Source organism: Macrosteles quadrilineatus, unplaced genomic scaffold (assembly GCF_028750875.1).
Source record: "Macrosteles quadrilineatus isolate MER2022 unplaced genomic scaffold, UCM_ALF_1.0 Scaffold_32__1_contigs__length_1466915, whole genome shotgun sequence".
Classification (NCBI taxonomy): domain Eukaryota; kingdom Metazoa; phylum Arthropoda; class Insecta; order Hemiptera; family Cicadellidae; genus Macrosteles; species Macrosteles quadrilineatus.
The window spans coordinates 100,113-235,072 of NW_026542625.1; the positions used below are offsets into that span (position 1 = coordinate 100,113).

At 35.2% G+C, this 134,960-nt stretch overlaps 2 protein-coding genes and 1 long non-coding RNA gene across 5 annotated transcripts; all 3 read left to right on the top strand.

Annotated features, from left to right (window-relative positions):
* Positions 1-23,878: 23,878 nt before the first annotated feature.
* Positions 23,879-26,825, top strand: LOC129005736 (uncharacterized). Its single transcript, XR_008491862.1, has 4 exons — positions 23,879-24,007; positions 25,000-25,038; positions 26,025-26,081; positions 26,770-26,825. It is a non-coding gene; the product is annotated as an uncharacterized LOC129005736 (long non-coding RNA).
* Positions 26,826-28,504: 1,679 nt separating this feature from the next.
* LOC129005764 (uncharacterized) lies at positions 28,505-112,938 on the top strand. 3 transcript variants are annotated; one of them, XM_054434765.1, is made up of 21 exons: positions 28,505-28,765; positions 30,650-30,688; positions 35,798-35,866; positions 40,918-41,006; positions 41,982-42,225; positions 46,664-46,807; positions 48,305-48,373; positions 51,135-51,223; positions 53,380-53,632; positions 54,161-54,304; positions 57,983-58,051; positions 60,787-60,875; positions 61,616-61,838; positions 66,204-66,347; positions 81,308-81,376; positions 84,177-84,265; positions 92,979-93,246; positions 93,808-93,951; positions 109,264-109,290; positions 111,107-111,142; positions 112,819-112,938. In XM_054434765.1, the coding sequence occupies exons 1-21, from the start codon at positions 28,511-28,513 to the stop codon at positions 112,849-112,851; spliced, it is 2,586 nt and encodes an 861-aa protein (XP_054290740.1). In that variant the 5' UTR covers positions 28,505-28,510; the 3' UTR covers positions 112,852-112,938. The 3 variants fall into 3 exon arrangements, with proteins under 3 accessions (XP_054290740.1, XP_054290741.1, XP_054290742.1); XM_054434766.1 differs by having other exon boundaries at positions 112,825-112,938; XM_054434767.1 differs by lacking the exons at positions 46,664-46,807; positions 48,305-48,373.
* Positions 112,939-120,072: 7,134 nt separating this feature from the next.
* Positions 120,073-120,687, top strand: LOC129005767 (uncharacterized). The gene has a single exon (XM_054434777.1). It carries the CDS (start codon positions 120,073-120,075, stop codon positions 120,685-120,687), a length of 615 nt encoding a protein of 204 aa, XP_054290752.1.
* Positions 120,688-134,960: the final 14,273 nt, after the last annotated feature.

Sequence of the window (134,960 nt, forward strand, 5' to 3'; positions counted from 1 at the left end):
GCCAACAAAGATTCCGCAATTTTTGTATATAAAACATGTTTTTTAACCCCCCCTAACAGGGAAGGGGGTAGAGGGTGACTTATTTTTTTCAAATAGCAACCCCTATTGAGTGACCCCTCATTTTGAAGGGTTTGTCCAAAGAAACACAATGGCGCAAATCCGAGGTGAATATCTCACCCTTAGCCAAATTGGCGGATATACCAAAATGGGTGCTTTTTTACAAAAATTAAATTTTGGAATACCCGCCATTTAGGCTAGGGGTAAAATATCTACATTGGGTTTCCGTAATTGTTTTTCTTTTAACAAACCCTTCAAAATGAGGGGTCACTCAATAGAGGTCGTTATTGAAACAAAATTCACCCCCACCCCCAACCCTGTTAAAGGGGTTGAAAAATGTTATTGATGTAAACAATTGCGGAACATATGTTAACAATCAATTCCACAAACAGAATTTTCCTATCTATTTCGGTTTTAAAAATACAGATTTCTTTCCATTATTTGTGAAATTGGTGCTTTTCCACATACAGTAAATCAAATTTTGGAATGCCAGCCATTTTGGCTAGGGGTGAGATATCCACCTCAGGTTGGCTTCATTGTGTTTCTTTTGACAAGTCATTCAAAATGAGGGGTCACTCAATAGGGGTTGCTATTTGAAAAACATGAGTCACCCCCACCCCCAACCCTGTTAAAGGATTGAAAAAATATTTTTGATGTAAAAAATTGTGGAACATTTGTTAACAAATATTGCTACGAACAGAATATTTCTATCTATTTCGGTTTCAAAATTACAGATTTGTTTCAATACTTAATTTACACACTGTATACGTTTTAGGATTAAAATATGGCAAATTTTAGATCCCAGAGAAGTAGTTGTTTTAATCTCAAAATTTTTTGAAGGTTGGTCACTTTTCTCTCCTCAGACTGAAGTTAATTTTACAGTCCATAACAGTGCTTATCACCTTGATGTTTAAGCATAATATAACTCTGTAATAACTTTATTGTTTTTTTTTATCCACAATAATGTCAAAGGTTGACTAGTCTAATTTGATTTGACTTGTCTAACGCTGTGAATATTTTCAAGAAAATTACTATTAATTTAATAAATTTAACAAATAAAAATGTACTAACACCATTTTATAAATATCTATCTAAGGGGTTATAACATAACATAATATAAAGACATTGCGTATAATGCGAATCCTCTTCTGCTTTATTCAGTCATTCCCAGTAAACGACGTCTATCCCGGCTCCTATATTCATGAAGGGTTTCGCAATAGAAAATAAACAAAGTTTTGCAGCTTATGTCGTTTGATATTATACAAATACCATCGGATATGTTTCTATTAAACTAAAATATGTGTACTAAGAACTCTCATTAAAAGGCTGAGTTTTGACGTACTCTTATTTGGTTCTAGTAAACAAAGGGACAAGTAACTTGCTGTGGCGATGTAACTCTCCGAAGAGAGGGATTAGAATCAATCAAAATCCTCTAGATTTTGTCGTGTATGTTGAATTTTGCGTTACATTTACACCAATGAGATTAAAGAATACCAATAAAAAATAATTCGCTTTACTATTTTGATTTCTTAGGTTGAATATGAAAATCCAAATCTTGCACTTAAAAAAGTTAAAAGTAAAAAGGAATGATAATTTTTACTAAACAGAAAACATATTCCCCAAGGAGAATTTATTGCAATTGATTAGGAAGTTTAATTGTCTGTTTGTCGTAAAATTATTGCAGCTATTATATGATGATGGTACCTGCCCTATTAGTATTTATAAATCTGTTAGAGGTAAGGCAAGAGAAACTGCATTCCCGATGACGTGTAACATACATTTTTCCACTGCCAGCGTTGGGAAAGGCCCCGCCTGGAGGCTCAACAGTTAGTAGGACTGCTGTCGGTGGACACGGTCATACCGATGATGACGGAGGGTGAGGACAATTGGACCTGTGTGTCACATTACATCCAGGGTATTCTCCGCGCCAAGAAGCTCGACCTTGACCGGGATGCGGTGTAGGTCATGAAGTATCCAAATACAATAAACGGTGAGAGCCCTGAGGGCTTAGGTAACATGTTGGCCTGACTTGAAGTAATGTGACAAACAATTCCAGGTCTGTGTCCAACAGAGTAGAGGGGGTTTTTTAGTGAGTAGTCTGCGATAGATTCAGGAGTCTCACACTACAGGCTGGCTACCTGTGTGCGTAAAAGCATTTTCCTTAATACCTTAATACCTCCTTCTTCGTCTTTTACCCACAATGTGGGATTGACAGCGTCACTTTAACACGGTTACTAATACAAAAAACAATATTTACAACTATTTACATACTTCCGGCAGGCTACAGGCTTCTTAAATCATCCCCTAAATACTCTGAAATATCGTAATAGGCCCGGCTCTTGATGAAAGTGGTTAACACTGCCTCAAATTTTCTCAAGTCCAACAACTGGATATGTCGTGGCAGCTTATTGAACAGACTTATGGCTGACACACTATAACTAGCCTGGGTCCTAGATAGTCGCACCCTTGGTACATCAAGCTGATGGCGCTGCCTGGTGTTATACTGGTGGACGTCAACACGAGTGGTGAAGGTTGTTATATTAGCCCTAACGTGCACCAGACAGAGAAGTATGTAGTGGCCAACTACAGTAAGCACACCAAGTCGTGCAAAGAGGGGTTTGCAATGAGCACGATACTCACTCCCAGTAATAATCCTTAATGCACGCTTCTGGAGCCTAAGCACTTCAACAACCCTTGGCGAGTGTCCCCAGAGAAGAAGACCATAGCTGACATGGCAGTGAAAGAGGGCATGGTACACCATCACCAAATATGCCTCCGTTACACAAAATTTCAGCTTGAAGAGGAGGAAACAGATCCGTGAGAGTCTGTTGGTGGTCTGGTCAATGTGATGTATCCAGCTGAACTTCCCATCAAGAACAAATCCAAGCAATTTAACTGGATCTTGAACACCAGGCTGATCTCTGGAGAGGCTGCAGATGATGTGCTGCGTCTTATCCTCGTTTAGTTGGAAGCGGTTTGCCAGAAACCAGGCAGTTGTATCTTCAAGACGCTGTCTGGAGATGGCCAAAGCTTGATCGATGTTCGTACCAGCTGACAGGAGAGAAGTGTCGTCTGCAAACATGAGGGTAGTGCCAAGGTTGTCGAGATCGTTGATCATGATGAGAAAAAGAGTAGGCCCAAGCACTGAACCCTGGGGGACACCAAATTCAACTGGCAAAGTGCTGGAGACAGCTCCACCAACTGTAACGACCTGCGAGCGCCGTTCGAGGTAAGTACTCAGGATGGCAAGAGCGGCATCCCTGATCCCATAGAAGTGGAGTTTCCTTTTCAAGATGGAGTGGGAGACACAATCAAATGCTCTACTGATATCACAGAGAGTCAGAGAGAGAGCTTGGTGGTTTTCAAATGCATTTTCCACGCTTGCAGCAATTTTTGCAACAGCATCAACGGTTGACCTGCCCTTACGGAAGCCAAACTGCATATTCAAGAGGTCAAGTCCCTCAAAAAATGCTTCAAGCTGGGGTTTTATGGTGGCTTCTACCACCTTTCCGAAGACAGGAGTTATGGAGATGGGCCGATAGCTATTAAGCCTCTGGTGGTCACCCTTCTTGTAAATAGGGACAGTTTTCGAGGTCTTCAGAAAGTCCGGGAAGACGCCACAACTAAGGCAGTCGTTGACAGCAGCAGCAAGTGGAATGGCGATGGCATCAATAGTTTTTTGAAGTATGTAGGTAGACATACCAAACACCAGCTTTCTAAGGATATGAGGAGTTGTAGGTTGGAAAACTGTTAGAGTATCAGGTGGAGGATTCACTCTAGATTCCAGAAGCTGGATGGGGTCCACATCTACATCAGGTAAGGCCTCAGTGATAGCTCTTACAGAATCAATGAAATATCCATTGAAGGTATCAGGGCTTGCAAATTCAACAGGCCGTCTAGTGCAAGACCTGTGCGAGTTGATGACATCCCATGCAGCCTTACAGTGATTTGGGGCGTGTTCGATTTGTGACTCAGTAGCCTTCTTCTTCGCCATCTCAATTTGTCCCTTATAATAAGCCTTGGCCTGTCTATACCTTAAAAGGTACCTGTCATTTTCACCGCCAGCAGACCTATCTTTAAGAGCTAGCATCACAGCTTTAATCCTAGCCAACTCATCCGTATACCATTCCTTGTGGCTAACTAAACGTTTAACCTTTTTGGTCTTCTGGGGTCGGTAAGGTCTGATTTTTTCAGGGAAAAACATATCAAAAATCTCCTGAAATTTTTTAAAGAAAACATACAACTTATTGCTAACTCCAGCATCATTTAAGATTTCCTCCCAAGGGGTGCTGGCAAGTGCCTCCCTGAAACGCACAAGATCAGCATCATCAACTAGCCTAGAACTAAAAGTATAATTCACACGCCAGGATAAAGAAGTATTGCTTACCAGGCTGCAGTTAGCCACATTGAGAGAGGTTACCAAGGCTGCGTGATCATCCCCATGCAGCTCCACCACCCTTGTGTCACAGTCGGAGGGTTGGAAGTTAACAGCAACGTTGTCGAGGCAGGATCTTCCTCTAGTTGGCTCAAAGCAGGTAATGTACAGGCCATATGATTTCAAGAGCTCCACAACAGTCCTCGCTCTATGGTCATCTCCAACGAAGTTTACATTGAAATCTCCAGCTATAGCAATTTTAACAGATGATTTTCTGTTCAGAAAGACAAGGCACTGTTCAAAAAGTTCACAAAAACTTTCAAAACTTCCGCTAGGGGAACGATAAACGGATACACAGATGGTGTTTTGAGCAGGTAAAAGAACAGCAACAAGTTCGCAATCAAGTTCTTTACAGAAACTATTTACATTCAAGACATTAAAATCGATGTCGCTACGAATGTAAATTGCAGACCCACCGCACCGAATTTCAGACCTACAGAAAAAACTGGCAGCATTGAGGTCAGATATTTTGCTATAAAAGTCAGTTTCATTTTGAGTTAAAAAATGTTCACACAAACACAAGATGTCTAGCTTCTCATTTTCAGCAAATAGAGTCAAAAGGGCTTGCTTAGGCCTAACACTCTGGACGTTCCAGTGACCCAGAAGTAAGGTGTCATTAGGCCTAGTGTTGAATATGTCTTTAGTTATGTTTGCCAGTTGTTCAGGCTTGCTCTCCCTAAAAAAACTCTAGATTGAACATTATGCCTACTTCGAATGTGAAATTTTCGCACAAGTGCACCAGCAGGCCAAAATTCAGCGCTCAGCAACTTAGATTCAGAAACTGAGGTTACCCCTATCTTGAACGATTTGTAACTATTGGATTTCGTTTTGAGTTCAATACAATCACTGACTGTTACCTGCCTGTCAGAAAGATACTTAGAAACTGAGTCGCAAGATTCATTTACTGAAATTCTAGTCAAAAATATATAATTTCTTTCGGTTGGAGAACTATTTACAGGTTTAGCAGTTTTGAGGCCAACCTCGTTTACAGTGCAGACGATGATGTTTTTGGAGGTTCTAGATTTGGGAGTCTGTGAAGGTCCCGTGGTATCACTTGTAGTTTGTAGATTTTTCGGTAGGGCTTTAAGTTTATCCGCAAAACTAACACTCAGATCTCTATTTACAAATTTAGAGCTGACATCTACAGAAGAAGTGGGGTGAGAAACTTTAGAGCGGCCATGTTGTTGTTGAGTTCCGCCAGAAATTTTACTGAGTTCAGTCAGTAGTTCATCCCCAATCCCAACATCAGGCGTTAAGCACAGACCATTAGGAGGAGTCACAGTCCCATTAGTGACAGAGGTTATACCCAGTCTTTCAGGAAGAGTATCAGAGGCAGTCTGAGTTGAGGAACGGGCGGTATTTGCAGACATGTCAGTGGGGACAGTAGTATGAATGACATTTTCATCTTTTCCATCCGATTTGGATGACTGTGTCACTGTCAATGCAGACGACAAATCACTACTTTCGTCAAGTACATGTGTTTCCTGTTTAGAGAAACTTGTGTCTAACCTCACTTTGTCAATATGAGAAGAATTATAAGATACATTTTGGTAGCCCCAAACATTGTCAATTTTCTTTGTTATTTGAGAGTTGCTCGAAACTAACTCTTTCATCAAACCCAGAATATGCTTGGTCATAATGTCAGCATTGAATCTACTTACGTGAACTTTCAGTGTATCATGGCAGTTATCACAAAACCACTTCACTTTATCACCTAAGGCCAAAATCATGTCGTATTCATTAGATGAGATCATTAAACACTTCGAGTGAAACCACACCTCACAAAAACCCTCACAACAGAGTCCTTTATCGTTTTTATTAACATTTTTGGAGCACACTCCACACTGCGCGCGCTTCCTAGTAGCCATTGTTGCCGGAAGTTCCCTCCTCTCCCATAAAAAAAAGGCAAGAGAAACTGAAGATGTTAACAATGTTTTATCAAGAATGAGGTAATCCCTATAGATAAATAGGCATTCAGATCCCCATAAGTGTGGGCAGGCTTTGTGAGGTAAATTTTTATTTTATGTTATTTGACTGTCTCTGTTGAGCAGAAAATTGTTTTGCATTACTTTATACAAACCATGTTTTTACGGTAAAATAACAAATGCAGTTTCATACAAACGTGTTTCTGTATGGTATATGAAGATTTAATAATGTTATGTCAACAATAGTATGGTCCATTTCAACATTAACTTTTAAACGTACATATTGCATATTTATTTTGTATATTACATTTTTAAATATCTTTAAAAATACCTTGAGCAAAAATAAACTAAATATCGTGTTCATTGATTTTCACATAGATTTTTAATGCCTTATGTTATTTAAGCTGTATCATTGTTGGAACGGAGCACTAGTAAACCAATATGTCTAATCGTTTTTTATAACATAATCCACAGTTTTTAATTTACGGGAGTTTTTATTTTATGTTCGGTATTTTCGCAATGGAAAAATATGATTAGGTACCCTATTATGTAGCCTATTGTTATAAGCCGCTCGACATTTCGATGGTATAATGTACTGTAACACAATCTTAATAGACGAAATGATTGATTCACTTACTAAACAGCTGCTATTTGCATTAGCGGAATTGAAAACAAACTGGAAGTCGTTTTGAGAGGTTATATTAAGAAAATATTTCGTTTTCTAGATTAGCTTTTTAATTAATGGTGCAATAAGAGGAAAAAAATAGTTCACCACACGGACAAAAAGTGTCTTTTTAACCCTCATACATTTTCCAACCCCGACTTTGCCTCGATCGTAAGACTTGACCCCGGGTAAAAAAGAGTCACTTTAGACACTAGTGATGAAATGTATACTTTTTCTTCATCTTTGTTTTCTTCATTAGCAACTTTTGTTTTGAAATATTATTACATCATACATTTACAACTATAAAGTGATGACAGTATCTTTGAATGCATATCTAATCTAGGAATTACTTACAGTTTGAGTGAAAAAGGCAATTTAATAAGTCATTGAGTAAGGGTCTCCAAAATAAATATACAACAATACAATAAAATTTTACGTATATTTTTTCCATTACAAAACTTAAAACCCCGAAACGGTTAACTACCGAGGATAAATCAACACCCAAGTGAAAAATTTACTACTTAATTACCAAACTTCATAAATAAAGGGTAATCTACTAAAATCTGCATACACAATATATTTTATGATTTTAAACGACAACAAATGTTAAATAATCAACGGAAACAAAAAAACTTTGGGTGGTTTTTGAACGGTATTACCAACACACAAGTTAAAAAAAGTATAAATTGTAAAATAATATAAATACAAAATACAGTCCGAGCTTGCATGATTGACGGGAGCAATCTCGGGAGTTATGGTTATTACTGTCATGAGAGCCCTATAAATATGTGCCTTGAAGATTATGTCTCTCGTTTGGTCTTTATATTTTTCGATGTTCTATTTAGCCAACGTATGATGCTTATTTCATATTTACTCCTTTAATTATTTCATTAAAATTCAGTTTTATGCAAACATTTAAACCTATAGATTCACCAACTATTTTACCTTCGTATTGTAAACGGGAAAGTTTTTCTCAATGTTAACAAAACAACAAATTAATATTGTCTTGCACTAGTTGTGTTGGAAAAAAATTGTATGATGTTATATCTTTCCTTATATTTTTTTAATGAACTTATTTTAGGTTATAAAAGCAACAATATTGCTTGATTTGCTTTTTTTGTGTTATAACAGTTGACTTATTTAAACAAATTCAACTTTTACAGCTATGTGCTACAGTTGAATTTATAAAATAAATGGTAAATGGTTTTTAGGAAGAATTAGAAACATAAATAATATATTCTATTCCTCAAGACTATGATCGAGTTTCTTATCAAAATTTAAGCATTCCAACAAAATGTAGGCCTACTATGTTTACCATGTTTCAATTTACAAATTTTATATTCTTAAAACATTATTGTCTTGAAAAAAACTTTAACAAAAGTACAAGACGATGAACATGATCGATAGCGTTTTGAAAAGGTGATACGAGAAAAAAGACTGTTTGTTTAAGAATCTGGAAAAGCAATATCTCAACATCCTCAACATCTGGTGACACTTGGTCACTTTGCTTCACTCGACCAACTTTATGTTTCATAACTTTTAGAAAATTCTTCCTGTTTCTTTCTAGCACAAAAGTTAAAAGTGCATGTGGAAGAATCAATTACAGGCCCATCAATTATGTGTCATGGTTTGTTCCTAGGTAAAAAACAAACATATGAATAATTAAACTGTTAACTAATGTTTTTCCTTCATGTTTATAGGAGGTATTTATGCAACTTTTGGACATAATGTAAAGCCGTCGGATATTATGATCAGTTTCATACTGTTACTACCGATAAATGTCGCCGTTCCGCCTTCTATATAAGTTGCTTGAAGAATAAAAAACTAAAATAAATGTAATAGAGTTCTACAGCTAATATTTTTGACCATTATTGATTTTCACTACGCATTTCAACTTCTGTTATCGTTTATGATATAGGCCTAAGTGTGGTGTTTAAATCACGTGTGTTATAGTTATTTACCTTACAAGTGTAGTAAGAGCGTTTGTGATGTAAACACGCTCTTGCGTAACGTGTAACGTACAAGATTTTACCTGACCCGACAATATACAGGAGGTTACGAACAGTATTTTTCATTATCCGTTTCACTCATCTTCTAACAGTAACGTTCATTTACAAACAAAAGCTAGGTTAGGAAAATTCTCCAAAACATAACATTAAAATTCAAGCGCACAGCTGATTTCTAGCGTTGAACGTCGTTGGCTCCATAGAGGTATATTTTTTTACCTAACCCACCATGTTAAACTTCCCTATTCCAAGCGTGATATATACTAGCATACTTCTTTACTTAACAAGTGATTTAAAGTTGAAAAAACTCACTCGGTGAGGTAATTAACCCCATTTAAATAACATTGCGTGCTTAACTTAAAAAATATACCTCTATGGAGCCAACGACGTTCAACGCTAGAAATCAGCTGTGCGCTTAAATTTTATTGTTATGCTTTGAATCATTTTCCTAACCTAGTTTTTGTTTGTAAATGAACGTCACTGTTAGAGGATTAGTGAAATGGATAATGAAAAATATTGTTCGTAATCTCCTGTATATTGTCGGGTCATGTAAAATCTTGTACGTTACACGTTACGCATGAGCTTGTTTACATCACTTAGAAGATTTATGCAACTCGCTTCCGGTTGTATCTTAAATTTGTGTATTCATCGTTGTTTGTGTCGCTATGACGGATCGTGTTAGCATGATTTAACTTAAATTTGTGCATTTATCGTTGTTTGTGTAGCTACAATTTGGTTCTTTTTTTCTTTTAAATGCCTCCGACGCGACGACAACGAAACATAGACAGGAGGCGTAATCGTGATAACGACCGCAGCTACAGAACAGTGGCGCGTAATAGGCTTAACTCATCACAGTCAGCACCTAACCCTGGACAATCTCATCTATTAGGTTACAAACGCGCCCTAACAATACCCCAAAACGACTTTTCGTTCTCAATTGGCCCTCTATCAATGACCTGTGTTGCCTGTACAGCGAGGCATTTTGAGAAGGAGAAAACCGGCCGTAATGCTTTAGGTTTATCAATAATGAAGATAAACATGGTTTGAGTTACACACCGGTAATCTTTGAGTTGACTCTTTTAAACTCATTGTAAATATTACTGTTATTTTTTTTAAATAACTCCTGTAATACTTTGCAATTGCTCGAATTCGAGCAACATGTACACACTAGTATCTATAAAAATATCTATGAAAAAAATAATTAATGGAAACAATTTTTTTATATCTCCTTAGACTACAGTAACAAATTGTATATTTTATTAAATTAGTAAATAAAGTACAAATGAACACCCTGAATATTATATTTTTACTATAATATTTACAATAGTATTTAACTTGTACTAAATATACAATATTCAGGGTGCTGAGTTGTACTTTATTTACTACTATAATATAATATATCAGCAGCCCTACTACGTGAACATCTTAATTAAAACAATACATATTTGATATCATGAACATTGTACGAAGTGTCTGTCAATTAGTCTCTACAGGTAACTTGTTAAGGAAACCCCCTTTTTTGGTTGGAAATTAAACTTTACGAGATAGTTTTAGACTTATTTAGTCAGAATTATCAAATGTAATAAAGTATTTCTTTGGCCTAAATAAGAAACTTTCATGCTAAAAAATTCAGTTCTAATGGTTATTTAATTGGTTACTACTGTATGATTTAGTGATTCATATTAATTTACTTTTAACTTATCAGATTTTAGGTAGTCATTGTTTGATATATAGTCTAAATAGGTTATTCATTATTCAAAGACCACAAAAGGTCCCAGGGAATGATGGATTGGCCAGAGCAACTATAGAATAAATGAAAGGGAAAACTTCAAAATTAGTTTTTGTAAACTCATGACGGAAAGATAAATCTTTGATTTTTCTGAGGTGTTCTGACACCTAAAATATAAATGTTTAATATTTAAATTATATTTAGTTTGATTTATTTTGTAGAAATATTGTTTCTGATAATAATTTATATTTTGTTTGTAAACCACGCAGAAATAACTCTATTTTATATTGTGTGTACTTATATTGATGAAATTCCTTCACATATTGAAAGTATTTTAATAAGTAAATAATTACTAGAATGATGTAAAAAATGTTATGGAATTTCCCCAATAAGGAAGTAAATATTATCGTAATTTGCACAATAATACCTTGACGCTTGACCGAATATCTGATTCATTTTTATGTCTAAGGGCAGTAAAAGTTGTTTTTTCTTTTAATTTGAAGTACAAAATAAGGCGAATAAAATATTATCTACAATGAATAATGATTTATAAAAAACTACTGCTTTTCCAAACAAAATTTTGTAAAGCAACCTATTTTCAGACTTTTTTCAAGATATATGACATCCTATTAAACCTGTTTTCATATTTAGGTAAAGAAATGTACCAGAGGAAATAAACGGTTCATAAAAGCAGCTTCGTAGAAAATCTCAGCAATAAAGTTGACTGTATCATTCAGTGGCCAAATGTTCCGAGATATGTGGATAATCTGCATATTCAGATTGTGCAAACTTCATGTAACTTTTTTGGGATTTTGTTAAAAGTAAACACTTGTCCTCAATTTTAGACCTGCCAAGCAGTTCCGTACTTTACAAAGCCCTCCTGTTGTTCTAATATTTTTAGTGAATAACTGTTGGTTGGTTAAGCATCGAATATGTTTTAAATCGTCGAGTTTAAGGGTCTATTACGTTTGAGTGGTCATAACACGGGGTGTGGTCCTTTATACGTTAGGATGATAAGAGGGATGCGTGACGTTGGGTAAAGTCTTTAGTTACAACAATTATACAATATTTGATGCTTAATCAATGATAAACTTAAGCAATTAACTACTGTACATACTAAGACATTGTCATAGCTAAAGGGAAATTTATCCACATTATAGTGATTTGTTATAGTAACAGACACTAACGACTTTGAACAAAGTCCATTATATTATTAACATAATATTTCATATCTGTTCAAAAGTTGACAATTCCGTCCTTTGATTATGTAGAATTTTAAATCCTTTAAACCTATATGATAGTAGGTGTGCATACCTCCTGGCAATACAACTCCGTAAAATACTTCCTAATCTTAGTGTAACAATATCAAATGAGGTGTTAATTACAAGTTTGAGGCGACATACCTAAACGTTATTCCCGTCTTTATTTAAAAAATTATTAATGTCCAAAATGTTTACGCATGCATATTGTGTTTAAAGGTCTTAGTTTAGCTTTTTCAAAATGAATAATTTTTAACAGTTTTCTACAAATAATTACTACCAACATGAATTGGTGGTAGACTTTAACCGTTACCTATAACTGAATAGATGTTAAGTAAAAATATTCATTTTGTAGGTTCCTGTTTGTTATATATATTAAAAGATAAATTACATACAGTATTGTATTCTAGAATGATAGGTTTATGTATTCTGTCCACACATCACTCCAGTTTATGATGTATATCAGTTGTGTCTGATCAACTATGCAAATTATTCCACTCTATGTCTGGAGGAGAATTTACATTTGTGAGCTTTGAACTTATATATGAGATAAACGTAGTTTAGCACAACAATAAACAAAGTAGAACTAAAATACATCATATATAAGAACACTGAGGACTTGCACAGAGTTTTAAATGTAAATCAATAATTCGTTCTTACAGAAATATGTTTCGTATATCAATAACTGTATATCAATAATCAGGGAGAAACATGAGGACTTCAACTACTGATCATTCCCGAATCTATTTATGACAAGGTCCTCCCTTAGTACTGACTGTATGTTAGGCCAAGTAAAATAAGTAATTTAATAAACCCCAACTCTATTCAGATATATTGGCTGAATAATAATAGCAATCAAATAAAACTTTTCCATTCATCACGAAAATATGCAAAATTTCTCAACGCTACTTTCAAGTTGTAGGTACTGCTAAAGGCAATCCCTACTAAAATTCTTTTGGTATGAACAAGTTACCATGGCTTTCATTTCAATATTTTTAATAATACAATAAATTCAATAATTTCTTTGTAGGCTACATGTTATAAATCTTTCCTTTCTTGTTACCAAAAATGAAAGTTCACATTAACGGATATACAGTTAACACACTAACAAGAATGAGAAAATGTTAGCGGAATGACGGAAGTGCAAAAACGCTAAGAATCTTCCGATCCCATAAATGGGCAACTGGATAAGGGCGCATCTTCCTGAGAGAACTTCACCACTACGGGTACAGTACCTCATGAGCACCAGACCTGACAGGGCAATCTTTAGTTAAATGTTCGAATTGTAGGCTTTTATTGGTAGCCTCGTAATGTACCCTTCATTGGTAGCGTCATTGGTAGGACGTGCCTAAAATATGGGTTTCTAAAGAACCTTTATGTACTCGCACCTTTTTATAATTTTGGTGATGACTATAAACCTGGCTAAACTATAAAGTAAATATACTAGCAAACCCGTCGTGGTTCAACCTGAGAAGGGCCTACACTTCTTGATTTTTTAATTCATTTGTATCATAAATCTGTTAAGAAGTAAAACACTTTCAAACCACAAACACAATGTAAATATTTTTATTTTACTTAATAAAATATAACCAGCTGTTCCCTTAATTAATAGCCCAGGCACTTTAGGTAAAAGAATAGAACAAATTAATAACTAGCCGATTTTTGGTGTGGTGTTACTATGTCATTAGGTAAGTATTTTCTAAAAATTCCCCTCACTTCCTCCGCTTGCTTCACCCAGTAAAGGGCTAGAAAGGGTCTAAGTGACGTAAAAATACAAAAATCTTTATTGAGTGTCACCGATTTTTGTGGTTTTAGTCTTAAATAATTCAGAATGAAAGTAGTCATGCTAAATAATCATCGCAACAATAATTCATAGCACTTTAGGGCGTTTTATTTGATATATTTAATTTTTTGTTTGAAAAAAAAATAAATAAAATAATTAAACTCTTGCATCATTTGTAAGATATGTTTTATTGGACTTTCTTCACCTTAGTGTTTTTTTAATTTTATATACAACTAATACTCACATATCAACAAATAAAAAAATTGCTAAGGTAAGTTAATAATTTTTCCTGCACATTTCAGGAAAGTACGGATCAGTTTCTTTGGGCGAATTTCAACCCGTCCAAAATAAAGCATATTCTTGGGTCGCCGGAATTTTATCCCCCTGGAATTTTACCCCCTGGGCAAAGCTGACGTCACTATGACGTAGTAACCTGAGTGGCCAAAAGTTTGTTCGCGGCCGGAATATTACCCCCGCGGATTTGGAAGTCTAATAAAAATAGTCAGAGCATAATTAATTAGATTAGCGATGAAAACCGGAATTTTACCCCCTGTCCATATAACTAGCGTTTAGACAACTGAAGATGTACGGGCCGGATTTTTACCCCCGGATTTTTACCCCCTGGAATTTTACCCCCGGAATTTTACCCCCTGGCCGATTTTAGAAATTGAACGATTGATTTTCTTATTTCTGTTTTTAATTAACATTTCATTATTTAGTAGCCTATCTTTATTTATTTATTTTGTAATGTCACCTAAGTAAACAGAATTCGCTGTTTTATATTGATCATATTAACAACAGTTGGCTTCAAAGAACTGTATTTTGTTTTACGTAGGTATATTATTTCTAGCCCGACACCTTTGACATGAAATATAAAAATTAAAAAATATAAATAAACTTAAAAATACAGAAAATCATGGGTAAAAGCTGGAAAATTCAATCACACAAATATTTACCCAATATTGTGGCATTACTTTTTCTCAAAGCAACTTGAGTATTTAATAGTATATTACGTCACTAGTCCGTTAAAGCTTACCAGGCAAGTAACGTACGATACTTTAAATCATACTACGCAAAAAAACTTTCATCAGCTAAGTGTACGGTAAAAAGCTTTTACTGTAAAGTGCACGGTAAAAGTACATTACGATACTTTACAATCCGTTTTAATTAAGTTAACAATCACTCTAAATTTATTCATATTTTAAGTTAAACAAGCTGTTACCCACGGGATTCACCCCGTTTGACTTCATCTATCTATATATTAATAGGCAAGCATGTTTCTTTAAAACCTTTTTTCTCAGCTCGTGTGCATCGTACGTAAAATCTACGCATACCGTTAGAAAGCTATTTTCCTCTAGGTGTGCAGAATCCCTTTATAAATTTAAATAGGCTCAAAGATAAGCACGAAAAATGAGTTTAAAAATTTGAAAAAAATTAACATGGATCTTATGCGTTGCCATGGTGACGAAATAACAACGAAATATAAACAGAAAATCAAAACAAATGGAAGAAACTCCAATCACATGTTTTATTTACAGTGTGGGGTAAAAATAGATAAGTGAGTACAGTACATTGGACATTTTTGGTCGAGTTTCGACCACTGGACGACCTCTCGTAAGTATTAATATGCGACACACTTTTCTTGCACTGGAAAAAGTACTAAAAGGGCAGTCACACAGGTTTGCCGGGGATAGCTAACACAATGGCTGGGTAAAGCCAGGGTCTGCGATGAAGGAAACCACTTGTCCAAAAACCGGGTCTAACCACTAACCAGTATAGGACTGGCTCACACACGGGCACTGTGGACAAGTCGAAAACAAGTCACTAAAACAAACGTGCAATAATCACCACCAGACCTACGCCGATTCTCCACACTCCTAGGGGGTCGTTGCTGACTACGCCACTCGGGCTTCGTCCTAACTATCCAATAGTTAAGCCCAGAGTGCCTAAAACACGGTGAGTTACACGACGACTTGCCAATAAAAACCACAACGCGAGTTATCACCAGGCGGGGTCCACTCGGCCACTATAATCCAATACACAACTATAATGCCCAAGCTAACAATCAAACAGTTCACTCAAGAATAATACCATATAATATAATAATACGAGTATACCATTGGCAGAGTGACTAAACACCTAGTAGTTGGTCTCAATAAATACCGAACCAAAAGGTCTACAGTAAATACCAGTTGCAGTATTATCAAAGTTTTGAACTACTTAGAAGCAGTGTAATAATTATAACATACTTTACCTACGACCGTTTTTTAAAGTAGCCATTTCAGTCCAGTTCTTAAAATTGAAAAGTTTCACTTTACAGCTGTTTACTTTCATATCAGCATAGTTTCATTTCATATCACCATAGTTTTTCTCATATCCACACAGGTAACGGACCAATGAGGTTCAAGTATTAAGAGAAAAGAATTAAAATTGTAATGCTTCGAACGTCAACTAATCAGCTGATCAGCTGATTAGTTGACCAATTTAATTGTTGATCCGACTTGTTCATGTTGATACTCGCGTATTCTTAATTAAGTTGGTGGAAGTCCAAAAGTAAATGAAATATTTGCCGAATTGTACCTGATACAATATTATTTATGGTAAGAATGCTGCTAGCAATGTAATATTTAACGAAGTTTAACAAACACGTAATTACAGGAAATCAGCTGATTATACAACAAGTCGTTGCATCACTTTCAGTAGTGATTGTTAGTAATTAAATCCAGATTGATAGTAATTAAAAAAACGGTCATAGGTAAAGTAGTGTACGCAACTCGCGTTAATAGTCTTTACGACACTCGTAGAAGTTTTTTAACTTTCTTGACCATCGATATCATGACTGAGCATTGCAGCAATTCCAGCTGGGCTAGCATCTGTTGTGAGAATAACTGGTTTTGATGGGTCGAAAGCAGCGAGCACATAATAATAATAATAATAATAGTAGAGATGACACGGCGTTTAAACAAATGCACTGAAGTGTGGCCAAATCCGCCATCTTGGTCCGTCATACAGCCTGAATCCAAGACCCGCGAGCTCAGTTCGCATTAAAAACCCCGCGACAAATACACGATCATAAACAACATTAATAGTTGACAAACAATTCCGAAATTTTGCACTCTTGTAGATATGATACTGAGGAAAATGATGGTGTTAATATAAAATTATTAGTTATGATAGTAATTGAGTTATAAATATGTTTAACACTTATGTAGCTTAATTTTTCAGATTCAGACATGAAAAAGTTGTATTGCGAGGAATTTTTTTATTTTTTGGTCAGAGAAATTTCGTTAGCGGGAAAGTTGTGGATAAATAACCAAATTTAACTATCCGATTCACCAAAAATTGTTATCATGTTCTGTTTTTTACACGAAATATTTGCCGAATTGTACCTGATACAATATTATTTGTGGTAAGAATGCTGCTAGCAATGTAATATTTAACGAAGTTTAACAAACACGTAATTACAGGAAATCAGCTGATTATACAACAAGTCGTTGCATCACTTTCAGTAGTGATTGTTAGTAATTAAATCCAGATTGATAGTTATTAAAAAAACGGTCGTAGGTAAAGTAGTGTACGCAACTCACGTTAATAGTCTTTACGACACTCGCAGAAGTTTTTAAGGCACGAGCCTTGGCGAAATTTTCTACTCGTGTCGTAAAGACTCACTTAACGCAATCGTTGCGTAAACTACTATTACAACACTAAATAAATAAATATATCTGATAGCCGGTACTGCAATATCCAAGCTACCAATACACTGTATTGGATCAACAAACAAGCTGTTAAGGTTAAATTAAAATCATAAAATGATTTACCGGTAAAAACCCTACTAAAAGACATATTGCACTTAGCCTACTAATATGAAGATAATAACAAAATCTAAAAGTATCAAGATTTCAAAAATAAGTCGAGGTTTTCTGACACTTTATCAAGATCAAAAATTGAAGTCGAGATACTAAGAGCTTCAACAAAAGTACACTTTTCCAAGCAGAATAGAAGCGATCTCCTCTTCACACTAGAAAATGTCTCTCTGGTGTGAGAAATATTTTGTAACAAGTTGACCTTTCCTCTATCTGAGAAACCTTTTCGACATTGTCAAGATATCGAGTTTGCAGTTAAGTTAGTTTTAACGTATATAGTTCTCTACTCATGCGATCTATTTGCAACTAATTTATGAAACAATAATCGTAACGATCAATTTGCAAAAACTATAGCTTTGTGTTAATGCAGCAATTGACAGATATTCGTAAGGGCTGGTGTACAGGAAAATGTTTTACGAGTTTTATATTTTTATTAGCCGCTATACCCGTGCCTTGCAACGGGGTCGATGCAGAAGAGACAATTTCGGTTCCTTGAAAATAATAGCAAGAGGCTCGAGAACACTAAAGAGAACAATTATTATGTTCACTAGATCTGCTGTATGTAGATAGACTTTTATTAATTTAATGTTAGTGTTAACTGGCTACATAAACATAATAACCATCACAAAATCCATCCATTCCATGTATTAGAGCTTTTTTTATGCTTCGTACAAATATGCTATTGTCATGAATTAAAACGATTAATAGTGCTGCACCCTACTAGTAAATTTATTAACTTTGTGAATCTATTGAATATCACAAAATCAAATTGTTTAGTTGAAACAGTTGTAAAGATTCTTTAATTTCAATAAAATATAAGTACTCTTGGTTAAAATGAGGAAACTCCAGAGCCACTGGGGCGGAACCGTTTGGACGGGTCTCTAAATTGATGGTGTATAAATAATCTATTCAATGAAATTCTACACGTATGAACCAAGTACAGTGGCCATCGGTCCAGTGGTGTCCGAGATTATCACTGCCAAATATATACAAACAAACCAACATCCTCTTTTATATATAGAACAAGAAGATATAGAAAACACTTTAGACAATTATTTTTACATTAATTGCGTGAATATAATTCTAGAAACCATCTATCCATAGGCCTAATAAATCCCAAAGTACCCATGAACTTTTGAGAAAACTAAAAGTCACAGCCCCATAAACCATACACTTAAAATTTTTGTCATTACGAGAAACTTTGCACAAAATTATCCAATTTATTTCATAAATTGCCTTTTAAGGTCGTAATTCCATTCTAAAGGGAACTTTCCATATACCGGTACCTAATTATAAAAACTAGTGCACCTGTTGTTCGAATTCAAGCAATTGCAAAGTATTACAGGAGTTCAAAACCAATAACATATATTAATTCGATATTTCCGATTACTCAAAAGAGTCAACTCAAGGTTATGTAATCACTCACTCCACTCCAGTTATCGAAATTGGAAACGAACTCACTCTGAATACGAAAGCTCTTGTGTGTATCATGTGTTATAAACAGCTGTAATTAACACAAATAATTCGTCTGTTTAAGTAAACAAAATCTTTTCTTCATAAGAAATACATTGGTATTTTGATGCCCTGTGGGGCAAAGCCCTAGGACCACACAACAGGAAATGGACACACAGGAATTGGACAGGATTTGGATTGGGTATTGGATTTGTTTGGATTTGGTTTTTTTTTTTACAGGAATTGGTGAAAGGGGGCGTCTACACAAAAATACTTAATTTTGACACATCGTTAGTCAAAATCCGTCCATTATTAACGAAGGAGTAGTGTTTCGTTGCCGCGCGGTTGTTGAGGTAAGCAAGCGGCGGCGGCGAAGCTAGCTAGCGTTCTTTCCGGCTATCAGTTCGGATAAGCCTGGGTATCATGGAACTACAGGATAGCCTAGGAAGACATTCGAGTCGTGGATTTGGGGCAGTAAGCTTGTGTCTGGTGGAGAGTGGACATTAGTGTGTGGTGGTAACCATACAGTGTGGTGATACTTGTGAACAGTGCAGTTTGAACTGGGTAGAGCCTGGTAGACCCGCTAGCGGTGAGTACACGACGTTTCTTACATTTTGGTTTAAGAGTTGATATTTAATATTTTGATAATATTCATCTTACATTTTATTGGTCGAGTTGTAACCGTGCTGGTATAATCCTGATACAGTAGCTAGGATTTACAGGTGTCAGGAATAATACAGTACTATGCTTATATTCCTGACGGTTCTGGACAAGCTCTAAAGCGCAAATAATATATTTTATCGACTATAGTAGATATTATTTTGATTTGTGCCAAGAGCTAATTATATTACCTGTAACGCTGTGGCCCGACAAACCTAGGCTGCACGATTTGGCGAGCTTAGTTGGAAGTACGCGGCCAGTAGGCTAGTTGCTAATTTTATTAGCTTATTAACAGAAGCCCAGCTAACTAATATAACGTTGATAGTAGCAGCAGCAGTAGTAGTAGTAGGGTTTTTACCGGTAAATCATTTTATGATTTTAATTTGACCTTAACAGCTTGTTTGTTGATCCAATGATAGCTTGGATATTGCAGTACCGGCTATCAGATATATTTATTTATTTAGTGTTGTAATAGTAGTTTACGCAACGATTGCGTTAAGTGAGTCTCGCCAAGGCTCGTGCCTTAAAAACTTCTACGAGTGTCGTAAAGACTATTAACGTGAGTTGCGTACACTACTTTACCTACGACCGTTTTTTTAATAACTATCAATCTGGATTTAATTACTAACAATCACTACTGAAAGTGATGCAACGACTTGTTGTATAATCAGCTGATTTCCTGTAATTACGTGTTTGTTAAACTTCGTTAAATATTACATTGCTAGCAGCATTCTTACCATAAATAATATTGTATCAGGTACAATTCGGCAAATATTTCTTGTAAAAAACCGAACATGATAACAATTTTTGGTGAATCGGATAGTTAAATTTGGTTATTTATCCACAACTTTCCCGCTAACGAAATTTCTCTGACCAAAAAATAAAAAAAATTCCTCGCAATACAACTTTTTCATGTCTGAATCTGAAAAATTAAGCTACATAAGTGTTAAAAATATTTATAACTCAATTACTATCATAACTAATAATTTTATATTAACACCATCGTTTTCCTCAGTATCATATCTACAAGAGTGCAAAATTTCGGAATTGTTTGTCAACTATTAATGTTGTTTATGATCGTGTATTTGTCGCGGGGTTTTTAATGCGAACTGAGCTCGCGGGTTTGGATTCAGGCTGTATGACGGACCAAGATGGCGGATTTGGCCACACTTCAGTGCATTTGGTTAAACGCCGTGTCATCTCTACTATTATTATTATTATTATTATTATGTGCTCGCTGCTTTCGACCCATCAAAACCAGTTATTCTCACAACAGATGCTAGCCCAGCTGGAATTGCTGCAATGCTCAGTCATGATATCGATGGTCAAGAAAGACCAATTGCATATTCATCCAGAGCATTGACTCAGGCTGAAATCAATTACAGCCAACTTGATAGAGAAGCTCTAGCAATCATCTACGCAGTCACCCATTTTTATAATTACGTTGTTGGTAACAGATTCACTCTCTTCACCGATAATGAACCATTGTCACATATTTTTCATCCAGGACGTGCCCTGCCACGAATGACATCATCTCGCTTATTGCGTTATTCTTCATTCCTCAGTGGTCTTATGCAGTTCGATGCAAGAAAGGGAAAGACAATGAAAACGTGGATTGTTTGTCTCGAAGCCCAGTTCAATCATCAATTTTATCTGAACTAACATTCGACAAAGAAATAAACACAATCAATGCAGAATAAACCTTACTTCAAATCTCCAGCACAGTGATAACGGCAGAAACGATAAAAGAAGAAACAGCAAAAGACCCTGAGCTACAAGTTCTTTTGTATGAACTGAAAAATAGTTGCAAAGATAGCCCTTATATGATCTCAGACAACATACTATTCCGATCAGATCGAGTCGTAATTTCCAAATGTCTTCAACATCGAATTCTAAATGAGGTCCATGAATCACACCTCGGAATTACTCAAATGAAACAGCTTGCTAGAAAATGTGTACATTGGGAATGTATGGACAAAGACATAGAAAGACTAGTGAAAAGCTGTGAAGCTTGTGCTAAAGTTCGTCACAATCCACCAAAACCGCGGTACATCCGTGGGATCAGCCCGATGATAACTGGGAAAGAGTGTATATTGATTATGCTGGTCGATTGGATGGAAATTATTTCCTCATGTGTGTAGATGCTAAATCAAAGTGGACAGAAGTTCGCATTCTTCGAAATGCTCCTTCCTCAGCAACGACGATAGCACTACTTGAAGACATTTTCTCGATCCATGGGTACCCCTCGTTCTTGGTCTCGGACAATGCCACTACATTCAAAAGTGAGGAATTTATCAACTACTGTAGAGGGTGGGATTTTCCAAAAATGTACTGCCCCTAACCATCCTGCAACAAATGGCCTGGCGGAACGAAACATACAAACTTTAAAGAGAAGACTTATTGCTGCTGCCGATGATCCAACCCCAATTACTTCAAAGTTACAAAACATTAAGTTCAAATATCGAGCAACACATTTGGTATCAGGCACGACTCCAGCAGTGTTGTATTTGAACAGGAAGATTCAGATTAGACTTAACACACTTCTCCCTAACCCAAAGGCAAAACTTCCATCAAAATCAATTGCTCCTCTTCGCGTCCGCTCTCTTAAAGTGGGGGAGAGGGTTCAGGCAAGAGTTCACCTGGGAAATAAAGACATATGGCAATTTGGTACAGTCAAGAGAAAATTAGGTCAATACCATTACATTGTTGAATTGGATTCTGGACAAAGTTTAAAAAGACACATAAATCAATTGATATCGACTTTTGTATCTAAGAAGAAAGTTACCTTTATAACACACAACAAACAAAATAGTTCTGTTGTTCCAACCACCACCACAAGAGATCCACCCAGAGTCTGAATCAGATACAAATAATCCAACAGAACTAGACGGTACTCTAAGGGAAGAAAATCTAGACAGACTTCAAGTCACAGAACAAAAAGAAAATAAATTAACTCGTCCTTCCAGACAACGCAAAGTTCCGTCCTATCTTCAGGACTTTGCTCTCCACCGATTAAGTGGGGGAGAATGTTATGGACATATGAAGCTATAGTTGTTCCCATAGCAAGCTAAATGCAGTTTCTAAATTAGCTATTAGCTAAATTAGTTTCTATTGTTTCGTATAAATTGATAATTAGACCAATTTGTTAGCGAATTTCCTATTCAAGGGATAAGCTATTACCGCAACATTCTTTGATGTGGCCAAGCAAGTGCCAAATCCCCACAGGAAGCTAGACAGAACCTGGTAAAAATATTACCTCATGAAAAAAAAAATTAATTTGCACCCTCGATAATTTTTCAAATACTTTTGCAAATGCGGGTAAGATATAAAGATTAGGCGGTAATTCTCAAGATTCTTTTGCAACCATATTCTTAAAAACAGGTTTGACTCCGGCAAATGTTTATTGATAAGAAAAAAATACTACTTCGTAGGTATTGTTTTATTATTTGCAGTCAGATGCTGGGCAACAATTTTAAATGTTCATTTCGATATCTTCATTTGAATTTCATCCTAATCTTTAGTCAACTTTATTTTTTTGAGAAAGAAAATACTTTGCAAACTTTTTTACTTTTTAAACTATCATGTTTTACATTAGGATCATGGTGGAAGGAAAAAACATAGGTGTGCTATTCCCACATATTCTGACGTCACTCGGATTGCAAACAAAAGATCACCTGATTGTAACTGTCAAATTAGTATATTATGTATTTGTTTTGATTTGGTTGTTATTGTTTTTATTATTATAAAAACAATAACAACCAAATAAAAACAAATACATACTAATTTGACAGTTACAATCAGATGATCTTTTGTTTGCAATCCGAGTGACGTCAGAATATGTGGGAATAGCACACCTATGTTTTTTCCTTCCACCATGCATTAGGATAGTATCTACCTATTGGTAGTACGGAATCTAAAGTCAATACTTAAACTAAGTTGTTATGATCCATGGTTTCCCCCTTTTCAATTGTTTTGTAATTTGTCTCATTAGGCCTACCATATGATTTCTCAATAAATAAATATAAAAACACAACATTTCAATAACATCAAAACACAAATAACAGTCAAGGTACAAATTCGAAGTATAATTGTTCCACAAGATCTTAAATTATCAAGAAAGAGTTCAAAATTTAAGTTATTATAGCCATCTTGGAGTTTTATCTTCAACTGATAGGTACGTATTTTTTTAAGTTGACCCTATCCATGCATATATACTTTTTTACTCAATACAATAGTAGTTGAACGATAGTATGTTGCTATGATGACAGTAGTCTTCCAACATAAAAAAAAACTATTCAAATGCAAGCTAATCCATTTAACCCTAATCAAAATAACAACTATCAAAGTTACATACTCAACTGTGTTATAGTTATCATAGCAGTGAATGGTCTAGAAATGTCAAGCCCGCGTTATGATTACACAGGGTGCCTCGTAAGCCTAATGCATCTGCATCTTTGTAAGCTCAGTTCTTAAACTGTTTAAGTAGGCTGTGTTTAAAGGTCATTCTGTCTTTTAAATATTGATTATAACTAACAGTAGGCTAGTGGTAAAACTGGCCCAGTTTTTCAAAAAGAGGAAAATGTCAGGATGAAGAGAATTAAATGTGTTCTGAATTGGGATTTCAAGAGTTCGTGACTACTGTTTGCTTGTTCAATAGATACTTCCGTATAAGGAAATTTGCTGAAAACTAGGATGCAATCAGAATAAGACAGGCACTAAAGGCTTGCAACCATCCGCGTGCCACAAATGATAATCCTCCAAAACAACTCCTATTCTTTTATTAAAAATGGCATAGCCTCTTTATAACAAGAAAATAAGTATTTTTATCAATTTTCCCCGAGATGAAAGAGGACAAAAGTGTAGAGTCATGGTTATACTGTACCTACAACAAAATCAATAAGTTGAAATAATTTGGTGAAATGCATTGAATACTGATGTGTAACCAATGGGTAGCCGTTAGATGTATACGTAGCCACAAAGTAAATATTAAACTTCATAAAGGTTCTTCAAGAAGAACTGTTTATATTGGAATTAATACTAATTTGAAAAAAATAATTCATAAAGGTTGGTTGAAAAAATTAACATGTTTATGTGAAAGAAACTCAATTTTGTAATAGTTTTGTTCGTATCAAAACTTAAATAGGCCTATTTGATTTTTTTTTGCAGTGTGATTCAAAATTCAGATAATATTCACTTGACAAAATGGTAAGTTAACTTAAGTATCAAAATACTTACATGTAGATGAATAATACGGAGTGTTTCTTTTAACCCAACCCAAATCACAAGATTACTACAAGACACTTTTAACGACAAGACAAGTACATAATAAAAAGTGCTTGAAATATATTTATAGTCTATAATATACCATACCAATATTATTATGTAATATACCAATGTATTATAATGGTATCCCTGGTTTTCTTATTTCATTGCCGATCAGCTAGTATGCATTGTGGTATAGTTAGTTATCTATGAGGTTTGGTGATTTTAGGAATTATTGGGAATAAACCCCAATATGGTGTTTTCGCAAGGCCGGAAGAGTAGGTATTGTGAATTCCTTAACAGCGAAAAAGATTGATTTAGTGTCAAGAAAGGTTTGAAATTAAGTTTCCAGTTGTGCTCCTTGTTCAACTATTATTAAGTCAATTAACCAACTCTTTATTGGCTTGTAAAATAGTTACGAAAACTGTATCTAGAAAAACAAAATAATAAAAATAAAACGTTCACCTGAAACACGTACCAAACTCTAATTTTGAGCTTTTGAAAAGGCAACCAGGGATGCCAACATTAAATAAGCTTGTCTTGTCATGAAGCAGGGCCTCACACTGCTTCTAAATAGGGGTCCGTTTGAAAAAATCATCCCTAAATAATATAGTATCTAGTTATAAAAAAGATAACATTTTAATTATGTTACAAATTGATTGAAGACATTAATGAAAAAAATGCCATTCCTCATAAGGCCCGGGACATTTTGAAAGGGCTACATTTTGGGGAAGGCCACTATAAAGCTTTGGCTGAAATAAGAGAATTGCCGTCAAACGAGTTCTTAAAGAGAAAGTTAGCTTTTTAACTTTGTGTTTTCCGATTGAAATTCTCTCTGTAATATAGTGTATAGCCTAATATTGTATTCCATGTGTATTCCATATTTTGTGTAAAACACCTGTTTTAGTATGATTAATACTGAATTGTAGCAGGACAGATCTAGCGAGTGGGTAACTCCAGTAGAGGACACTTCAAACGTTGCCAAAGTAAGTGGACTCTTCACTATGTTCAATTTCAAATCATCCTCTTTTTTATTTTATTTACCGAGTCACATAGTAGTCCCCTAGCATCTCAAAATAGTAATACTTAAAATCAAAATCCATAAAATCTTCTAACCGTCGTAATGTTTTAAGATTCAGTAATCAGTAAGTATATTCAGACCAAAATTAGGTTTATGCTAGTGATTAGTTTTTTGAAATATTTTTTTAAGGAATCTATTTTCAGTGAAACTAGACTTAAAATATTATTTTTTCTCCTGTGCTCAAGGTTATCCATTTCTTGGATCTAAAATATGATGGGATCTCCTTAAAAACCTATTATACAAATGATTAAAGTACACACTTGGTGACACTTTAGAACTTGTTGCTCATGCTATATTACTTTCGAAATATGTACCTTAATAAAACCAGTAATACGGAAAAAAACTCAAAATTGTCTATTCGAATTCTTTATTTTAATATTAGCTGTTACAATTAGCCTAACTGTTGTAAAATAGATAGTTTGTGTGAAAAGTTACAGTTGTGCATTATTGCAAACCTGAGTACTCAGCCAATTACCAAACGATTTTGGACAAGATAAAAATCATAACAAAAACTATATATTTCATCTATAAAAATTTAGTTAAGCTGGTTTTGAATTAATAAAATCTAACCTTTTCATCTATTGTGTTCACAGCAAACAATGGCCATGGTCATTCAATCACAAAAGGTAAGGACACGTTATCAAACTACTGTACTTAACATAAGAAATGCAGTATGTATTGAATTTTACATTATTTAAATACCCCCGCCGCAGCAAACCTGCAGACTAAGCGAATTTCAACTTGTCTGATTTCATTTTTACTAAAATATTTCCATAAATAAGACATATTTATTCTCAATTTAAATAACATTAGATTTTACCAGTGCTTAGGTTTGCTGCTACGGGGAAGGTAAAAAGTGTTTTTTGACCATATGTCAATACTATAGAATGAAATAAATAAATTTGCCAAATTTTATCAACATACATCCATAAACAAGTAAACTACAACAGTTTTCATTTTCTCCATAAGAATAACATGGGAATTTTAAATTACCCTTTTTTTTAATTTTCTCCGTGACCGTTAGGCATAAAACAGCGCTTCAATATACTAAATTATTTCTTTTTTTAAGCTCTACAAAATGGTTGAGAAAGAAATTGCAAAAATTTTTATTTTTAGGGTTAAAAATGGGAAAAACCCATTTTTACCCCATAAAACCCCCCATAAACCCCTGTTCCCATCGTCCGATTATGCTGGTTCGCGAACTCGTTCGAATAAACGTAAGTTTACACGTTTGTACCAAATTTCATCAAAATCGGATCATATTTGCTCAAGTTATCGCGCTAACGGACACATATATAAATATATATATATATATATATATATAAATATATATATATATATATATATATAAATATATATATATATAAATATATATATATATAAATATATATATATATAAATATATATATATGTATATATATATATATATGAATTTGAACGGATGGTGTTTTTGGCCTCTGGGGACCTCAAAACGAAAAAGTAAATCGGTCCCGGGTCTAGGTCTTACCATGAGACCTACGGTAATAGCTTATTCCCTATATGGGAAATTCGCTAAAATGAATTGCTGTAGGCCTAAATATGAAATATATCAAAATGTGGTAAATATACTAGGCTATTTTATATAATCAAACTGTTGTTTTTTGCAAAAATAGGTTAAAAGAAAAATCTAAAAACTATTTGGTACACTGCAGATATCCAATCTAAAGTGAAAGCACTCTTGGGTAATTCTGAGCAATTACTTGGTCAACCCCTAACTTTTTTCATATTTTACTACGGTCAGAAGGATGTTTTCAGAAAACAAGAAACATATAATTCAAGCCCCGCAAGGTTAGGTTAAAACCTAACCTAACCTAACCTAACATAACGGTACTGTCACAACTGGCCTTCCACGGCAACCTGTACGATGGCCTTGCGGAGCTTAAATTGTATGTTTCTTGTTTTCTGAGAACATCCTCATGACAGAAGTAAAATATCAGAATTACCCACTTTTGACTCCAAGCTGTTCAGAACAGTCCTCAGGGGGGGGGGGGGGGTTGGTGGTAAAAGTTGGAAAAATGATACTTTTTTTGGTGTTTATTGAATATCTCAGAAACTACTCATGTTAGCACAAAACATGTTATACACACACAAATTCTAAACCAGAATAGTCTTCTCCATTATCTTATTAAAGTGAGCAAGAAATATTGTGTTCAGTATAGTAATGAGCATGTGCAATCTTATATACTTGAGATACATTGCTGCGGATGCACTGCTATGTTATATAAATATAGACATTTCAGATATAAAGATTCTACTGTAAATTTAACTATACTTTTTCAGTCCCGAGGTTGCCAAATGCCACTTAAGTCTGGTGTCTTATTGAAGAGAAGAATTGTAAGAGTTACTCTTCCTGGCGATGGAATGGGACCTTCCATTGAAGATGGGCATGGTCCATTCCTGGGCCTAAAAAAGGGCAATTTGCCTAATCCAGAACAAATTCAAGGAATAATCAGAGGTCTAAAACAAAAGATGCGGCTCATCCAGGAGGAAATACATGGTGGACCAGTTGGTCAACTTAGGCCTTTTGATTCAAATATCAACATGTTGAAGGCAAGTTTTAGGATTTATCAATATTGCTTAGCATGGTTATTAATCTGCTCTAATAAAATGTTGGTAAAATTTTTTGGAGTAAGTTTGTGGGTTCACCTAGTAGTTTTTAGTTTTGGTACGTTTACAAAAATTAATTATAATTGAGCAACATAATCTAAATTTTCTGTTACTAAAGTCCCAATAAAAAAAAAGATATTGAATTTGTTTAACTATATTATGATCAATGGTTTTCATATTCATTTTGAATTTGAGAAAAGTTTTTTATTTTTTATAAACATTAATTACAAACCAATTTGATATAGAAGAAAACTGGACAGTTTTATTTGTAACTATATGTCTTAAACACTCATTAATTCATAATAACTAGACATTAAAATATCTTAATCCATCAAATGTCGTAGTCGAAAGCCATTAAAATACCGTTATTGAGTGGAAGCCTCGGTTGTAGGCTATTGGAGCCGAATGTTTAAAAATATAAGTTTCTCAGTCCTAAACAACACTGATTCACAGCCTTTTCTCCGGTTGTCAAAACTTAAGTACAATTTGTTACACGCAGAATCTCCGGTTCCCGAACTGGATGATGCCTATCATTAACAGTTACACATTATTGTAGGCTTACTTGCGTTATAAATCAATTCCGTTATAAAAAGTCACAAAGTTATTAATTTAACTTGATATTTTGTTTATGGATTCGCTGACGAAACGTAATCGGAGATCGTTGCAGTGTTTTGTAAACAACAAAACAGCTGATCGTTATTTTATAGATGACGAAGTCTCTGAACAGATGATTAGTAAGTAAGAAGTAAACATTAAGAGAAAAGTTGAAAATTCACAAAATTGGGTTTTTGAACGTCTGTTATTTTATTTCCGAAGTAGTGAGTCCAAATTTGAATATCTAAAGACATTCTCGCCAATTCTGTGAATCTATATATTAATTTTAAACTGTTTTTCTTTGTCACAGCTATTTTGAGAGAATGGCTAGGCGTAGAAACTCGATAGAGGCGTCTAAAGAAAGGTCTTGGTCTGTAGATAAGCCATCAAAAGAGAAACATGGTGAATTCTATTGGGGCTCTGCCCCCGTGGCCTTTAAATTCCCATCTCATGTTATTCTTATGGAGGAAAATGTGGTTTTTGTCACAGCCATTTTGAGAGAACGGCTGGGCGTAGAAACTCGGTAGGGGTCTCTAAAGAAAGGTCTTGGTCTGTAAATGAGCCATCAAAAGAGGAAAGAGGTAAATTCCCTTGGGGCTCTGCCCCAGAAGCCTTTAAAGTTGCCTCTTCAGATTTGTTTACATTATGACCATATGCATAATTCTACACTACTTTTTAATGCAACAGCTGTTAATATTTAAATTGTGATTTATTGAATTTGTCTAAACTATTAAAATCATGATCGGTACATTACTATAATTTTCTCTGAGTAGGCTTGTAAATTAGAATTGTGGCGTTACAGACACAATGACAGACAGACAAACAGACTGACAGACATTGTTCCTGCTTTTGGGGGATATAATGACGAAACTTCATGATTCTACGCAATGTACAGGCAAACTGTAATTTATTAGACATAACTTTTCTGTTAATAACGAAACCTGTACGCTTACAAATTAGGTACACAATTATTGAGAATACATGTACAAAACTAGAAATATTCTAAAGACAGCCAATCTGTTTTCAGAACTCTAAATCCAAAGAGTGTGCCTCACATTATTCCTATTTTGTATTAAAAATATTACTCTGAAGTTAAAATTTGATTCTAAGTTTCTTCCCTTTCGTGAACTCGGATTAGGATTTCGAAAAAATATCAATTAACACATAATTCTTTTACAAAAATGTCCGGTTTTCGTAGAACAATAATTAACAAACGATTTTGTTTGTTTAAAGGCATTGGCACCAGGGCAAACTAAGATGTCTCAAAATCAAGTAAGTATCAAGTAATCAAGTAGGATGTCTCTTGTAAGTTTACAAAAAGTCTACGTAGCTAATAGATTTTTTAGAATTTATTATCTAAAACGCAACTAATAAATTGCTCCAACTTCTATGAATAGGAACTAGATTCTCTCCAAATTTATATTTTTGACAATTTTGCAAGCCAACATCCAAAACAATAGTTATTTGTGCAACTAGTGAGAAAAGTGAGCAATTGACTCACTCGAGAGAAATCCTTACTCACGAGCCGTAGGTGAGTGAGGAATGGTTTCTCGAGTGTGGCAATTGTACTTTGAACTCGAGTTGCACATTATACTTTTCCTACAGTTACCATAAAACAAATAAATTTGTGAAGAAACATAACCTATTTTTACACAGAAGTGAACTTTTAATATAACATTTAATGTGAAGTGACAAATACAACAGTACAACAGCTGACCAGCTGATTTACAGCCAGTGCTGCCAACGTATTTCGCGCGCATACGACGTTGCCTGCATGTTACGCGCTCACTATTTCGTGCCTTCACGTTGCAAATCTGGAGTGAGACAAAGTAATTAGAGTGAGACAATGTTAACAACGAAATGTTGTTTATTCTCGTAATGGACAATGTTAACATTGTCTCACTGATGAGCGAATTTGCCACTTTGCTTTCTCAAATCAGTGAGAGAACATGTACATTGTTAGGTAACTGTAGGAAAAAAGGAATAAAACAGTATCACTTGTTTCAGTTTGAAGCATATTCTTATAATAATTTATTCTATTTTAGTTAAAAACCATTGTTTTAAAGAAGGATTCTGTAACACCGCTTCTCTGCATTCTGTTTCAAGTCAAACCTAGCAGATTCATAAATACTAATTTGCTCTGCCCGTGCTTTACAACGGGATGAGAATGCGGAGGATAATAACGCGGTTCTTTAAATCTACTGTAAAAACTGTTGAAATACACCCTCATTGATTATGATTATAGGAAGCAAATCTCAGTTGTAAAGGTTGTACTATACTGTTTTTTTTTTTACCCAACCCGCCATGATAACTTCCATATCCCAATCATCGTCATGTAAACAACTTCTTTATTTCCCGAAATAAGTAAAGTTTCAAAAACTCACTCGGTGAAGTAATGAAACCCATTTAAATAACATTGAGTGTTCAACTTAAAAAAAAATACCTCTATGGAGCCAACAACGTTTAACGCTAGGGCCATGTCATACGAGCGCTATTGCAGTCGCGCAGATGCCATCGAGATAGCGCCGGAAAAAGTACATGTCATACGTAGCGTCTTCCGGGCGCATTTGACATCGCGGCAATTATGTTATTACTAAGATGGACACCATCTAGTTAGGTTGTATCAGCTTTTTGCACATTTTAGATACATATGAAGAGTATTATCGGAAGAATCCAAAACAATGGGGAACCCATCCTGTGCTTTATTCTCGTTTGTCGACAGGACAGTTTCATCTGAAGTTCCAGGAACACAGGAAGTATGAAGATAAATGTAATCACTCGACTTTACATCGTACAGAGATGGCAGTTTTTCAACTAAATAAATACATTTTCCCGTATCAAACATCGTATCAAATATCGTAATGATCACTCCAAAGGTGTTCCAGTTGTTCTGCCAGTGCTCACGCGGCAAATGCGTCCCGCTGGCGCTAGCGCTCCGTATGACAGGGTCCGTGCGTCACGTGCGCCGCGTCGCTAGCGCGACCGTCGTCCGCGTTGGCTGAGCTCAGCGTCCGGCTAAGGCTGTGGTTTCCTAGACGCGTAATAGATGCACACTTGTCTTATGGAGTTTCGTGTAAGCGGTTTCCAAGGCTGCGTATCTAATGCGCGCGCATCTAATACTCGCGCACCAATAGCTGCGTATTTGACCGACTGCTTCCAGAGCAGTCGAATCTGAGTTACGCTGCGTTTTAGACGTCTTGTGCAATGGATTCTTAAGTAAATGTTGTCAAGAAGGCAAAATTCTCCAACAACAACGAAAAATTGATTGAACTTGTCTCTTTTAATGGCATATTATGGAAGTACGTTGATCATACAAATAAAATTTTTATAGTATTACATTTCATATAATTTGTTATGTAGTGTTCGTTTCCCCATAATGTGTAATTTTAATATTTAATTCCCTTATAAAATGTTCCCGACAATTAATTTTTCCTCACATATTTTCTTATTGTTGTACTTTGTAAATAAATCTAATGTTGACAACTATTTTTTACATATTCTTTGAAATTTTAAATACTCTTTAGCCTATATTAATTACTAGCAGAGTGCCCGTCCTTCTTTCGGGGTTGGCGTAAAAGTGATTATTGCAGTTGTACTCGTAAAAGGTATTTTCGTCGATTCGGTAAATCCCGAATAGATAAATATAATAACAGTAAAAGCAAAGTTAGAGAGGGCAAATTAAGATGTATTGTTTAAATTTTAAATTGACATGTTTGCTTTAATTCTACGGTAAAACATTCGTGAGGGCCACGCACAGTTCTTAAATCATGTACTTTTCACTGCTTACGCTTCTTCGAAGGGTTTAATACCAAAGTATCCATTGCATTATCTAAATCATCATATAACATCATAGTAGCCACTAGTAATCTCTCCCGTGATCTTATGTTACGCACCAACCGTGTGTATTGTACGCAGTTTAGGAAACCACTCACGGCAGCTGCGTTTTGGGACCTGGACAAAAGCCGCAGCGCATCTAAACCGCTGCGCATCTATTACGCGTCTAGGAAACCACAGCCTAAACGCGGACTCGCCGACGGCAATAGCGCTCGTATGACAAGGCCCCTAGAAATCAGCTGTGCGCTTGCATTTTATTGTTATGCTTTAAAGCATTTCCATGACCTAAATTTTGTTTGTAAAAGAACGTTACTCTTAGAAGATGAGTGAAATTGACAATAAAAAATACGTAACCCCCTGTATATTGTCGGGTCAAGTAAAATCTTGTTCGTCGCACGTTACGCAAGAGCGTGTTTACATTATTAGGTGAATTATGCAACTCGCTTCCGCTCGTTGCACAACGTCCAACCTCGTGATGTAAAAACGCTCTTACTACACTTGTAAGGTAAATAGCTATTACCCAACCCAATGAATGCGAATGTTAAACTTCCCTATCCCAAGCGTGATGAAAACAACTTCTTTACTTCACGAGTGAAGTAAAGTTTCAAAAGCTCACTAGTGAAGTAATAAGACCCATTTAAATAACATTAAGTGCTCAACTTTCAACGTTAGAAATTAGCTGTGCGATTGAATTTTATTGTTATGCATTAAAATATTTTCCTAGCCTAGCTATCTTAATATATAAAAGAAAGTTGTGTTAGTTACAGCGTTTATAACTAGAAAACTACTGAACCAATTGGCATGAAAATTTACAGGAATATTCCTTAGGTACTAGAATAACATAATAGCCTGTTTCCGTTTCAAAAACCCTTAAGGGAAGCGTCCTATGGCCCTTTGCAGTTTACATGTTAATCTTATGGAAGAAGGTTTTATTTTGTTTATTATGCAATGTTTGTCATTTCTTTATTACATTAAATTAAGGAAACAGCTGTTGTGATGATAACCTAATTTTTAAAAACAAATCTTTGCATAACAAATGAGAGCTATCAAATAGGTTTCTATTCCATTTTTTTACGAATTGTTGTCAAATGTAAATGAAGGCAAGTGAGCGCAGCGAACGAGCTCCAACCTAAAGGTGAGTGAGCGTAGCGAACGAACTTCAACCAGGACGTGATTGAGCCATGCGAACGAGCTCATCTTGAAAATGAACGAGCATTTGACATAAAACCACATTAGGACAGGACGACGTCTGTCGGGCCAGCTAGTTGTTTGTAAAAAACTTAACTGTTAGAAGATGAGTGAAATGAATATTAAAAAAGTTTTACGTAACCCCCTATATATTGTCGGGTCAGGTAAAATCTGTACGTTACACAAGAGCGTGTTTACATCACTAAGTAAATTATGCAGCTCACGTCCGCTCGTTGCACAACATTCACCTGCGTGATGTAAAACCGCTCTTACTACACTTATAAGGTAAATAGCTATTAAGTTTTAGAACTATCCCTCCCGACAGAAAACCACCACTTGAGCGAACTCCATTATCGCAACGTGACCATGCAGAGCCATCGTCACGGTGGTGTAGTGGGTAGCGCATCAAGCTTACGTTTTGAAGGTAGCCGGTTCGAAACCCATCGGAGGCACTGATTTTTTTATTAGATATTTTCATTAGCAGCAAGTTTCGTTAGGTTATGATAGATGGTTTAGTTATATAATAAAAATATCATATACAGTAATTGAATTTGAGGCATTTTTAATTTTATTTAATGAACAGAACTATATTTTCCATTAGTAAACCTTCATTCGATTTGTTCATTATCAGCAAGTTTGGTTAGGTTATGACAGTTTATTTTATATAAAAAAAATATAAAATTAAATTTGAGTCATTTAAATTTTATTTTATAAACAGAACTATTTTTTTGATTAGTAAATCTTAGATTTTTTCGTTATCAGCATGTTTTGTTAGGTTATGACAGGTAAATTAAATTAACTTTAAATTTAACCTTTAAACGTTACCTAGATACACGCTTGCCTTAATATATAGATATACACTGAATGTTAGTAAACAAGGTTATGAACATACTACAAAGAATATTGGATATGAATATTGTAAACAATTTAGAAAAGGTATCAACACACTTTTTGTTTAACTTAATTTTAAATTTTGTTAGGATAATTTATTTATTGTTCTATATTTATTGTTCTCTTTATAATATACATAACAAATTGTCTACGTTGAGCCATGCCTACGTTCCGCCAACTAGTGTCATACCTTTTTTTAAACTGTTCAAGCTTTATATAGTACGTGTTTTGGAAATGTTGATGTTTTGACACTCCCCGACATTTCTAAAAGACGTAGGCTTGAACGATTTATATATAAATGCGAATAGGCTTGGTACAAACCTTGAAAGACTTGAATCAAAAAAATTTGTTATAACACTCGGCGGTGCAACGTAATCATGGCTTAACGTTCTGGCTAACAAAAAGACTTGAGTTTTTGTCCATTCTAAAACAATTAATTTTAGGTTTTTTTATTTATCTGAATTTTAGGCAAAACCAGTGGTTGGAGTGCAGACAGACGTTGGTCATCCTATGATGGAGATCGACCGCGCGTATGAGGTAATATACTGGTATATGCCTTAATATCATTTCCCACGGACATATTGCCATAATCACGGCAATATTCTAACCACCTTCCACGGTCATGTAGATATCATCATCGTCCTTCTTGTTCACGGCAAATGTATGATAAGCTCCCGCGGTCTCGCCGAAATTCTGATTATCCTGGCGATATTTCCCCTTCCCCCGGTCGTTTTGACATCAATATCGTCTCCTGTGATCACTTCAAACTTCCGATCATCTCTGCCGTAATGGAATAACCATCATCGTCTTCCGTGACCACCGCAAATTTGATTGTCTTCCGTGGTTGTGTAGACATCGTCGTCGTTTCCCACGATCACAGCAACATCTTGATTAGGTAAATGGCAAATGGCTGGCAAGCCATTTCAAAAGTACTAGAAACATTAGCAATAAAACCAAATTTAGAACGTGTAGAAAAAGAACAATTACTTCCTATACTGCAGTCAGAATTTAGAATAGTTCCTGAAATGCGCTGGCAAATATGTTTGCAGACTTGTTTGGGACGTAGAATCAAGGCAGGTATAGCTCTGTATTAATGCTTGACTATTCTCAGGTGGTTGACTTCATAAGCTACAGTTTACTACTTGCTAATGAAGGACATCTTAAATTCATGGATAATATAATTGCTTGGGTGCAGACGTATTTGAAAAAGTATAAAATAAGACTAGAGCGGAAACTGATGTCTCATGTACCCTTGACAAAGTCAGGGGGTGCCGCAGGGGAGCTTTCTAGGTCCCGTTTTATTCACCTTGTACGCTGCAGACCTTTCCAGTAGCGTACACAACTGCAATGTGCACGCCTATGCTGATGACTGTTAGTTGCATTTATCCTATGATGACAATTCAATTGATCAGGCTGTTGCGAAGGTGAACTTGGAATTGGTAAACGTTAGTGGTTATACTTAAATACTTTCTTATGCGAGTAAAGTCCATAGTCCAAGGGTCTACAGGAGGTATCGCTGCCACCACTACTCTAATTAAGGGAGAGTAGGCCCTAATGACACAACGGAGATAAAATGAGATGATAAAATAATTACTTGGGATGATGAAAATAAAATAAGAGTTTTGATGCTGAAAACTTGAATTTAAAATTTATTTGAATATTATAGAACAATGTGCGTGTATATATATAGACTTTGAGAAATGATAAGAACAGTATGATAGGTGAAGCGCGATTAATACCCATCGAGGTAGACTTCTGGAGTGATCGCGCCCGTGTTGAAGCGAACCGTTTTTCGGTCCGGCCGCGAGTAGCTGTTAGCAGCCCGTGGTAGGCAAGAACGCCAGCGCTAAGATGGGCGGGATAGGGAAAATCGCGACGCGCGCCTACTTTTATTTTGTTTCCAGACTACATGATTTTTTTAGGACAAATGAACGATTGAATTGTATTCTCTAATAGATTGTGGTTCTTTCGGAATTAATTTCATTCTTACTTTCACATCAGGTATATTTTTAAAACACGATTAACTTCAACTTTTAGTGTAATTTTCTTGTCAGTGACATGTTTTATTTTATTTTATTAAACACAAATTGGAATATTTCCCTAACACATTTGTATAATATTTTTAAACATTTTTTGGCTTTTGAAATAAATTTGGATAGAGGGTCATAACAGTCCAATTAGGTACTGTAATAATTAGAGATTGGTCTCATGTTTATAAATTAAAATGAAATAAAAGGCAATAAGAACACTTTCAACGAATCAAAATAATTTATTATTATTAAAGATACATTATCTATTTGAACTCAAATAAGATAAAACACATTATATACAAACATTAACACCTTAATAACATTTATGTCTAGATTTTTAGATCTTAAATCCTAAACATTTCTAAACAAAATCAGTTTGGTTAATTTTTGTCTTAACCCAAGATTAGGCAAGTTGGAAGCACTTGTAGCTTCCCTGGCTTTGTGATGGCCAATTACCTTTAAAAATAAACTACCAATTGCTTTAATTAGCATTACTCGATGGTTTACTTCGTCTAAACCATTTGCTGGGTGGTTTTAAAAATCAAATCTTTGAAATGACTACTAGTCTGAATGAGTACTTTTTGGGTGTTCAAGTTACGATCCGACTGAATGTCAACCAACTTGTAAATAAATTTAGTATAAATTTAGGGAAAAGTAGTATACATTTTGAAAAAGCTACATTAATTGCAAGTAGATTATTACTTGAGCTGGTCTCAAAACAACAATAATAAAAATAAACGAAATAAAAATTTTCCGTTTGGATTGCACAATTTTCGAGGGACAGCCGGGCGTTGTAATGGTCAAAATTTGCTATTAACGCTTATTATTTCCAATCTACTATAATTTAAATTAAGTAAATAGGAATTTGTTTCAAAAACACTTGAAATATTATTCAAGACATTAAACCTATAATTTTTAACAATATATCCGAAAACTTTGTATTTATTTACCTGTGGAATCCGATGGTCGTCCCCTTTGCTTGCCTATTTGCACAATTAATAGCTGCACAGGATGATACCATCTTGGAACATTGGGACGATGGCATTGGATTTGGAAACGATGGCAGAGATGATAAGACGCCCAACTCAAGTGTGCGCTGCTCGTAAACAAACAAAAAACATCTCGATCCTATCAATGCCTGGCAGTGCTACCACTGCATTCACGAAAAATCCCAGATTTCGGGTTGTCATTCATGAAATTTACCCGTTAAAATCTCCAAATATTCTTCTTGTTTTTAAAGTATGGCAAATAATCAATTTGATTTGAATGAAAATTGGTCGTTTGTATAGCTGAAAACAAATTTATAAATTTAATCTTAAACTTGATTGTTAATTTTACTCCTAAAGTACATGTGGAAAGGAAAGTATGTATTTTCGATAAGATCCTATACAAATACTTATTAATAAACGTTCTAGATTGTTTTCTGAAAATGCATATCGACAAAGCTACACAACCGGGACCGGGTACTCCGGGAGTGGCCGCGCGGTGGCGGCGCGGTACCGTCCCACGCTCGTTTCCAAACGATTTAATAATGACGCAATCATTTTATCACAAATTGGTTGATTTGAAAGTTAAGATCAACTCATTGGCTACAACTTTCCCGCTAGAAGTTTGTTTGTAACCCAAAAATAAAAATTTTCCTCCCTTAGTGACTTTTCCATGTCAGTCTCTGGAAAGTCTTCTATATTTTCAATTATTAAAATTCGAAATAATTATTACAATAAAAGATATTTATACTGTCAGAATCCGATGTTTATGTAGATTAAGAATATATAAGTTTTATTTGACTGGAGCTTTTCCGTTGAGCTACAACCGCGAGTAAACTGCAGCGCGCACGATACTGAAATACGCCCGAATTCGTTCTTGCCTACCACCGCTTTCCAGCACGGACCGTTTTTGCCCCATTTAGCGATCACTCCAGAAGTCTACCTCGATGTTAATACCTAGATGATAATGTCCGCGTGCCTCTTCCCTATTCCAATACGGGATCAAGTCACTTCAATGCGTATCTTTGTTTTTACACTTGTATTGAAATCACGTGATTCATCGTTAGATAAGCCTAAAGGCCGTAAAGAACTAAGGAACCTGTTACAACATAAATACATAAGCAAAAAAAAATACAACTAAGAATAAGAAGAATAAGAATAATGTTTATTTTCCCAAATAGTTACAAATAGATACAACAAAACAAAATGACATTTTTTAGGCATTATTACAAAATGACATGATTCAAAACCAGGAATTACTCTTGTAGCTTCAATACTCATACATTCTAATCCACTTAAAGCTAGTACATTTAGATATTCGTCTGTTGTTAACTTATTCTCAAGTAAGTTAATGTTCAAATCACCAATAAAAATAACATTTTTATTACCTCTCAAATTTCTTTCAATAGTCAGTTAGTTACCAAGTTCGGCAATAAACATATCTTATGAACACAAATGCAGTCTGTAGAAGGAAAATATATAAAAATCCTGATCATTGACATTAATATTAATTTTAATTGCATCAGCAGTATTGGATTGGATAATATGAAAGTTTAAAATCTTAATATTCTGTTTGACATAAATAATGACACCTCCTGCTCGATAACCGTCATTACAGTTAGCATACAATTTATAGTTTGGTATATCATACAAACAAGTTTCATTTGACATAATCCAAACTTCGCTCAAAACAATTATATCTGGATACAGGCTGGTAGCTTCAAGTTCAGCTAAAAGTAAATTAAAGTTCTTCCTAACACACCTATATTTTGATGGACAATTTTAACTAAATATTAGGTACACTTAATTTAGGGACGGTTACACGCCACATATGCACTCTCACACTTCTTAGGTCATGCAGGGAATAATTGCTTTTAATTTATATTTGGACCTTTTTTATCGAATGATTTGGTTTTTACAATACACTTTTATTTGTCAATATTATACAGCAGATATTCACTATGTTTTTATAAGTCAGAATATTCAATAATCAAAACAGAATTATACACAAATCAGGTCAAACGTTGAAATACCTTTTTTATAGTAACCAAAACGAAATTCATTTTTGCAATGTAATTTATTTAGGCTCCATGGCAAGAAATAGTTTATTAATCAATATGAAACAGCTGTTTCATGAAGATTTTTCTGTAGCTTCATTTAAATGGCTTTAACTAACAACTGTAGGATTATTATTATTGTTATAATTTAATTAATGCCTCCTCTGCACAAATATAAACAAAAGAAAAATGTTGAATATTTGAGATTTTCAGTATTTTTCACCGAAACAAATACTACACACATAATGCTATATATGGTATCAAATAGAAACTCTCCTGGTTATTTTAGTGGCGGAACCACGCTGATCGGCAAAAGAATCACAGAGAAATTGGTGAACATACATAAAAAATTGCCACAAAAAATCAAATTGAGAACCTCCTCCTTTTGTTGGTAGTGGGGAAGTCGGTTGAAAATAAATATTAGGGAAATAAAATAATAACACTTTTATGGATTTCATGCTATCAACAATCTCGTTGTCAATGTTATACTGTATTAATAAAGTAATTGTTTTTAGAGAATATTTATGGTATACAAGCTGACGTCTCAACTTTATGAACAGTCTTCTATTGTAGTTGAAGGGTCATTGAATGACAATGCTAAATGGTAAGATCAACTTTTCTTTCTTTTCAAAATATTTATACTTAAATCCCATTGTAAAATAATCATTACTTAATTACTTGATCACTTTGCCCACAGGTGAAATATTATAATGGATGGATTGATTGTCTGAGTAGCTGAGTAGTTACAGTACTTGACTTCAAATCTGAATGTTCCTTGTTTATCCTTAGCAAAGTCAATTCTGGACCCAGGTGACAATTTGTCACTTGGCTGCTAATTATTGATGCAAACTACAAGTAGGCTAGGAAAGGAGGATCGTTACAAGATCACGGTTTACATTTTCCCTTTAGAAAAACCATAAAAATTCTAAAATGGCGTAAACAAATTTAAATTATCTTTAGTAACTTTGATAAGTCTTTGAAATAATTATAACTGGTTTTCAACACACAAGTCATTCATCCTATTATGATTGTGAGTTTCTATCTCGCGAAGTGTAAAAGAACTAAAGTGAAAAAGTGTTACTCACATTCCAGTGTTGGCTAATTATAATTTTTAATGTCTATGAAATATAGCATGGATTAACAAAGTCATTGTTTGTAGACAAACCTGTATAAAAAAATTAAATTCAAACAAAATATTATATAAATCCTGTTCGTGTGGAACAAGTTTCAGATTTTTCTTTTTTGAAATTCTACATTCTAAAATTAACAGGTTTTTTTGTAAATTGTATGACAAACTAAATCAATAGTCTATCTGAATGGATTTTTCTTGCGAGCTTCGGAAAAAATGGGTACCTAATTTAAGTTATTTTAAAGCCTAATTTTTCCAATCTTTTTCCATGTAAAATATATAGGCATGTTATAGCAGTTTATACTTTTTATTTATGTTCGTGGTTTAATGTTGTTGTATTGCAAGACAGTAAAAGATTTTAAAGTCTTATTCAAGAGAATCCTAATTTATATTTTACTAAGTTGGTCTGAATAAATAGGCATCAGACAAACTAACCTCCAATTATTTCAGGTTTGAGGTGAACTTCTTGGTTGGAAAGATAAAAGACGATGACTATTATGACTATGACGATTATCCTGACATTGGATTCCATTTTAATCCAATGATGGGTTACCATGGAAACACCTGGACATACCGTAATTACCACATGAATGGAAAGTGGGGCTGGTCTCAGGGTTCAAGTAAAGAAAAGTTTCCGTTCCATCCAGGACAGCCGTTCTACCTCGAATTCTACATCACCAAAGCCGAGTTTAAGGTTAGTTTTGGATAAGTAAAAAGTATCAAGCATTCCTAAAAATAAATAAATGTGAAAATTTCACTGTTTATTCATAATATGTATTGCTTTTACTGCTCTAAATGTAAAAATGTCAATTCTAAAATATGTACAGTATTTAGCAAAGTTGGTTTGTTTGTTAGCAAAGTACAGGCTTTTTGTTTGTTTGCCTACTCAACTAATAATTGCATCCACATTCCAAAAAGACCATAAAATACAGTTTTCTACTTTTCAAGTTTGCCACAATTTTGGAAAATGGCCGCCATTTTTGAAATAATAGAAATATTATTTTTAACGAATTTTATGGTCTTTTTGGAATGTGGATGCAATTTTAAGAGTTATTTGACTTATTTACTCTTCGCATTTTCGCTATAAACCTACTTGTTTAGGAGCTACATGATGTAAATGTATACCGGAAGTCATTTTTCCATAGGCTGTAACTCCTAAACGAGTGGGTTTATCGAAAAAATGTCAAGAATAAAAATGTTTTTAAATTGCATGTTCTACCCGAAAACATGATAAAATATAGGGTGTTCCATAAGAAATTTCAAAGTTGACCGCCATGTTGGAAAATGGCGGTCATTTACAAAAATTGTATTTTATTATTTTTGAACCTCTTCAAAAACAAGGGAATGTTCCCCATTTAAAGTTTGCTGTAAAAGCATTAGTTACTGAGATCCCAATGGTGGCACACTAAAAAAAAAAAAAAACACCCTGTATAACACATACTAACGATAGCCCTATTATATCACCTAAAAATGATTAAAAATCCAATATATGTTTATCTAACTAATGAATGTACTCGGAAAAGATACAATCTCACAATGTTTGAATGAGATTGCGTACAAAGGCAATGCACCTAGATGCTGAGTCTGCTTGATAGCATCTGTACAATACTTTGTTAATGTTATTATCTGTAATTTTTGTCACGTTGTTGTTTTCTTGTTATTATTTTTGTTGCAATGCTGCTTTGTTTCATGGTCATTATTTAACTTATCTTGTAATTTTTTGTTATCTTTTCATTCTGCTGATGTGCTTAAAACACATATTTTGTAAATGGTGTATCCCGTTGATATGAATAAATGAAAATAAATAAAAATAAATGTAAATGCCGTAAACGGTTCTTACACTCTGTACTACTTGCCTTTACCACTTTCATCGCCACTACCTACGTCGTGGACCTGTTTCCCTCCCTTCACTCAGCATTTTAGTATTGCGGCATGTACATTCATCTAACTGCCACAAACTGTTCCCACACTCAGAACTTCTCGCCTTTACCACTTCCTTCCCTACTTCGTACGACGTGGACCTGTTTTCCACCCTTCCCATGGATAGTCTTTTGGTTTTGCAGATGCGTAATCTAACTGCAACCAACGGTTCCTACACTCCGCACTGCTCGCCTTGACTACTTCCTTCACCACTTTCTACGTCGTGGACCTGTTTCCCACCCATTCCATAGCATTTTAGCATTGCAATTGTTTCATTGCAGATAAATGAAATTTAGCGGGGAAAATTTGTCGTCCCCGAAAAATAATCTTTAGTGCCCCAGTTACTCGAAGATGTCTTCGCATCGTCCATTGGATTGTGCTACTGTGCGGCGTCATAGCCTGTTGTGTAGCCTCTTGTTGCTCCACTGGTTTACATAATTTGAATTGTAATGGATTAAATAAGAACGATATATTCTATAAATAAACTTACGATCGAGAGGAAATCCTATCAGTATTCATTGTATAAATTTGTGTTAATAAGTAGATCAAGTTCGTTGTTTGATAATTTCAATTTTCTTAATAAATGTTACTTAAAAGTTTGGTGTAAATTGACATATGAATTAATTGTATTTGTGTATTGAACAGCTTTCTATTTTAAGTTTAATTGTTTATATCTGTAATTAATCATTCTTTCTGTTTATACCCTATTAAATGTCATGAAGCATCTAGACTGCGCGCTTAGACTAGATATATTCGCAAGATAAATAGTCATAAAATTATTTTGAATTTGATAATACATTAGTTTGAATATAAATTGGGGAACGTTTTGATCTGAATATAATTTCATATAAAAGTGGTGATTTTAAGTTTTGTACTCGGAAAAGATACAATCGCACAATGTTTGAATGAGATTGCGTACAAAGGCAATGCACCTAGATGCTGAGTCTGCTTGATAGCATCTTTCTGCTGGAGTCAACAATAAAGTCGATAAAGATGATAAAAAATACGCCACGTTAGAGTTCTGTAAACTAAACCAACGTTTAGCAACCCGTCCTTTTAGTAGACACAATTAGTCAGTTGCTTACAGAACCAGTAATAGCCTCCAACGTAAGCTGTCTGCTCCTCGACACAGGAATACACCATTATTGGAAAAGCCAGGTGTTTACAAACTTAAGTGTGGAGAATGTGACTCGTTTTATATTGGACAGACTGGTAGGTGCTTTAAAACCAGATATAAAGAGCACATAAGCTCCAGAAACCCAACCCTACTTCAAATTATGCCGAACATATTCATCAGTATTACCATGATTATTCCGACATAAACAGTTTAGAAATACTACAAATAGTCCAGTGCAAATAGCATTTGAGCAAGGAAATTCCAAAAAAAAAAGTTGAAACCGGTTGGAAAACATTTATTTAGGTCTCCTGAAATCACAGAAGAAAGTCCCAAAAAATCCCATGGGTACTTTTCCGCCATTTTGAAAAATAAGTCGGCCATGTTGGATTTATGCAAGCGTTCACGGAAATGGGTGTTACTAGTAAACTAACTGACTAAATTTCTTGTAAACTCCAGGCTAGATATTAAATATTAAAATACCCCGCCGCAGCAAACCTGCAGACTAAGCGAATTTCCATTTGCCTGAATTTATTTTTATTTAATTTTTTTTAAATAACATTAGGTTTAACGAGTACCTAAGTTTGCTGTTACAGGTAGCCTAATAAAATGTGTTTTCAGTAAAATATTAGTAGATTAATATAAAATAGATAAATTTTCCATGTTTAATTAATATATTACCATAAACAAGCACTACTACAACATTTTACAATATTCTCCTTAAGAATAACTTAGGGAATTATAAATTTGCAGTTTTTTTAATTTTCTCCATAACCATTAACCGTACAAAAACATTTTGGGGTACTGAATTGTTTGTTTTTTGTACGCAATTTAAATGTTCTAGAGAGAAATTAGGAAATTTTGTGTTTCGACAGTCAAAAATTTTAATAACAAATTTCTGTCCCATAAAACCTCCTTGTTAAAATTTGCAGTTTTTTTAATTTTCTCCATAACCATTAACCGTACAAAAACTCTTTGATATACTAAATTATTTGTTTTTTAATCTCTTTAAAAAGGTCTAGAGAGAAATTGGGAAATTTTGAGTTTTTAGGGTATAAAATGAGGATGATTTGGTAATACAAAAATTTCAAAAAGAGTTCCCTGCTAACCCCACCAACAAATCAAGATTTGTTGCACTATTTCCTGTACACCTCACAAACGTGGGATGCCAGGTTTCACAAGCTACATCTAACGCAGACACTCTCATTGTTTCAACAGCTCTGCATATTTCCTCAACAAAGACTTTGATACTAGTGGGACAAAAAAAAGAGACTTCGTATATTGTTGATTACTCTCACTTGATGCATCATATTCATGCTCATTCCTGCCAAAGGAAACAAACCTTACCTCATTTTTAATATTAGGAAACTGCAAGAAGGTTTAGGTGAGTTACAATATTTTCTTTTCCTGCTACACGCATTCACGCAGGTTGCGATACAACCTATGCCATATTCAGCAAAGGAAAAAAACCGCATAAAAGAAGCTCCAAAACGATGCAGGACTTCGGGAATCCGTCAGTATAGCCAAAATATATGGTGTTAACTGACCTTAACATTGCAAGGCACCGCATGCACATAAGAACGATAGCAAAGCAGAGACTTAGTGCACACTTAGAGACTTAGTGTGTCTTAAGTAGACAACGAAATTGTTGGTCACAAAACGTAAACAAATTAAAAGAAGAAGAAGGTGGCTTCTAATGTTATTCTTATGGGACAAATTTAAAAATGTATTTTATGGGTTTTATAATTACTACTAAGCGGAATCGTCTAAAATTTCAATGGTGTCTTTACAAAGGTGTCATAATTATTTGTGCAAAATTTGAACGCTATAAATGCAAAGGTTGAGTTATTGGGTGCGAACACAGGCACACACACACAAGCGGACAACTAATCTCTGACTCCACTATACACGATGCATAGATTTGTCCACTTCGTTCACTCATCTATAATGCTATAGCCTTGTTTATAGGCTGAGTAGTTGAGTGGTTAACAGTCAATCCTGAGAAAAGGCATATCATTTAAACTTTCGAAACTGGACCCAGATGTTCTTGGATTGTTGGGTCAATAAAACTAATCTTCTCCTGATGTGTTTCTGTCAGGTGGCTGTGGATGGTCAGCACTACATCTCCTACAAACACATAGAACCTTTTAGAGATATTAACAGGATCCAGTTTCTTGGACATATAACTCTGACCAGCGTTAACTTCCAAAACACCTCCAATTACCCTTCCCCTCTGCCACAGGTGGGCGAATTTACTGTTTGTAGATAATTTATCACATTTAAGTGCAAGAGCCGGCAACGGAAAATTGCCGCTATCATAACAAACATAAGTTACATGTTGAAGAATCCTGAGGAGTCAATGTAACTCTTTAAAATAAAAAATCTACAATAACCGTATTTAAATAAAAAAATACCTTGTTTGAGATATATTTTCCTATCGCTTCATTGTGTTTCACAAAAACTATTCAAGGTAGCCTATCTTTATGAAGTTTTGTATACTGTTTTATTAAGGCATGATATATTTTTGAAACAACAATCAATAAAAAATCTGGTTTGATTTCAAGATGGCAGATATTTTAAATTTAAAACTTAAATAGCTGCTTTTATTAAAAGGTGCAAGATTTGTTTTGGTTCCTAAATAAAAAACATTTTTTTATGTACGATATAATTAAATTACTTGAAAATGGCTGCTTTTATGAAAAGGTAAAAAACAGTTTTATTTGGCATTTGTAATTTCCTGTAAAACGACTACAAGATCAATAAGATCGAATAATAAAAACCTGAGAAATCCAAGTTTTTGGGTGCAAAAAGTATAAATTTATCGTTCTGTTTGAAATATGTAAAACACTGAATTGAGCCATGACAACGTTCCATTGACGAGTGTCACGACTTAATTTTTTATTGAAGTTGTTAAAGTTTTTTTATATTAGCCTACGTGTTTTGGAAATATTGATCTTCTGACGCCCCCTGTGGATAGCTGTCTGCTTTGCTCGGCAAATTCTTCTTACTCCTGCCTGTCAACGAGACGATTTATAGGCTCTGTGGCTGGCAATGAGTAAACTTCGTTGTGATTGTCAACCCTGACGAACTAATGTGCTACAAATGTCATATTAGTTTTGTTGTGTATTTCAGCATTTCAACAATGTATACATTTTAGGAGCCAATTATTATATGAGTATATTTTTTACGAATCGATATTTATGTAAGTAGGGGCAATATGAGGGCAAGTAGTGGCGAACTTACCCCACTTTAGGCACGTTTTTCCCATAAGAATAACATGGTGAGCTTTTTTTGACCACTTTTTTAAAAATCCAGCTCTCGGCCTATACAAGCCTATATAAAAAACTATTTAACACCCATGTTATTCTTATGGGAAACAACGCCCTAAGTGACGTTGCTTTGCTATATTTCCACTACTAGCATTGATTAAGATTAACCAGGGCTGACAATCACAACGATGTTTACTCATTACCAGCCATGGAATCCCTAAATCTCCTCCTTGACAGGCAGGAGCAAGAATAATTTGCCTGTTCCCTGGGGGCGTTAGAACATCGAACTGTTCAAAAAACGTACTGTAAAAAAACTTGGACGGCTTGAAACAAAAATGTGTTATGGCACTTGTCGGTGGAACGAAGTCACGGCTAACCATTCAGGATAAGAAAAAAAGTGTATTTTTGTATTTTCTAAAACAGTTAATCTTAACTTAGTTTTTATTTGTTCAAATATATCTGAGTTTTAGACCAAACCTGTGGGAGAAGGGCAGACTGACGTTGGAAATCCTATGTTGGAGATCGACCGCGTATGGAAGGTAATATACTGATCATCTCCTACAGTCATGGAGCCATCTTCATCTTCTTCTACAATCCCTGCAAAATCGTGAATATTCTCCACAGTCACGAAAACATAAACACTGTCTTCCGCGGTCGCGGCAAAATTGCAAATAAAAACATCCTCATCATGTCCCGTGATGGTGACCGATTCCTCCTACGTACGTGTAGACCTTATCGTTTCCCGCGTTCATGGACACGTTATCATCTTCTTCCACGAACATCGCACTATTCTAATCACCTTCCACGGTTGTGTAGAAATCATCATTGTTAACCGTGGTCATGACAAAATCCTAAATTATCCCCGCAAACACCGAAATATTATCATCGTCTTTTGTGTTGTGGCAAAATCATTTTGTGGTCTTGTCGTTTTTTTCCGCGATCTCGCAAAATTGTGATCGTCTCCCCCGGTTGTGTGGACATCACTATCATTCTTATAGGTAAGGTCTCCCTCGGTTTCGACCTAATCCTGAATATCCCTGCAAACACGGAAAAATCATCATCGTCCTCCGCGATCACGGCATAATTTTGGTTATCTCCCACGGTAATTTAGACATCATCATCATGTGTGATGCCTTGTTAACTGCAAAATTATGATCAGCTCCCGCAGTCACTACAAAATCCTGAATATCCTTGCAATAATGGAAAAATACGTCATCGACCTCCTCGATGGCATACTATGATAAAATGTGCGAGATCAGCAGGTCCCAACCGGTACAATAGTCGTGTTGAGCATTTGCCTTTGGCCTGAGTACGATGTTTAATGGATTTTAAACAACGTGTTTGCCATAAGAATTTAAAATTAACGTATGCTAGAAGTGGATAAATCTTTGTCGTCTTTTCTACTGGGTTAATAATAGTGGAGTTTGTTTAATAGATTTGGAATGCCTATAACATTAACTTATTGTTATAAAGTAACAAGGCGTTTTATATTAATTCAGTCTGGTAATGTTTATTTACCAATTTTGTGTTAGTGTTAACCTTGAGAGATAATCCTAGACTAACTGGGGGAATTGTATTTCATGTTTTATGATATGTGTGGATGTTTTATGTTCTTGATGAGATTGTTTTGGTGCGGATTTGGACAGCTAGTAGCCTATGGTGAGGAAACATTACGTGTGATGTGCACGAGGGACTGGTGAGTCGGCGTAGACTCAGCGTGTGAATGAATCGTTGTGGTAGATCTTGGTGAACAATTAATCCAAGGACTGTCTACTCAGGGTTGGCAAATAGCAAATAATGTAAACGGGGGGCCACCACATGACTCACCGCGGTGGACTTGACAATCCCACGTGTCCGCGTGACCAACCGAGGTATTTTTTCTTAAGTTGTATACATTTAATATTATTATGAAAAGCATTGTTTTCAACCAAAGTCCTTTACATTTACTATCTCAAAACATTACCCGAAGTTGTGGAAGTAGTGGTTGGTGCGTTTCAGGCGTTTATTAGTCGTCTTCATTTTCTACAAATATCAGATAGTCTTTGAGAATGCATTCTGAAATTCTCCTTAATAAAATACTCTTATGCGAATTGGGTATTTTCTTGTAAAACGAAAACGCAAAAAATACTTTATCCTATTTTGGCAATAATACTTTATAACTTGGGGTATCCAAGTGGTTGCCTACAAAACAATCAATACAACAAGTGTGTAGCCAGCAAGAAGGTATCATAAAAAATTTAAAAAAAGAATAAGAATGCATGTTTATAATAGCCTATTTAGATACAAATGATGATTTGAGAATACCTAGTAATTTAAAGCAAGAGAATCATGTAGTTGTTTTAAGCTCTTATAACATAAGATAAAATGTCATTGATATAACCTTATTTATGATGGAATGGCCTATAGATCGTCTGAATAAACTAATATAGGTTTAAATTACCTTTTTTTCTGTCAAAACGATCAGTTTGGTAGTATGATGACTACAGCTGTTTCATGTTTTTTTTTAATAGCACATCTTCAGGTCTAGAATGTCTTGATAATCCCTCATGTGGAGTTCGTCAAAAATATAAACAAATAAATAAACGGGAAACACATACGGATATGACACACACGAAAATACATTTAATAAGCTGGTCGACCACACCTTATTTAGCTAGAACAAATCTGTAAAATACTGTACCTTTTAGACCAGTGGTTGTTTCCAAATTGCAACTTAAATTTAAACTACTTAGGACCACTTTAGTATTATTCGATCAGTGGTCATCATCCAAATTGTTTTGTTTATATAATGGCTTGATTTTAACAATGCTATGATTCTTTGTTTTGTTTATATTTACGTCGTTGTTTTGTAACCATCAAGGGAACCCATAATGCCAATGAAAAGGAGTTTCTATATAGGCATTATCACATTTGTTTTATTGGTTTCGTCTAAGCCTTTCAAACATTTGACGAAACAACCTTTGTAAGTTTGGCTATAATATGTTCAGCCGATTTTGAGCTAATGTGTTAGAAGGTTTGTATTGAAGTTGATCCCAAAGAGCTTCGCTTCGCTCAATTATAGCGCTCAGGTACTTCGATAATTATTGTAGTAGCCCGCAGCGAATGTGTTAATTTTTTTTAGGTTACGCCTATGTAATTTTATGACGTTAAGTAGGTACTCAATAGCTCGAACAATTTGCAAGTTCAGTCTTGAAAAAAAAAAAATACTAGGGAAATGGAAAAGTAGCACATAATGGGTTTCATGCTATCAACAATCTTCTTGTTATTGTTATACTGTATTAATAAAGTAATTGTTTTTAGAGAATATTTATGGTATACAAGATGACGTCTCAACTTTATGTCCAGTCTTCTGTTATAGTTGAAGGGACGGTGAATGATGATGCTAAGTGGTAAGATAAATGTTTATGCAGTATATTTATACACAAGTTCTGTTTTCAAATAATCAGTACATAATTACTTGATCACTTTTTCCACAGGTGAAATATCATTATGAATGGACTTGATTGTCTGAGTAGCTGTAGCTGAGTACTTACAGTACTTACAGACTTCAAATCTGAACGTGACTAGTGTTATCCTTAGCGAGGTCAATTCTGGACCCAAGTGACATTTGGTCACTTTGCAGCTCATTATTGATGCAAACTACAAGTAGGCTTGGAAAGGTGGATCGTTACTAGATCACGGTTTACATTTTCCCTTTACAAAAAAACATGAAAAATGCTAATAAATGAAAATTGTAAATCTGAAATTATTTTCAGTTACTGCGATAAGTGTTTTTGGAAAAGATATAACAGGTTTTCAACACACAAGTCACCATTCGTCCCATTATTATTTGTGAGTTTCTATCTCAAAATATGCTAGGTATGCATATTTAGGTATTCAATATGCTAGTAAAATAAAAAAATGTAAGTAAAATACCCCCGCCGCAGCAAACCTGCAGACTAAGCGAATTTCCATTTGTCTTAATTGATTTTCAATTAAATACATTTTAATAACATTAGGTTTAACGAGTACCTAGGTTTGCTGCTACAAGGAAACTAATAAAGTGTGTTTTTTTGTAAAATATTGATAGCTTAGTACAAAATAAATAAATTTGATCAAAATACAAAATAGATCCATAAACAAGCAAACTACAACATTTGACAATATTCTCCATAAGAATAACATGGGAATTTTAAATTTACAATTTTTTTAATTTTCTCCGTTACTATTAACTGAACAAAAATACTTTTATATACTAAATTAATTTTTTTTTAAGCTCTTTAAAAAGGTCTAAAGAGAAATTGAGAAATTTTGTGTTTTGATGGTCAAAAGTGAGAAAAACCAATTTTTACCCCATAAAACCCCCCGTAAAGCCCCGTTCCCATGGTCCTATCATGCTGGTTCGCGAACTCATTCAAGTTTATCCCGCTTTACACCTTTAAACCAAATTTCATCAAAATCGGACAAAAAATACTCAAGTTATCGCGTTCACGGACGTATATATATATATATAAGTCTATATATATATATACATATATAAAAATTTGAACGAATGGTGTTTTTGGCCTCTGGGGACATCAAAATGAAAAAGGAAATCGGTCCCGGGTCTAGGTCTTACCGTGCCACCTACGGTAATAGCTACTTCCCTATAGGGAAATTCGCTGAAAGTGCTACTCACATTCTAGTGTTGGTTTATTATAATTGCCAATGTCTGTCAAATAATAGCACGGATTAACAAATTCATTGTTCTTAGACAAACCTGCATAACAAATTTGAATTCAAACAAAATACTGTTTAATATTCCTGATCATGCGGATTATACTTCAGTTAGTCAACATTCTAAAATTAACATATTTCTCATAAAATGTTTGACGAACTAAATCTACATATGTATAGATTTGTCTGTATTTTATTAATTTTTTTAAATTTTGATTTGTAATGTTGATTACCCCATAAAACCCACAAAATAAAGGAAAAATTGGATTTAAAAAAATGGGCCGAACGATTTTGATAAAAATGTAGTATGTTGTAGCCCTTAAATTACGAACAAAATGGTATGACTCCCATGTCTATAAAAATTACGGTTCAAAAGTTATTGTTACTTATGTTTTTTTCCATAAAAAACATGAAATAATAACAAAAAAATCAGATTTTTTTAGTAAAGCTGGTTTTGATCAAAATTTTTATTTTATGGTCCTTATAATTAAAAAGATAGTGCAATACCCCATTGCTGTAACAATTACGGTTCGAAAGTTATTGCAGTTTTAGGAATTTTTAGCTATATACAATCACCGCTTAGCCATGATAAAAGTTGATGACAAGCTAATGGGAGAAAGTATGTGTCAGAATGCTGATATTGTTTATTTTTAATCATTTTTGCATTTAGAAGATTTAGGCATGTCATTTGAGTTTACACTTTTTATTTATGTTCGTGATTTAATGTTGTTTTAATGCAGAATAATTGCAGATTTTAAAGTCTTGTTCAAGAGAATTCTAATTGATAATTCACTTCACTGAGTTAGTCTGAATCAAAGGCACCACACAAACTAACTTCCAGGCATTCCAGGTTTGCAGTTGACTTCTTGATTGGAAATGAAGTTTACGATGATTGGCCTCGCGTTAACTACGGTGCAATGAAAGATTACTCTGACCAAGGATTTCAATTTCAACCATGGTTTATTAAGAATGTCTACACATCCCGTAATACAGCAATAAATGGCAAGTGGGGCTATGAGGAGGGATCAGTTGCTGAAAGGTTTCCGTTCTATCGAGGACAGCAATTCTACCTCGAATTCTACATCACCAAAGCCGAGTTTAAGGTTAGTTTCGGAAAAGTCAAAGGTAGCATGAATACTTCTCATTTTAAAGATGTTTTGCTTTTACTGCTTAAATGTGAAAATAGTAATTCCAAAATATTTATTTGGCAAAGTAGGAAGGAAGGGTTTTGTAATCTGATAGACTAAATTATTATTTGCTTACTCAGCTTACTATACATACAAGACTATACTGCACTTTTTCTGGGCTAAAAACTTTCATAACTTTAACCACTTATTATTCGTTGTTTGAATGCTTATATAACATGTAGAAATTAGCAAAATGCAATATTTCCACATAGTTCTTAGGGTCTCTAAAGTATTTATAATGATGTATTCTTGTTTATGAGCTGGGTAGCTGAGTGGTTAACAGTCAATCCTGAGAAAAAGCATAGCATTTAGACTTTAGAAACTGAACTTATTTCTCCTTGGATGTTTTGAGCTTATATCATTTAGACTTTCTAAACTGGACCCAGATGTCCTTGGGTTTTTGAGATTTTCAATACTAATCTTCCCCTGGTGTGCTTCTGTCAGGTGGCTGTAGATGGTCTGCACTACGTCTCCTACAAACACAGAGAGCCTTTTAGAGATATTAACAGGATCCGGTTTCGCGGACATATAACTCTGACCAATGTCCACTTCCAGAACACCCCCGAGTACCCTTCCCCTCTGCCACAGGTGGATGAATTTGTTGTCTGTAGATTATTTATTGGAATTGTAGCGTAACTAAAACGTGCCACTATCATAAAAAGCATAATTTACACTATGAATAATCCTGAGGAGTCAATGTAATTCTTTTTAATGGGTCAAACTTTAATAAAAAAACTAGAAGAATTTTTTTTCCGAAAATTACCTTGTATGCGAGATATTTTAGTTTCGCTTCTTTGTGTCACGAAAACTATTCAAGGAAACCTACCTTCATGAAATTTGGTATACAGTTTTATTAAGGCATAATATATTTTAGAAAGGACAGTAAATAAAAAAAATCTTGTTTGTTTTCGAAATGACAGGTATTTAAACTTATATAACTTAAATTAAAAAATGCATTTCTGCTTTCCTGAAAAGGGGCCAGATTGGTGTTGGTTCCAAGATGGCGGCAACTTTAATTTGTAAACTAAATTACTCAAAAGTTGCTGTTTTTATGATAAGTTACCAAAAACCCTTTTTCGGCATTTGAAATTTCCTGTAAAACGACACCAAATAAGATCGAATAATAAATACTTGAGAAACAAAGTGATTAGACGCAAACAGAATGAATTTATTTTTCTGTTTGAAATATATACAGTTTCAGTACTCCCTATCCATACTTTTAATGCTTTTAATAGTTATCATAAATGTTTGTGCAAAGTTTCAATTTCATATGTCTTACTGAGAGAGAGTGTGAGAGAGAGAGTGTTACTGAGTGTGTGAGAGAGAGAGTGTTGTGTGTATGAGAGGGAGTGGGGCTTTAGAGGTGGTTAGGGTTGGGGGGGGGGGGGGGGGGGAGATGATAGTTATGTATGTTGCATGTATTTTGCTTGATTCCGTTAGCACTGTGTAATCATGCCAACAGTTATTATGTGTTTCTTTAATCCTTCTACGTTTTCAAAATTTTCATTTACCTTTATGTTAAACAACTCACAGGCTTAATTTCGTTTATTTTAAAATTAGCAATTGCAGGACGTATTGTTTTAGGTGTATTGTATATGTGCATTGTAGACAGATTGTAGGTAAAGGTAATTTCGAATTATCAAGAGTCTACTGTAAGCCTTAATTTTGGGATCAGTCACTTGAAGGAGGAGCATGAATCATGTAGAGAATGAATGCAAGAACTAAATGGTGAAATCAGTAGTTGGAGTAACTTTCCTGCTGGCTCAAAACATTGGCGAAATCACTTTAAATTGTTAGCTAGCCACTTGAGATCCAAGACCATGTTAAATATTGGCTCAAGGCAAGAATTCTTGAGCTGGAAGGGACACTTGAGAGTATCCGGGCGGGCACGTCTGTCAAGGAAAAAATAAAGATTTTTTAAGACACCTTTTAAGAGGTTTTGGTGGAAACACCTAAAAAGCTGATGTTTAAATTATTGCTCCGGGAAACTCCCATTTGGGCACTATTGTCACCAAGTACAATGCTCCAGATGCTTACGCTTGCTGTGGTGTCCACTTTCATACATCCACCTTGTCCGCGGCCAAATTAAATTTACAGTTTCTTGCTTAGTTGGGTCCTCAAGTCAATATTGGCAATTCCCTTGTCAAATTAATTTGCTAAGCCACCCCATCCCCTCGCTTCAGTCCTGTGTGGTTTTCGGCTGGTGGATAGATTAGATGTCGGTGGCATGTTCTTTTTCTATGATAATGTGCTGCGCATGCGTGAGTACCCTGGCATCTCTGATTCAACTTTGACGCAGCTCATTGCTATGTACTATCTGAATCCGTCGTACGACAGATTGTTTGATTGCTTCAGAAGGCATTACATTTGATGGTTTCCACAAGGAAGTCTTGGAGCTTTTTATGCACCAACATGTTGTGAAGAAAATGAAGGTAGAGAGTTCTTTCCGTTCTCAACAACATGCCAAGTCTCTCGACCAGTATGTGGGGGACTTTCGTACGATAGAATGAGTCACACGTTTGGGAATCGGTGAGCAGGAGCTCGTCGATATAGTGATTGAGGAGCTAAAACAAAAGGGCCTCTATCAGTTTGTGTTTGCACCGGGACCACCATCTTTTACTAGTCTGGGCAGATCTTTCATAAAAAAAACTGATTTGTTTGCGGAAAATTGCTCAATCCTTCCTCTAATGTTGTTGTACCCTTTTTTGTGCTATTCTTGTGTTCGTTTATGCACACATGTGGTGGGCGTTTAGTTTCACCTATACATTCCCTATTGCACTCACATTGGATACTGTAAATAACATGTTTGGAGGCTTGTTCTTGGTTTGTTGGTTTTGTTTTTGAAACTAGTTGTCTTATGGGGTTATGTGATTTTAAAGCTGTTTCAACGTTATATTTTCTGGCAATCTGCCAAGTTTTTTCAGAAATATTTTTAACATAGGATTAAGATTAATGTAGCATTTGTATTTTTCACTTGATAACGGGAGGAGTTTACACACCTCCAGAAACGTTGTGTAGTTTTAAACACAAGATTGGAAAAGTCCAATTGAATATTGAACATATGGAAAACTATGTTATTAAACCCTCTCTTTCTAGTCTCGCATCCCGGCATTTCTCGTCCTAAAGCCCAATGTCAAGTCCAGAATGGTCCCGGACTATTGCAAACTGCTTAAAAGTAGAAATCGACTTTGTGCCTCTCCCCGAATTGCATGTGGCGTTTGATAGGCTTGGTAAGGCTAACATATTTCATGTTTTCGATCTGAATCAGGATTACCACCATATTACTTTGAAACCTGATCCTCAAATGCCTTCTGTGTCCCGTGGAATTTTTACCATTTCACACACTTCTAATGCGTGTGTTAAGATGTGGGGCCCAGAGTCTCACCAGTCTCCTTCATTCTATCTTTCATGACGTTAAATTCAAATATGTTTTCAATTATCTCAATGACCTTTTGGTATACAGTGAGAGTTTCGAAGACCATATGACTCATCTAGCTAGAGGAATCAATTAGTAGATTGCATAGTGCTGTCCTTACGGTAAATCCAGACAAGGTTAGTTTTGTTAAGCCGCCATTCTCTTTTCTTGGTCATCTAGTATCTCACATGGACATTTGCATTGCCCTGAAAGGTTCCAGGCCATTATGGAGTTTCCTCTTCCCAAGGATGCCAAGGGTATTGACAGGTTTATTGGTATAATAGGTTTCTACCAGCACTTTATCACCAATGTTGCTGAGTTGACTGCTCTTGTCAATGAGTTCGGAAGAATCCCGCAGAATGTGATTGCTGACACGTTATCGAAGATGTAAGTTACGACTTTCTCAAAGACCACACATCTGAAAAAGATCAAATATCGCACCTGCATCTAAGCTAAAAAAAATTGGAAGCGTGTTCCCATGTGGAGAGACGTCTTTTGAAAAGCGGAGAAACCACAACAAAACCAAAAATGACATTTAGATTTACCACGGTTGACAATCACAAAGATGTTTAATCATTACCAACCATAGAGCCTATAAATCGTCTCGTTGACAATCAGGAGTAAGAAGAGTTCACCGAACATAGCGGACACATGTATACTGGGGGTATCAGAACATCGACATTTACAAAACACGTACTATAAAAACTAGTACAACTTTAAACAAAAATGAGTCATGATACTCGTCAGTGGAATGTAACATCCAGGTTGAGAAAAAAAGGTTATTTTTTGTCTATTCGAAATCAATTGATCTTAACATAGTTTTAATTTAACCCAATGTATCTGAATTTTAGATAAAACCTGTGGAAGGAGGGCAGACAGACGTTGGGCGTCCTACGTTGGAGATCGACCGCGTGTTTGAGGTAATATGTTGATCATCTTATACAGTCGTGAATACATCTTCATTTTCTTCCACAATCACAACCATATTCTAATCCCCCTCCACGATTGTGTAGATATCATCATCGTCGACCTCGGTCATTAAAAAACCCTGAATTTCCTCCGCAATAACCGAAACATAATCATCGTTTTTTGCATTGTAAACAAATTTTACTTCTTACTAAGATTATAAATGTGAAAGTTTGTGTGTTTGTTTGAAGTTCAATCAAGGATAAACCACTGGACGGATTGGGCTGAAATTTGGCATGATGATAGCTCACATTCCCGATTAACATATGAGCTAATTGGAACTAAGCAGCAACAAAAAGCTGTGATACGCAATGAGAACTGTCAAAGTTGAATTGTTTACAGTTATGTTTATGTTTGTAATGTCATGAATAATTTGTGATTTTTTGTGAATTCGTAATATTTTCTTTTTTTATTGTTTAGGTGAGGTGCTAGAACATTTTGGCTATGGTAAATGCGTAATATCATCAGTATACCGCCAATTTGAAGATGCAAAGTTTATCAAACTTTGTCCTCCCCTATTGCAAACGCAAAGCTTGAGTATAAGTGCAAGACACATTTTAAACTTATATGCCAACCCCGTACGAAGGACGGGTACTCTGCTAGTCATACATATTTCCTGTGGTCGTGTGGACATTATCGTTGTGTTCCACGATCTTCGCAAATTTCTGATCGTCCCCTTGGTCACGGGAAAAATCTGAATAACAAAAACACAATCGTTCTCTTCGGCAATCATAGCTAAATTCTAAATCTCCCACGATCGTATTGAATTCACTATCGTCTCCTGCGTTCACTTCAGACTCCTGATTATCTTTGCCGTAATGAAATAATCATCATCGTCTTCAAATATCTGATTGTCTCCCGTGGTTGTGTCGACATCTTTATCGTTTCCCACAATAATGTAAACATTTTAAATTAGGTATCTCACACGGTTAAGCAGGTATTATAATAGTCTCTAGTGGTCACGGCGAAATCCTATATATTCCTGCAGTAACGAAAACATAATTACTGTCTTCTGCAGTTTAAGCAAAACTCTAATCGTGTCCCTTGTTCACTGGAAAATCCTTGTGTAGCGTGCCAATGTTGTACATGCTTGTATGCCAAGTGCCTGAGGACCTATCAACCATTACATATAAGAACATAAGTTTGTAATCATTGTCGAGTTCAATAATTGTAAACTTAATTGTATCACCCAAATGCTATTGATATGTTCCTTGAACCTAGTAAGTTCTGAAATATAACTTTCCTAAAGGCAAAACACATCATCTGCGTAACGTAACCATAGCTTAGGCTTAGCCTCAGCTTTCGTAATAATGGCTTTCTGTTCAAAGGACCTCCATAAAGATGTTACTTAAAATGGGACTCAGAACACCCGCCGTTTAAGAGTAAACACAATCCTCTAACTGGACATGATTTATATCTACACAGATCGTGAGCCATGATAGATCCAATCTGTAGTTTAGTTCTCTCAGGAAGAGTGTCATCATTAATCAATTTACGTTTCCCGATGCCCAAACATGGGACTGTAGGTACATTGTAAAATAGATTACTTACATCAAACCATTGACCATTATCATCTGGCGAAACGTCGGAACTGAAAACCAAAGTCGAGCATTTATTATTATTTTTGTATATCAAATGTGTGTTAGTGTGTATTGAACTGTAAGGCCAATTTACAAAGGACTGAGTTCTCCTGTTTTAAAAAAGGTGAGCGACGCCGATCTATATAAATAAAATAGGAGTTTTGTATGTATATTGCTCAGAATCATAAAATTTTAGGTTATTTTTACGTTTTATACATTGAAGAAACCGAAACAAGTCTTATCTAAATTTCTGTCTGTCCGTCTGTCTGTCTTCCTGTCGGTCACGGCCCAAGAGCCATTTACGTTGCCTTCTCCTGCAAAACGAGAGTACCTATCAAGTTCCAAATCATTTTATGTATTCACTGAATTGGCGAGATTGTCTTTAGCCATTAAAATATGGCGTCACCACTTTGTAAATACAATGACGGTGTTTAAAACCCAATTTTGTGAGATTTTTGTAAAGTTTTCTCCCAATGTTTATCACATATTCATCTATAAAATAACGAACAGCTGTTCGAAACAAGATTATTTCTTCTAGTTGTCTCTGATGCGTTTACATTGAATGGTGTTCACAAATACCGTAACCAATTCCGATCACGTTTTGAAAGCAAATCCAAACCAAGTAAGATTAAAAACGTTTCTCCTTACATAACGGATTTAATTAATCACAAGTGCAATAATTTGTAGGGCAAATGAAAATAGAGATTCTTTGTGTATAAAATTGTTCTTGAGTTTTGATAACCGGGGAAATACGTTGAATCAGTGTTGTATATGGCTGGGAAACTTACATTTTTTTTTAAATGAGCGTTTTCAGTCGGGACTCGGCACACGACCGACGCGTGTCTACATGTCCATCGTAAAAATAAAAGTAAGCCTACCGTGTATTTATGTTTTATTCGTCATGTGTATAAGTGTACAGTTCGTGTATGTGTTTCAAAAATTCCAAGACGCACCTAATAGGGAAGCTCAAGACCTATTGTATATAAGAAGGTTTCAACTGAATACTATAAGATCCCCGTGCGTAGAACAGGTACACAGCTGTTAACCTATTAAAAAAAAACAATCTTGTTGGTAATATTATACTGTATTAATGAAGTAATCGTTTTTAGAGAATACATACAGTATACAAGTTGACGGCTCAACCTTATGCCCAGTCTTCTTTTATAATTGAAGGGACGTTGGATGATAATGCTACATGGTAAGATTAACTTTTGTCACTTTTAAGTATGTTTAAACACAAGTTATATTATCAGATAATCACCACTTAATTACTTGATCACTTTACCCACAGGTGAAATATCATTATGTTTATGAATATGCTTGATTACCTTAGTAGCTGAGTAGTTATAGCGCTTGCCTTCAAAACTGAACTGACTTGTCAGCCTTAGCATGGTCAATTCTGGACTCACGTGCCATTTTGTCACTTGGCTGCTAATTATTGATGTAAACTACAAGTAGGCTAGGAACGGTGGTTCGTTACAAGATCACGGTTTACATTTCCCCTTTACAAAAAAAACATGAAAAATGCTAATGGTGTAAACAAAATAAAATGTTATTCATCTTTAGTCATTGTGATAGGTTTTTTTTTATAATTATAACTGGTTTTCAATACAAAATTTACCATTCATCACATTTTTACTTGCGTGTTTATATCACAAAATATGCTAAAAGTGTAAAAGAAGTACAGTGTAAAAGTGTTATCCACATTCCATTGTTCATTATAAGATAATTTTTAAGGTATAATAAATATAGCATGTTTTAACAAATTCATTGGTTTTCAGACAAACCTGCATACAAAATTGAATTCAACAAAATAATGTATAATTCCTCTTAATTTTGAGTAGGCAAAAGCTAGTCATTTTTAATTTAAAGTGTTTTATGTAAATTTTTTTACAAACTAAATTGATAAGTCTACAAATGAATCTCCGTCCATTCCAGGTTTGAAGTGAACTTTTTGTCTGGATATAAAGAAGACTATGATTCGCCTGACATTGTATTCCAATTTAGTCCAATTATTGGTAAGAAGAAGATCTATACATACCGTAATACCTACATGAACGGCAAGTGGGGCAATAAGGAGGGATCAGTTGCTGAAAGGTTTCCGTTCCGTCGAGGACAGCCGTTCCACCTCGAATTCTACATCACCGAAGCCGAGTTTATGGTTAGTTTTCGATGAGTCAAAAGTAGCAATCATAAAAAAAATGTGTGATAATTTCATTGTTTAATGATAATATGTGTTGCTTTTACTGCTCTAAATGTAAATAACCCCGCTGCAGCAAACCTGCAGACTAGGCGGATTTCCATTTACCTGGCTTGATTTCTACTAAAATGTGCCCTGAAAATTGTCAGAATTGTTTCCTATTCAAATAACAATAATTTTAATGAGTACCTAGGTTTGCTGCTACAAGGAAGGTATTAACATGTGTTTTTATTTATATGTTGATAGCTTAGTATGAAATAAACAAAATTGCCAACTTTGATTAAAATATATCCTTAATCATGCAAACTACAACAGTTTTTTTATTCTCCATTAGAATAACATGGGAATTTAAAATATAAAGTCTTTTTTATTATCTCCGCAACCGTTAGGCATAAAACAACGCTCTAATATACAAAATTATTTCTTTTTTTAAAGCTCTACTGAATGGTCTGGAAAGAAATTGAGAAATCTGTTGTTTTCAGAGTCAAAAATGGGAAAAACCAATTTTTACCCCATAAAACCCCACATAAACCCCCGTTCCCGTAGTGCGTTCATGCTGGTTCGAGCTCGTTTGAATAAACGTAGGTTTAAACGTTTCTACAAAATGTAATCAAGATCGGACCATTTTTGCTCAAGTTATCGCGCTAACTGAAACATTTTAGTGTGGGCTGGTGTGTATCATTCGCTAGACTGGCCTGTTAAAATTGAAATAAATTTTGAAAATTGTTAATGTGTACCTTAGGATGAAAAAATTACTTGTTGCTATTTTTTTCATTATTAAATACAAGCCTTAATCCAAGATGGCTACCAAACGTCACAGAAACGTGACTGTAAAGTAAGATATAAGTGTTATAACTTTTCTTTACAATGATAATTATATATTTTTTTGTGTTTAGGAATTGTAGGAACAAAACCAGTTGTAAGATAAATGTTTGACTTTTATGGGTATAACGCCCACTGATATTTGTGCGAATTTTGTGTGAAAATTAACTAAAATTTTACTGAATGCCGAAATGTTTTTATTGAACGACAATATAAAAATAACGGCTGGCTATGGTATTTATTGATACCACGGACTTATTGTGTAATACATTACTGTGAATAATAAAGTACTTGGCAAGTTAAAATGATTAATAACAAAACTCACATCACATACTAAACATAGTATAAGATACTGAATTCTCCAAATGTATAAACTAAACAGTCATTGTTTGTCGCCATCAAAATCTGTTGCTTGTTCTAATGGTACGTTGTTACACTCAACACATCCACACAATTTAGTGCAACACATCTTTTTCCCAAAAAGAACAATATGCCGACTTGCCGACTTGCCCCCCCCCCTCCATTCACGGGCGAACATGTTCACCGCCAACACCGTCAAGAACATGCTCGCGAACATGCTCGGTGATTTCTAGCTGCTATAATGAACATATGCAGTAGGCTACTTTCTTCCTTCACCTTAATTACCTTATCGCAAACAGATATTGCCTTTGTCACATTTGATGACTTGGACGTCTTCAGTTTTACTCATACGACCCAAAACACATATCTCACCTTTATCCAAGTGCTGATGGACAATACTTTTCAAAACAGTCTTGTCCTATGGTATCACGGTTGATCATTTGCTTCCTTTTCGGTCATAACCTGGTTCAGAGGCAAGGTATGTAGCTTGGTTTCACTTTCCTCAAAAGGTTTACAATATGAGAGAAGTACATATTTCAATTCGTCTATATTAAGGAGTGTTGTGTTTAGCTTGCTTCCCCAAATTTCGTGATACATAGCCCTTATGGGATCCATGTAAACATTGTACCGGTTTTCAAACTCGCCACATAATCGTGACATTTCTGGTGCTAAGTGCTATCATAAACAACCTGTCAAAGGCAATATCATTCTGTGTTAATCCCACTATTCCACCAATTACTTCCAGTTTCCTGTGTTCATGCTCATTCACATGATCAGGAGACCGTGTCGTTAAAGGCACGGATCTATTACTTTAATAAAATTATCAGCAATCTAAAACATACCTTCTCCGATTAGCTTATCAACAACCTTTATCATGGGTAAGTCACAAAAGTTGCATTAACATTTGAACCTTAGTTTTTACAAGAATGAGAGATTGCATTATTTTGTTAAGAATTATAAGAACCATCAAAATACTAATTTCAATCAAACCCGGTTTCCATTTGAAAATCCAATTTTATTTTACTGTTAATGGGGTTTGTAGAGGAAAATAACACGATAACTTTCAAACGTAATTTTTACAGGAATGGGAGTTCTAATATTTCGTTCAAAATTTAAAGGGCTGCAGCATAATGAACTGCTAGTAACATCGTTCGGGCCATTTAAAAACATTTTATATTTTTCCGCTATTTTATGGGTTTGTATGGTACAATCATCATTAAAAATCTAAATTTTAAAAACATTAAAAAACTCCTAGAGATACCATGGATCATACTTGCCAAATTTCATCTAAATCGGATCACAGGTGTGGTATGTAGCTATGTACACATCCGGACAAACATACTCACGCACACGCACACACACAGACCACTCACTTCGAAAACCACTTTTTTGGGCCCAGGAGGACCCAATAAAAGGTGCAGATAAACATTAATACTTATTGCAATAATTGTCGTAGCCAAATAAAAGGCACAGATAATCACAACAACTTTTTTCAATAATAAGGTACACGATCGTGTTAGCGAATTTCCCAATAGGAAATTAGGGGAAAAGGGGCACGGTGATAATTTGAGTAATTTTTGTCTGATTTTGATCAATTTGGTTCAAAGGTGTAAGGCAATGTAAACCTGAATGGATTCGAGAACCAGCATGATCGAACAATGGGAACGAGGTTTTATGAGGGGTTTTATGGAGTAAATAGTTTTTCTCATTTTTGGCCCTTAAAACGCAAAATTTTATAATTTCTCTCTAGATCTTTTTAAAGAGCTTAAAAACAAATAATTTAGTATTTCTAATTATTTTTGTACGCTTATTGGTAACGGAGAAAGTTCAAACAATCTTAAACTCAAAATTCCCATGTTTTTCTTATGGACATTATTGTAAAATGTTGTCGTTTGTTTGTTTATGGATATATTTTGATCAAACATGGCATTTTTTATTATTTTATTCTAAGCTATAAATAAATTACTAAAACACACTTAATTAGTTTCCTTGCAGAAACAAACCTAGGTACGGTATCATTAAATATATTTTGTTTTTTTAGACCTAATAAAAAAGTAATTCAGACAAATGAAAATGCACTTAGTTGGCAGGTTTGCTGTAGCAGGGGTATTTTATATATGAATATGAAGGTTAGAATCTCTTCTTTAAGAAAACGATAGTTTTATGGTATTTTCTATGCAATAAATTATCATATTTTACTACGGAAGGTAGCGGTTTTATGAGGCAAGGTTAAGGCTATACCCCTTATTAGATTTGGAAAGTAAAAAGAGGTGATAAGCAATTGCCACCAGGGTGATTTTTACTAAAAAACTTATTGTTTTAAGCATGGAAAATCAAGAATTCAATTTTAACACCCCAATCGAGCCAGAGACAAAACACTTACAAACCAATACCACACATACTTGAAAACTTACAAACCACCCCACAATATATATATATATATATATATATATATATATATATATGAATTTGAACGGAGGGTGTTTTTGGTCTCTGAGGACCTCAAAAAAATCGGTCCCGGGTCCAGGTCATACCATGAGTATTACGGTAATAACTTATTCCCTATAAGTTGGGAACCAATTATTTCTAATTATTCAATTATTCAATCAATTATTTCCCATATTATGGGAAATTCGCTAAAATGGTGATTCCCAAATTTGTACAGTATTTAGCAAAGTAGGAAGGAAGAAAGTTGTCGAATGTTAGACTAAATTAAATCGTATATATTATACGATAATGGGTTTGTCTAAGCAACATACTTGCTTCACTTAATGCAGGCTTATTGTTTGTTTGCTTACATAACTTACTAAATACATACAAGACTATACTTCCTATTGTGCACTTTCTCCGGGCTCAAAATTGTCAAAAATTTAACCACTTATCTTTTGTTGTTTGAAAGCATATATAACATGAAGAAGGTTGGTTTATTAGTTAACATGTGGTATTTATTAGTTTCCACATAATTCTTAAAGTATCTAAAGTATTTATAATACTATAGCCTTGTTTATTATAGGCTGGGTAGCTGAGGGGTTAACAGTCGATCCTGAGAAAAGGCATATCATCTAGACTTTCGAAACTGGACCTAGATGTCCTTGGGTTTTTTAGCTTTTCAATACTAATCTTCCCCTGGTGTGCTTTTGTCAGGTGGCTGTGGATGGTCGGCACTTCATCTCCTACAAACACAGAGAACCTTTCAGGGGTGTCACCAGAATCCAGTTTCTCGGACATATAACTCTGGCCAACGTCGACTTCCAGAACACTCCCAAGTACCCTTCCCCTCTGCCACAGGTGGGTGAATTTGCTGTTTGTAGATAATTGATCACATTAAAGTGTAAGAGCCGGGAACTGAAAATTGATACCATCATAAAAAGCATAAGTTACATGTTGGAAAATCCTATTAAGTAAATGTCATCCTTCTTATTGGGTCAAAATAAAAATAAAAAACTAAGAATATTTTTTTTTAAATACCTAGTTTGCGAGGTACCTTCTTTTCGTTTCTTTGTTTTGCGCAAAAACTATTCAAGGTAACCTAATTTATGAAACTTGGTATACAGTTTTAAAAGCAAGATATATTTTTAAAAAGAACAACAACAAAAATCTGGTTTGTTTTAAAATGGCTGGTATTTAAATTTGTATAACTTGAATTGATTTTAAAAAAAGCTGATTTTATGAAAAGGTGCCTAATCTGTGTTGGTTCTAAAATTGCAATTATTTTAATTTGGATTACATAAATTACAAAAAGTTGCTGCTTTTATGAAAAATGTCCCAAAACACTTTTATCTAGAATTTAAAAGATTCTTTAAAACTAAAACAAGATCAATAAGGTTGAACAATTAATACCTTAGAAATAAAAGTTTTTAGGCGCACAAGGATTGAATTTATTTTTCTGTTAATAATATAACAAATTGCCTACTTTGAGCCGTGCCTACGATCCGCCAACTTGTGTCATGATCCATTTTTTGTTTCAAATTGTTCAAGTTTTTATATACAGGGTGTTGAAAATGTCTGGAACCAACATTATATCTGGTAGATGAGTGTACGAAGTGAACGAATCTATGTATCGTGTATAGCGGAGTCGGAGAAAAGTTGTCAGCTTGTCTGTGAGTCCGTGAGTCCGTGAGTGTGTTCGCACCAAAAACTCAAGAACCGTTGCACTTATAGCGTTCAAATTTTTCACAAATAATTATGACACCAGTGGGAAGACCTCATTAAAATTCTAGACGATTCCGTTCAGTAGTAATTATAAAAACCTTAAAAACATTTTTAAATTTGTCCCATAAGAATAACATTAGGAGCTACCTTCTTCTTCTTTTTATTTGTTTACGTTTTGCGACCAACAATTTTGTTGTCTACTTAAGACAGAGAGAACGACTTTTACTCTAAGCTATTTCATTCATGGAGTAAACAGTTTGGCGTCTATGAATATATATCATTATAATTTCACAGGTTTCAGAATAATGTTGTTTGAGTTAATTAAATTTCACAACTTTCTGAATAATAAACCGAACTTGAACTACAATATTAATCGGCAGTTATATACCGTTTATGTTTAGTATTAAAATTCAACTTTAAATTAAAAATATATATATATGTATATATTTAGAACAAAGCAGCTTTTTACATTATTCAATTTAATGTTGACATTGAATATTAAATATTCAAAGATGTTGGTAATACTAAAATGCTATGCGAAGGGGGGGGGGGAACAGGTCCAGGACGTAGAGAGTGGTAAAGGAAGCGGAAAGGTGAGCAGTGCGGAGTGTGGAAATCCTTTGTGACTGTTAAATTAATATATCTGTAATACTTAAATGCTATGGAAAGAGATGGAAACAGGTCTACGATGTAGGAAGTAATGAAGGAAGTAGTCAAGGCGAGCGCTCCGGAGTGTGGAAAGCATTTGTGACAGTTATAATAATGTATCTACAATTCTAAAAACGATATGGGAAGGGAGAGAAACAGGTCCACAACGTAGAAAGTGGTGAAGGAAGTAGTCGAGGCGAGCATTCCGGAGTGTGGGAACCCTTTGTGACAGTTAGATTAATGGATCTGTAATGATAAAATGCTAAAGGAATTGAGGGAAACAGGTCCACGACGTAGGAAGTGGTGAAGGAAGTAGTCAAGGCGAGCGGTCTGGAATGTGGGAACCCGTTGTGACAGTTAGATTAATGGATCTGTTATAAAAAAATGCTAAAGGAAGGGAGGGAAACAGGTCCACGACGTAGGAAGTGGTGAAGGAAGTAGTCAAGGCGAGCAGTGCGGAGTGTGGAAATCCTTTGTGACAGTTAGATTAACGTATCTGCAATAATAAATGCTAAAGGAAGGGAGGGAAACAGATCCACGACGTAGGAAGTGGTGAAGGAAGTAGTCAAGGCAAGCAATCCGGAGTGTGGAAAGCATTTGTACCAGTTATAATAATCTACAATTCTAAAAACACAATGGGAAGGGAGAGAAACAGGTCCACGACGAAGGAAGTGGTGAAGGAAGTAGTCGAGGCACCCATCCGGAGCCTGGAAACCTTTTGTGAAAGTTAGAATAATGTATTTGTAATTCTAAAAATGCTATGGGAAGGAAGAGAAACAGGTCCACGACGTAGGGAGTGGTGAAGGAAGTAGTCAAGGCGAGCAGTCCGGAGTGTAAAAATCCTTTGTGACAGTTAGATTAATGTATCTGCAATAATAAATGCGAAAGGAAGGGAGGGAAACAGATCCACGACGTAGGAAGTGGTGAAGGAAGTAGTCAAGGCGAGCAGTCCGGAGTGTGGGAACCCTTTGTGACAGTTAGATTAATGGATCTGCAATGATAAAATGCTAAAGGAAGGGAGGGAAACAGGTCCACGACGTAGGAAGTGGTGAAGGAAGTAGTCAAGGCGAGCAGTCCGGAGTGTGGGAACCCGTTGTGACAGTTAGATTATTGGATCTGTAATAAAAAAATGCTAAAGGAAGGGAGGGAAAAAGGTCCACGACGTAGGAAGTGGTGAAGGAAGTAGTCAAGGCGAGCAGTCCGAAATGTGGGAACCCTTTGTGACAGTTAGATTAATGTATCTGCAATAATAAATGCTAAATGCTAAAAGAAGGGAGGGAAACAGATCCACGACGTAGGAAGTGGTGAAGGAAGTAGTCAAGGCGAGCAGTCCGGAGTGTGGGAACCCGTTGTGACAGTTACATTATTGGATCTGTAATAAAAAAATGCTAAAGGAAGGGAGGGAAACAGGTCCACGACGTAGGAAGTGGTAAAGGAAGTAGTCAAGGCGAGCAGTCCGAAATGTGGGAACCCTTTGTGACAGTTAGATTAATGTATCTGCAATAATAAATGCTAAATGCTAAAAGAAGGGAGGGAAACAGATCCACGACGTAGGAAGTGGTGAAGGAAGTAGTCAAGGTGAGCAGTCCGGAGTGTGGGAACCCTTTGTGACAGTTAGATTAATGGATCTGCAATAAAAAAATGCTAAAGGAAGGGAGGGAAACAGGTCCACGACGTAGGAAGTGGTGATGGAAGTAGTCAAGGCGAGCAGCCTGGAGTGTGGGAACCCTTTGTGACAGTTAGGTTAATGTACCTGCAATACTGAAATGCCATTGGAAGGGAGGGAAACATGTCCACGACGAAGGAAGTGGTGATGGAAGTAGTCAAGGCGAGCAGTCCGGAGTGTGGGAACCCTTTGTGACAGTTAGATTAATGGATCTGCAATGATAAAATGCTAAAGTAAGGGAGGGAAACAGGTCCACGACGTAGGAAGTGGTGAAGGAAGTAGTCAAGGCGAGCAGTCCGGAGTGTGGGAACCCGTTGTGACAGTTAGATTATTGGATCTGTAATAAAAAAATGCTAAAGGAAGGGAGGGAAACAGGTCCACGACGTAGGAAGTGGTGAAGGAAGTAGTCAAGGCGAGCAGTCCGAAATGTGGGAACCCTTTGTGACAGCTAGATTAAAGTATCTGCAATAATAAATGCTAAATGCTAAAAGAAGGGAGGGAAACAGATCCACGACGTAGGAAGTGGTGAAGGAAGTAGTCAAGGCGAGCAGTCCGGAGTGTGGGAACCCGTTGTGACAGTTAGATTATTGGATCTGTAATAAAAAAATGCTAAAGGAAGGGAGGGAAACAGGTCCACGACGTAGGAAGTGGTGAAGGAAGTAGTCAAGGCGAGCAGTCCGAAATGTGGGAACCCTTTGTGACAGTTAGATTAATGTATCTGCAATAATAAATGCTAAATGCTAAAAGAAGGGAGGGAAACAGATCCACGACGTAGGAAGTGGTGAAGGAAGTAGTCAAGGTGAGCAGTCCGGAGTGTGGGAACCCTTTGTGACAGTTACATTAATGTATCTGCGATCATAAAATGCTAAAGGAAGGGAGGGAAACAGGTCCACGACGTAGGAAGTGGTGAAGGAAGTAGTCAAGGCGAGCAGTCCGGAGTGTGGGAACCCGTTGTGACAGTTAGATTAATGGATCTGCAATAAAAAATGCTAAAGGAAGGGAGGGAAACAGGTCCACGACGTAGGAAGTGGTGAAGGAAGTAGTCAAGGCGAGCAGTCCGAAATGTGGGAACCCTTTGTGACAGTTAGATGAATGTATCTGCAATAATAAATGCTAAATGCTAAAAGAAGGGAGGGAAACAGATCCACGACGTAGGAAGTGGTGAAGGAAGTAGTCAAGGCGAGCAGTCCGAAATGTGGGAACCCTTTGTGACAGTTAGATTAATGTATCTGCAATAATAAATGCTAAATGCCAAAAGAAGGGAGGGAAATAGATCCACGACGTAGGAAGTGGTGAAGGAAGTAGTCAAGGTGAGCAGTCCGGAGTGTGGGAACCCTTTGTGACAATTAGATTAATGTATCTGCAATAATAAAATGCTAAAGGAAGGGAGGGAAACAGGTCTACGACGTAGGAAGTGGTGAAGGAAGTAGTCAAGGCGAGCAGCCTGGAGTGTGGGAACCCTTTGTGACAGTTAGATTAATGGATCCGCAATGATAAAATGCTAAAGGAAGGGAGAGAAACATGTCCACGACGTAGGAAGTGGTGAAGGAAGTAGTCAAGGCGAGCAGTCCGGAGTGTGGGAACCCGTTGTGACAGTTAGATTATTGGATCTGTAATAAAAAAATGCTAAAGGAAGGGAGGGAAACAGGTCCACGACGTAGGAAGTGGTGAAGGAAGTAGTCAAGGTGAGCAGTCCGAAATGTGGGAACCCTTTGTGACAGTTAGATTAATGGATCTGCAATAAAAAAATGCTAAAGGAAGGGAGGGAAACAGGTCCACGACGTAGGAAGTGGTGATGGAAGTAGTCAAGGCGAGCAGTCCGGATTGTGGGGTCCCTTTGTGACAGTTAGGTTAATGTACCTGCAATACTGAAATGCCATTGGAAGGGAGGGAAACATGTCCACGACGAAGGAAGTGGTGATGGAAGTAGTCAAGGCGAGCAGTCCGGAGTGTGGGAACCCTTTGTGACAGTTAGAATAATGGATCTGCAATGATAAAATGCTAAAGGAAGGGATTTTAAATCATCATTGTAAGCCATACGATATTTTTAGGAGATTCCTTACATCGTGCTTTGGCAATTAGGTTAAGTTAGATTAGTTCAGTTTGGCTTAGTTTTGTTTATGATAGGCCTTATAACAAATATGGAAATAGGCTTCATTTAATCAAAAGACATGTTGTACTGGAACGATGGATTTACCTCCTATCGATAACTGTTGGAAATCCATTACGTATATTACCAATGACTTTGGTTGATTAATGGATAAGAAGTTAGGATTGTTGTTGACTAAGATTTGGTTGATTTGCCCATACAAATAACATTGTATTCACCAGTGACACCGGTAAGTAGGCTAGGTGTGGGTGGACTCATTACTGCGCTCATGTTCACTCATCCCGTTACGCGCAGAATAAGCGTACTACTAGTTAGTGGTTAAAGAAAAACAACTGATATTTTGTGTACGGATATACTATGGTTTTACCTATCTTTTGGTGCCGTATGAAATTTTTTACCACTTATAGGGAACGTCCTGTGGAGGATGCAGTAAAAAGTTTTAACGGAAGCCTATAGTAAATGATACATCATTTTAAAGGCAATTTTTTTCTGAGTAAGGAGCCGCAAGTTTCATCTCAAAAGGACCACCCTAGCAAAAATGGCGACTGTTTGAAATTTAAAAACCCACTCATAGGGAACGTCCTGTGGAGGATGCAGTAAAAAGTTTTAATGGAAGCCTATGGTAAATGATATATCATTTTAAAGGTAATTTTTTTCTGAGTAAGGAGCCACAAGTTTCATCTCAAAAGGACCACCCTAGCGAAAATGGCGACTGTTTGAAGTTTTTGAAAATAATTGAAAGCTTAATTGGTATTTATGTTAAAAATAAGTTTAGTAAAACAACACAAACAATTTAGTTTAATGTTTTTTTTAGTCACTTTTCAGTTCACCACGTTATAAACTACTGTACTTCGTAACTGGCTTGTAATAGCATTTAAAGGAAACAAATACGGACCATTTAAATAGCAATGTTTTTAAATTTCAAACAGTCCCCATTTTTGCTAGGGTGGTCCTTTTGAGATGAAACTTGTGGCTTCTTACTCAGACAAAAATGGCCTTTAAAATGATGTATCATTTACCATATGCTTCCATTAAAACTTTTTACTGCATCCTCCACAGGACGTTCCCTATAAGTGGTAAAAAATTTCATAAGGCACCAAAAGATAGGTAAAACCATAGTATATCCGTACACAAAATATCAGTTGTTTTTCTTTAACCACTCACCAGATATAATGTTGGTTCCAGACATTTTCAACACCCTGTATAACGTGTTTTGGAAATGGTCGACGTCTGTCTGCTATGCACGGTGATCTCTTCTTACTCCTGCTTGTCAACGAGATGACTTAAAGTTTCTATGGCTGGTAATGAGTCAACTTCGTTCTACATTGTAACGAGTTATTTTTCCTAGGGGGGTAAATATTTGCTATTTGGCCGCGCACCGATTGTTGAGGTAGGCAAGCGGCGGCGGCGAACCTGGCTAGCGCCCTTTGACCCGGCTTATCAGTTCGGATAAGCTTGGGTATCCTGGGACTACCGGATAGCCGAGAAGGACATTCTAGTGGTGGATCCCGGACAGTGAAGAAGGCAGTGTTGGTGTCCTGTGTAAACGGCTGGCGTACGTTGGAGGTACAGAGTGTACGTGGTGTGATCGCGCCGAGTGTTGGTGTAAGTTGGGTACAGACGGTACAGACCCACTGTTGGTGAGTGGACGACGTTCCTTACACTTTGGTTTAAGATTTGATTTAATATTAATCTTACACTTTATTGCGAGAGTTAGAGTTGTAACCGTGCTGGTCAAAGCCTGACGGTAGTTAGGATTTATATTAGTCAGGAATAATATTTAAGTGTATTCCTGACGGTTCTGGGCAGGTGCTAGAGCGCAAATAATATAATTTAATTGACTGTAGTAGATATTATTTTGCGTTGTACCTAGAGTTAGTTATATTACTAATAACTCTGAGGCCCGACAAACCTAGGCTGCACGATTTAGAGTGCGTAGTTGGAAGCACGAGGCCAGTAGGCTAGTAGCTAGTTTTATTAGCATATTAACAGAAGCCCGGCTAAGCAATATAACGTTGATATAGTAGCAGTAGTGGTAGTAGCAGTAGGGTTGGTATTGATTAATCATTTAATTAATTTAATTTAACCTGAACAGCTTGCTTAGTAATCCAACACGTTAGCTTGGTAGCTTGGATAGCGGAGTACCGGCTATCAGATAATATATTTATCTAGTGTTTGGAACGTATTTAATATTTATTTATCTGCTACTAAGTAGCTCAATATTTTAATAGTGCAATTGCCATTTAGTTTTGCTTGTTTGGCTTGGTATTTATTGAGACCAGCTACTAGTGGTGTAGTCACTCTACCTATAGTGTACTTGTATATTATTATGTGGTACGATTATTGAGTGAACTGTTTGATTCTTAGCTTGGGCATTAGAGTTGTGTATTGGATTATAGTGGCCTAGTAGACCCCGCCTGGTGATAACACGCGTTGTGGTTTTTATTGGCAAGTCGTCGTGTAACTCACCGTGTTTTAGGCACTCTGGGCTTAACTATTGGATAGTTAGGACGAAGCCCGAGTTGCGTAGTCAGCAACGACCCCCTAGGAGTGCGGAGAATCGGCGTAGGCCTGGTAGTGATTATTGCACGTTTGTTTTGGTGACTTGTTTTTGACTTGTTCACAGTGCCCGTGTATGAGCCAGTCCTATACCGGTTAGACCCGGCTTTTGGCCTAGTGGTTTCCCTGACCTTATCGCAGACCCTGGAACTTTACCCAGCCATTGTAGGCTGAGCTATCCCCGGCAAACGATGACGACTGCACTTTTAAAATTTTTTTTCCCAGTGCAGAAAATCTCATCGCAAGATGGCGCCTCCGAACAGGGACTGAGGTCGGCAGTGGTGCTGAGTTGCTGACGTATTAACGGCGCCCGAACAAAATAATTTTATTTGTGCAGATTTGCTGCGGACTTGTGCAGATTGGCTGCGGACCTGAGCTGTTGAGCAGAGTTTTAGGCAGACCTGCTGTGATTTTATAGTCGGTTGGGTAGGCCTAACCTGATTTCTGTTACAGCGTGGTGTGTTGTGAACCCTAATTTATTTAGTGGTTGTATACATAGATATTAGTTAGTAATTTTAACTTTGCTAATTAATTGATCCTTATCATTGAATATTATTTGAGTGAGAACCCTTACTGTGTATTTGTGGTTTGACTTTCACACCTATAATTGGTTTGATTTATTATAACGGTGTTAAATATATTTTAATTGGTTTCGCCCTTATTTTTGCGGATTTGTCGTGGTGTTTTGAATTTTAAATATGGTTGTCACTACGAGTACGACGTCTGTGCTGGGCGGTACGCCTATTACGTCTGCTATTACTACGACTAGTTCTGGGGTTAGCTCCGAACTGTCGGTGATGACGACATCGTCATTGTGGCCGGCGTCTTCGCTCGTTTGGCCGACTATTTCATCGGTCGTGGCTACGACGGTGACAACTTCTTTGACCTATTCCGCGCCAGCGACTATGTCCTTGGGGTCGCAGCCCCGGGACGGTCGCGTGGGTTGGATCTATGACCTCTCGAAGGGGGAGCTCATGAGAACGATGGACCAGTATGGTTTGGTGACCACTGGGACTTCTGCTGAATTACGGCAGAGATTTTCGTCGTTTTGGAAGCAGCGGAATGCCCGTCGGTACAGCGAGGATAGGCTGTGTACGGCTGGGGCTGCTGCACCGACATATGTACCGCCGGCTACTACAACTATAGGTCATCCTGACCCCCCGAGAACCGTACCTCAGGTACTGGGTAATACGGAATCGGGCCAAACAGAACTATTGGGACTTAGCAGGGAGTTAGAGGCGATTAAAGAGATCCTTGGGTTGTCTTCGGAGACCGATACCCGGACTCTTAGAGAACATCTGGCATCGGTGGTGCGACAGGCGAGAGGCTCGCCGAGTAATGAGGTCGGCTATGGGTTCGAAAGACCCGCCAACCCTACGTCCCCTGTTGTGGCTGCTCCCGTGCCTACCTTTGGGTTACCAAGTAGACCCGAGGGATGGCAGCGACCTAGTGATCATTCGGAGAGACCAGTCCGTCCTTCTAGCGTGGAGGTGCCACGTGGATCGGATATGCTCTCGAATGAGGCCAGCAGGGTGGAGCCGAAGGACTGCTCCAAGATATGTGACATGGTCCGAAAGTGGGGTTTGAAGTTTGATGGACGTAGAGACCCTGTGTCATTCCTGGAGCGTCTTGAAGAGCTGATGGTCTCGTACGCTATATCGTCGGAGGACCTGCTCAGAGCGCTTCCGGAGCTGTTGCAAGGCTCAGCACTTCTTTGGTACAGGAACTGCAAGGAGCTCCTGTATTCTTTTGAAGCTTTTCGGCATCAATTTGAGATCCAGTTCCTTCCACCTGGTTATCAGAGGAATTTGGATGAGGAGATCCGGAAAAGGACGCAGGGTGAGAACGAACACTTCCGGGACTACGTCGTTGCAATAAGTACCTTGCTTAGGCGTAGCGGTACGTTGTCGGAGCATAGTAGGTTGGACTTGATCTACAACAACATGCGACCTGAGTACAAACTCATGGTGCGACGGCGGGACTTCAGCAACCTGGCTGAGATGGTTGAGTTGGCTGAAGACTATGAGGCCTATCTGCGAGAGAAGGCGGCCTTCCGACCTCCTCCTTCACCAAACGTAGCGCTGGTTTTGGAAACCGCTTACGTTCCCAGGAAGAAAGCTGAGAAGAATCTTGAGACTGTCACGTTCGAAAGAGGTAGTTTTGAGAGACCGTCTCCTGAAGCCAAGTCAGTTGGGCAGCGGGTTGGTTCATACTCGATCGAGGCTCGTGTACGAAGGCCCGCAGTGACAAGGAAAGATGCTGATGGTGTACGGTGCTTTAGGTGCCAGGAGACTGGTCACTTTGCCAAAGAATGTGGCAAGCCGAGGACCGTCTCCTGTTATGGATGTGGTAAACCCGGCATGACGGTGAATCAGTGTGGATGTCGTGCGGGAAACGGCAGGCCAGCTCAGACATCAGGAGGTCAACTGGGCAAGGCAACCAAAAACGAACGACCTCAGATGAGTGGTCCGAGTGGCTCGGAAAACTAAACAGCCTGGTTGGTGGAGTAGACGAGGACCGGCTAACTTTGGACTCTAGGCCCTTCGTTGAAGTTGTGCTGATGGGCAGCGTTTTTGTGGCGTTACTGGACACTGGGTCCGTCGTCAACTTGGTTGGGCGAGGAGTCGCCGAACATCTTCAACGCCAGGGGATAGAGCCTTGTAAGATTACCGCTCCTCTGAGGATGGCAGATGGGACACGGTCGAAGGCTGAGTATTCGTTTCGGCTAGCAGGAGAAGCTGCGGGAAGACGGTGGATAGGAGATGCCTTGTATGTCCCCACTCTCACCATAGACATGATTCTGGGTATGGATGTTATCCGAGACCTCGGATTGGTGACATGTGGGACAGAGGTAGTAAGAATGGGCGTGGGTGATGACTGTTCTGGCCAAGGTGGCCGCATAGACAGTGTCAAAATTGGTGGCGAAGACCCCGAAGGCCCTTGCAATGGAAATCCCCGTCTGGTTCCTGATGACAAATCATTCAGCACCATGTTGGCTGGTAGTGGCGAGTAGAAGAGTTTTTCTTTGTTTTAAGTTTGAGACCCGTGGTGTAGGGTTCACCATTGGGTTAGGGGTTGGAGTATTTTGTTTTGGCCGGAGTTCGACTATTTTTTTTTTCTTTTTGGCTGTTTTCTTTTTTTTCATCCCGATGTAAGTGGGGGATGTAACGAGTTATTTTTCCTAGGGGGGTAAATATTTGCTATTTGGCCGCGCACCGATTGTTGAGGTAGGCAAGCGGCGGCGGCGAACCTGGCTAGCGCCCTTTGACCCGGCTTATCAGTTCGGATAAGCTTGGGTATCCTGGGACTACCGGATAGCCGAGAAGGACATTCTAGTGGTGGATCCCGGACAGTGAAGAAGGCAGTGTTGGTGTCCTGTGTAAACGGCTGGCGTACGTTGGAGGTACAGAGTGTACGTGGTGTGATCGCGCCGAGTGTTGGTGTAAGTTGGGTACAGACGGTACAGACCCACTGTTGGTGAGTGGACGACGTTCCTTACACTTTGGTTTAAGATTTGATTTAATATTAATCTTACACTTTATTGCGAGAGTTAGAGTTGTAACCGTGCTGGTCAAAGCCTGACGGTAGTTAGGATTTATATTAGTCAGGAATAATATTTAAGTGTATTCCTGACGGTTCTGGGCAGGTGCTAGAGCGCAAATAATATAATTTAATTGACTGTAGTAGATATTATTTTGCGTTGTACCTAGAGTTAGTTATATTACTAATAACTCTGAGGCCCGACAAACCTAGGCTGCACGATTTAGCGTGCGTAGTTGGAAGCACGAGGCCAGTAGGCTAGTAGCTAGTTTTATTAGCATATTAACAGAAGCCCGGCTAAGCAATATAACGTTGATATAGTAGCAGTAGTGGTAGTAGCAGTAGGGTTGGTATTGATTAATCATTTAATTAATTTAATTTAACCTGAACAGCTTGCTTAGTAATCCAACACGTTAGCTTGGTAGCTTGGATAGCGGAGTACCGGCTATCAGGTAATATATTTATCTAGTGTTTGGAACGTATTTAATATTTATTTATCTGCTACTAAGTAGCTCAATATTTTAATAGTGCAATTGCCATTTAGTTTTGCTTGTTTGGCTTGGTATTTATTGAGACCAGCTACTAGTGGTGTAGTCACTCTACCTATAGTGTACTTGTATATTATTATGTGGTACGATTATTGAGTGAACTGTTTGATTCTTAGCTTGGGCATTAGAGTTGTGTATTGGATTATAGTGGCCTAGTAGACCCCGCCTGGTGATAACACGCGTTGTGGTTTTTATTGGCAAGTCGTCGTGTAACTCACCGTGTTTTAGGCACTCTGGGCTTAACTATTGGATAGTTAGGACGAAGCCCGAGTTGCGTAGTCAGCAACGACCCCCTAGGAGTGCGGAGAATCGGCGTAGGCCTGGTAGTGATTATTGCACGTTTGTTTTGGTGACTTGTTTTTGACTTGTTCACAGTGCCCGTGTATGAGCCAGTCCTATACCGGTTAGACCCGGCTTTTGGCCTAGTGGTTTCCCTGACCTTATCGCAGACCCTGGAACTTTACCCAGCCATTGTAGGCTGAGCTATCCCCGGCAAACGGTGACGACTGCACTTTTAATATTTTTTTTTCCCAGTGCAGAAAATCTCGTCGCAACATGTCAACCCTGGTGAATCTTAATCAATGTGCTACAAAATTCAATATTGGTTTTGTTGTTTGTTTCCGCTTTTCAACGATGTTTTAATTTAAGAAGCAAATTATTATGTAAGTATATTTTTTACAACTCGATATTTATGTAAAGGTAGTCGTACCTTCCCTTACTCCTAGTTGATCATTTTTTATTGTATTGTATTTGAGCGACGTGTTTTATATGAAAAAGATTTATTGTGATTCGGCTTATTGTTTTAGAAAATGTTCATTAACGAATATTGGTGATTTTTTTTAACAATAGCTGTTCCCCTCCTCGACTTGTGCTTCACGGGCTGAAACTGGAGAAACACTCTCGGTTGTTGTTGCGCCGAGAACATCAGTTGTTGAGGACTTGGACCGACTCTCCATTCTTTCAAAGAGCGTCCAGGACCTGTATTCAGAGAAACCAAGCTACGGGGCATCTTACCCACTCTGATCCCTATCCTATTTTAACATTTGTGGGGTCTGGTCCTGGACTGTTGCAGTGGCAGGAGCAGTTCGTTGTTTGCTTTGTTTGTGTGCAAACATGCCACATTCGATGGGATTGCTTCCAGACAGGAATTTTTGGACAAGTCCCATAAAATTTGTTGTTCACAAGGGTAAAGATAGCCCAAACCTTCCTGTGATGTTCATGTTAATTGCAATATATATTTTTTCCCAAGTCAAGTTCCGTTAAAGTTGAGGTCTATTAACATTCCTGTTTCTGCTGCCTCCACCTCTGGGAGTGCTGTTGCTGTGACTGAGCCTCTGCTGCAGTGGTTGACGGGCCTTACATCCATTGGAGTGAAAGCAGCAAGCTCAACTTCGCACGACCCAACATCTTTATGGGTGAAACGGTGCAGAAGGCAATTGTGGTTTTTGGGCCATCACAATGTCCAATTTCCTTGATCTTTTTTGAAACCTTATAATCTTCTGAGCTAATCAAGCGGTTGAGCGAAGCTCCCCTATCTAGACTGCGTCAAAGTTCCCTCTTCTAATTGTCTATGAAGCCCTTTTCAAACAAGGACTTAAATTTAGAAAAATAATTCCAGTAAAATCGGGAGCGGATTTCATTAACACACTGGCCTGATTTTCGTCTCGAAAGTAACTTATTGCAGGGAAAGGTTACATTTACGGTTGCAAAATTCCTTGAAGGCTACTTTCCATGCACTACAAATCCACAAAAAGTTAACGTAGTTTTGCCGCGCAGTAGCGGGATGTAAGCTATATTCTTAGCTCATATTACGTTTGGAAAGAGTACTTTATCGTGCAGAGTAATGAAAAGTATTTTTCTGTTTACGATCGGAATCAGGTTTATAATTTAGGCCTTCTGATGCCGTGGAATTTGTACCAGTTCACACGAGTTCTAATGGGTCTAGCTGTGGGGGCCCAGACTCTCACCAGACACGTTGATTCCATCTTTCATGACTTCAAATTTGTGTTTAATTAACTTGGTGATCCTATGGTGTACAGTAAGAGCTTAGAAGACCATCTGAATCATCTAGAGGAATTAATAAGTGTATTGCATAGGGCTGTCCTTACCGTAAGCCAAAAATCTCTTTTCTTGATCATCTAGTTTCTCATAGGGACGTCCACATTGGCCCAGCTAGCAGTCAGGCCATCAGGGAGTTTCATCCTCCCAAGGATGCAAAGGGTTGTTTCTACCGGCTCTGTATCCCCAATTTTATGAGTTGGTGGCTCTTCTCAATAAGATTTCTAAGAAGCGCGCAAAAGTGAACAAAATTGGAACCGTGTTCCCAGTGCAAAGGCGAGAGATGGCTCACAGAAAAAGACCGTGGGGAACAGGTTCGAGAAAAACCCACCGTTTGAGAGGAAATGCTTTGATTAAATGATTTCACCAATCTTCGTAAACGAAAATTTGCTAAAACAATAAGCCGTATTTAAATAAATCCTGTTTCATTTAAAACATTTGTCTCAAATACAATACAGAAAATATATAATAGCACAGAGATCAACTAGGAGTGGGAAAAGGTAGGATTGACTTTATATAAATATCAAGTAGTAAAAATACACTCAAATAATACCTGGCTCCTTCAATTTAAACATCGTTAAAAGCGGAAAGACGCGACAGAACAAATATGATATTTATAGCACATTGATTAAGATTCAACAAATTTGACCATCACAATGATGTTTACTCATTACCAGTCATAGAACCTATGCCTATAAATCGTCTCCATGACAGGCAGGAGTAAGAAGAATTCGTCGAACATACCGGACAGCCGTTTTGGGACAACTGAATTGGGGGCGTCAGAACATCGACATTTCCAAAACACGTCCTGTATAAAAACTTGAACAATTTGAAAAAAATAGTCATGCCACTAGTTGGTGAAAGGTATTCACAGCTCTACGTTCAGGATAAGAAAAATAGTTTATTTTCGTCTTTTCTAAAACTATTAACCCAATGTGAAATTTGATCTAATATATCTGAATTTTAGATAAAACCTGTGGAAGGAAGGCAGACAGACGTTGGACTTCCTAAGTTGGAGATCGACCGCTTGTGTGAGGTAATATGTTGATCATCTCCTACAGTCGTGAAGACATATTATTAATCTTATTCCACAATCACTGTGAAATCGTGAATATCTTCCTCGGTCACGGTAACAAAATCCCTGTCTTCCACGTCCACGGTAAAATTCTGAATGCCACCCAGTGGAAACGAAAACGATTCCTCCTGCATCCGTGTGGACATCATCATCTCCCGCGTTCGTGGAAACGTTATCATCGTATCCACGACCCATTGGTTATTGCATTCAATATCATAATAACCTTCCATGGTCGTGGAGCTATCATTATCGTCCCCTTTGTTCACGGCAAAATTCTATATCTCCACGGTAACGGAAACATCATCGTTGTCATCTCAATCACAGCTAATTTCTGACAATTCCCGACGGTCGTGTAGACACGAGAGAAATGTTAACGCATGAACCACAGGCGACTGTGGAAGTTTCTTGAGTGCAGCAAAGGAAATTTTCACTCGTGTTATACAATATATGTTTTCCCCTGTTAAGAAATTATTATTCTTTCAAAAGCTATACAGCATGTTTTTACGCGAATACTGGAGTGTGGCAAAAAGAGAGCGGTAAAAGTAAGTAAATGCAGCACTTGGCAACTTACTGTAGTTTAACCAGTGCAAGGAAGCTCACTTTGTCAGGTGACTGCAGAAAAAAATATTTGTAGTAAAAACATTTTACGCAATTTATTAAAAGTAGAATAAAAACGATATTACATTAGTTTGTAATCACATATTTAATGTATACAAAGAATACGTTTTCATTCCCAATGCATTTTAAATGGAATATATTTTTTGATATTTCTCATTTCCGGTAGATTTAGACATAATCTACTATTTTTCCCGACCCCTGGGAATAGGACCCTTAATTTGAGCCCCCCCCCCCCTAGTTACACATATAACTATTTCCTATAGTTACCTTAAATGGGCTTTGTGTCAGGTATCACTATATTACAAGTTAAAAAGATAATACAATTGTAATCACATACTTAATGTAAACAAGCATAGGTTTTTCAATCCCAATGCCTTTTAAATGAAAGATAATGTAAAGCTACCAGAAATGAGAAATTACGAAAATTATATTCCTTTTAAAATGCATTTAGATTGAAAAACGTCTACTTTACTTACAATTAACATATGAAAAAAATAGTATCATTTTTCATTAGATTATAAATAAAACAATTGTTGTGTATTTCTATAGGTTGTGTATTTCAATTTTAACAAAATCTAAATAAAAATATAAAACAATAAAACGAAACATGTGTTGAACAATAATTACCATACGTTATTTACATTATTAACGACTACTGTCAATGTCCAAAAGTTAGATTGGAGATGAATATGCATCCGCATAAGAAGGATTTAATGACGTCATTTCAGGTACTACAATTGGGCCACGACTTGTGCCGGTCAGTGTACTGAGATGCCGTTAATTTTCTTTGTCACAAAACCCCACAGATACGAGTTAAATTGTTCTTTGAGATACAAAGTCATAAAAATTATGAATGTATGAAAAATATATTTACACTCCACCCAAAAACTGAAAGCTACAGATAGCAGCACTATACTAAAGTGTTAACAGGCCCTCAGTATTGTCAAATGAAGGTACAACCAGGTGCGAAGTTACCAGGATACTCCATGAACAAATACCGCAAAAAAGGCGTCAAGCACAGTTTTAAGGTTAGGTTCCTTCCACAATGCAACACTACTGTCATTATTGTGATCCTATTCCATATAATAAACCTAATCCAAAACCACGACCTACCCTAGCTGTTTAAAATCACTGACACAGTAAGATACGAAGGTGACTGATCCGAAAACGAATTGCATAAAACATAAGACAAGTATTCGTCACTTTTACAAGTATAATGCATAGACAAGTCAATTGTTAGTAAATACATCTTGTATTCAGTCTTAGGTATATATATATATAAATACCTATAATATATATATATATGACACGGAATTGAAGTAATAAAGGCAATATAAATACAAGAGTGTTAAAATTCAAATTAAGTGATGAGCATAAAAAAAAATCATCGATAGAGCGGGTTGTTTGCTAAAAATACAAACAGTCTTTTCTTAAAATTCTTAAAATCTAGATCTGCCACAGCCAATAGTAAATTGTTGAAGAGCCTGATGCCCATAACAAAATGCCCAAACGGCATGTCTTGTTATTTCCAAACGGACCTGAGGCAGAACAATTTTTTTGAAGTTCCTAGTAGCCTACTAATACTACGCACTTCATTTTTCATTTTGTTTCCAAAGCTATTCTTAAAAGTAAACAATAATAATTGATAAATATATAAGTTAATGATGGTCAATATTTTTGAATCAATAAAAAAGGGTTTACGGTGTGCTTTACTCCTCTTACACCTCTTTACACATTATTTTGCTAATTTTTTCTGTCATAGAAGTAGGATACCTCGTGAATTTTAGGAGAAATACCATAATCCATATAAAGCAATTTACTAAAATAACGCACTAAAATTAAGTATAAAACCGGCACTATAAAAATGTTCCCCACCGAACGCTGAGCTCACACCGAGGCAATGAGAAAGCGGAGTACGACATCGTGCTTAGGTACTACAATAATTATTGTAGTAGCCCGCTGCCAATGTATATAGTTAGTTAGAATTAGTTAATAACTCAAACAATTTGCATGTTCGTTCAGTGATGTAATCTTGAAAATAAATAGGTACTAGGGAAATGAAATATAAGCAATTTATAGGTTTCATACTATCAACAATATTGTTGTTAATGTTACACTGTATTAATAAAGTAACTGTTTTTAGACAACACATAAGGTATACAAGCTGAGGACACAACTTCATGAACAGGCTTCTATTATAGCTGAAGGGTTTGTGAATGATGATGCTAAACGGTAAGATAAACTTTCATTCAGTATATTTATGCAAAAGTTCCATTTATAATATTCATTACATACATAGACTTACTTACATATCACTTCTAGTCAGTAGTGATTACTCGATCAATTTACTACAGGTAAAACATCATTCACTTGATTGTCTTTGTAGCTGAGTAGTTACAATACTTGCCTTCAAATCTGAATGCCAGTTGTTTTATACTTAGCGAGGTTTCATAATGATCACTGACTTTTTTGATGTACGTTCTAGTATTTCAATTGCTATGTTTTAAGTAAAATTCCATCTATTCGACGATAAGACTTTCCATGCACAGTCCAACCTAAATAACTCCAGATCAGGATAATAGAATGGGCAGGTCCTTCTATCACTTTTCTTGTTAAAATAACAGCTGCATTGTCTTTTCCGATCAAGATAAAGGGTTTAGAATGTGCCAAAGGAAGGGGCTGGTTAATTGAGTTTAGATGAACCAAAGTCTGTCTAAGTTTTACTGTGTCAAAGTTTTAAAGTAGTAAGTTTAGTGAGTTGTGACTGTGTCCGGACGTTATCGAGGGTGAAATACTTCATCCTCGTAAAATCCTTTTATTTTAGGCTAACTTTGCGAGAGGTAGATTCAAAGTAACATGGTGAGTTTGACCAACAGGCAGCAAGCGGCCCTTTATCTCCCTCGATTTCTAACTTGTCGGCTGTGGTTTTGACAATAGAATGGTCAGAGTCTTTATTTTCATCAGATGAAGGATGGCTTCTATTTTTGAATACAAAGAGTTTTCAGGTTTATCTGTCAGTAGTAAGCAACTGTGGAATATTTTACAGTTATTAATACCACAAGCTTTCTTTATTTTACAGAACTTTATTGGGTGTTGGCGAAAACATTAGAATCAAAACATCATTTCTACAACCATCTTCCATCTCTCTGCAACACTGGATTTCCTGGATTTTTACACTGAGCACTTTCGTACTTTTCATTGAAAAATATACAACAATTTGGTCCCCCATTTGTAGAGTTTGTTAATACTAAATGTGTATCATACTTACGTGTAGAAGTGTCAGACTTGGGATGGAAATAAATACTCATGGGTGAGCACTGATTTTCTAACCAACTAGACTTACTTATCTTATCTTTTAGGTCTGACTTACTTACAAAATTATGATCTCACATACTGAGTGTTTGTATATTACTTACTTAAAAGTCTTTGTTTAAAATAATTTGTTTAACATATGTTGTCAATAATAATTAAGCAATGATATTGATTGTAAACAGTTATAGAATAAAGAGAAACAACTTGAATGTTAAAAAATACTTTTTACTTTTTATCAAATTAAACATGGCGCAGTCGGTAAAGATTTGATTAAGAATTATATCAGAAGAATATACACAGAAATGGAATTTAACAAACCGGATATCCTAAGCCTTGAAGGCAACTTGGAGGAAAATTTTAGGACATTTAAAGAAGAAGTGGAGATATATTTTATAGCCACTGAAACCGAAAAGAAACCTAACTCTATACAAGCAGCAAGGCTTAAAAACCTACTAGGAAAAGAAGCATTGAAAATTTATAAAGATTTCAAACAAGATGAACCAGAAACAGTAAAAACGATATTAGAGACACTAGAGAAGTATTGCACGCCAAGGAGGAATGAAATCATGGATATTTATAAGTTTTTCAAAAGAAAGCAGCAACAAGATGAACCATTTAATAAATTCTATTCGGACCTAAAAAATTTAGTCAAACCATGTAAATTTGAAGAACAAGAGGAAAAACTGTTGAGAGCTCAGATAATACTGGGATTAAGTTCAAAAAATGTCCAAGAAAAACTTTTGAGAGAAGATCTAAAATTGGAAAAGGTAATAGAAACCTGCAAAACGATGGAGTTAACTGAACAAAATATGAATGAAATCAATGAGAAGAAAGAAGTACTTCAAATTACAAATATTCATGATGAGAAGAAAGAAGTTCATCAAGTAACTAAAACCTTTGCTGGGACACGTAAGTTGGAGGAGGACCAAACAGGTAAAAGATGTTTTAAATGTTACAGATGTGGTGGTAGTCATGGAAAACAACAATGTCCAGCTTGGGGTAAAATCTGTAGTAAATGCAAAAAGTCAAATCATTTTGCAAGTATGTGTAGGACAAACTTAAATATTCTTTCTAATGAGAAATGTAACGAAGTAACTGATCAAAGTAGTAGTTCTTTTGTGCATAATTGCCAAGGCTATGAGATTAACACAGTTTGTGTAGTTGATTCCATTGGGAATCAAGAAAAAGCTTGGTATAAAAGTGTTAAAGTTGAAGGGTTCAATGTAAGAATGAAACTTGATACTGGGTCTGAAGTAGACATTGTCCCATATTCCTTTGTAAAACTAAATAAACTACAAAATAGGATGAAGAAAAACCTAAACAAACTAATTTCATTCGGGGGGTTTCAAATAAATCCAGTAGGATACATAGATGCACAGATTGAGACAGAAAATAAAATGGATGTTGTAAAGTTAGTAGTGGTCAGTGGAGAATGTACTCCAATCCTAGGGCTGAAATCTTGTCTAAGTTTAAATTTAATAAAGAAGGTAGATACTGTTGCTAATGGTTTATCAGTAAAAGAAGATGAAGAAAAATTAAAAATTTATAACAATTATAAAGATGTTTTTGATGGTGTGGGTTGTTTCCCTGACATTTGTAAGATAAAATTAAAGGAAGATGCAGTACCACAAGTAAGTTCTGCTAGAAGAATACCATACAAAATTAAAGATAAATTTGAAAAGGCATTAAATTCGCTGGTTGACAATGAAATTATTAAGCAAGTTGAAGAGCCGGTTGAATGGGTCAATAATATTGTAGTACTAGAAAAGCCAAATGGATCTTTAAGAATCTGTATTGATCCTACACAACTTAATAAATATATCATAAGAGAGAGGTATGCAATTCCTTTGCTAGAGGACTTGGCTCCAAACTTAAGTAATAAGAAATACTTTACAATTTTAGATTTGAAAGACGGGTTTTATCATATAAAACTAGATGAAGAATCCAGTAAAATGTGTTCATTCAGCACAATCTTTGGAACTTACAGATTTTTGAGGGCACCTTTTGGCCTCTCTTGTGTACCTGAAATATTTCAAAGATTGGTACACAAATATTTCAAAGATATTAAAGGTCTTTCAATCTATTTTGATGATTTGTGCATTGCTACTGATACTAAAGAGGAAAATGATAAAATTATAAAGCAGGTAATGGAAAGAGCAAAACAGTATAATATTAGATTTAACTATAGTAAAATGCAATACTGTGTTAATAAGGTAAAGTATATTGGTGCTATATTCAGTGAACAAGGGATGCAACCGGATCCTTCAAAAGTTGAAGCAATAAAGAATTTTAAAACTCCTACATCTAAGGTAGAATTACAAAGATTTTTAGGTATGGTAAATTACATCAGAAATTTCGTCCCTAATTTGGCTTCAATAGCATCACCTCTTAGAGATTTACCAAAAAAGAATGTTCCTTGGCAATGGTATGAACATCATTCTAATGCTCTTGAAAAAATCAAACAATCACTCTGTAGTAATCAGGTCTTAGGGAATTTTGATCCATCTCTTCCTATTGAAATACAATGTGATGCTTCACAGGATTCTGTAGGGTGTTGTTGCATGCAAAATGGCAGGCCTGTTAGTTACTTTTCTAGAAGTCTGACCACAGCAGAAGTTAATTATGCTCAAATTGAAAAAAAATTATTAGCTATTTGTTTTTCGTGCAAGAAATACCACAACTATATATATGGAAATGAAAATGTAACAATTTTTACTGACCATTTACCTCTGTTGTCAATTTTTAATAAGCCATTGTTTAAAATTGTCAATAACAGAATAAGAAGGCTCAGACTTAAATTGATGATATACAGTTTTAAACTAAAATATTTGCCAGGAAAAAACATGCATATTGCAGATTTTTTATCTCGGAATGGTATTAAAGATGAGGTTGAATGGCATGAACCCTTAGATGGTATTGTGCACTGTATTGAATCTTCTGAAGTGAAGTTTAGTGATAGAAGACTTGAGGAATTTAAAGAGGAAACAAGAAATGATGATGTTTTAAACAAAGTTATACAATTTTGTAAAACCCAATGGCCAAAATCTGTTAATGATGGTGATCTAAAGACTTATTTCAATATGAGAAATGATGTAACTCATCAAGATGGATTACTCTATTTGAATGACAAACTTATAATACCAAGTAAACTGAGGAAATTTATGCTGTCACACCTGCATGAGACTCATCTGGGAACAACTAAAATATTGAAAACTGCCAATTTATTTTTTTACTGGCCAGGAATGTCATCAGACATAAGAAATACAGTATCTCAATGTTCTATATGTATGAAACACCAACGTTCAAAATTGAATGAACCTTTAAAAGTTCACAGTGTTCCTCAAATACCCTTCATCAAGATTGGAGCTGATATTGCTGAATATGCAGGTAAATACTATCTTGTAACTGTTGACTTTTATTCACGTTGGATTGATGTATTTAAGTTGAACAGTAAAAACAGTAATACAATAATTGGTAAATTCAAAGAGCTATTTAGTCGAAATGGGATCCCTATGTATTTGGTGGCTGATAATCAACCATTTAATAGCTATGAAATGAAACAGTTTTCTATAAATTGGAATTTTACAATAATCACATCAAGTCCTCACTATCCAAAAAGTAATGGACTAGCAGAAAAGGCTGTAGGAATTGTAAAGAAAATGTTACAGAAGAGTGCTGAAAGTAAACAGGATTTTGAACTCTTCTTATTAAATTATAGAAACTCACCTGTTGCAAACCTGGACTATTCACCTTCTCAGCTTTTAAACAGCAGACACATAAGATCAAAACTACCTATACCAAACAGTTATTTACAGCCTAAAACAGTTTCTTTTGAGGTACATGAAAGCATAAATGAAAGCAAAAGGTATCAAGAACAAATGTATAACAGATCAGCCTTGAAAAAAGAAGATGAATTCCAAGTTGGAGAAGAGGTTTTAGTACAGGATATTAAAACCAAATTTTGGAATCCTGGTGTGATTTTTAAAAAATAACCGGAACCTCGTTCTTATTTGGTAAAATTAGAAAGTAATGTTGTTTTAAGAAGAAACACACACCATATAAGAAAAATTAAATCTATGTTAAAAAAGAAGGACAGTCAAGACGGCTAAAAAAGGGAGATGTTTGTATATTACTTACTTAAAAGTCTTTGTTTAAAATAATTTGTTTAACATATGTTGTCAATAATAATTAAGCAATGATATTGATTGTAAACAGTTATAGAATAAAGAGAAACAACTTGAATGTTAAAAAATACTTTTTACTTTTTATCAAATTAAACACTGAGCCCAATCATACTTGACTTTATAAGGTAATTTGTCCATCATATACATCAATAACTTAGGGTTTGTCATGCAGTGCTTCATTTCAAGGGGTAAGCTGTTATAGTAAAATGAAGGACACAAGTGGAATATTCTATGAGACCATTTATGTCTTCCTCATTGACCTGAGGTAACATTCTGGTCTTCCTTTGTATTGATTCTAGAATCAATTCCGGTCTGCCAAATCGCATTTGTAAAGGGGAAATCACCGTATTAAACCTTTTGCCACAAATAAGTAAGGGCCTTGCGATGTTGAAAGCCTCAGCTTTAAGGGAATTTTTCCTCTGATGAGGTTGATTTCATCATCAAAGAAAGCCTTTATCTTTTCATATTCGGAATAGATCAATCCTCCGGATTCTCACCAAATAAAGGAAGTGGTTGCGAAACGATTGAATGGAATTTTACTTATCGGAATGAATGGTTCGTCTAAAAGAACCTGCTAATTTCTCTTCTGCCTAAGACACAATAGCTGAGGATGACATTTGAACGAGATTGGGCTCTTGTTCTTTGTCATTTAGACCATTTTTTTTACTTTGTTCCGGGACTCTTCTTCTAAGTCATCATTAAATCCTATAATAGATCTTACCTCTGAAAGTGAGTCTTGCCTGATACTGGACGATGCAGATTTCAGTTCACCCTTCCAGTCTTTTCTGGCGTTTTAGTTTCCTCTGATCATATTTTCTTTGTCGTTCTATTTCATCTAATTTCTTTTCTTCTAATCTCTTTTAGTTCAGATTCTCTATTCATTCTGTTCATGTCTTCTATTTTTCCGATTCAATTAGTAATATACTGCGATGTATTGCTTTTGAAGATACTAGTACCGTAAGAACATGATGTCTTCTTGTCTTCTTTTTATCATATTTTTTTTAGGGTCTAAATTCCTTTCAGTATTACAATTATTAATTGCCAGTATACATGGCAGGTAATTTCCTCCAGAAGACTCCAGAAGATTTCCTGGAAGACATTTAATACGTGATTTGGCACCAATTTGTAGGAAATTAAACAGAATAATAATAATTCCAAGTAGACTTAGCTGGACTAAACAATTTATTTATGGAACAGAATAGAAGTTACTTAGCAACCAAAATCAAAATAATCAAAATATAAAACAAAACAAATCAGATCTATAAGTTCAGTTATATCAGACAGACAGTTTAGTTACAGGCATGTTTAAACAAATTCATTGCTTTAGTCAAACCTGCATCAAAAATTAATTCAATCATAATATTCTATAACTAGCAGAGGACCCGTCCTTCGTCCGGGGTTGATGTATATGGTGCTTTATGAAATCTGATATGAAAAAAGAGTAAAATAAGATTAAATTTCAATAAATGTACCTATCAAAAACTTTTAACTTACTAATTACATAAAAAAACATTTTCAAACAATAAAAGAAATAAAAAACTCAAAGCTTTTACTGATAAGACAAACAATAATTTACAACATCTGGTTAATATTACAGTTTGAATTAAATGAAACAAGACGTGATCTTGTTTCTAAAAAGCATTGCTCACTAACCATTGATTATAAAAATATCTCATTATATACTATGTGAACAAACAAAAACATCAACACTCTTACTACTTAAACAAACAGAAATATACTTCGCCCTACTATTTATAGCTCCTACTATTCATGCACCAAAGGCAAGTGCATATACAACTTAGGTTTTTATTGTTGTCTTTAAATTGAAATATTTGTATATCAGCTTAGAATTAGGAAATTTAACGTCATTCAAACAATGTTTATGTCAAGGGTAGGTTAAGTTAAGAGGAACTTGGCTGAAAATAAAAAGTGATTCATTATAAGAATAGACTGTGAAATCTACAGGAGGTGTCAAAAGTTATAATATAGATAGGTAGTAGCTACCTCTGGATTAGAAAACATCATAACTTACCAATCTATGGGTAGTAATATGAAATTATGATTTAAACATTTGTGAAAAGGAAATGGTGTGAACAATATTTCTTTCAAAATGGTGGAAATATACAATTAATTATCTCCTTGAGAAAAAGTTTCAATTTTTAAGGTGTGTGCCCTACTCTAAACACATGTTAATTGAAGAAAAATGTTAAAATGATTGAAGTAAATATAAACTTTATAATTTCACTATTTTGTACACCAAAATCTTTCAATACCTTATACACATTAGCGAAATTTTAAATAATTAATTAGGGTTAGATACAGCAACAGATATACAATCTGACTTATTTCATAAACTCAATAATCAATGAACCATCAAATATAAGAATAAATAAACATGTCACATGATTGTAGACAATATTATATGCCTATTTATAAGTCAGCTGTGGTTATTGTGAATTAATGTGGTTTGACAGTTCAGCTTGTTTACATTTGGGTGGCAAAGCAAATTGCAAACATTGTATTTGTTCTCATGGCAGCCATGGAGACCAATCAATATTTACTTTTAAAATCCTCACCACAGAACCTTTAAAGCCAAAGGGGCAAAGCCCACGGTCAGTGTCGAATTGTGAATAGTCCTATAATGATCCTTGGTATGGTAACTATATTTTTGTAAAATTTAAGCCCAGTTGCTTCAGTAGTTCTTGCGCCTATTAGTAATACACATACAGACACCATTAGATTTTTATATAATAGTATAGATTATAAGTCAGCTGTGGTTATTGTGAATTAGTGTGGTTTGACAGTTCAGCTTGTTTACATTTGGGTGGCAAAGCAAATTGCAAACATTGTATTTGTTCTCATGGCAGCCATGGAGACCAATCAATATTTACTTTTAAAATCCTCACCACAGAACCTTTAAAGCCAAAGGGGCAAAGCCCACGGTCAGTGTCGAATTGTGAATAGTCCTATAATGATCCTTGGTATGGTAACTATATTTTTGTAAAATTTAAGCCCAGTTGCTTCAGTAGTTTTTGCGCCTATTAGTAATACACATACAGACACCATTAGATTTTTATATAATAGTATAGATTATTATTCATGTGGAGTAGGCAGAAGTTAGTAAATATTCTGAACTTAACATGTTTCATGTAAATTGATGTGAAAAACTAAATTTATAAGTCTATCAGTATGGATTTTTCTTGCAAACCACGGACAAATAGGTTGCATAGCTAATGTTATTGCATAGCATAATTTTTTAATCTTGTTTGCATTTAACAAATTTGAGCATGTTTTTGGAGTTTATACTTTTTATTCACGTTCATAGTTTAATGTTGTTTTAATGCAAGATAATGGAAGATTTTTTTGTCTTAATCAAGACAATCCTAACGAATAGTTCACTAGGCTGGTCTGAATCAAAGGCACCAGACAATAACCTCCGGGCATTCCAGGTTTGAAGTGAACTTTTTGGTTGGATATAAAGATGACGATGATTGGCCTCAGCTTGAAAGGCCTCACATTCTAAATAAAGAAGACGATGATCGGCCTGACATTGCATTCCAATTTAATCCAACGTTTGCTGAGAATATCATCGCATACCGTAATACCTACATGAATGGCAAGTGGGGCAATAAGGAGGGATCAATTGCTGAAAAGTTTCCGTTGCGTCGAGGACAGCCATTCTTCTTGGAATTCTACATCACCAAAGCCGAGTTTATGGTTAGTTTCAGAAAAGTCAAAAGTAGCAAGCATTCCTAACAATAAATACATTTGAAAATAACACAGTTTAATGATAATATGTATTGCTTTTACTGCTCCAAAATCGAAAATGGTAATTCCAAATATGTATGTAGCAAAGTAAGAAGGAATGGTTTTTTTGGTATGTTATACTAAATTAAATAGTAAATATACATGAGCGGGTTTTCCAAGCAACATACTTGCTCCTCTTACTACAGGATTCTTGTTTGCTTATTTACTCATCTTATTATACATACAAGACTATGCTTTCTATAGGTTCACTTTTTCTGGGTTAAAACTTTAACCACTTATCTTTCGTTGTTTTATAAGCGTATATAACATGTGGAAAATAGTGAAATTTATTAGTTTCCGCTTAGAGTCTCTAAAGTAATTTTAATGGTGTAGCCTTGTTTATAGGCTGGGTAACAGTAAGGTGAGTGGTTGACTGTCCATTCTGAGAAAAGGACTTTTGAAACTGGACCCAGATGACCTTGGGTTTTTTTAATTTTCAAAACTCATCTTTCCCTGGTGTGTTTTTGTCAGGTGGCTGTGGATGGTCAGCACTTCATCTCGTACAAACACAGAGAACCTTTCAGGTCTGTCACCAGAATTCAGTTTCGTGGAGATATAACTCTGGCCAACGTCGACTTCCAGAACACCCCCAAGTACCCTTCCCCTCAGCCACAGGTGGGTGAATTTGCTGTTTGTAGATAATTGATCACATTCAAGTGTCAAGAGCCGGCAACGGAAAATTGCTACTTTCATAAAAAAATAAGCCACATATTGAGGAGTATTAAGTATGTATTAGATACAACTAGATATTCCATTCCCATGTTAAATTTATAGCTAGATTTTTAGTAGTGGCGAACTACCGGTTTAAAGTCACTTGGGGCACGTTTTCCCATAAGAAATAACATGGGATCATTTTTTGGCCACTAAAACCAAAAATCCTGATCTTTGTTTAAATATCCCTATATAATTGTCAAACCTTATTTCTTACTTATTCCCCATAAATATATTTGATATTAAGCTAAAAAAGCTATTTCTTACATTTATTGACCCTTACAAGTGTAAATGTAGAGTAGTGGCGAACCCACAATATGACCTCACTTCCGGCATTTTTTGGCCCAGAACTTTTAAAATTTTCGGCGAAAAAAATGTCCGAAGCCCCAGGAGCTTTTTTTGGCCACTTTTTTAAAGACCCAGCTCTCGACCTATACACCCCTATATAAATTTTCTACTTTTGTTAATACTAAAAATCACGTCTGGAATATGGCTCATTTTTTGGCCACTTTTTTAAAGACCAGCTCTCGACCAATACAAGCCTATATAAATGTTCAAACTCCATTAAAATTTCAAATCCACATCCATTCCCATGTATATTTTCAAAATCATGTGAGGTTTGTGCGTGAACTCGGGCATGCTCCCGGCTCATGATGTGCTCCCTTGGACATCCTTAGTGGAAATCCATGAGTTCTGGCTACTTGGGAACCCAAGCCATTTGACATATAATAAATCACCTTTTCTCCTAATTACCTTCTCTACCAAATACATGTCCTTATACTTGGTCTTTAACAACTCCTCTGTATAGAAGCCTCCCCTGATTATATTACCATTTTCATCTTTCAAGATATAAGTCACAGGCTTTGTATTCTTTACTTCTGCTATTGCAAATAGTTCCCCTGTCCAATTTGGAGTATAGCCTTTACTAAAAACATGTTTATACTTAGAAATCCTTACGCTATCGCCTACCTTATATCTTGGTTTTTTAACTTGCACTACTTTAGAAGTCAACCTCTCATGCACATATTTACTATTCTTAACATTCACTTGGTTAGGCTTCATTCCTATAGATCTATGCACTTTATTATTATATTTTCGAATTAACTTTGGAAGTAAATCCAACCATTTATAACTCCCCTGAGCACTAAATTCCCTATATAACCAATTCTTTAAAGTTCTCTGAAACCTCTCCACAATCGCAGCCTTAGTTGTAGAAAAAGTGTGATAGTGATTAATATTTAAGTTTTTCATTAGTTTGCTAAAATATTGATTAAAAAATTCTTTTCCATTGTCAGATTGAATGTTTTTAACCCCCTTTGGTAGAATGGTTTTAATGGCTTCTGTAACCACTAACCCTGTCTTATTTTTTAGTGGAGCAGCATAAGCTTTTTTAGAAAATATATCTATTAAAGTTAAAATATATTTATTGCCAGAATTCTCTCTAGCATAGTTTTGCATATCAATTAAATCTATTTGTACAGTTTCGTTTATACCTAATACTTTAAAAGACCTTCTAATGAAATTCTTTCTTGCAGGCTTATGAAGTTCGTATGCAATTTCATTCATTTTTTATAACATCATCCTTTCCTGTAACTCTAAATATATTACCATTAGCCCCAATCAATAGATTATCTTCCATTCTTTTAAATACATAGTTTTCTGGTATATATGGTCTATTATCTATATACTTAAATCCGCTCAAAGATGTAGGGTCGGCAACTAATAAATCAGGATTGTATTCCATCAAATTAAATTTTTTTCCTGCATATACAAATTTTGATCCATCATAATACATAGCTTGTGACATTAAACAAATATCATCTAAATATTCCCCCTTTGGCAGATTCCTTATAAATTGTTTTTTGGCATCCCAACATTTTTCTTTTTTATCAAAAGTTATAGTCTGTTCTTTTGTAACACAGTCAGTGTCATCAATGGCAGGTTTAACACATACTAACCTTTTATTATTAAAATCCCAATAGCCTGCTTCCATTTTTGGAACTTGTGAAACATTCACAGCATCTTTACTATCTGTACCTTCCATCAAATCGCTAAGTTTCTGTTTCTTAGCATTCCAAACACCATTCTCTGATTCCAAAAATTCATAATTATTATCGTCTTGTACAAATTTACCATCTTCTTTTCGTATTAAAGTCTGTTGTAAAGTGGGCACATCATTTAAACTTTCACCCTTTTCCACATTAGTAATTTTCCGTTTCTTAGCATTCCAAACACCATTCTCTGATTCTAAAAATTCATAATTTTTATTGTCTTGTACAAATTTACCATCTTCTTTTCGTATTAAAGTCTGTTGTAAAGTGGGCACATCATCTAAACTTTCACCCTTTTCCACATTAGTAATTTTCTGTTTTTTAGCATTCCAATTTTTATTCTTAGATTCTAAAAACTCATATTTAGTTTTACCTTGTAAAAAGACATCACCTTTTCTAGTTAATGTCTGACCCAAAGTTGATACATCATCTACAAACTCTCCATCTTTAACATTACCAATTTTACGGTTTAAACAATTCCAACTATCGTCTTGTAAATTCAAAGTAGGTTCACTACTAGCCCTGGGTTCTGCAGGCTTATTATATGGATTATATAAACGATAAAATTTATCTATAAACATATTTTTATTTAATAAATAATACCACTTTCTCTCAATTCCTCAATAATGGAATCTATTTCATTATCCACTCCTGAGTTACCGGCTTGGCGACTTAGCCAAAGAAGTCTTAACCTATCTACAAGCTCATTAGGATCATCCCAATAAATATAGTCAATTTTATTACCAGTCACTTGTCTCAAACCTTCACCAACAGATTTAAAAAGAGGTTTAATTATATTAAGATATTTAGTATGTCTATTACTTGAAATTGGTGCACCATCTTTGTAACTCTTTAAATGTCCATTTGTGGCTTCCAAAATCTCTTTATAATTTTGCAAATCAACCTGAGTATAATCCTCAGGTTCTTTTAAAGTTAACAACTGCCACAAGCCTTTTGTCCCCTTGTAGGTTTTATTTGCAACTGTGACATCATCATTGGCAATATCAACTTCCTTATTTCCAATAAAAAATTTATTTGCTTCTCGTCTAATACCATATGTAGTGTCTGTCATACTACTTTTACTGAGGTAATTTCCTAAATAGTCTGATGCTAAAAGACCAAAATCTAATTTCTGTGGAGTGGATTGCTGTAATGGTTGTAATGGTTGTAATCTTGGTATCATTGATATTCTAGATGGAGTCATTGGGAGTATCTCCATTTGAGGCCTCTCTGTTTTGCCAATAGCTGTGATTTTCTTTAATTCTTGTAATGGCTCTATTAAAGGTTGGAATGTTTGGAACCTCTCTTCAGCCTCTAGAAACTTGCCACGTTTTAAAGCTCTATATTTCTCTCGTATTTGATTTGCAGAGTCAACCAATTCTTGTTGAATGTTTTTCATCTTTTATTTACATTTTATTTATCTCATTTGACAAAGGATTGTACTCAAACACTTTATCATGTATTATCAAACAATATGCAGATGTATTTGCTGGCACATTTTCTGCAGTTTCAATCTCTAATTTAATATCAACAATTCCTTCCTTCACTGTTTCGTTCTGTCTAGAACAGTCTATTACAATTAGTGGATATTTCTTCATAAACTCAGCCCTACTTATCATAGGATCTGGGATAGTATTATAGTAAGTCTCTCTAAATCTCATAAACATCTCATAAGCTTTAGAGACATCTCCATTTTCAAAGTCGAGATTTAAATCACTATAAGGATAATATTCAGAGTTTAGAAATACTTTGAGATTTTTTAATTTACAGTGATCAAATTCATCAGTTCTTTTTCGTGCACTATTATCCCTAGCTGTTTGGAAACCAAATATAATATACCTAGGCTTCTCCAAACTGGAAGATGTCTTTACTGACCATGTATGTCTTGTAGTATTGGGATATGATGGAAGTTCATGCAACTCTAAACTTCTAAATGCAATTTGCAAATTTTTATTTTGCAGTAACATCTTTTGTAATTGTAACTTTTCCTCATCTGATGGTATCACGTGTGGCATCACCCATTGAATTGAGTTAAGTGTAATTTTAGGAATCGTATCAGCAGTGCCACTGGCTGGAGCACTAGCGGTTGTTAATATACAATTCAAATCATTTTTGGATCTTTTCAACACCAATTCTTGTTTGACATTTACTAATACCTTATTAAAGTCCTCGAATACACCCATTAACAGTTCTAATGGCAAACATGTACTAAACTTGCCACCTTTATGGAACTCTTTTAAATTTGTGTCAGAATCAAATGCCACATTTGACAATTTAGTTGTTTTATTGTAAGAGCTCAATATTTTCATAAGACTAGAAATTCCTGGGTTTCTTACAATATCTATTTCTTTACCTGCGACTTCATATCTAATTTCATCAAATAAGAATGCAAATGCATTATTTATAAAATGACCTTTATCATGATTTTCAATTTCTCCCTTAATATACAGATAACTCCTACATGGGAGAGTTAGCAAATCTTGATTATTAATACATATTCGAATTTCATCAGAATTATTTATTGCTAAAGTGTTATGGGGAACATAGGAGTGATTTGTAATTTTAACCACACTATCGTCGAATTGGGATTTCCCTGTAACATCTAGAAAATCTTCCATTTTTATTAATAGAAAATTTTAACTTTAGTCCTATTGATCGTAGGAACCTAGCATTTTGTATACTTATAGATAAATTCTTATAAATTCTCATATCTTTTTTATATGACAAGTAATTGTAGTTTCTTCTCCATTAAAGTCAATTGCCTTGTCATGCTGATCGGCAAATGTAATACTGACAACATCTAAACTTCTCTTATTTACAGGAAAATATATAATATTTCTTGGAACTTCAATAATTTTGTAGCCAGGAGGAGCTTCTGGATAAAAGCTATGTATGGTGTGTGATTTGTTTCCATTTAAATAGGACCCGTTTGCAATATTACATTTTACTCTAATCACATTTACATTATTAATGTTTATTTTATTTGTAGATTCAAACTGTACACCAGGAGTAGAAACACCTTTAAATCCCAATAAAACAGACCCTAAACATGGTTTTGTAAAATCAAACACGTGGCTAGAAAGTAATGTCGCTTTCATAGTTTTATTATTAGCTGTAAGGAAAAAGTCTGGGATTTGCTTTTGAATTTCCTTTGCAAGCTCAACCACCTCATATGTTCCTTCAGAAATTTCTATTGTAACTGGAGCTTTGTGGTCATAATAGAAAACATCATCACCTTCTCCAATGGTTAATTTGTTGCCTTTAAGTTTATTTAATTTTGGAATAAGCCCTTTGAATAAAAGTTTGACTTTAGTATTAATTAATGCTTCTCCATTTTTATGTATTATAACTTTAAGTTTACCATCTAATAACTGGTTTAAATCATCAACTAAGATCTCTCCCTTTGGTAATGTTTTTTTCTCTACTTTGTAATATGTTAAAGTATTTAGAAGTTTTTTCACATTAAATATAGAATTATAACTTTGAAAATCAACTAATCCAATTACATAATCATCATTTAATTCTATGGGAGGAAAGAACACTGACTTTAGCTCTGGCTCTGTACCCGAAAATGTTATAGTAAATGAATCCATTTTTATAAACAAAAATTTTTTATGAATGATAAACATAAAATTCCACAAATAGAACTATTTAAATCTTGTATTTGATCGGTTGTATAGAATATTTTATGTCCCTCAAAATATTTAATTACTTCTTTTGGAGGTTGGATTCCAAATGGGTCAAAATAAATTACAATATCTTTATTTTTACGATATGCTGTCCAATGTGTGCCAGATGAACTGTCTAAATTAACTATTCCGCACTCTTTTACTTTTGGTGTTAGATTTTTTAGCTCGTTTTTTAGGTACACCCCCCGGAAGTGAGGCACGTCTTTTGCGGCCTCTAACAGCTGGTAGTTGTCCATTTTTTTTATTAAATTTTAATCCCATTCCCATTTTTGCTTTTGCCTTCATCAAATTTGTCACCGCATAAGCTGCAGCTCTTTCAGCAAGATTTGCGTCATTTGCCGTTACTCTAGTCCAAGCTAAGTCTGCTAATCTCATGTCTGCTTTGTTCCGAGCAGCGGTATCAGGATTATTCATGTAGAATATGTCATGCTCTTTACAATAAGAGTCTAGCTTATTTTTTGGAGGTACATTTTTGGCTAGATTTTGACGTATATTCGTTCCAGGTCCACAGTACCGATATGATGGTATGTGAAGTGGAAATGGAAGATTATTTATAAGAGTATTCAATAGCCCTCGACCTCTGTAAGGCTTTAGGAATAAACCTTTGCCTTTTTTACATGTTTTCTTATTATTTTTTACCATTTTTATTATATAAAAAATGTCTTTTATTCAACAAAAACACAAATTTAAAATAGTACATACTAAGGAAAATATACCAAAGAAGTTGGGTCTATTTCCTACCAATATTCGATGTGTTATTTGTGGTCCAAGTGGAAGTGGGAAGACGGTTGTAATTTACAATTTAATTGTAAGAAAGGAAGGATTAAAATTTACAAACTTATATTTAATATCTAAATCTTTAGAACAAGAAAAATATAAAAAAATAATTGAAATATTTAGTTTGTGTGACGAAGTGAAATTACACACGTTTACTGACTGTGAAATCACACCAAATGATGTAAAATCACAGTCAGTTGTTGTATTTGATGACATAAATAGTCAAAATATTACACAATTTTTTTCAATGGGTCGACATAAAAATATTAACTGTTTTTACTTGTGTCAATCTTACAGCAAAGTACACAAACATTTACGTGATAATGTAAATTTCCTAATATTATTTAAACAAGATGATTTAAATTTAAAACATGTATATAACAATCATGTTGGTAATGACTTTTCATTTAACCAATTTAGAAATCTCTGCCACCAATGCTGGGATAAAACTAAATATGGCTTTTTTGTAATTGACAAAGAAAGGTCAAAGAATAATGGCAAATATAGATTTATGTTTGATCAATTTTATAGTGACCAAGCGCAAGCGTATTGATGCCATCTTCTAGAATAAACCTCTTGTCATCGTCAAATGATAGTACTTTCTTGTTCATGGTTAAGGTTTGAAGATGATGATTTGTAGATTTAATTCTTGTCACATTCTCATAGTAATCTTGCCCAGTTGCAATACAGTTCAAATAATGTTGATGTCTAAGGAGATGTTTAACTGTAGCACCATCAGCTCCTTTAGCTTTCTTCACCTCTAAAGCTTGCTTGTCTTCTTCATATAACCATTTTAGAGGAATATAAGAATATAACTTTGGTCTTAAACCACAATATTCATACATAATATGACCATCTAATTCGTCTTTGAACTTGCCTGTGACTTTTTTATTTTTATCAGAGTATAAGAAATGGTCTTTACTATATCCAGAGGTATCAAAATAGTGCAAGTCACTTTCTATTTCCTTGTAAAAGTCCTCTGTAACTATAGAATACATTAAAGAATCTGTATCAGTCATAAGAAATCTTTTGTTCTTAAATTTTGACATATAATTATAGTGGAAATCATACATTATTACTTTACTAATATCCAAAATTGTCATTCCCAAATATATCGGCTTATTAAACTTTACAACTAATTTATTTAAATGTATAGCATGTAAATTGTTATCGAACTTTTTGCTACAGTCAAACCTTGGATTAGTGACATATTTTGTTAATAGTGACTCATCCTTGAGATATATATCACGAAACTTGCGTTGGTTCATAATTGTTCGACCAAAGAGACTATTATTTAACAATTTGTAAAAGTCTTTTTCAAAATCATTTTTAGCACATTTGCGTTTTTCAATATTAAAATTAATATAGGGTGAAAGCCATTTTGATTGTCTAAATTTTAAAATTCTATAGTATTTTGTAGCAACCAAACCTAATTCCTCATATTTTTGTAATGCTTTATAATGTAAAATATATTTAGTTTTGTCATTTAAATTAGGTATTAATTTGCCATTCATTTTCTCAGGTGCTAATGGATAGTCATTATGTAAATCATGTAAGCTTTTATCGTATTTTAAATCAACTTCTAAGATATATCCAAACTCATCATTTTGATTGTTTTTGTAGTCTATCTCATTCGTCCAACGAAATCCATCCACGGGTAGTGTCTCACACATAGCTGTGGAGTATAGCGAGTTACAATCTAAATATATTAAATACACACTTTCTTGATTGGGATCATAATGTTTGCCCATATATCTATTATTGGCTTTAGCGTAACGTGTAGAAATCATACTGACTCCTCCTCTGATTGCACTTTCTATGAACAAATGCATGTCAATATCTTGAAATAATTGTAATTTTATACCAGTCATTCTAAGACAAGCTTCCCATGTTAGTCCTGGAAGTGAATACATATGTACGGGGTCAAGTTTGTAATCCTTTAAACACAGGTCTCTAAATGTCTCAAACACATCAGCCAGTAGCAATACATCTGTTTTAAGATATAAATCATGATATTCTTGTAAATTATGTATATTAAAATGGGTCCAGACATTTTTAGCATGTTCATATTCGATGGGAGAGATATGTTCTTTAGTTAAAGTACTGTAAAATTTTTCAATTGGAGGTAGAGACTCTGCAAACTTATCTGGTCCTGTCATATATTCATAGGGAAATACGCCTTTGCGTTGTAGTAGTGGATTGTCTATGAATCTAAATGTATTTAAATTGGAAGCTAATTTGTATAATGGAAGGGACAGAAAGTTATAGGAATCTAAAAATACTAAATCATCAACAGAGAATGAAATGTACTTTTCCATATCTTTGGCTATGCAATTTAATTTACGATTAAACTTTCCCAAGTGTTGCATAATTAAATGTCCATCGTAATTTTTTAAGTTATGAAAGAATACTGGTATTTTCTTTGTTACTTTATAGTTTAAATTGCAATCATTGTGGGCAGCTCCACGGTATTGGCCATTTGAATGACAATGTTCCCGTACCCTATCAAAATATAGAGGCTTTTCACAAATATGACAATGTGTTGAGTTTTGGAAAGATGCCTCTTGCTCAGGAGTCATTACAAGGGGGATATATATTGCCATTTGATTTTTAATGAAGTCATAAGTCTCAAACAACCTTTCGAAAAACACATCCATAACATTTTCGCCACTATATAACTCTTCAGAAATAATCTTAGAATCTTTTACTACGACAAATGCAAATCCAGATGGAGTATGGTTGTTAGAGTTTATAAAACACTCAAAATCAGCATAAATTACAAATGGGGCTTTAAGTTGATATTTATAATTTTTAAATTGTAATGTATCTTGTTTAGACATTTCCACTCGTTGGACATCAAAGTTTTTACAATATGTTATATGACACTCCAATTTATCTTTGGTGTAAAAATGTTGTAAACAAAACTTGCAAAAATGCTTTTTACTGTTATCTTTTGTTGACCGTAGCATTAACCTATTAAAATCACGAATTAAACAGTAATGTGATTTACGACCTTGTTGTAATAATAATAGATCTATATGAGTGTTACTATTCAGTTTGGTTCTTCTTAATGGATATATAAATTTTTGGTCTTCAACTCCAAATACATTAACACTTATATTATTCTTTCTTTCAAATTGATCTATGTCAGATATTTTTACGGGATATTTTATATTTGTCATGTTCAACTTACCTACGTAGGGTGCATAGTTAGAGACTCTATTAGCATGTTTAGCATTCCTTGGATGTAAAGCTGCTAAAATTGACCAAAGGAAGCATTTATTATCAACATTCTTTATATTTAAAACTGCTTTTGTCAATTTAATACTTTTTGGTGTGGGAATGTATGACTTTGGAGTTAGGGGCTTGTACTTGTAAACGTGCAACTGCCAATATTTAGTGTGGTCATATATCCATCCACTACCTTCCGCTTGATATTTGTGCATAGAAGCGTCAATCTTTAAAAGAGCATTTTCAATTTGAGGCTTTAAATCTCTCTTCTCAATGGTAAGGATAGTAAGGCTTCTGAAATCTGCAATACATTCTTTCTCATTAACTAATTTTCCATTTTGATCTATTGTATATTTTATAAATTTGATTCTCCTTACTAAAGTCCATTTTATTGGTAGAGGACAAGACTGAAGAGTACTTTTAAGTTCAGTTTTAATCGATTCACCGACAAATTTAATCATTGTATATGGACATTTGTTACAAGAATTTACATGTCTTTTAAAATGACCAACAACATTTCTTTTACAGAAATTACAAGTCTTGTGACTTTGTAATATATGAGATTTTAGAGCTATGTTACTATCACAGATTAAATCACATAGTTTACATACCTTCATTTGATGTATCAATTTGTAATGGCGAATAAGGTTGCTTTTTTTGGAGAGCGATGCAAAACAATGTTGACATGTGGTCTTCATTTTTATATATGAAATTAAAAAATAGGTTGGCATCTTCTATATAGTAGAAATTACATTTTTACAATTTAAATTAATGAGAAGTAATAATTCAAATCATAATTCTAAATTTTAATATTCAAAACAATTTTATACAATAATATATGGCAATTAAAATTTTCTAAATCAAAACTAAATTCTAAATCTTAAATAAAAACTCTTTTTAGCAGAATGCTGAGTCTACATTTATACAGAGTTAGTGTTAGTTATATAGAGAAGACTACCTATGAAAAAATTATATAGTGATTGAGATTCGGCTAAGTTTTAAAAAAATAAGTGACTCAAAGTCCCCAGTGATTGAGATTCGGCTAAGTTTAAAAAAAATAAGTGACTCAAAGTCCCCAGTGATTGAGATTCGGCTAAGTTTTAAAAAAATAAGTGACTCAAAGTCCCAAGTGATTGAGATTCAGCTAAGTTTAAAAAAAAATAAGTGACTCAAAGTCCCCAGTGATTGAGATTCGGCTAAGTTTTTAAATAATAAGTCACTCAAACTTCCCCAGTGAGTATAATTCGGCTAAGTTTTAAAAAAATAAGTGACTCAAAGTCCCCAGTGATTGAGATTCGGCTAAGTTTAAAAAAAATAAGTGACTCAAACTTCCCCAGTGAGTATAATTCGGCTAAGTTTTTAAATAATAAGTCACTCAAACTTCCCTAGTGAGTATAATTCGGCTAAGTTTTTAAATAATAAGTCACTCAAACTTCCCCAGTGAGTATAATTCGGCTAAGTTTTTAAATAATAAGTCACTCAAACTTCCCCAGTGAGTATAATTCGGCTAAGTTTTTAAGAAATAACTTGTATATATTTTTTACAAGTTCCTTAGTGACCAAAATCAGCCAAGTGTTTAAGAAATGGAATATTAGCTACACTCCTAAGTTAAAAGAAATACAGAGTATGAGTACAAACATCAATTATGCAACCAATTGATCCCATGACCCGACACACGACAACTTATTTCTACTAGGCTTACATATCAAAGACTTACCAAAACAAGAAGATCCAGGTGGAAGAGTGAGTGATGATACTATAGAATCTCCCTTTTTTATATCACAAAATTGTCTAAATTAATTTAAAACTTAACAATTTGAATAATTAAGGTCAATCAATCAAACATATTTGGTAATTGTCTAAACCTACCCTAGACAGACCAGTTTAACCCTTTCAGTGCTAGGCCAATAGTTCATATTTTGTAAGACTTTTAATTCCATTACATGTTGTTGAATTTTAACTGTAATGTTGTCACTATTTTAATAATTATGCTAATTTTGAATAATAAGACAATAAGAAAATATAGAACAAAGATAAATCCCAGTATTTGTAGTAAACATTAAATAAAACTTAGTTTTTGTAATAATTTTCCCAGTTTTCCTATAATTTTGTATGTTCTGATAGCATTCTTTGAAACCAAAATCTCATATAAAATCAAAATACATATAGTTTACAACGTAATATTGAATTTAACTTTGATTTAGTTAGACAAGGTTATCTTAATAACTTATAGCTATTTTAAGAAAAATAATATTTTGCAGCAAAGTCTCTGGAACACATTTATGATCACTGTTGTGTTTCAACTGAAAAATATCATCTAAATAGTCCATGACTAACTAGTGCTGCTACTTAGTAATGCATTGAACAACCATCTGTAGCGCTATCTGTTCGCGATCAGTGGTGTTAGCTTAAATACCAGTTTTTGACTCCTCAGTCTTCAAGCACAGATAGCCGAGAGGGCTAAGGCGTGTGTCACTTGGCCAGTGGCATTCGTCTGCTCGGGGTTCCATCCCCGTCCTGTGTGGCAAATAATTGGTGACCTGTGTGTTTGTAGCGATATACTACAACCGCTGGGGCATAGTGAGGTGTTCATAATCCTTGGGTTTAGACATACACCTCGAAATCATCGGATTGGGCGAATCTTTTAGCTAAGTGGTTGTTAGTGTATCCTATGAACATGCAGGTCACCAATGGCCGTTTTGCTACTTTTTATTAAAAATAACCTTCCTCTCTATATCCCTTAGAGATTTTTAAAAACAACAATATATCGTTTCATAGCACTGAAAGGGTTAAACCAGATTGATGCCAGACAGATTGGCACAAGACAGGCAGAAAATGTTGACAATTGGTTTTAATTAGGGTCATTAGGTACACTCACAGTCATTCGTTAGAGTCAGGCATAATTTACACATAGCCATAGAGCGCCCCCGAGTTCGCGTACAAACCTTGCATGATTTTGAGATATACATGTTCGAATGGATGTGGAATAGAGTTATACAATGGTATTGAACATTTATATAGGCTTGTATAGGCCAAGAGCTGGATTTTTAAAAAAGTGGTCAAAAAAATGAGCCATATTCCAGAAGTATTTTTCAGTATTAAAAAAGTAGAAAATTTATATAGGGGTGTATAGGTCGAGAGCTGGGTCTTTAAAAAAGTGGCCAAAAAAATGAGCCACTCATTTTTCTCATTTTTCCCCTATAAAAAGTGCCCTAAAAGTGCCTCTAAAACGCCGAAAGTGGGGTCATATTCTGGTATTATATCTACTATTTTTAATCAAAATCATCATGGTTGATGTGAGCCACCTACAGATTGCGCTGGTCTAAATTACTAAATTTTGTAGAATTCACAAACCTTTTTACCAAGTAAAACTTAGGGAAAGACATTCCATCCCCATGTTAAATTTGTAGCCTGATTTTATATCAAAATCATTGTAGTTGATGTGAGCCTCCTACAGATTGCTCTGATCTAAATTTTTGTCGAATTCACAAACCTTTTTACCAAAAAAGATTTAGGGAATGACTTATGGTGAGCTATAGCAACTGTTATGACCCATTAGCCTGGTCAGTAATAAAAAATGCATTCTGTGACTGGCTCACACAACTATGTTCTTTTTCAGTAAAAAAAAACTGGTGACAGTTAGTCATTTAAATAGGATGTCTACTTCAGATTAGTTAATAGCGTTAAATTAAAATACCCCCGCCGCAGCAAACCTGCCGACTAAGCAAATTTCCATTTGTCTGAATTGATTTTCAATTAAATATATTTTAATAACTTTAGGTTTAACGAGTACCTAGGTTTGCTGCTACAAGGAAACTAATAATGTGTGTTTTTTAGTAAAATATTGATAGTACAAAATAAATAAATTTGCCAAGTTTGATCAAAATATATCCATAAACAAGCAAACTACAACATTTGACAATATTCTCCATAAGAATAACATAGGAATTTTTAATTTACAATTTTTTTAATTTTCTCCGTTACTATTATCGGAACAAAAATACTTTTAGATACTAAATTATTTGTTTTTTTAAGTTCTTTAAAAAGGTCTAAAGAGAAATTGGAAATTTTTTTGTTTTGAGGGTCAAAAGTGAGAAAAATCAATTTTTACCCCATGAAACCCCCCGTAAAGCCCCGTTCCCATGGTCCGATCGTGCTGGTTCGCGAACTCATTCAAGTTTATCCCGCTTTACACCTTTAAACCAAATTTCATCAAAAACGTTAATCGGACAAAAATTACTCAAGTTATCGCGTTCACGGGCGTATATATATATAAATCTCTCTATATATATATACATATATAAAAATTTGAAGGAATGGTGTGTTTGGCCTCTGGGGACATCAAAATCAAAAAAATTAATTGGTCCCAGGTCTAGGTCTTACCGTGCCACCTACGGTAATAGCTACTTCCCTATAGGGAAATTCGCTAAAAAGATATTAATCCGACCAAATGTAGACATACCTTTGGGCCAGGGCACCAGGGCAGAGCAGCCCTGATGGAGTATTTTGAAAATGCTTCTCATTGAACACCCAGAGCTTACTTGGAACCTCCATTTAAATTTCTGAGTTCCTATGGTTTGTAGTTTTTTAAGATGGTTTTCAGTGAGTGAGTGGTATTTGCCTGTAATAAGTATAGATTATGTGACTCATGTAAACATTCTTTGGCATGCTATAATTACATTGCCCTCTGCTGTTTTTTTATCATTGTGATAAAATGAAATAAAATAATAATAAATCAATTACTCAAAAAGTGGCAATTTTAGGATAAAATGTGAAATACACTTTTTTATAGCATTTAAGAAATCCTAATAAACAACATCAACAACAACAAGTTCAAAAAGACTGAGTAAGAATAGGCAAAATATCGTGAAATATTGTCTAAAAATAAGGCGAATCAGGTTAAACCTGACTAGCTTAGCCTTGTACTACCACATTTTACAGCATAAAACTATTTTTTTTCTAACATGGGTTTCCACTACCTGAACATACTATCAAGTTGCATAAAGATCTGTTGGAATAATCCAATGATAAAAATGTTAATTCAAAAAATACAAATTGGAGGATGTCTGGTTAGTGATGAGATTTTAGAAATAGGTTTTCATTCATGATTATTTTTATTTAGACCCACAGAACAATTCCCCAGAGTTTGGCTGTTAACTGATACGACTATATACAGTATATACTAATATAAAAAGGTCCTGGAATGGGATCAAGTAGTATGACTCCCTTGACCTATGTCCCATCAACAATTAGATTTAGAACTAGAAATCCACCTAGTCAGTATGTTTGCTTGGTGTGGGTATATTTTATAGAACAATATAAACGTATTTTTAAATTTTACTGGTTTTTTTGTTCAACGAGGCAAATAAAAATGTTACCAATACAATAATAATTTACTATAAATTTTACAATAATTTACTTTAACTAGTGTGTAGTGTACTGGTAATGCATTGTAAGTTTTTTTGCAGGGAGTGTGGATACGTGCTGAAGATTATGTAAGTAAAATTTGAGTTGGTTATTATTATAAATTGAAATTTACTATCCAAAAGTAGAGGTTATAGAATAGAAGAAAGTCTTGTAAAAGTAAACATTATTTACAGCTTAATACTCCAATGCAAGTGTTCTTGATATCACTGATCGACACTTTATTATGAACTAGCTGTGTGCCTGTTCTACGCACGGGGATCTTATAGTAGTCAATTGAAACATTTTTATATTAAGAACGGCACTTGATTAGCATATTTTCAGATATGCTGGCAAAACTATTATCCATAAACCTTCGCAAATACAATATCTGACAGTTTCAAGCCAAAACAAATGCTTCTTAATAAAATGTCGCCCAGATCGTGTTGGTCCATATGTTAAATCCAATGATTAAACTAAAAAATACTTTATATATTTATGAGGCATAGCCCTAAGGTAAGCCTATAATTGAAAGTTACTTTCCTCAACGTTTGAAAGTATTTTTAGTACTACCTCAAACTCACCATTTAACACTTTATTACTGTGGACATTTTCACTATCGAAGGTTTTCTTGTCTTTTTAGTGAAACACTGAGAAATAAGATCGTTAATGCGTTACTATCAGACATAGACACAACAATGCAGAACTTAATTAGGGAATTTGCTACTCTTGAAGCATAACAAAGTACATATAAAATGTGTATTTGAAATCTTTGGTTATGATTATGTTATGTTATGATATCAAATTTTATCATAACAATTTATATTTGCTTAGACCGAAGATGACCCTTAATCCTGTCGAAATTACGGCTAACTGTATGAAATGAAGTATTATAGACGATTTTGATTGGTAATTTAAAAAAGAAATACCAATATAGGTCACTAACTATTTATATATAAACAACGTAAGGCGTAAACAATTAATGATGGTTTGCTCAAAAAATGTTTTACTCAAATACGTTATAATTTTTTTACATTTTGGAATCCAGTCACAAAAAGCAAAACTTATACAGTTCAGACATCATTTAATTGAATACGGCTGTAATAAATAAAGTGCAACACCAACGATAACTAATTTGTAAATTACAGTGATGTGTTGGTACGTAAAAATGATTCTTGCTACTACCAACGGTTCTAAGCAAAAGAACCAATACCAAAAACCAACGTTTACAGTTAAGAACTATAGTATATCCGACCAATTAAATGCGTTAATCAAGTCCTAAAGTTATTGATCTCTTGGTTTTGGATTTTCTCGTAAAAAGTGATCGGAAATAAAAATTATTTCCCATCAATTGCATTATTTGGAAACAACTTTTAATGTAAACATATCGGTGTCAGTTTGAATAAAAAACTACCTTATTCCAACAACTTTTTGTTATTTAATATATTACGTATTCTCTAAACAATGATTGGTATATCTATGAACATTAGAAGGAAATGTAACAAAAATTACACAATGTTGGGTTTTTGGACGTTTGTACTTTATTTCTTAAGTAGGTAGGCCATGTATTCTAGGGAAAAGTACCGGTATCAAGGATCGTCGTCGAAAAGGTTGTAATGAATAATTATTGGGAAGGTGTACGGACCCAAGAGATGGGCTATGGGCCTATTGGCTGTATGGTCTACCGATTGCATCACACGGTAAGAAACAGGAGGTGACACATTGGAAAAGCGAGTTTAGTATCATCTGTAAACCTCAGTTACAAGTGCAATTTACGTCCAAAAAATTCAAACTGACACCAAATTTAAATAAATTAATCTATTATGCATTTAATTTTTTGTGTCTTTATATAATATAGAAAATAAGGTTCAATAGCTTTACTATTACATTTAATCTTTAATTTTACAGAATAAGGAACAGCATGGCGAAATAATTACTAGCCCTGTAAGTATGTTGAGAAAATATTTTTTTTTACTTTTGACGAAAAGATCTTGTAAAATGGATCATGCTCGGTTTGGCTCAAATACTTTTAAATAGAAACTGATTTTGGTACAATATCCGTGAGTAACATTTTTTAATTAAAATATATGTTTTAGCTCTTGACCTGGGATATAACTAACAAATAGGTTTTATTTTTTGTCAACAGCTCAATAAGTTGTAACCTGAGTTAGGGCCGTTTCGGGATTAACATGCCATCATCAGACATCTTAAGTCAGCTGAAGCAGCGTCGTCACATTGGAAACACATAACATGGACACATTTTACAATTACAAAAATACGAACATAAAATTAACAGGAATGCAACACTCGCGGTACCAGTTGACATGATCTGAACTCAGGTTATAACTGATTGAGTTGTTGACGATATGTAAAACCTATTTTAGTTACAGTTTTTACCTGCTGAAGTAAACAAGTCTGGCCCGGAGACCCTAAATATTATTATTTGAGAATAAATGACGAATTTAAAATTACAATGAAGAGGTTTTCCATCATTAGATGGCAGTTGTTTTAATACCTCTTGTGACCCTTGACATTCTCTTTTTAGGACGTTTGTTTACGATAAATCCTGGACGAAATTGCCTTTCTACTGTAATTTGTTTTGGAAAAAACCTGACAAGAGCAGTTGTTTTTAAGATTTAAGGTAGATAAACATGCACAACCCAATGTGTAAGGTTTTAATTGATTTAACAATTCTACCATAATACCATTAGAGAATCATTTTTTAATTTGTTATTTTTGAAATTGTTATTTTCATTAGTGTTCCTAAAAATATTTAATATTATGTTTGGAAATATACGTATTAGTATTATACAATTTTACTATGATCGGAGACTTAATAGACTAATTGTTTTTGATAAATCCGGAAATATTCAGTACAAAAATAAAATGTTACTGATAGTAGACAGAAATAAACTGCAACTTTTTGTGATTTACCATCTTCTAAATGTGAACGTATCAATATTTAAATGAGCGGTTTTATACGAATTTATACTTTAAATTATTTCAGTAAAGATTACTAATATACGCTTAAACTTAAGAAAATTGTAAAATAGTGAAACCATATCATAAATGATAATAATTCTAATGGTAGCTCAATATTACAGGGTAATGTAACAGCAAGTTTATGATTATTGCAGCAAGGAAATTTACAATAGCAGTACCACATAATTATGTGAATTAAAATACTACTTATTGTAATGTACTTTTATTTGTTAATGTTTAACACCTTCATTTAATTTTATATTTCCATTTCATTTGCAGATACGTTTTCTTCAATCAATCTGAAGTTTATAAGAATATTTTAAAGAGGCAGGAAGTCGTTTAACTACCAAGCCTCATTTTTTTCTTTATTTTATTTTTTTTCATGTGATTTTCAACTTGCAGATTGTTTCTTAAAACAGTTTTAAAATTATAGCTATAGTATTATACCCCAACGTAGCAAATCTGCAGACTAAGGGAATGCTAATTTGACTGATTATATTTCAGCTCAAATATCTCCTTAAAAATGTCAGATTAATTCCCTATTGAAAAAAATATTATTTTAACGAATTCATAAGTTGGAATAAGCTTGTTATACTATTATCACATTGGAAATTGAACTTATAATTTGTCTTGTATGGTTACAGCAGACAGAAAACCAGAAACCACGATGATGTTATGATGTGAGACAAACAACAAACCTATGGAGAGAAAATATACAAGAGAGAAAATGTCAAACTTACATTGTACATCGCAATTAGGATGCAATACAAAATATAAAAAAACAGTTTTAAATTGTCTTTCACTTTTACTATTTGATATATTCTTTGCTAAAACATATCTTTAGTTCTTTAGATTTTTGCAGAAAAACCACGGTCTGCTTTACTTGTTGAAAGTGTGCTTTATTTTTTAAATTAACTTAACCACTTCATCTTATTCATCTTTACTCTGACAGGACAAAGTGGTTAAGAATCCTGACCTATTTTCACATAAAAGCTTTGTGAAACGTTTAAAAAGCACTACGAAGTCCTCAACCCCCATCATTTATCTTTGCCAGCTTTTTCAACTCGTTGATGTACAAAAATACTCTATCTGTTATGCTTTAATCCTAAACGTTGATGTTATAACTCGCCATATTATATTTCTGAAGATATTCTATCCAACATTAACTTACATTATTTTAGATATGTATAATCAGTTAAACATAAATGTTAGTAAATCAATCACAATAAACAAGCAAACACACTCCTTTGCATTTTACACTTATTGTTATTCAGTGAAAAATACTTTAAAGTTTTTAACGTTCAAATAACAATTTATAATATAGTAGTCGGATTAATTATTTTTCAGCCTTTTATTCTACATCTAATTTTAATTTTTCATTAAAACAACTTATCACGTTTTTCCTCTAACTGCAAGGTCAAGTTTAGCTTGTGAGTAAAAAACTTTAAGATATAACTTGAATAAAATGTGGGTATTAAATTCGATGGATTATGTTTGATGACTTAAAAGAATTCAAGAAATACCCACATTGAATCACTCTAAATCAATTTTAGTTACACTAAATTGTTTGTAAACTAGTTTACTACATTTACCTTTATGTGAAAGAAATCTAAAAGGTTATTGAATGATTACTATACGCACTAATACAACAAAACGATTGTATCTTACTTATAAGGGTAAAAAATAGACCCAGTAATAGTACTACAAAGGTACACCCAAGTAATTGTATAATAGTCTATAGTATTCTAACATGGTACTCTAAAATTTGACTAGATAATTTTATAAAAGATTTATGGGAACTCAACCAAGCCACTGTTAAACAGTTGATGTTACTTATTCAGGCTCTATAGTATATTTCGTTCCTAGGGCCGAAAATTAGGTTTTGCCGTCTCGAGATCATTTTTTCTAAGCTCGAGGCGAAGTCGACTACTTTTAGAGTCCTTGGAGCCTACACTTTCTAACACTTAAAACAACTAAATAACTACAAAGAAGATTTCTATTCTCACAGTATACTAGATATTTAAATTAAAATAACTCAGATGTTCGAAAAAATATTTTTGTACTTTAAATAACTCTTCAGCGGCTGTTTGAAATCAACGAAATTATCATTGCTCTAATAGCGGGCAAATTTAAGATGGCCGTTAGCTTCTATGGACTCCCATAGAGAAAATTTCAAAACTACAAAAAACATTTCTAACCTCACAGTTTTACATTATGATCAATTTTATGTTTGAAAAAAAAAATATTTTTGGCCGATAAGTAACTCTTTAGCAGCTATTTGAAATCATCGAAGATTTCCGTTCATCTCCAAACACCCTCGATTGTGAGCTATTTCGAGATATTTCGTACCTAGGGCAGAAAATGAGGTCTTGCTGGCTCGAGATCATCCTTTCAAGTTCGAGTAGAAGACGAGAACTTTAAACGATCGAGAGCTGCTAAACCCTTTCGGCCTGTGGTATTTTTACCCACTATACGTTTGTGTGAAGAAATATTTAGAGGAATCAGTAATAATCTATATATTAAAAGGCAAGCATGTTTCTTTAAAACCTTTTTCTTCACTCGTGTGAATCGCAGTGAAAATCTACAAATAACTGTTAGAAAACAATTTACCTGTTGATGTTAAGAATCCCCTTATAAATTAAAATAGACTCAAAAATTAAGCACAAGAAATTAATTTGAAATTAAAAAATTAACATGGCCCTTATGGGTTATGCCATGCTGGTGACAAAATAACAACAAAACGTAAAGAGAAAATCAAATCAAATGAAATAAATTATTACAATTACCTGTTTTATTTACAGCATGGGGTGAAAATAGAGAAGCCTGTAAATTACGTATTTTTGATCGATTGCATAAAGTAAAGGCTTATACCCACATGGAGTTAAAATAATCAATACAGTTTTATAATCATAACATGGATATGGTAATTCAACAAGAAATATTTAGTTTGAGATTAGTTTTGTTGGAAGTGTTCTGATTATGTAAATCGTAATGGGTGTGTCTATGTAAGCACTGTTGTACGTGAATAATATTATGTATCCTGGCATCCGTGCATGAGTTCTAATGGATTTCCAATGTAAAAAAATAGATTTATTATTTTGGATACACGTTGTCATTGGTCTATGTACATACATTTAGTACTGAATATTTACTGTGATTTCGACCGATAAGCTTTAAATTATAATAATTGTTCATTTGAAAGTAGACCTAATTTTAAAAATTCATCCAAAAGTAATGAATTGTTACATGAAGTTGGTAAAATAGGTGCGGTACACATTTTGACAATGATATACTTAAAATCAATCGTTGATAAGAAAAGTTCATATCAAATTAAGTAAACTAAAAGTGTAAAGTGTTGCAAGTGTAGCAGTAGAAATTTAAAACAGATATGCCAGGACGAAGTTTATTATTCTTCTATTATATAGGCCTAAATAATACGCTAAGCTGATTTTTGTAAACAGAACTTCTTCCTCATTTTTGGACTGTTTTTGATGATTAAAGTGAAAAAAATTGCCCTGATCTGTAGTTTTGCAAAGTTTTTTTTTTAATTTTTTGAAATCTTTACTAGTTTGGGCAGGATCTTCCATCAAAGTTGGGTTTCCTCCCATACGATTAACATGGGGATATCAAAATATTTAATTGTAAACTTTGTCTCCTTAAATTTGAGAGAATGGCTGGGCGTAGAAACTTTGTAGAGGTGTCCAAAGAAAGGTCTTGGTCTGTAGATGACCCATCAAAAGAAAAACCAAGTATATTCCCCAGGGGCTCTGCCCCAGAGGCCTTTAAAATTCCCTTCCCAAATTTGTTTACATTATGACCATATGGATAATTTGTCACTAATTTTTAATGAAACAGCTGTTAATTGAGCGGAGCGAAGCGAAGCGAGCGAAGCTCTTATACTACACTCCTGCTTTTGTTTTACAAATACTCCTCCTGAACGGCTGAAGCGATCTGCATCAAATTTAGCACAATCATAGTAACCGACCATGGGAAGGTATAAATCTGAAATGGTACAAATCGGACCACAGGGCTTTTCTCTACGTGAATTCAAACTTTTGGAAATTTAACATGGGCCTTATGGGTTAATTGGTTGCCATGACATTATTAGCGAGATAACAATAAAAAGGTAAACAAGAGTCGCGACATATGTTAGTCAACGAATCATCTAAATAGCACATTACAGAATCCGTACAGAGAAAAAGGGAAGAACAATCGGATTAATATCATTGAGTATAATTTACTACAAAATGAAATACCAATAATTATGGTCGGCGGAATAAGGCTGATGCACCATTGACTTTTAATAATCCAAATAGCCATTCCATTTATGTGAACCAAATCTAGGCCTACATACAATTGAGTTTGGATACTGCAAGTAGACATTCCATTGGCGTGAACAAGGCGTACCATTGACTTTGGATACTGCAAATATACACTCCATTTTAGTGAGTCAAATGAACCACTGCTTTGGATCCTGCAAGTAGACAATTCATTTACATGAACCAAATGCACCATTGAGTTTGGATACTCCAAGTAAACAATTCGTTTACGTGAACCCGTCGTATCATTGGCTTTGGATACCGCAAGTAAACAATTCGTATCATTAACTTGGAATACTGCAAATAGACATTCCATTTATGTAAACCGTCAATGGCGTACCATTGCCTTTGGATAATGCAAATAGGCATTTTATTCATCCGAACCAAATGTATCATTGGCATTGGATACTGTAATTAGACATTTAATATATAAGAACCAGATGAACGTAAACTTTGGTTCATGCAAGTAGACAATTCATTTGCGTGAACCAGACTTATTGACTAAGAATACTGCAAATAGACATTCCATTTAAGTGAACCAAATATACCATTGACATTGGATCTGCAGGTATTTTAATCTCATTTTCGAGGAACAGATGTAAAATTGACTTTAGAAAAGTATTGGATTAATATGCTAGCTCCGCTCAATATTGCAAGCATACAACTGCATTGCACACCTAGTATTTAAATTGTATTTTGAACAACATTTATTATAGGGACTTACTGAGTTTGTCAATAAGAAGCATTTTAAATGTAATTTTTTGATATTAATTCTTGATTATTTTGTTCTGCATCATCTCATGTTTTACAATATAACGCTCAATTACGAAATCATTGGAAAATCTTAATAATACAGTAACTCTTAAAATGATTTCTTATCGAGTTAACTTATATCTGTTGTACGGGTTGGTGTCTGCCTTTTTGACCACTTTTGCCGATATTTTGTCATATTGTTGAAAACAGATCATCATAGGTTCATGAGATTATTTTCATACAGGTTTTCAATTATTGGAAAAGATTTCGATTGCGTAATACAAAACAAAATAATACAAGTACAGAAGGGCAAATTGCCCATATGAGCCGTGTCCATATTTTGTTAAATTAATAGTGGTTTACAGCAACTGGATTAATTTTTTATAAATTTTTATGAAGAAATGTGTCCATTATTTAGAATTCTGCAATAAATTGTAATTTTGCAGATAGTCATTAATCTGCAAAATTACAATTTATTGCAGAATTTTGGATATGTTACTTCGATGTATTCATTCAGCTTAGTGAAAACACAATAGAGCCTTTGAATGTTATGAAACTAACTAAAAAACAACAAAAACCATGTAATTTATCTCTAAAAAAAAATGTCTCAAAGTGCACCGGTAACTTACCCAGATAGTAACAAAAAATATGCCCAAACTCGATACTAAAAAAAATTTCAGGCCTGAGCCATTTTAATGCGATTGGATTGTGACATTTATTAAATCGGCTTATATTTCTCTTTCCAACGGATTATTCATCTGCAGAAGAAGTTCATTGTGCTCATATCGTGTCTAATAACATCCAAACACAGAAAGCTTGCCTAAGATAGTACCTATATCTTGACAGATGTTTAACAGATGCCTCTTACGGACCATGGCCCACTTGGCTGGCCTTAAGTGAGATTTGTGAAAATAACACGACACTTCGACTGTAAAACAAATTTCACGAAGAGTAATTACCATTTAAGCAGTTACTGTCATGACAAAAAGTTCGAGTTCCTTTTGAACTAGATATCCTCATCTATATAAATAAAATTAGAGTTTTGTCTGTACATTTGTTAAATAGTTTTCTTATTATAGTATGTTATAGTAAGCTGAATGCAAATTTAGTATCCATATAGCAATGATTCATTATAATTTAATATTAACATTGATCAGCTGGTTTATTGGTTTAAAAATAAATGTAATGAAAAGAACATGAGTTTTATTAGCTAAATAATTTAAACTATTCATTTTGAACATTGGTGCCGAAACTTTTGCGAATCAACTAAATGTCGACTACTGGAGCATTTACAAGGTCCAAAGTCAAGAAGTCTGCTATAAAATCTCAGGATTTTGATGGTAAAAATAATGAGGCAGTAAGTGATAAGCATATTCCTTTGTCGGTAAGATCTCATAAAACTAGCTCAAGTAGGAGTAGGAATGAAAGTGTTTTAGAGGTTATGGACGAATTGATTAAGATACAGGAAGAAGAAACGTCCCTTGTTGTATCATGTGCTAAAGCAAAGGCGGCGGCGGAGAAAGCAGAGGCAGAGGCAGCAGTAAAAATAGCAGCAGCTGATGAAAGACTTGCCCGAGTAGAGGAAGAAGCCAAGCGGAAGGAAATAGAAATGAAGAAGAAGCTACTTGAAGACAGACTGTCATCGCTTAGCAGGGGATCGACAAGAGTCAGTAGCAGATCATCTAGGACTTCAATTTCTTCTCTTCCACGACCGTTGCCCACAAAGGAAGCTGTTGAAAAGTGGATGCAGACAAAGGATCAAGCTGAAGACATTAATAAAAATAACGTTTTGAAGCCTTGTACTAATGTTCCAGTAAATATTATGAAGAGTGTACAGCAGGAGGTATCCTTGCCGCATCACGAAGTACAGTCTAGTTTCCAGCCTCGAGAAGAAAACTGTGAAAATCCTCGAGAAGCAAGGACTGTAGCTTTCAGCGAAAGAAGGAGAATTCCTCGAGATGTTTCGTGTTTCCCTCGAGATTGTCAACCTGATAAAATGATATTTAGGGAGAAGATGCCGGCGAGAATATTGTCTGCTCTACCTAATTTCAGCGGAGATTTAGACCAATGGCCCGCTTGGATAGCTGAATACAGGCGATCTACTGAAATTAATGACTACACTGATTTGGAGAATCTTCAAAGACTTCAGAAGTGTATTACTGGAAAAGCTAAAGAAATGATATCAGCACTGTTGATATATCCTGAGAACGTACCAGAAATTGTTAATTTGTTTGAATGGCGTTTCGGAAGACCAGATATAATTATTAAAAATCTCATAGCAAGCGTGAAAGGTCGACCACCAACTAAGGACTACAAGCCTGACACTTTGGTTGCTTTTAGTGACATGGTAAGGAACTTAGTAGTTACGGTAAAATCCTTGAAGCAGGACCACTACTTGTTTAACCCACAACTTATGGAAGAGCTCACAGAAAAACTGTCCACCAACATGAAGCTCAACTGGGGAATGTTTGTCACTTCACCACAGTCTCAATTGAAACAACCAATTGGCCCCGACAGCTTTTCGACGTGGCTCTCTTCTGTGGCGGATGCAGCAATTATATGTACTCCCAGTACATCTACTAGTGGAAACTTTAAAAACATGTCATCAAGAAATGAATCAAACTCCAAGAACTTTGTATTAGTACAACATGAAGGTGACAAGAAGTTTAAAAAACGTATAGCCTATGTGTTTGCTGTAAAAAACAAGACCATACATTGACAGAATGCAAGCAATTCCTAAAGTACGATGTAAATAAAAGATGGGAGACAGTAAAGAGTAACAGTCTGTGTTTCAATTGCTTGAAGACTAAACACCGAGCGATGACTTGTCGTAACAAACTTGCTTGTGGAGTTAATGGCTGCACCTATTTCCATAATAAACTGTTACACGTGACCTCAAAAGAAGAAGGTGCTAATAAAGAGACACCTAAATTGGAAATTCACAGTGAACATATGGGGTTTCAAGAAGAACCTGTTGCAAGAGTGTTGTTGAGGGTTCTCTCAGTAACATTGGTAGGAAAAAATGGCAAGCAAATTGAAACATTTGCTTTAATTGATGACGGTTCAACTATTTCTGTCATCGAAAAGGGATTGGTTGAAGAACTCGAAATTGATGGACCTACTAAACCTGTATCTTTCTCCTGGACAGATGGAAGTGTTTATACAGAAAAAGAATCTCAGACTGTAACACTGACAGTTATAGGAGATACAGGCGAACACTTGACTCTAAACAACGTGAAGACTTTGACAGCCTTGCACTTACCAATACAGTCTATGAATTCAGAACAAATGAAAAATAAATGGTCTTATTTACAGGAAATCCCTGAAGAAGTGTTTCAGCGTGGTCATCCACAACTACTGATTGGACATGAACATGTACTTATTAAGTTAACATACCATAACTGTAAACAATATCCTTTTTCCCTTCTTGTGTAATCCCATGCCCCATAATTATAATTTAAGGTCCCGCAATACCATTCCCAACCCAATAATGACTGACACAGTTGACAACATTCAAGTCCCCACTGACAATAATAACACTTCAACATTCACACAACACAGTTTGTTCGTAAATCCCGCACAACCCGACAACGTAATAACACAACACGAAGTCGAACAATCCAACAATCTACCCGGGCAAAATAATAACGAACTTTTCACCGAGTTTATTAAAACCGAAGCAGAAGTAAACATGGCAGACACCATTTCTCAAGCAGAAACTGACACTGGAATTCGCCATCTTGAATGTCAAGGCCAACAGATGCCGGTCTTCGCCGACGACAACACCCGAACGCCACCGAAGACTTCCGATGCTATCCCGTCTCATTCTCCCTGCCAGCTGACTCTCACAAAGTTAAACAGTGACGTCACTGCACCTGTCAATGCCTCACCAACTAAGTCGACAGTCGTTACGGATGATTTTCAATGCAAATTAATTTCATTATTCGAACTGCTTGGAAATAAAATCGATAAAGGTCTAAATGAAGTAAAAAGCGACCTAAACGAAGTAAAAGCTGAAGTAGCTAGTGTTGAAAACAAACTTAATAAGGGCCTAAATGATGTCAAAAACGAGGTTAAAAATGAATTAAATACTAAATTTAACACTCTATCAGAAAATCAAAACAACATGCGTAAGGAACTAGACGAAATCAGTGCTATCCAACAAGTACATACTTTAGAATTACAACAAATTGAAAACAACATTATTAAAAAGGTGTATAAACAGAATGACGAAATTAGAAAAGAAGTGTCCAATATTGTAGCCAATGAACGCATTAAGACCAATCAAATCATCATTGATGAAAGCCGCAAAATTGAAACCAAACTGACATTAAACATCAATGAAACTTCCCAGAACACTAAGTCAGATTTAGAAAATTATGTAAATCTAAAAACCACTGAAATAAGAAATGAATTGGCACCGGTAGTCGAGCACAACCAAAACACAATTCGGCAAACAACAGAAACACTTAACCAAGTAACCAACCTCATACAAGAACAAGAAGCTAAATTTACTAATATTAAAGCCGACCTTGAACAAAAGCTAAAACAGGAAACCGCTTTTCTAGCACCTCAAATCCATGTAACCTGTGGAAGTTCAATCTTAACCAATGATTTGACTTTACCTAAATTCAGTGGTCGATCCCATAATCCCCCGGAATATCTAACACGTCTGAAGAGATATTACCAAAAATTACTTTCACGGCAAAGCACCGAGCAAAACCCCATCGAAATCTTAAAAGACATTCTTGAAACAAGCCTTGAACACCAAGCTTCACGATGGTTTTCATTGGTAAAGAATGATTTAAAGTCATGGGAAGATTTTGAAACACAATTTATATCGAAGTATTGGAATCGTGACCTTCAACGGGCAATCAAGCACAAAATCGAATCCGAACATTACAAGCCTGACGGAAAATTAACTCGATCCGAGTATTTTATTGAACGAGTCATTACGCTACGATCCCTCACTCCGGCACTGACTGAAGAGGAAATAGTGGCTATTCTGTCTGACCACTTTTGCCCACTTATTCAGGACGCACGACGTGTGCAAAATGCAAGCAGTGTGTACGAGTTTGAAGCACTACTTCAACGACAAGATAACTACCAAAATCGACCCAGCTTTCAAGCTCAAAATCACTATCAGAACACTAATCCCCATACCTACAATCCCAAGAGAGAAACACATCAGAATTATTACCAAAACAACCGGCCCCAACATAATCAAAGTTGGCAACCAAGAAATCCACCACCACCACATTAGAGCCCAACATCACAGCAAGTTCAAATGTGTAATTCAATTTCGCAAGTTCCTTCACATAACCGACCGCCTAATAGTACGGCACAACAGTACAGCGGGCAGCCGCCTTTAAACGGGTAGGCGCTGTCGAAACTGCTGGTCTGTATACAACTCTAGAATCTTCAGCGCCTGTGAATCAAATCGGACTAAACAGACCAAATAATCAAATAAATAATTATAACCAAAGTAACATAGAACCTTTACATATTAACACAATTTGTTGTAACCGTGAATTTTTATTGAGTGAAGAGACAATAGATGAACTTTGTACTAACAATTTTAAAGCAAACTGCCCAGAAATAAATGTCAAAATAAGTAATATTCCCATCTGTGCTTTAGTTGATACAGGGTCTAACATTACCTGTATAAACGAAAATTGGTTTAATGAAAATAAGCATAAATTAGCTGAATTTGAAGAACTCCCTGTTAGCAATACATTCATTAAAACTGCCACCGGAGAGAAATCAAAACGGGTATCTAAAATCTTATTGCTGCCATTTGAAGTAAATAATCAACCAACATACATACAAACTTTGCTTGTACCGCACCTAGTAAGATCATTAATTATAGGAACAGATGTTTTAAGCTTATGGGATGCACGAATCGACTTCGAACACAAATCAATAAATATAAATATTAATAATAATGATGTGAATTTGAAGTTTGGAGAGGTAACTATTAACGGAATATCTTGCTACATTAACTACAATACAAGTGAAACACAATTATGAAGATGATTTAATATATGATAATACAAATGAAATAAATACACATAGGTACAGTTCACAAACAAGCAAAACTCAAAGCAGCATTTCACCAGAAATAGTCAAAAGTTCTCTTGCCGATAATCAGTTAATTAATGATGAACCAGGAGTTTGCAACAAATACAAACATACTTTAAAAGTAGAAAATCCTCAAAATTTTAAGAAGAAATCCTACCCAGATCCCAAGAAAACATACTATGTCTATCAATACCTAGATAGCGGGGATAATGCTAAAATTAGGTGCAAATATGGACCATACCACGTCTCTGCCCTCAAAAGGTACATCACCCCTCAAGATCCAACAAACCAAAACTCCCTCTAAACATGAAGAGTAGTGATGCGATTAGTGCGCGCCTGTTGTGTTGTGTACAGTCTTATAGAAACAATTCCCCTCCCTTTCCCCATAAAACAATAAAATGAATGTATATGTATATAGAACAATAACCAATCATTACATAAGAATTCATTCTAGGAAAATGATTTATAAAAAATAATAGGAGTTAGTGAAGGATAAAGACCTTGAAATCCATCTATGCTATATAGTTAGGAAACCCCATTAAATATTGTTTTTTTAAATATCTCTCATTATGTTAGTTAGGATATTAATGTTTTTGTTATGTTCATGTACTTCAAAGTAATAATTTATTGTTTCTTTTCCTTGTTTGTGTGTTGTTATCAGTTTTAATCAGTGTAAATATTTTCATTGTTAGTTCGAATGTCGTTAGTAATTTCATTATAACTCCATTTCTGCGGGGATTTTGTAACAATTCAATATTTTCACTAATATTTTTTTAATAGAATAATTTAATTTCCACCATATGTTTTTCATTTTATCTAAATGTCAATCCATTTTCAAACCATATATAGAAATTAATTGTCCATGCAGACCAATAGGTAATTAATTTAATACAATATAATATATAAATTTTCAAATAACATAATATCATATAAATATATAATAGCCTATAACTTTTGTAACAAAATTGCTTCAAATTCTATATAATTTTATTTAAATAACTTTTCAAAATTATAATTTAGCTCTCTAGCAAATGAAATTTGTTATAATATATGTGTGAACAGTGGCCTATAATTTTATATTATTATGTCAGCATTGACATATGTGAGTGCAACAATACATCAGACCATCATCACTTCCAATAGAGCCAAGATAGTATGAAGATGCAAATTAAACACTACATATTTAATATTAAAATTTTATAAAAAAAGTACATTATTCGGACAAAATTAGTGAAATTTGTTGAAAGAAGAACCATCCTTGTGACGAACATTCATAATTTATAACATCAAGAACTTTACTTTAAAGAAGACATCAATTTTGGTGAGATTACTCCAACAGACATTTTCCCCTTTGGAAGCCATTACAACTTTTTTAGGCCCAGCCTTTGGACATTTGTACTCAAATTCAAAGTCAAGAACTAATAGAATCTTAACTTATTCAAAATTATTATTAATTCAACCAATCTATAATTCGAACATATTTTATATTTTAAAACAAAATTTAATTAGGCTTATTAAATTCAAATGCCGCTCGATCACCCCACCTGAGATTAAGATCCTTACAGTAAATTATAACATTGAACTTAAATAATTAAAACCATTGTAATAGGCCTAGCCTAAAGTTTTTAAAGTAAATTCATCTCCCACTGTTTGTACAATTTATTGTGAACCCCCTTTTCTTTTCTTTCACTATCAGTTTTGTATAATAATTAATAAATTTAAGTTTCGAATTTGTACATGGAGTTTCCATTGTAGACCTAAATTAAAGGTTGATTACATTTGATAACCAGAAAAAAGACCTTGAATCAGTGTTATATATAGCTGGGACACTTAATGATCGTCGCCAATAGCTTACAAACAAGGTGTCCATTCATTGACGGCGCTTCAATGGCGATTGTGTAAAGTGTAAAGTAAAAAAATCACAACTGCAGTGGGTGATTGTAACAGAAGTTTACGGATGATGCTAAACTCGCTTTTCCAATGTATCACTTTCTGTTTCTACTCACCGTGTATTGCAATCGCTGGACCATACAGCAAATAGGCCCATGATAGTCCATCTCTTGGGTACGTACGCATACCTATTTATTCATCTAACAACCTTTTCGACGACGATGCTTGATACCAAGTACTTTTCCATACAATACATGGCCTACCTACTTTAAGAAGTAAAATTACAAATGTCCAAAAACCCACCACTGTATGATTTTTGTCACATTCAACTGACTACTATAATATCCCCGTACGTAGAACGGGCACACAGCTAGTTCTTTTTAAGATACGTTGATTAACAACAGTGCATGTAAACGTCACTATTTACGTAACAATTTACAGTATTTGCTTTTTGGAAATACAGCATTGCTTTGTCATTTGTATTATTTGTTGCCAATGAAGCCGCATTATATTCATCAAAAATAATTTAAACCAGTTGACACAGGAACAATAACTCATATAATGCACAGTATAAGCAGAATTTGTTATTAATTGAATGATCAACCAAATTTTGTAACTAAAGCAATAATCATTATTGTTTCTTCATTAAATAACTGGGCGTGGCAAAATTCAATGGAACCATCCTACGAAGAACGCATGTGGTTCATCCCGTAACTGGCGTGCCTCACCCAGAGGCGTTAGTTGCATCCACGATGGAACTGATTGTCTCGGCCTGCGATGAGTCTATGCCTCGCAGGAGATACCGGTGCAATAAGCGTCCTGTGTACTGGTGGACTGCCGAGATTGCGGAATTGCGTCGAGCGGCATTGAGAGCCAGAAGACTTGCTACCAGGGCTAGAGAACCCCTAGACAGACGGCGTAAGTCGGATGTTTATAGGGTTGCTAGGAGGTATCTTCGTCGAGCCATCAATCGGAGTAAACGCAGTTGGGATAAATTAAGGGACGATGTTAATTCCAACCCGTGGGGCCAGTGTTACAAACTTGTTACCCGCTCTCCACCTTCCGTCATGGACGGGGTCACTATGGAGAGGATAGTCAAGTCCCTTTTCCTGGCTCGCGCGTTGCACCCACTGCGGGATTATGGAAGGGTGGACGACGTCCCACTTTTCAGCCCAGAAGAGCTGGTGGTGGCCGTCATATCCCTGAAGAACAACAAGGCTCCTGGTCCCGATGGGGTACCCAGTGACGTCCTCAAGAAGGTTTTGACTACCAACCCCTTGATCCTTTTGAGCATGTACAACGCCTGCCTGGCCGAAGGAATTTTCCCCTTATGCTGGAAGACAGCTAGGCTTGTGCTTGTTGCGAAGGGCATGGGAGACCCAGATCTGCCATCCTCTTACAGACCTCTGTGTATGTTGGATACGGCTGGAAAAGTCCCCGAGAAATTGATCCGTTCCCGGCTGAATTCAGCTGCAGGGGACCTCTCCCCTCGTCAGTGTGGATTCAGGATGGGGCGATCAACGATTGATGCGATTGAGGAGGTGAAGCAAGCCGTGATGAGAGCTGAGGATTTTAACCACTACTCTAGTAGGGTTGTGCTGCTCGTACCGCTTGATGTGTGAAATGCATTTATTTGGCGAGGTGGTGCGATATGCTGGATGCTCTGGAGAACACCTTCCACGTGCCGGCATACCTTATTTGCATCATAGAGGATTATCTCCGGTTCCGCCTCTTCACGTATGGCACTACGGAAGGCCCGCGGATGATGAGTGTCACTTCTAGTGCTGCCCAAGATTCCATACTCGGCCCAGACCTCTGGAACGTCTCTTATGACAGCCTTCTGAGGTCTGAAATTCCTGAGGAAACTGTTTTGTATGGGTACGCAAATGACGTCGCAGCTTTGATAGCTGCACGGAACGTTGAGCTGGCTCAGCTAAAGCTAAACCGAGTTATGCGTACCGTAAACGCATGGATGGCAGACCACGGTCTCTCGCTTGCTTTGAGCAAAACCGAGATCGTGATTTTGACAAAAAACGGATTGACACCATCGTGCCGTGGTGGTTTCCTCTCTTAGCCGGTTGATGGCCAATAACGAAGGGCCTCGGTCCAGTCGTAGAAGGCTATTAATGTCTTCGGTCCAGTCTGTACTCTTGTACGGTGTGGAGGTGTGGGCAGACGCACTTAATTAGGATGCATACCGGCTCGCCCGAGTGCAATGTCAGGCAGCACTGAGGGTAGCATCTGCCCACCGAACAGTGTCCGAGCCCGCCGTCTTGGTGGTTGCTGGAGTCATCCTCATCAATCTTTTGGCGGCAGAGAGAAAGGCAATTTACCGGCGCCGTGGGGAGGACGAGGCACGATCAGAGAATCGCACCCGCACCTACCAGCTGTGGCAGGAGGGTTTGGAACAGGAGACACGGGGACGCTGGACCAGGCAACTGATACAGCAAGTCCAACCTTGGGTTAATCGGCGGTACGGAGAGGTGGACTTCTACCTCACCCAATTTCTGACGGGACACGGCTTTTTCCGGTCGTACCTGTTTAGGATGGGTAAAGCCGTGTCACCCGATTGCATATACTGCACAGGCATTCTCGATGACGTGGAACATAAATTTTTCCACTGCCAGCGCTGGGAAAGGCCCCGCCTGGAGGCTCAACAGTTAGTAGGACTGCTGTCGGTGGACACCATCATACCGATGATGATGGAGGGTGAGGACAATTGGATCTGTGTGTCAAATCAAACCAAATCAAATCAAATCTGCTTTATTTCCAAAAAATGTTTACAATACAGTATATACATATACAAAATACGAACAATAGTCCCGCATAGGCCGTAAAAGACCTGTGCGCGGGACGAGCTCTATTACAAATTAGAAATATTCTGAAAAATTAAAACTAAATTAATCAAAATACTATTTACAACTAAGCTATGAGACAGCTACAGGAACAGTTAATGCTAGATAAAAGGTAGTCGAGTGAATGGAGTTGCAGTTACTGATATATGTAGCTAAATATTGTTTGGTGTACCTGTGTATAATCATTGAGTATAACCCTAACCGTATAATTATTGTTAGGTATTGTATACTGAACCGATAAGTGTCTCAGACTGATCGAGCCCAATCTCCGACAGCCAACTGCTTACCGAACGTTTATAAACTGGAAGAGATACCTGTAGATCTCTAATCTCTGATGGTATATTCCTATACAAAAAATTCGCAATATAAAAAGCATTGGTAAGGTTTGCAGACTTGAAAACTCGGGGTACCTGCGTACCTACATTTACAGCTCCTCTGGTGGAATAGTTATGTGTGATTGGCGTCACTATCAAATCTTGATTAGAGTAGGTATATACAAGTAAAGTTTTGATAAAAAGTTGACGCACCGAAAGTAATTGAGTGTTTTTGAATAATACATTTGTAGGGAAACGCCTGTTGAATTGAAAAGCTATTTTAATAATTAGTTTTTGTATGACAAACAGTGGCTTTAAAATATTGCTACTAGCTCCTCCCCATACTATAATTCCATATTTAAGTACTTATTGGACAAATGCATAGTATAACATTTTTATTTCATTAATGTTAAGAATTTCGCGAACGTTTCTAAAAACATAAATTAATTTCCTAAGTTTTGTCTTTAAGTATTCAATATGGGGTTCCCATCTTAACCTACTATCCAATATCACTCCCAAGTACTTGTAGTGATCTACTCTCTCCAAATGTAAACAACTACAGGTAGAGACACCTGGATCTCCACAAACATGCATCACAAGTCTGAGGTTGGTGGGAGGCTCACTACTTTGTCTGAGGAAAATTGGCATATATTTTGTTTTTAAAACATTCATTGATAATACATTTTGGGAGAACCATTTTTGAATAAGGAACATATCTGTTTGCGCTACATTGAATGTTTGGTCCCAGGTATTACCTTTGAATATAACTGCAGTGTCGTCGGCAAATAAAAAGAGCTTTCCTGTGATTGGAAGTTTGTCTAAATTATTTATGTAAATAAAAAAAAGGGATGGTCCCAGCGTACTGCCCTGGACAACTCCATAGTCTATTTCACGTATATCGCTAAAATTGTTGTTAATAGAAACTAACTGGCTTCGTTTATTCAAATAACTACTAAACCATTTTAGGGCCAAACCACGAATTCCGATGCATTCCATTTTATTTAAAAGAATATTTCCATCAATGGAATCAAATGCCTTTGCAAATTGCTTTGTGTCACATTACATCCAGGGTATTCTCCACGCCAAGAAGCTCGACCTTGACCGGGATGCGGTGTAGGTCATAAAGAATCTAAATGCCAGAAACGGTGCGAGCCCTGAGGGCTTAGGTCACATGTTGGCTTGACTTGAAGTAATGTGACAAACAATTCCAGGCGAGTGTCCAACAGAGTTTTTTAGTAAGTAGTCTGATAATTTCAGGAGTCTCACACTAAAGGCTGGCTACCTGTGCGTAAAATCATTTTCCGTCCTCTCCCTGAAAAAAACAAATAATTGTTTCTTCACCTATTTATTACTATCAAAACAATGCTAAATGCTCACATTTTTTTATAATTTCACTCTTTTTGTCACAGTTAGAAGAATTGTCGTAAGCCTTTTAAAGCTCATAAAAAGCAACCGTCGATTTCGTCGGGTTTCACCTAGTATTATATATTAACTGGTGGCTGTTTCCTCAGGGCTTCAACCCGTTTTACTTCATGAGTATTAATAAAACCAATAAAACTATTGATTGGTTCAGTTAGGATAAAATAAACAAAACAGAATACAGTAATACAAACAAATAATCACACCTGATTTCAATAAGGTAATAAATCGAAAGATTAACAAACAAATATGTACAGCTGAGGTATTTTTAACATTAGGATATGGAAAGTTCCCTTTAGACAGGAATTACAACCTTAAAGGGCAATTTATGAAATAATGCATAGTTTTGCGCAAGTTTTCTCGTTATGACATTTTACAGTTTTTAGAACATTTTTTTTCTTATATTTTTAGTATATGGTTTATTGGGGTGTGACTTTAAGTTTTCTCAAAAGTTCATGAGTACTTTGGGATTTATATATGGACTAGTTCACCTGTAGCTCGAATTCGAGCAATTGCGAAGTATTACAGGCTATGACTTTAAAAGAGTCGTCTGATTATGGAAATACTCATGATGTACATACTAGTTCGATATAATCAACATTTATTGTATCTTATCATTTTTCAAAAGCTAATATAGTTTTTAGCGTTTTCTGGGAATGTTTCCAATCCACTCATAGCTGCACTAGGTTGTTCATAATATCGATTATAAATGAAAAAATCGTGATTTCCATTTCTTCTACTTGGTGGTGTTCTATGACTTTTCTATGTTTCCATAGTTTGCCAATCGGCTCTTTCAATGATTGCTAAAGAAATGCAGTACATAGGTATATCAAACTGTCCAGATTTTCACGCTTTTTCCATTGTAAAATGGTAAATATTTCATGTCAACCAAGTCATTAAATATTTGTAGCACACGTTTCCTTAAATTGTAACTGAAATATTAACAGTAATTAAATTTATTTTTGAGGTGTTGCCTTCCGGATTACTTAACAATATTATTCTAGAGGTTAAATGCCTTATTGTTGCCACTGTAATCCACTGTCGTCTGGATGGCGACCGGTTTCGACACTCATGGTGTCATTGTCAAGCCTTAAAGACGTGTTGTCACTCCTAAAGTCTTGAAAACATATACGTGAGACACGCACAAACATATTTACAAATAAATAATACAGTAAGGCCATACAAGAACACTAATTTTCTTGGCACGGCTGCGGGTTCAGGGTGTAGGTCTAGACTGACCGTCGCCGTGTCCTTTCTAGGCCCCTGAATATGTGGTTTGACCTATGAATAATTAGAACACAGATGAAACCATTGTTGTTCGATAGTGAAAAGTATTGTGAATAACATATCAAAAGTCTCCAAAAATATCTTTGGTGGAACACCACCATTTTTCCAAAATGGCGGCCAAATCCAGTAGTTTTTTGCTTTTTATTGAAATTCTGACTTTCCAGTCAATATTGGTGAAAAGTCGTCAATACATTTAATGTTCCTCCTGAAATTACCTTTAAAATGATACGAAATGCATGTACCTACAACAAAAAAAACCCCCGTAGAAATAATAAAATATTTAAAAAAATATATTTTTTATAAATTAATGTAATAGTCCAAGCAAACTAAAAAAAATCAGACACAGGGATCGTATAAAAATTTGCAAGTAAACATTTTATGGTTTTATTTTTATTGTTGTGGTGTGCAGAGTGACATACCAAAAGTTGCAAAAATCAGTCTATGGGAATCCCCTAAATTAAGGAAAAAATTGCGGCTTTTCCCAATATTGGAAAAATTTTGCAACAAAAGATACCACATGTTTTTTGCACATTTTTCGAGACATTGACTTGGAACCACGGCCGATATTTATTGGATGGTCCGTACCTAATTTCAATAGGGAACGCTTTTTGGGCCGCCATCTTGGATCAGCCATATTGGATATAAATATTGTTTAATGTAATTATAGTGTTGTGACACATCATTATGAACTAGATTTCCACGCTGATTTCAATGCTGAAATCCGTTTTTAAATAAGTTTTTTCGTTGCTTAAGATATATTAAAACGAAAACTCTCCCATATATATCAGTTATGGACGTATCGTAAGTTACTTTGAAAATGTGTTTGGATTATTTTTCTCCAGGTATTATTATTGCTTGCAGTTCGTTCTAGCCTTAAAATATTCAGTGATAAAAGATCTTTCATTTTAGTTAGCTTTCATTTTGTTTTATTTATAGTTAAAACAGACTAGTTATAGACGAGGTACAAACCCCAACACAAAAGTAAATTAAACTTTTTTTATCAGTTTTTGTTAAAAGATTTATATCTCGGGATGTTAATATGTTAACAAGTTCATTCTGGTATCAAAGTACTCAGTAAATGTTTGGCTTTAATTTTATTGATTATTAAATGACACATGACAAATTTAAAACGAATCATGTAGGACTACCTTCAATGAACTATTGAATGAATTATTGTTATTTTGAAATTTGTCTTTAGTTAAAGACATTTATCCCCAATTCTAAATAACTCCCAATAAGGAATCCATAGCTAAAATAAAAGTCAATACCGTACTTGAACGAATAGCTATGACGAGTTTTTCCCTTTTTCACTCTGCACAACACTACAAAATAAAACCATAAAACGTTTTGTTGAAATTTTTTAAAGGCCATATCCAAATCTAAATATAATTTCCAAGTAACACAGTTACAGTTATTTATAAGTACAGTTATTTATAAGTAAGTTAGTCATATGTACCATCAGTCAAACACCACTCCCAATCTGTTGGATCTGCTGGTGAACTATTTCCACGCCATACTTGAACCTGATAGTACAACCTTACAATGTGGTAGTTTTCAATGTGTTTTTAAATTGTCAAAGTACGAAACGTCCATAAGAAATGTATGGGGGAGAGTTTTCTTTTTAATATATATTAAAATCGTAAAACGATATTTAAAAAACTGATTTCAGCATTGAAATCAGTGTGGAAATCTAGTTCATAATGATGTGTCACAACACTATAATTACATTAAAAAATATTTATATCCAATATGGCAGATCCAATATGGCTGATCCAAGATGGCGGCCCAAAAAGCGTCCCCTATTGAAATTAAGTACGGACTATCCAATCAATTTCGGTCGTGGTTCCAAGTCAATATCTCGAAAAATGTGCAAAAAAACATGTGGTATCTTTTGTTGCAAAATTTTTCCAATATTGGGAAAAGCCGCAATTTTTTCAACCCTTCGCGGACGGGTGACGGATATATCCGCCTAAGTCTTTGGCGATAAAGGACGGGTGACGGATATATCCGCATATGGTTTTTGATGTTCCGGACGGGAAGCGGTTATATCCGCCTTCTCTTCAGACAGACTGGCAGGTGCTTGAGCAGTAACCAGAAGTTTCGCGGTACCAAGGCACCACTTTCCTGCTCTTTCCATGACTGCGCTCTCCCCCGCACTCCCCCTCTCTCCCGCGCCAACCCCTCTCCTGCGCCTCACCCCCTCCCGCGCACCTACCACCACTCCTACGCTCCCCCCCTCGACGTTTCGCGCTCAACATTACGTTGTCTTTATTTATTGCTTACATATTGTTCTTTATTCATTGCCTAACGTTGTCATGGTCATATCTTCAAAGACGGGTGGCGGATATATCCGCTGCATTTCTACTCATCTGCGGACGGGTAGCGGATATATCCGCATAATTAAAAACGAGTAAAAAAATTATTTTGACAGTATAATGTGTTCCACTGTGTTTATTTTATGTATACATGTATAACAAAACATAAATATGAAAAATTAATTTTTATTTTTTCCTCTAATTTTTTCCCGTCCTATGTCATGATTTCGCCCGTCCGGGAAGGGTTAATTTAGGGGTTTCCCGTGGACTGATTTTTTGCAACTTTTGGTATGTCACTTTGCACACCACAACAATAAAAATAAAACCATAACATGTTTACTTGCAAATTTTTATACGATCCCTGTGTCTGGTTTTTTTTAGTTTGCTTGGACTATTACATTAATTTATAAAAAAATATTTTTATTTGAAATGTTTTATTATTTCTACGGGGTTTATTTTTTGTTGTAGGTACATGTATTTGGTATCATTTTAAAGGTAATTTCAGGAGGAACATTAAATGTATTGACGACTTTTCACCAATATTGACTGGAAAGTCAGAATTTCAATAAAAAGCAAAAAACTACTGGATTTGGCCGCCATTTTGGAAAAATGGTGGTGTTCCACCAAAGATATTTTTGGAGACTTTTGATATGTTATTCACAATACTTTTCACTATCGAACAACAATGGTTTCATCTGTGTTCTAATTATTTCTAGGTTTTGCTATTTATTTTCTTATTTTAAGGCGCCTATTCCCTCCCCCCCCCCTTTCCATTACATTGTTATCAGCGTCTTTGTCTTCTGATAATCCTTCAATCATTGCGTCTTTTCATAAATTATATCAGATTCAAACGACGTTTTTTGTTAAGAATGTGTTTAGGAGATTTTTTGCCGGCCTTGAAAATCTCATATTCTTCTATAGTGTCGAGAAAACGACCTCTTTTTTCAGAGGCCTACCTACAATTCACATACCCGACATTCCTATCAGACCATTAGTAAATTTTATCCCATCAGCAGCTTATAAAGTTGCAAAAAAGCTGGACAACATATTAACGAGGGAGTTTAAGGTAGAAAATAGTTCTAGTAAAAAAAAAGTGTTGAGCTAATTAGTAAGTAATGTAAGACTGGAAGATAAATACATCCTAGCATCACTTGACGTAGTAAATTTATATACTAATGTGCCAATAAATGAAACACTTGCTAAAAAAGCTCTTCATTAAATAAGATGGCTGTTGACGAGCTGATAAAAGTCACTGAAATAGTTCTAAGACAAAATTACTTTCAATTTAAAAACGAAATATTTTTCAGGAAGGACTGTGGGATCACCCTTATCTTGTATTTTGGCTGAAATATATTTGAATAACTTGGAAATCAAACATCTGCGGTCTCACAAAAACCAATTAAAAGACAAGATGGTTTTTTACGTGAACGACACCATTGTCCTTTTTAATGGGACCAAAAGACAGCTGGGAATGATATGCACGTACTTTACTTAAACAGTCTGCACAGGAACATCAAGTTTACACTTGAGGTTGAAAACAACAAATC

Bases quoted from the DNA above. Each gene is read 5' to 3' on its own strand.
- LOC129005767 (XM_054434777.1), top strand. From the start codon at position 120,073: ATGACTTGTCGTAACAAACTTGCTTGTGGAGTTAATGGCTGCACCTAT.
- LOC129005764 (XM_054434765.1), top strand. From the start codon at position 28,511: ATGCCACTTAAGTCTGGTGTCTTATTGAAGAGAAGAATTGTAAGAGTT. The intron at 60,876-61,615 runs GTAAGATTAACT...CGTCCATTCCAG, and splicing joins TTGGATGATAATGCTACATG to GTTTGAAGTGAACTTTTTGT. The intron at 109,291-111,106 runs GTAAGTAAAATT...TTAATTTTACAG, and splicing joins GGATACGTGCTGAAGATTAT to AATAAGGAACAGCATGGCGA.